Source organism: Drosophila grimshawi, unplaced genomic scaffold (assembly GCF_018153295.1).
Source record: "Drosophila grimshawi isolate 15287-2541.00 unplaced genomic scaffold, ASM1815329v1 contig_1367, whole genome shotgun sequence".
NCBI classification, from domain to species: domain Eukaryota; kingdom Metazoa; phylum Arthropoda; class Insecta; order Diptera; family Drosophilidae; genus Drosophila; species Drosophila grimshawi.
In genome coordinates this window covers 3,090,647-3,224,829 of record NW_025062889.1, presented here as the reverse complement: position 1 = coordinate 3,224,829, position 134,183 = coordinate 3,090,647, and the positions used below count along the sequence as shown (strand labels likewise).

The following is a 134,183-nucleotide window of genomic DNA, read 5'->3' as shown; positions in this document are numbered from 1 at the left end:
ATAATGATGACATTGAAAGGGAATCACAAAGTAGCTGAATATATAGAATTATATTATTTCTATGTATTTATTAACAGAATAATGCAATAAGTATTTTTTACGATTTTATTATGTGTTTATAACGAGCTAAAATTGAACTGTTTACGATTTATTGATTTATTTATACATTTTTTCTTTTATTTATTAATTTTTCTTGTTAAGCAGGTCTTATTCTCATGATAATTATAGATGTTAAACTTGAAGTTAAGAAGAGTTTCAATTTAAGAAGAGTTATCTTTGAGACAAGAGGAAAGGTTTCTCAATTCTTATAAACCATTTTTTTAAATACAGCGAATTGTTTTAAATAAAAATTTATTATTGAAAGTTAAGTTCTTGTAAAAATAAGAATAATAATATTTTGTTACAAAAATGTTTACATTTATTGACTGACTTAGGCACAATTGAAATTACTATATTCAGCAACTTAAGATTGGGGACATAGTTAGACATAAGTATATATATATATGTATATATCTTCTCAAAATAAAGTCAACTAAGTTAATAATTCATATAAAGTATAAATAGACTAATGAAAAGCAATAACCAAACCAAGTTTCCTTAGGCCGCGTACAAAACTCAGCCAGTTCACAGAGAACAGTTTAACTTCAATTACTGTCCGTCTGCGTAACTGCCTTGCCTCAAGTCGCATTTAGAACACCCTTGTGGCAAGTGTATAGCAACGCAGGCGCGAAAATGGGGCGACATCAAAAGTCTCAGCGAGTTCACATCTCAGTCAGCACTTGACCAACTCGGAGAAGTTGATCATTCAGTTGAGAGTTGTTGCCGTCGTCAGTCAGCCAAGCGTTGCATTTGTAACGTATTTTCTTGTTTTCAACCATTATTTCAACCGTTCTTTTTCACCCATATTAGAATGCCCTGATATGTCTTTTGTGTTGCTGCCCATTTCTTCCTCAGTTTACTTGATCTCACTCCAATGATAAAAATGCATTTTTCCCAGACAATTAAAAGATGGTCATCAAGTCATAAAAAATGCGTTTCTTGCCTGTTTTTTTACTTCTCGGCGATGAACGATTGCTTTTCCTCTCAGTTGTGTGATGTGGTTGAATTTATCTGAATTTGTGGCACTGGGTTATAGTTATTTTGTAGAAGAACTCTGGCAATAAAAAGTAGGCAACGCCAAATCTCCTTAACTAATCAAATTGAATAGTTTTTAGCTACCTTTGAACTGTGGGAAATTAAGTTAAGGCGCTGATAACTTTAACTGCTTTTTTTTCAACTCTTTAGAATTTGATGTTTTTACTTTACGTCAGAAAAATAGAATCCTTTAGAAAACTGCTCATCTTATCATTTATTGCCTACTTTCCTTATTTTCACACCCCCCGAAAACTGAGGCTATTATGCAAGTTTAACAAAGTCATTAAGATTTGAAGAACTGTTCAATTTTTCCCAGCGTTAATTTAACAATAAATCACTTACAGCATTTGCGAAATGCAAAATGATCATTTGCAAAGAAATTTGTAAACATTTTATTACAACGTGTCGCGAAATTGAGAAACTGAAAGGGTTTCAACTGCGATACGTAAATCCCATTCTCCTCACAGCTACTTAACATGCACATACGATCAGCCAGGATGAACAGGACGAACAAAGGCGAGTTTTCGCAAAACGGCAAAGGATCCTTTTACACAACGGACAGGACTCTATCAAAAGAGTTTGGATGTAAGTGTAACCCTTTTACAGATAACAACCCCAAATCGAAGAAACCACCCTAAAAGGGAATCTCCTGCCTCTGCTTGGGTTGTTCATTTAGCTGGATTCTTTAACACTTTTTCTATATGTGATTTTTAAGCTGGAGATAGAGAGAAAGAGGGAGAAAAAGAGAGAGATAGAGAGAGAAGAAGAGTTGCTTATATCTATCACTAAGAATTGTCTTCTTTGCATATGTGAGTCATTATTATTTTTGGCTCTGACCGTTTATTGGCCATGCATAATCCCGTTAATGTGCTTATTGCGGCCGCTATTTGAATAATGCACAGTTAACGCTTTAATCTGCTTAGCCACGAACAGAGCAAAAAGGCCAAATGCCGAACTTATCAAAAAAAACACTTCCGGTCCGTTTTGGGACACCTTTTTCGTTGTTGTGTGTAATGTGATTTTGATATTGTTGCGTTTTTACTTTCCGATTGAGGGATATCGCTTACCAAAAACAAAAAACAAAAAAACAAAAAAAGAGAGAAATAAATTCACGTTTTATTCTCGCGCGAAGCGAATCCATCAATTTTATTGCCAAGCATTTTGTTGTTGTTGTTGCTGTTGGATTCCAGTTCGAGTTCCCATTACGTATTCGCAATTATTATGATTCCTCTTTCACACACACACACACTGCTGTGGCTTCCCCCCATACACACACACACACACACACACACTCGCAGTTCCTGTTGCCGGCTGAAACAAAAGACGTCTTTGGCTGTCAAAATGGTTACAACGCTTGCCAACAGTCGTAAAGTTTTGCAGCGGCGGCTTTAAGCTGCTTATGTGACAGAGACAGACACACAGAGAGAGAGAGAGAGAGAGAGAGAGAGAGAGAGAGAGAGAGAGGGAGGGAGAAGTGAGCGCGAACTCTGCTTATAAAATGTATTATATTATGGCCATTGCATACAAAGCATTTTGCGGTTTATCCTTTCAGCAATAAAAGTATCCGATTACTAACTGCACTTTTTTCACATGACGTCGCCGCAAGAAAAAAGAAAAAAAGAAAAAGGATCTGAGTGTCCTGGATTCAGTCAGCTCGGGCTCGGCCTGTCAACGCGTAGATCAAATGCTAACGAGCAGCAGTTCCTGGAGTTCCAGGAGTTCCTCGAGTTGCTGCAGTTTCTGAAGCACAGCTGTGTCGAGTTCTCTTTTTGTTCCACTTTTGCCTGCACCTTTTAATTAAAGCTTAAGCCTTTTAAATGCCCGAGCAGGCCTTAAGCGCCAGGTTAGCCCAAGTTAAATGCCATTTCAAAGTGTGGACATGATATGCCTCGAACTGTAAACTGAGACAACGAGCAACTGTCGCTGTCAGCTGTGCAACACAACAACAGCAAACAGCAAACAGCAGCAGCAACAACAAACAGAACAAGAACAAGGACAAGGACAGAGACAAGGACATGCTTTTTGGACAACCACACTTTATGATAAAGAGAGATAGTCTGTGTGTGTGTGGGTGAGTGTGAAATGTTCTTGTGTGGCAAATACTTGGAAAGGTCGGCATAGTGTTAACTGATATCCATGTGATGCAGACCCAAAGATGCCTTATAAAACTGACACATCAATTTTGAAACATTTTAGCTTATGTGAGGCACATTTTAAATATTTATTTTGTTATAATATCTATGTATTTGTAAGCTTAACCCATTAAAAATGAAATTGTGAAATGATAATCAAAGAAGTTTTTCATTTTCATTTAATTTTTACTCTTTGGAGTTAGTCAACAATAAATAAATAAATATTTCTCAAAGTATTCTTGATCAGCATCAACAACTAAGTCCATCTATCTGTTCATCTGCATAAACTGACGTATCTCAGAGACTATAGGAGCATTAATCTGATAGATAAGTTATTGTAGCAGCTTCTTGTCAATTCAACTATAAAATGTATTTTAATTGAATAAATATGTCAGATGGGATCAAGTTATAGAGTTCTCTTAACTAGGATATTTATTTGCTTTTAATTGCATTTATTTTTATTATTTAACAAACCAAACTGAAGAAACTAATGAAAAACGAAACGCAAGAAAAAAGAACGCTAAACACGTGTACAAAAACAACAACAATAAGAAGAACTAAAGTTGGGTTCCAGTTTCAGAGTTGGATTGAAAGACGTATTGGGTTGATTGTTAAGACTGTTCGCTGTTGTCTTGGGTATCCCATAAGCCGTACTTCTTGCCCACCGTTTGCTGCCAGAGACGCAATCCGCCTTCCTTTGAGCCCGATGCAAAGACCTCGCCATCGGGACTGTACTTAATGGAGCGCACCGAGTGTTCGTGTGCCACAAAGCTCTCCAAGCAGTGTCCACTGGCATATTCGAATCTGTGGATGCGATTACCTGCCGCACACACATACGTCTCTTTGGCGGGATGCAAGGAGGCGCCACTGACACACATCGAATGCTGACGATGCTGCAGTACCTGAAAGCGTTCCACATCCAGAAAGATGACACTCTGAGCATAGGCGATAGTCACAGTGCGTCCATCAGCATTCAGTTCCAGCGATTTGGCATGGTGTGGCAGATTTATGGAATGCACTTGACGTCCATTCCGCAGATCCCAGAGTCGTATGGAGCGATCATGGGAGGATGAGAGCAGTGCCCGATCATCGCAGCAGAAGATCACATCGCGTACCCCTCTTGACTGTCCCTCTAATAGCAAAGCCATGTCCGGCCTATCCAGTTCATACAGATAGAGGTCTGTATCCAAACAGTGACAGTGTTGGTCCAGACAGCCCACAGCCAGATATGCTGATTTGGCGGCAAGTGCCACACAACGCACCGAGCATGGCGACTCAAACTTTGCCAGCTGTTTGCCACTGGTTGCATTCCAGATGCGAGCAGTGAAATCCTCGCTGCCAGTGGCCATAAGTGTGGCATCCCCATTGATGTCCACACAGAGCATCGCCTTACCAGTCTTTCTCTTCCTCACTTTCCCAATTTTTCCCACCCAATCTCCCGTGTCACCGTGCCGCAATATAGCATGTCCATCCTTGGAGGCCGATGCCAAATAATATCCCGAATCGCAGATCTGGCTAAAGGCCAACTGGACCACATCTGCCTGGTGACCCACACACTCCACTGGTAATTGTGCTCCCTCCATTCTGTATTTGAAATTCGCTATTCGCTTTAGGAATTCTGATTTACAATATTTTTGATAAATTATATTTTTACACCTTTTCGTTTGGTTTTTGTTTGAAAGTGCTTTGAGTCGATTGATGCATGATCAGCTGGAAGTTTTTAAGCAGTGACTACTGTGATTGTAGGCCTTATGAAGTAATTGCCAGAAGATTAATAAGAAGTCAAATCCCGAAGAATGAAAGTTTCATTTATGGCAATATCTTAAATAAGTTTTGATTTATAAAGTACTCATCGCAATTTGCTGTAAAATTTAATTAAAAACCGTTGTAACTTTTCCAGAAACAACATACAAATATTTTGAATTTTCATTAATGAACTTAGCTTATGCTATTTTGAATGTAAAATGATTTTACCTGATGTTTAATATTACAGAGCCAAACAAGCTTTAGATGAGAAGGCCACCCTATGTAAAATCTTTACAAATGCTTTTCGCGCATCTCAAATGACCATCAACAAGAAGACAGAGTCAAGGATAAAGGATGAAACCCATTCACATAAATTCTGGCAGCCAAAGTTATGACAAGTCTGAGAGAAAGGAACTTGTAATCCAAGAAAAGCGCAGATGAGACAACCCCCAGATAAAATACTCGTATGCAAATATATTTGTATATATATATATATATATATATATATATATATATATATTTATATGTTTGCATATTTTCCACACACAACCCTTTTGTTTTTCCCACATGACACATAAATATAAAAGAGGAGTCGAGGACATTGGTCAGCTGGGCCGTTAATTGAATCATTACTGAGTGGAAAAAAAACAACGTTGCAGCAACAACAATGCAACATAATTATTATGAGTGATTGCCAGGGAGAGCGAGGGATATTTTCTTAAAACAAAAGGGCGCGCCTGAGGCTACCTTTCAAAATTAATTTCAATAAGTCAGCATCACAGCTGCGGGCAGTTGGCCATTCCTATCAACCTCCCTAACCCCCGCCACTCCTCATCGTAAACTGGTCTGGAGAACTGTTAGCGACAGCCTCCTTTCAGCCCAGAAACACACGGAACCCAATCCGCATGTAATCCCTGACAGTTATCCAAGCCGGAGATAGTTGAAAGGGTTGCTCCTAAATAGAAAAACCACTTGAGCGAGTTTTTCACCTACCCCCACCACGACTCTCTCTATCTCTTTCTCCTTAGACGGCGGCTTCTTCCAAGACGAGCCTATATCTGTCAGACCCATGCCTCAGTCTGTCCGTCCCTCCGTCCGTTTGTGACTTGAGCATTTTTCCAAACTGCTTCACTTCAATGCGCCCCGCACGGGTCAATAATTTTTGCCGAAATGGCATAGTTTTGAGTAGTTCCCCTTACCCAGTACCCCCTTACATTGAATTATATATATATGTGTGGAGTGCATAAGGTCGTGGGCTGGATTCTTGAACTCTTGAAGTGAACTAAAAATATTAATTTTATTTCCTATAAAACAAAACTCGCAATGACGCAGCAAGAAAATGACTTCCTTAGCAGCGAAGAGTTTCCTCATTTGGAACCCTTGGCAGCAAAATGAAATTCTTTTCTGTGCGACTTGGTTCAGAAAGTATTTTACGTAATACACATTAATATTACATTTTAATTTAAAAACTCGTTTTTTACTCGAAATTCATGAACAAACTTTGAAATTTCGTTTGTCATATTTTGTACTTTCCATAACTTTGTCAGAACTGAACCGAACAAAAACCCAGGTCTTTTTGGACATGGTTTGATCTCTGGATTAATTTAGAAACATGGAAGTTGTATCTAACAATAATCGAGCTCAGGTTCGACCTCAAGTTTGACCTCTAAACTAATACTATTCTTAAAGTTTAGCAACGCAATTCCAGTTCCAACGTCATGTTGAAGTTAACGCTGCAAAATTCTTTGCAGATCGTTTTCAGCAATAGATTTATGATTTCAGTCTTCATGGTTAAGATCCCATTTATAACAACTGATTATCAGTTATTGTTCAGCTCATTTGTGTGCTAAACAAGCAAAATTTGAGCCAAGCAAATCTTAAGTTTCCCCTCTCAAAATGAAGGCAGAGCATGCTAAATTTAGTTTTAAATACATTTTTGGAAGAGATAAAATATTTCCAAAAAAGAAAAAGAAATCTATTCAAGTGACATTACAATGCGATTAACTAGCCGCCGCAAATTGAGAGAGAGAGAGAGAGAGTAAGAGAGAGGATGAGGAAAACCCGTCGCGACACATTTGTTTGAGCGAATCAATTAGTCACAATGGCCCACGGGACAGTTTTTGCCTGTCCTGCAGACACTGGTAATGGTATTGTTGTGCCTGGACTGGACTGGCCTGACCTGAACTGAGCTGAGCTGAGCTGAACGGAGAGTAGTTGATGTCCCTGCATAAGGGCGTTAATTATCGGGCAGACGTTTAATGAATGCGCCCGGAGCGACGCGCACGTAATTTAAATTTGCTTAGTTGCGTGTTTGTTGCTGCTGTGTGTGTTGTGTGTGTGTGTGTTGTGTGTGTGTGTGTTTTTGTTGTGTGACATTGCCTTTTGGGCTAGCTGCTTAGTTAGAAGACTCATCCAAGCGGCCACTTTAGTTTCCGCTTCCTGTTTAGCATTGTTATCCTGGATGTAATTAGCTGTGCAGCGACAGGAAGCGATTGCAGGCTCTTAAGGAGCTGCCACAGATAACATCTACCACCCAAATTCTTACAACGTCTTAGCGGTGTCTCTTTCCTCTCAAATGCCAAGTTATTTGACATGTGAAAAGCCAGCTGAACTGGGCAATTTAATAAACCAATTTGCGCTGGTCATAAACAACAGATTGAGGCTTTTGTTTGCCAGAGATCTATAAAGTATTTGGTAGCCACTTTTATGGCTACTGCCAAGCAGCTGGCTATTTCTAAATTTTAATGCTCATTGCTCCATTATAAAATGATCATTAAATCGGCAGCCCATTTGACAATTGATTGATATATGTGGCATCAAGTTGCAAATCGTACAGAAATTGGGTAGTTTTTGTGCTAAATTGTGGGCTACTTTCGCAAATGACTTTATTAGTAGGTAAGTCGGCTATTATTAAAACTGAAAATATTTCAAAAATCATTTCAACAGCTGTCATACATCACACATATGAGGCAACTAACCCTCAGTGCCTATTTCCCTCAACTCAAACGAGCATTTTCCTCAACGCACAAAAGTATCATATAACAAATTTTAATTAAACATATGCTAAATACTTTTAGCTTAATTAAAAAAAAGAAAAGAGAAGACTATGTTCTATAGAAATTAGGAAAAAATACTCTTAAAAGGTATCTGCTTACATGAAAACATAAAATCCATGATTGATGCCCGGCTGTCAGCAGTGAAAATCACACAGAAATGGCATAAAAAACTTAAAGTTTTCAATGGGATTTTCTTTAAAGTTATATTTTTTACCAACCACCATATGGGAAAATGTGGTGCAACAGCTGCCAGTTGAAGAGTTCTTTGCGACTATGCAAATCAGTTGCAAGCATCATTCCATCATGCAGTCCATCAGTTCCATCAATCCTGCAATTTGAGTAAGCGAGTGACATAATTCCCGACACTGTGACGAACTTTGATTGATATGTGCGCGTCCGTTGAGATCAGAGAAAGTTTCTCGCTCTCTCTCTCTCTCTCTCTCTCTCTCTCTGTGAATGCGACAGCCATAGCGAATTTTGAGACTGGTTGCAATTTCCCCTTTGCCATCACTTTAAAGTGTCAAAAATTGTACGTTTTGGATTGATCACTTGAGCTGCGTTTTTAACATGATGTAGAGCGTGTTCTTCTTTCTCTCCTTTTTTTTGCATAATTTAATTTGGGGTTTACACGAGTTTTACAAGGGATAAACGTCGGTTGAGTAACGGAAAAACAACATGGGAAAACTTTTTCTTTGCACTTAGACATCAACTGACATTTTATGATGTGCTTTGAATGGATAATATCACATAAGATTGAGGAATGTTTTATATTAGCTATAGGAAAAACGAAGAAACAATATCGAAGCCAACTTAATGATTTACCCTTTTTCAAAAAGTCTACACACTGACCCACTTTGACTTGGCTTTCGATTCTATGACCAGCAGGCATAGAAATAAAATGAACTCATTGCTCAAAACTGGCGGCATCATTCAATAACAGCCCTTCGGCTACAAGTCATTTATGAAAACATTAATAATAATTAGTACAACTTTAAAAAGTCTACACGCAGTCTACTCGAAAATAAACGCCAAGTCAGACTATTAATGATAGTTTGGTTTGTCTATTTGAAAATCGAAAGTGACTTGGAAAACGGGGCGTAGTCCAACAGGGACACTTGAAGCGGAAGCGTTGCTTCATTTGTCAGCTCGTCACTGCGGAAATGGAGGCATTGCAAGCAGCAACAACAACAACAACAACCAGAAGTCGAACCTTATCATCATCGGCAGCATGGTTTATATGGGAGTGGAAGAAAAATGAAGAAACTGAAAAATTGGCTATCGTCAGCGGAAGTCCAACGAATATTTTAGCGCTTGCCATCAAAATATTTACAGGGACTCATAAAAATGAGCACTTTATGGCAAACTCAGCGACAGCAAATGTATAAAATGCCCAGTACATTTGTAATTGCATATAATTTTTATAGAACAACAGGAAATCAGCAAGGGGTAAGGAAAGGAGCAGCAGCAACAGCAGCAGCAGTAAATGAGAAAGTCAGCAGGGGCCACTCCCATTGATAATATGGCAGCAAAAAGTAGCTCACATTTTACATCAATCTAAAAAATATGCTTGCCAGATTCCCAGTGCCTTCTTTCAATTTTTGGCTGTGTGCGAAATGTGTCAAGACAAATCAATAAACTTCTAATTTTATTACGGTGCAAAGAGGAGACGAGGCATCAGCATCCGCATCTATTGGAACGTTACAGATACCGATCTGTCAATTCCTATTGTCAATTTGACAATTGATATCTCACACATCATTTGATTCGAGTGCGCACAATGAGATTGTTTATGTCTTCCAAAGGAGGGAAGGGGACAGTCTTTCAGACTTGCCAAAATGTTCGATCGACATTTTCTTATCGAGGGTTCAGGTATTAATTTTCTTTACCTTTCTCTACTCTCACTCACTTTCTCTCTCTGTTTGCTTACCTTCAGGGGGTAAGTCTGCAATTTGCGGTTTTCTATTTTTCGGGCCAAAAGACTATAGAAATTGACAGCATTTCTGCTGGCATTTTGTCCACTTAACGCCAGTCTCTGGTCAGAGTTCAAATATGGGTACATTGATCCCTGTATCGATCTTACTTTCACTAATGATCTTCTGTTTGCATAATCCCCATACTCGACGTCTTGTGGGTCATTGCATTTTGTGGTGGTCGAGTGTGTGGTTTATGCCTGGATTGTGAGCCGAGAAGAAAGCATTGATGCCGTTAATGATGGTCTCTTGTTGATCCTTCTCTGAGGTATATAAACGTTTGGATTTCTTCTACTATACTCGTATTTGCTTAAATCTAAACGTTTGTTTCCATAGAAGGATTCTATATAGCTAATGTGCATTGATTCCATTCTATTCATTATGCTACATACTCAATTATTTTGCACAGTTTTCGGTCTCTAAAATAATCATAAAATTTAATTTTATCTTTAACCACAAATGCTGACCTGGATAGTTTCCAATTTGCAGTTGTTTACAGCTACATTATATCTATAAAATTAGCATCTAATTAGTATATCCTTTAAACATCCTTTTCAACAGCTTTCCGAGCTCAAGCCTGTGAGTTGTCAACCTTAACAGCTTTGACATTTAATATGCACACAATCTACACATTATCTTAAGCCAAACAACTGAACGGAAGCTGTCAACTCCCAAAAAAAAAGAAGAAAATATCGAAGAAGAGGCGTCTGCTAACTAAACTCAATCTCGTTGCTCCTTGCTCCTTGCTGCTTGCTACTTGCTACTGCTCCTGGCTGTAGTCCTCAAAGTCAAACTGATTCCCGCACTTTGAGCTCACCTCTTTTAATTTAATAAAAAGCACACAGCGCCCCAAGGATTTCCGAGAGTGTATTTTCTGGCAGACTTTGCGTCGTATCAGTCATCACTTGTTAATCTGAGTTAAACGTTTCGGCGGATATTATACGGCGCACATACACTTTTTATATATACATATATATATTTAAATTTCATTTTTTCTTTGGCTCAAAAGCAGTATGCAAACTACTCGCAGGAAGTCAAAAGGACGCTGACAGCCAAGGATATTAACGAGGGGGTGGTGCTGAGAGCGAGAGAGAGAGAGAGAGAGCTGTACAAAAGCATAATGTATATTAAATGCACTCAAAGCAGATTCAATTCATATTTCAGAACGTTTTGCTTTCATTAGGCGCTCGCAACAAAAGGACGAAGGATGAACGCTTCCCGAGGCGGCGACATGTGAGCAATTTTAGGAAGCGCGTGCGATGCCTTCAAGTGGTTTTTACACCAACAACAAGGGACTCTGTCAAGGATGATGACACCTGTGCACACACACACACACGAGACAATGCACAGCGCTGACTTCTGGCTCACTTCTGGGTCCTTTAGCCATATCTCTCTGCTGTCTGTTACCTGCTTTTTAGCCAATTGTGTGTGTGTGTGTGGCTCTGTGTGTGTTCAGAGCCAAACCGCAAGACTAACAGAAAAAACACGCCCGCAATTGACTCGACTTATCCTTTGTCAGTTGTGCATCTTTTGCTGCTGGCAGCTCGAGGAAATTAAACGGATTTCCCAAAAATGCTCAAGACCCACACAAAATGTACTCGGGCGCTGCGTGGATGAATTCAAGTAATTGCCAAAACTCATTCGAAATGCTAATTAGCTTGTCTTCTTCACACTTCACACTTGGATAACATCCAGCTGCTTTACAAACTTGCATTAACAAGAACCAAGTCAACAACAAAGTAATTGATGTATAAAACCAGCAGAGTCCTTGCTAAATTTCAGATTTCGTTTAGTTTTTCAACAGTCATTAAATGTATACGAAGCACAGCAAAGTAAGGCATCTGCTGGATATTTTTCCGATTGTAATTAGGAGTATCTGTATCTGACCTGTATCTGTATCTCTATCTATAAATGACTTCTAACAAATTCAAATCTCTTCATAAAAAATCGGATAATTTAGAATTAATTCAGAATTTAGAAGATTTCATACTTCCATCACAGTAGTCACTGCTTAAAAACTTCCAGCTGATCACGCATCAATCGACTCAAAGCCCTTTCAAACAAAAACCAAACGAAAAGGTGTAAAAATATAATTTATCAAAAATATTGTAAAATCAGAATTCCTAAAGCGAATAGCGAATTTTAAATAGAGAATGGAGGGAGCACAATTACCAGTGGAATGTGTGGGTCACCAGGCAGATGTGGTCCAGTTGGCCTTTAGCCAGATCTGCGATTCGGGATATTATTTGGCATCGGCCTCCAAGGATGGACATGCTATATTGCGGCACGGTGACACGGGAGATTGGGTGGGAAAAATTGGGAAAGTGAGGAAGAGAAAGACTGGTAAGGCGATGCTCTGTGTGGACATCAATGGGGATGCCACACTTATGGCCACTGGCAGCGAGGATTTCACTGCTCGTATCTGGAATGCAACCAGTGGCAAACAGCTGGCAAAGTTTGAGTCGCCATGCTCGGTGCGTTGTGTGGCACTTGCCGCCAAATCAGCATATCTGGCTGTGGGCTGTCTGTACCGATACTCTCACTGTTTGGATACAGACCTCTATCTGTATGAACTGGATAGGCCGGACATTTGTATGAAATTAGAGGGACAGTCGAGAGGGGTACGCGATGTGATCTTCTGCTGCGATGATCGGGCACTGCTCTCATCCTCCCATGATCGCTCCATACGACTCTGGGATCTGCGGAATGGACGTCAAGTGCATTCCATAAATCTGCCACACCATGCCAAATCGCTGGAACTGAATGCTGATGGACGCACTGTGACTATCGCCTATGCTCAGAGTGTCATCTTTCTGGATGTGGAACGCTTTCAGGTACTGCAGCATCGTCAGCATTCGATGTGTGTCAGTGGCGCCTCCTTGCATCCCGCCAAAGAGACGTATGTGTGTGCGGCAGGTAAACGCATCCACAGATTCGAGTATGCCAGTGGACAGTGCTTGGAGAGCTTTGTGGCACACGAACACTCGGTGCGCTCCATCAAGTACAGTCCCGATGGCGAGGTCTTTGCATCGGGCTCAAAGGAAGGCGGATTGCGTCTCTGGCAGCAAACGGTGGGCAAGAAGTACGGCTTATGGGATACCCAAGACAACAGCGAACAGTCTTAACAATCAACCCAATACGTCTTTCAATCCAACTCTGAAACTGGAACCCAACTTTAGTTCTTTTTCTTGTTGTTGTTGTTGTTTTTGTACACGTGTTTAGCGTTCTTTTTTCCTGCGTTTCGTTTTTCATTAGTTTCTTCAGCTTGGTCTTTTTGAAATACAAAAAAAAAAGAATTAAAAAAAAGGGTCACGCTCTGGGACCTTCTAATAAATTTGTCTGCGACTGCGCAGCGTTGTTGTGATTGACTGCCCCCAATTCATCTACCTGCCTGCCTCATTGACTGCCTCTATAAGCCTGTCCGAGACGCGCTTCCTAACTACCTAACATTTCTTCTTTCGTGTGTATGCCCTGTAGCCCACAAATAATAAAAGGGGAATGCCAATGCCTCAATCTAATTAGAATTAAATATTAGTGAGCATATAGAAATCATATATATATATTTTAACTGTATTACACAGTTGAATTGTATTAAAAATCATTAATTTTGCTTTATATATATATTTATATACATTTATGTATATTTGTTTATATTCTTGTTATTTTTGTTGCTGTATAGATTCGTCAATATCCCAAAACAGAATGATATATGAAAAAGAGGATAACCTCAAGTCGAGCACTCCTTTGTGCAACAATCTCACTCGTTTCTCATTTCTTACTTTGATGGCTCAACCTGTTTTTGTTGCGCATTTGAGTTGAGCAAAAGGTTCCTGAAAGGATTTTTATTTTACTTCTTCTTTCTGTTTTTTTGTGAAAGCCAAGATGTATTCTCAATGCTCCAACGCTGCACACGTTTTCTCACCAAATCAGAGAGTCATAAATGCATTTTATTATTATTTATACAGTCGACTGCAGTCGACAAAACGTTGCCCTCTGGGGCATTGAAAACGTTTTTTATTATGCATCCAAAGTTGTTGGATTTTTTTTGGGGTAGGTGCAACTGCAGCAGCAGCAGCAACAGCGATGCATCTGATGATAAACTAAGCAAACACTGAGCCAAAGCAAAGATACAAAGGTACATAGAAACTTAGATACAAATAAAACGTGGAGTTTTTTTTTTGCTGACCTAAGTTACACTCAGATTCTGTTGTCAACTTGGCGTTGACTTTTTGTTTGTTTTCCCTGCGGCTGCTGGTGGTGCTGCAAATGCATTTCCATAAATATTTATACATTTGTGAAGTTGATAAAAACAAGTTTTGGCTCAACACGCGTTTACCGGGAAAAACACGCCAGCGAGGAACCTTTTCACACAACACACTTTCCATATATATATATATATATATATACCTTTCTCTCCGTCCTTGTTTATCGGCTAGTTGTTCCAATAAAATTGAAAATGAGTTGTCATTTTATTTTTGGTTTTTGGCCTGGAACAAGTGTGTGTTTTTGTGTGTGTGTGTTGCATGATTGATGATGATTGTTATTGCGGTTGCAAGTAGCACAGTAGCCCAAAAGGATTTTCTGTTTGCAGTACGGTAGCCAGGAATAATATTTGCATACTTGCATATTAGCCTTTTCCACACAATATTTGCATTGCATTTCAAAAACAACAAACCAACAACCATCAATATGGCTCATCAAAGACGATTTGTTAAAGATGATCCCGTCTGTCGAAACAAAACTCCAGCGTTGACCGCAAACAATTTGTCCAAAAGATAAGCCACAAGTCATTTATAAATGTCCTGAAACTACGATTTCTGTTTTGTATATATAAATGACTGGTCATTTGCCAGAGGGTTCAACGATCGTACGGAAAGATTTTGATCTAATAGAAAGCACACAATTGTATATAAAAGGGGCAGTTTTTGAGATCTTGGAAGAATACGTTTTAATTTTGCTTGCAGTGACAAATTTAGATCTTTGAGGTGTTCCTTTTGAGACAGTATAAGATTGAAGAATAGCTTTCAATTTATTATAATGACTTTTGTATTCATTTGCGTCATTTGGACTCATTAGAAGTATAAGGAAATTCTGATAATATTAATTTACTAATTTCAATATTATAATTGAAAAACTGAATGGTCGATATTTAAGTATTTAAAGTCTGATCGATATCAACACTTTCTTCCAATGATCACCTAAGAATATCTTAATTTTGAGAATTTATTAGTTGTTAAAGCATAACAAGCTCTTCTGATTAGATTACTTTAACATATCCTAACTCATCCCTCAACACTTTCTATATTATAATAATTACTTAATACATAGTTATCAAAGTAGTAAGTAACTACTATATTTCTAAATTATATAGGAAAAAGCATTGCTAAGTCTGGGAAAATAACAAATTTCTTTTTGTAAGCCCACACAACTTCAGTTCATTTAAAAAATACAATTTTCCCATGGGCTGTTCGACTTGATTACACCCAATCGAGAACACTTCCGCTGCGTTCTGCGAATAATTTCATAGCAAGCCCTTCAGCAGAAAAATACCTCTACATATCCTTAACCATAGCGCACCTGCCCCAGAGTATCTCAGTCGGAATTGGGCTTGCGGTCACAGTTCGTGAGCTAAACAATTTTATGGCAATTTCCTTATAGCGCAAGACCCGCTATGCTATATGGGTAAATGTTAAATATATCTTGTATAATTTTGTACGTTACTTGTTCTGTCACGCTAGCTGAACACTCCAGAAAAAAATAAACGGGAGAACTCCCGCTAGGAACACGTGGCATATGATATGTGCATACTTAGTTAAGTTTCTCGTATTTGGTGTATATCTTGGGGGGGTGTCTGTTGATTGTCTATGTTCCGCTCGGTGCGATAAGGCGTGCTGCATTTGAAATGAGTGTAACGTATATTTTATACAGAGCCAGCACCAGAATCGTTGACCGTTGAGGTTTCTTCTATGAGATAATAATAACATTCCGACAATGGCGACCTTCAACTTGGGGCATTGTTTATTGTTCGCTTGTTTGTGCCGCTTATCGTAGACCAAGTGCAATAAAAGAACGACTTGGGCTTATCCGCCTTATCAGTCAAATGGAGTGCATTTATGGGACTAAGACAAATTTAAGACCATTGAATAGCGCGGTATATAATAATAATGCTTTTCTTATCGAATATGTTTAAATTTCTTTGCAACTATTGATTGATCGATAAAAGTAAACCATAGATTAAATGACTAACAAATTTAACTAAGAATTGGACATAAATTGACTGATTAATAATGTGAACTTATCTTGTAATTTATAAACTACATTGACAAATTTTTACTCTGTTCTGCATAGAATATTTTGTTTCATAGTTTTAAGGCCAAGCTTGCTGGATAAGAAATAATAGCAATTCATTGATTATCAAATTTGTTTTAATTTCTTTACAACTATTAGTTTCTATATTGATTGATCGATAAACATGAAACGTTGATAAAGTTATTAACAAATTGTACTGAGAATTGGGGACCTAATTTATCTAAGTTAGAAACAATATTGACATACTTTTCCCTGATCTGAAGTTTTAATGTCAAATTTTGTGGATAAGAAGAACATATCATCTGCCAGAGCTCTTAGGTTATTATCAACCAGCATTATTGGCTTAATTCAATGGATAAACAAATACGCATCTAAAACCCGCACGTTCCAAAACGAAAACGTTGAGCAATCCTTTGATGAGGCTGCCCTTATAAAGGATTAGGAGTAGCACTTGAAGAACACCCCATTGTGTGTTGATAAATTGAGCTACCTCTTTTCTTTCGTTCGTTCTCAATTCGACGCCTTTTTCCGTGTGTTTACACAGCAAAATGCAACCCATATAGTTTTTCAGGACATCCTGCACATACTTGAGGGAATTACGTAAAGGGATCACGAACTCTATATATATATATGGCTACCCCACCATGAGATCTTGAGTTGTTTATGTTTCAGGCATGACTGCAACTCAACGCCGGCAGAATTTCTGATACCAAATTTGTTAAAAACTGTGTAAATTTACGTTCTTTTATATTTTTTCATTGGTTTTTTTTTGTGTTTTTTTTTTTTGAGGGTGTGTCCCATAAACAGAACTCTGCGGTGTGTCTGCTTGGCACTTGGTAGGGCACAGGGTATCGTCTATAGGGAGAGAGGCGAGTCCAAATCTCTCGACTCGGATGCCTAATCGATCGATAGATCGGTTTTTCGTCGCTTGCCTTTTTGGGGTGATTGCACTCGGGGCATGGTTTTAATTACAATACGTTTTTCTTCCTTTTTTCTCGGTTTTTTTCTTTTTTCCGTTTTTTTTTTTTTCTTTTTGTGAAGTGCAAAGGAACAAAAGCAAATGATGTCTTTAGTTTTGACTTCTTTTTCTTGTCGTTTTTTGTGTGCGCTTTAATTGCATTTGTGCAAACAATATAAATCGAATTTTATTGCCCCGACAAATGTAATTTAATTTTTTACGATTTTGCACTTAAATACCAACGACTCAAAGCTTGGGAAACTTATATCATTTTCACTTAAAAAACGAAAAACAGAACCGTTAAATTATCTTTACAGTCTGATGCCCATTGATGCATTTTTGTTGTTGTACAGTTTTCAGAGTTTGCCCCACATTTGATGGCCCCCAGTTACAATAGGAAAGTGAAAACTGTCTGCCGCCCTAAATACAATTCATCTGACTTTGTTTCCACTGCGCCACTAGTGGCACAACAACAACAACAAAATCCAGTTTTAGGTTAAACAAACCGAAACCAAAACATTTTTTATCTACCCATCCACGCATTCAACAAAAGTACAGCTCCAACCCAGACCAGACCAGACAACACCAGACAACAACAAGCAGAAGAGAGCATAGAATTTCCAGCAAGTCGAATATCGCATGCTCTTATCGATATAGCTGGTTAGAGTTCCTAACGTAACATTGCAAATTGCTCATTCAAATTGTTATGCTTAATTTTGGAGTAGAGCATTTAAAAACACAGAGCAGCGCTGCTTCTGCTGCTTCTTCGATCATTTTGAATGCGAGGGTTGCTGTGTCGACGAGACAAGCACGTTGTATGGCAACGCTGCGGTGGTTGTTTGACGTTTCTTTTTCTGGTTGTGTTCTTGCTCACTCTCTGTCTCGCACTCTTGCTCTCTGGCTCGAGAGCGAGAGCGACTGTATTTGAGCGCAGAGTTGACAGCGTCTCTTGGCTGCTTATCTGGCTGAAAAACAGCTAAGTGTGAGATTTTCAGCTAGCTTTATAAAACACAACAGCGATTTTCTACTTGAAGAAATAATAAATGCCCCTCCTTATAGTAGTTGTTTTATGAACAAACTCAAAACAAAGAAAAAATGTTAACAGAACACATGCATTCAACTGTTTGCATATATTTAGCTCTTTACAGCCGCTCTCAGTTTCTGGCTGCATACACAGCTCTCTTTAGCCGTTTTGTGGCAGCTAGCTAACATGGCAACAACATTGCATGCAGTGTGCTCGCAGTCAGTGAGCGACGAAGAGAGTAAATTATACGCTTCAGAGTGACAAGTCATCCGCACATAAATATCATTTTTCACCGTGAACGTACGCTTAGTTTTGTTATTCTGTTCGTCGAGCTCAGTTGTGCTCAATGTGCGCACGCCACTTCAAACATAACAAAAAATATACTCATAAACGCGAAATACCGAAAAAACTATAATATGTTACAATATTAGTTGTAAATGAGAAAATAAACTGAAAAAAGTGCATACACAAAACGATCAGACCTTGAACAAAAGTTTCTTCAATTTATGTGCTCAACTCGTCAGTTTTTTTTTGAGTTTGAGTGGCATTTTTTGAGTGTGGCCAATAAGAACAGACAGCAGCAAATTCGAGCGAATATAAATAGCAGATTGAAGTGGACAAAAAAACACAGTTCGCAGCGCATTTGTTTATATCATAATTCTAAACAAATACTCGACAAAACGGCAACAACACAATTTTCACTTTTTTCAGACGAGAAGTGCTTAAAACGCAGAAGCAAAAGACACCAACAAATAACTGTGCTCCACACACACAAGCAATAACGCTCTCTCACTCATACTGGCGCAACCTCGAACGAGATTTGGAGACTAAGTGTATGTGTGAGCTCGCCCCTCTTTACGTACAGGCGAGCACAAAGAAACAAAAGTTTTGGCGGCAAAACTTTGACATTTCGTTTCGCGCAATTTCGCAAACAAGTGTCCAAAGCGTAGGCAGCAAAACTGCGTCGCATCGCAGCCCACTACAGAAATACATCCAAAACAAAACTACAGCAACTGCAACAATAACATGGTCAGTGCACGCCTTCTCCATTCGGTTATGCTGAATGAATTCTGCAAGATGACCGCCAGTCCAGCGGTCAGTCGCAATTTGGCCTGCGGCCGTAAATTGGATCACGTCAAGCGCAATCTTTTTGGCTCTGCGCAGACGACGGCGACGACAACATCGCTGGAGTCCAAAACGTGAGTGCAACAAAAATTTGGTACAGTGATCGCTGGCGAAATTAGAAGAGTTTATTTTGAGTGCATTAAAACCAACATTTTTAATATGCAGCTATTTTTTTTTAGCACGCTTTGAAATTGTAGTTATGCATAAAAAGTGGAATATGTAATTTTAAGTGCATTTTACGACTTGATTTATTTATGTAAAATGCATTTAATTTTTATACACAATAACAATTTTTTAGTGTATATAATATTTAATTTTCTGTGCATGTTATAATTTGATATATTTATTTAAAATTCAGTCAATTGTGAATCTGTGAATTTAACGATTTATGCAGCACTTAATAAATAAATATTCACACTTTATTTGTGCTGCATTTTAAATACATTAATCAGTTGATTATAAATAATTATAAACATTTCAAATGCCACACCACAAGCGAAACCTTTTCAATTTCCCAGCGATCACTTTATTAAATATATATATAATTATAAATATATTAACAATTATGTTCCACCTCAGCTCCGCCTTCAGCACGGAATTGGATCGCTATCCGGAATATGCCAGCCAAAAGTGGGGCTATGATTTTCGTGCTGATCGTCCGCTCGGCTCCAATGCCACTTTCATTTGGGAGCGTGTGAGTACGCAGGAATCGCACTGTGCACCACCGGTGTATACCCTCACCCGGGCCGCGCATGTGCGTCCCGAGCAGTGCAGTGCGACGCCCAGTCAAATGGAGGCATTGCTCAGTGAACGTGCCGATCGAGAGAATCTGATGAACTCCTCGCTGGACTCAAATACGGATACGGAGTACGATTCGCAGGATGAGCCGTTGACGCACGTTGCGTCCACTTCTTCGGCGGCTGCTTTGTGCGTTGCCTCCTCCTCTGCCACCTCCGCTGCCACATCCACATCCACATCCTCCTCCTCAACCGGCGGCGTCAGCTGCAATTCCAGTGCGCAGCAGCAGCAGCGCAAGCGACAGCTTAAAATCACAGGTGAGTATCTTTTATTCCCCTCACTTTCCAGTTCGCTCTTGCGTGTCCCCCTTTCCCAGTCGCTATGCCTGATTGCACAAAGGGGACTTTTAGGCACTTATTTCCCATTAACCCGAGTTTCGTTGATGGAGTTCAGTTTAGTGTTGCTTTGAATGGCAACTAGTATTATTCAATCTGAAAAGAAGCTAACGCTTTGAACAAACCTTCCAGTCCCCGTCAAGCCTAAATACTTCTTGAATAGTAATTATTTTTTATCTAGCTCTACTCTATTATAAAGGTATTCAATGTGGAAAACTGCTAATGCATTTTCAGTTAAAATTTACATATATCTACATATGCACAATTATTATTCAATCTAAAGAACATCTAATTTATAGCTCAAACTTTACAGCAGCTATCAAACCCACCTCTATTTAATAGTTCTTTATATTTGTATAACTATCTTCCATTTCAAATGTGTATCCACATATGCATTATGTTTATCGAATCTAAAGAAGAACAGATTTATAGCTCCAACTTTTCAGTGACCCTCCAACTTGCCAGTTCCCATCAAACCTATCTGCTGCTTGAATGCAGTCCTCTTCTGGCATTGGGTATTTTCACTTTCAAATGTCTAATTACATATATATTTCCATTCCCAAATCAATTCTGCTCCTTCTTTAGTTTGCCCTTTAATTGTTTCCCATTGTGCAACCCTTTTTGTTTTCTTTCCACTTTCAACTCTCGCGTGGGCGTTGCTCAATCTGAAAACCAAAATTATAGTCTTAAGCCGAACGCAGCTCGTTGTGCTGTGCTTCAACACATATAATTAGCTTTGTTTTTATGTGATTTTTAGTTAAAGTGGGGGTTGCTTTTGCTGCAAACAGATCGTTGCAGCTGTTTGACAGCGACCCCCCCTTCCCCCGCTGTCACTGCTTTTAGAGTCAATGCACGCAACATCCCCCTGCGTCTGCGGGGGTTGATTTTCATCCAAAAAAAATAGATGCGATCATTGCATGCGGGCATAAAATGCTAACAGATGTGTGTGCGAGTGTGAGTGTGAGTGTGTGTTGGCTCTGCTTTTTGGTTGACCTCATTAGAGGCATAGATCTAGAGGGGGGAAGAGAGAGAGAGAGAGAAAGAGAGAGAGGGGAGACTGCTTGAACTGCAGCTAAACAATGCGCCCGCCAAAGCAGCAGCACTTATCGGGCAACGTTGATTGCTTTTGTATAATTTTACTCGTTTCTCCTTTTTTTTATGAATGCCACTTGGCAAAGTTATTAACATAAATATATAAAAAAGAAGAAAAAAATAGTTGTCTGCGCTGGACAGCCCGCATTTTCAGGCTTTGAGGCTTTGGCCTTGTCTAGCTGTACTTTTGTGCAGCGAAGCCTTCGAAAACTTGCCCAGTTTCTGACAGGGCGTGTAATTTTATGCAGCCAGAGCCGACTACCTGGCTGGCCTCACCCTATTTGTTATCCCTGTGCAGCAACCCTCGGCTGCGTCTGTGCCTGCCACGTGCCACAATCCACCAATTTAAGTAGAAATCAAAATGTGCAAAAACAGGCGGCGCCTGCTGTTGCCACAGACAATATATCACAATTCCATAAGGGTAGCTGCTGCTGCTGCAGTTGCTGCCAACAGCTGACTTTATCCAATTGTATGCCTAAAAATAATTACTAACTGTGCATGTTTTTTTCTCCTTTGTAGAGTTCATGAAGGAGCGCAAGCGTCTCGCACAGGCACCCAAGAAAATCTCACCCGCCAAACGGATGCGCACCAATTCCGGCTCCAGTTCCAGTGTGGGTGCGCAATTTGGTTGCCACCTGAAACGTTCGCGTCACAACTAAAAATTGATTATTATTACCCGAAAACTCCACTCAATTTGCAATTTTTATTTGTAATTTTTATAATGCTGCTACAAACAACAACAAAAAAGAATTATGTTTAATTTTTTTTAACCACATTAATAACAATTTTTGTATAAGTTTTTAAAGAAAGCAAACAAACAAACATTAGGTACTCATTTATAGAATTTTGTGTGCAGTGCAAGGGCGAAAGTTGCGAATATTAACTAATAGTACTACTTTTCTAGTTTAAAATGCCAGTTACTAAACGATGGATAAAACAATGTAATAAAACCAGTACTAGTACTAGAACAAAAATTAGCCTGTAAGCCTTAAGTATCACCTGCGAGCTAAATGAAACTTTTTAGATTTCTCTAGTGAGAAATGCCATAAACTAAGTGATTAGTTCTTAACAACAAAAACAACAACAACATAACTACTATGTAATTTCTATTTGATAAACAACAACAAACAAACACCTAGAGACACACTTTTGAAAAACAACAAAAAACAAAATTTAAATTTATAAGAACCAAACATTTGTAAAATTTCAATTGTTAAATTTTAACAGCAACATTTTTGGGTCTTGCTGTTAAAATTTGCAAAGTTTCAACTTAATGTTGCTCTGCTTTATTATTACTACATTTATATTGTAATTCTATATATCGATATATTAATTATTATATTTGATATATATATCAAAGCAGAGTTACATTGATTTCTCTTAACAAAATAAGCCCCAAAACTAACAATTATAAATCTGATCTTAGGTCTGATTTATTCTTGTTTCAGTTTTTGTGGCTGAATCAAAAAGTCCTTTTTTCGACCAGTGTAAACACAATTAGAAAATTAAGCTTCTTATTTTTGCCAATTTGTGCGCTTTTGATGATATGTATTTTTCCCTTAAATAGTATTACCAAAACTTCATAAATTGCCAAAATTCACAAAATGTATAAAATTGCTTTCGATCGCGTTGCCAAATTGATTGGCAATTGATGAGAGCGATTTTTGCTTAACATGTACAAAACAAATGCTATACATTATAATTCTAATTCTAATTCTAATTATATATATATTTACATACAAAAAACTATTATACACGTAGGCAGAGCCTATATTATTGAATAACCCTCACATCGATCATCCTATTTGATAAGTCTTAGCATATAGAACAAACTCCAAAGTATTCGCATAATATTTATATATATAATTCATATGATGTGTGTAAAATTTTTCAACTCATACTTACAACAATAAAAAAAACACCAGTAAACAAAAACCAGGAAAAACAAAACAAAAAAACTGACAAACTATTTGCAATTTTTGTATCATCCAAATTTCAACTCTTATACTTACAGTATAAGAGTACAAACACACATACACACATGCATTTATATGTTGTTGTTTGTTTTTTTTTTTTATATTTTATTTGTGTAGACTTTTATTTGTTTATTTGTATCAATTTTAGTTTGTACACTTATTAAGTTGACTTTTGTTTTCCAATAAAATTTGTTTTTCATTTTTTAGTAGTGTAATTTGTAATAATATCTTCTAGGCGGATACTCTCGACTAGAGTATTTTCACTTGTTAGAAGCAGAAATAACTGCAAAGAAGATACAACTGCTTAATTATGTTATATTGTTGCTTCCAATACGTGTGCTTCATATATTTGCATACTCCTCCGTACCAAACGCTAATTGTAAGGAAAGAGTAGACAATTTCCGAGGAGAGATAAGAGAGATCATTGGCTTCCACACATTCCACACGATTAGTCACTGCGCATCTTTATCGCGTTGTACGCTAATCGGCTGTTAATTTATACAATTAAAATTCCTACACCTAATAAAAATAATATATGCACGTACTGTTTACAATATTCTTGAATCGGCGAGCAATTGATTTTATGATGTTTTCTAGAGAAAAGCAAGCAAAGCACTTAAATTATATTCGCTTTTCTAGCCACAATAAAGCTAAAGAGAGCAGGAGTTTTCAAGGCTAGTTGCTCATCTCCAAAAGTGAAATGCGAAGAGGAAAGTGAAAGAAAACTACTCTGCTGCTGCTGCGCCAATCGCAAAGAGACGAAATTAAATAAGAGAGGCAGAAATATCTGTGACGTTTTTGAAGCGTCGAAGAGAGACTTAATTTTGTTGCTGCTGCGGTTGGAAAGTGCTTCACTTGTTCTTTTAAAATATAAACAGTTCTCTTTTAGTTTTTCATTTTTGAGTTTATTTTGTAAAATTAAATATGATTTATTACTTACGACAAATACATCAATAATTTAATTCATGCATGCGAACATAGAAATTGACTAACTGTAACTGAGTTTGGCATTAGGTTCCACACACTCTCTTTGGTGTTCTTCCACACGATATATATAGTACAATGAGTTATATACAAATATATTTGAGGATGATATTTAGTTTGCTCTAAATGTAATTATTTCCCCGTTGCCTTCTCCTCCAGCTGTGCTTGAATATGCTTCACATTCTGCCCCCCGCTGCCCTGGCTGTGACGCTGGAAGAATGCATTAATGGAACTCATCGAACGATATTCCAGATTATCGCTAATGTGCCAATCAACGCTGATGCTCTGATGTCGGCCGACTGGATTGCGTATCTTAGTCTCGTTGTACTTTTCCAGCAGATGCAGTAGGCAATCTTTCGTTGTGTTCGCCGCCTCCTCGAGATTAACCGTTTGATGGGTATCTGGTAAACCGATTGGCACATCGCGACTCATTTGATTAATACGAAATTTGGCGCGACGACTGCTCGCCGACTCGGTGTAGATGTTACTGGAAGTGAAACTGGAAGTGAGTGGAACTTGACTGCGACTGCTGCTGATGCTGCTGCTGCTGCTGCTATTCGTTTGTGCGTTGGCCGTGCTAATGGTGTTCACTGTGGATTGGCTGCGATTAAAGGACTGTGTTTGTTGTTTGCTGCTCCCGTTGCTCAGCTTGGGCATCTCCTCAATGGACTGCTGCAGTCGCATCGACAGCGAGCTGCTCTTCTGCTGCAGCTGCGTGGAAACACGACCCGTTGTTCTAATGCTGCTCGTCGTGCTTCTCGTGCTCGTACTCGTGCTCATGCTCTTCGTCCATTTGCTGCCCGCCTCCAGCTTGGAGCTGCTCTCTTCACTTGTTGTCGTTGTTGCTTTGTTTTCCTCTGCATCTCCCAACTTGGTGTTAATCTCCGCGAGCATTAAGAGATGATCGCTCAGTTTGCGTATCTCATCGGCGAGATTAACACGCTCGCCGGAACTGCGCCTGCCCAGCAGATAGTTGGTGTCCGAGTTGCGGCGATCGAAGGTGTGCAGATAGCTTTTCATGCTGCGCTGCTTTTGGGCGCTGCTCTCGCTGCCGGAGAACTCGTCAAAGTTCTCGTTGAACAGATGTTGGGGTGTGGGCGTGGCACACCCAGAGGCAGTTGCTCCTGTTGCACCCGTCATGGGGAACAGTTTCTCGCGGGATTCATTGATGGGCGTCGTGGCCACCGAGTGTGGACTCTCCACACTGTGTCGCTCCTCGTCCGGCGTCTCCGCCACCTCCAACTCATTGGCCATCTCGTCATCGGTCAGTGTTGCTATCGATTCGCAGGGCGAAGGCGAACAAACTGCAAAACACGCAAAACGCAATTTGAAAATCAAGCCTGGAACTCTATAAATCACATACAGATTAGTTTCTCTCTTTTTTTTGGGTTACGGATTACGATATATCGAAAGATATTGACACAAAATTATACATATAAATTAGACAACATGCTTATGAGACAAAAAAAAAAAAAACAGCCAAATTGGTTAGTTGTACAGAAAAGTAAGTAATGGATCGTATACAGCTGTAGCCTTGACAGACAATACACTGTGAGAAAATATCGTACTCTGAGTGATGAGCTTCCTTATGCCATTCTCCTATTTAAGAAATTATGTGCCTATCGGCTCAGATTTAATAAAATTTGAAGAAGTTTGAAGGCGTAAAACAGACTTTCTAACATTTTGAGAAATTTCCATATCAAAATAATAATCAACATTTTATTTTTTGTTGCATTTATTTGCAATTACTAAGTAATTGTTAATGACAAATTTCACTTACAGTGAGTAATGATTAATGACTGTTTTTAATTACCAATATTTAAATAATAGTTTAAATAGTAATTATGGGATTTAAATATTTATAGAAGATTATTAAATGCATTCCAAAATACCCTACTGTAATAATTAATGACTGTTTTTAATAACAAATATTTAAATAAATAATTAACAATATATAAACACTGCTGTTAAGAGATCACTTAATGCATTCCACTAAATCCTTACTGAAAAATATATACAAATATGTTTTTTTTTATAATTTCTTATTCATAAGGATAACAACATAAATAAGCTCTATGTTTGATGATAAAGAGGCCCGTTTAATGAAATGAACTTTAGAATTTGACTTGTTTTGTTGTTTGATTGTTTGTCGATCGATGATGGGGCTTACCTTATCCGGAATATATAGTTCTGAAACTGTGGCTAGATGTTGAGGCTAAACTCGAACTAGGTAAGGATTATGTCTTTTGTGTATTTGTGTTTTGGTTTGTATTTGTTTTTGATTTGTTGCGGAATGTTTGCAAAGAGTTCGTATTTGAAAGAAGGTTTTTGTTCTGTTGTATTTTGAAGTATATATTTTTTTCTTGTCATTGGCTGTCTTTATCACAGTGTCGAAACGCTAAGCAACTTAAATAACTAGGCAATTTTGTTTTTATTGGTTAGACGAGGTAGCATCCGCAACAAGGATGCGCTTAAAACTACGGTTAAACTTAACATTTATAAAAAAAAACACAACAACATTTATGTAAATACTCGCAAGTAATTGTTTCTGTTTGTTGTTTGTTGTATTTGTTGCTGTTGTTTTGGTTTTTGTTGTTGCTGTTGCTGCTGGCATGCCATTTTCTACTTTCTCTCACACAACACAACACACACAAAACATAATTACAATTTTAGCTCATGTTAACACAAAACATTAATAGATTTAAACTGAGAATACGAGAGTGTGAGTGAGCGCCAGCTAGAGAGAGAGAGAGAGAGATAGAGAGGGAGTGAGAGAGAGAGCACGAGAGCACTTCTCTGCTTCTTCTCTCATTGAGCTAACTTGGCTTACATTCAAGTTAATAGAGAGAGAAACAACAACAATTAGTTTTACGCTTTTCTTTCATATCTTTGCAGAGGGTATTTTGATTTTGTGGTGAAGTTTGTAAAGCACTAAAGTAAGGTTTATATATATATTCTTGATCAGCCTAATTAATGGCTTGATATAACCTTCCTTTGTAGGAAGTTACCTTGATTAGCAATGGACTGTAGCTGCCATTGGAATAATCGGACGACAGATGAGTTCTTGTATGAGAAACTTCTTTGTTTATCAAGTAATCATTTTAATAATAATAATGCTCTAATATTGGAACAAACAATCTTCAAAATCGGAAAACTGTAGCTAATATACAGAAATAATTTCTGAATTTCTCATTAAATTTGAATGTCATTAGTTAGACTTTCGGTCTGCCAGGGTATACAATCATCGACATGCCTAAGATACCCATTTATAACTGCTTAAACTGAGGAGTTATTTTGGATATGACCACCTGGATTCTACCTCTGCAGGGATATGCAAACTTCGGCTAGCCGAGGTTAGATTTCATTACTTGTTTTTTGTGTTTTTTGCTTTGTTTTGAAAGTTAATTGTGTAATTTACAAATTGGTTGTGATTTGGGTGTTCCCTTTGGCTCATTTGGCTCATTTTGCTCATTTGCCATGGATGAGGGCATGCCTGTCGCGCTGCCGCTGGGAGCCGGTGCCGCGGCAGTACTCACCTCGGGATGAGGAGATGCTGTCCGGGCCATGCTGGTGGCGCGGATGCGTATAGCTTGTCTCATTCAGCGGCGCTATCACATTGCCCTCGACGTCAAAGACGTACGGACTGTTCGGATGCGTTTCCCAGCGCACGATGAAATTCTTTAAATTATCCTTGGTGGCATCCAGCTCTTTGTTCTGCAAAGGGCAAAAGGCAAAGGGCAGGCAAGCATTATTTTGTTTTTATTTTTTTGCGCTTTCGCCTTACCTCCAGCTCATGTGTGGTGCAGAGCTTTGCCAGCTCCTCGCTGTCCTCATCCTGTTCTGTTGTCTCATCGCCGACGTCATCGTCGTCGTTGGCGTCCTCATTATCATCTGCATCCTCAATTGTTTCCGTTGAATCCTCTGAAGACTCCGAGGCTAAAGTTATGGGCGACTCTGACTTCAGGCGCGTCTTCCCGCTCGCTGTGGAGGCAGTCTTTGCTACTGTTGCTGCTGCTGCTGCTGCTGTTGTTGTTTTGGGCGTGGCTGGTGGATGTTGTTGCAACCATTTGTGCTTCATACAATCGGCAGCTGTCATGCGGGTGCTGTATGTGTGGATAAGAAATCATTTTGGGTTGATTAAAAGCTGCTGCCTCATTTATATGGCGAGACACTAATTAAGAATATATATATATATATATATATATGTAGTATAAAGATATATACGCACCTCAAGTCCTTTGCAAGGAGCTTGGCTATGAAATCCAGGCACTCGGGGGATATGCCATTAAAGCATTCATCCTCGAAATCGTATTTTGCAATGGTTACATTTGACATTGTTTCAATGTCGTTCTCTCCCATGAATGGCGACAGACCAGAGATGCTATTGTTGTATTTGTTGTTGTTATTGTTGCAGCATGTGTGTGTGTGTGTGTGTGTGTGTGTGTGGAAAAGTCAATAAACATGAAATGTAAAAGCAGCGCACACAATATAAATAAACATATAAAAAGAAATAAACAGCAGCAACGTTTAATTAACTAAATTAAATTGCTGTCGAGCAAAGGGGCTCTTTAGTTGGGTTTTTTAATTGGGAACGGGGGTCGAATTTGGCTCGAAACACCTTCTTCAACATTGCTCAGACTTTGATTATTTAATTCGAGACTGCCGTCATTTTCACAGATTTTTAATTAGTGTACTTTGCTCATTTACTTGGCAAAAACAGGGAAAATCCCCCCTTGGCAAGTTTTGATTAAATTTTCAAGTGTCTTAATCTTGAAACAAAAAAATGTCTGCGTCAGATTACATATTTTTTAAAGAGTTTTGGTACTTGAGTGTTAGTTACATGAAATGTTTTTAAGCTCTGATATTGATAAGTAGATAATTCAAAAATATAAAACGTAAAAGTTCCTTTGAATATTTAATAGTATTAATATTATTTAACGTTACATAATTTGTTATTTCTTCATGCTTTTGCCAAGTATTAAATTTTATTGTCAGATTGTTGCTAATCTGCACAATTTTTCTTTGCGGAAGATATGGGAATTGAACTAATAACTTCCATAAAAAATGAACATTAAGGCCTTATTTTTAAACTAAGAGTTAGCAAATCTAAAAGTTTGTTTAATGGCAGCCTTTTTAAATGGTCGAGTCACGTCCAAGCTGCACCCCTAAAATAAGATAGTTTTACCAGCTGTTATCAGGCTACTTACAGCACATAGCTGATGACACCAACGCTCCACATATCAGTGCCATACGAGATGCAGTCAAAGTTGACAACCTCAGGCGCCACAAACTCAGGTGTGCCAAAGAGTACCTGAAAACGAGTTCCAATTACAATAACTATGCATAATCAATTTTAAGCTTTTGACCTACTCTCAATCGCTTGTCTGGATCGAATTTACGTGCCAGTCCAAAGTCAATTATCTTGATGCGATTGCCTTTTTGTGTGAGCACCAAAATATTCTCGGGCTTCAGATCCAAATGGATAATGCCATTGCCGTGTATAAAAGCCATCGCTTCGCACACCTGTCTAATGAAGACACGACAAACACGCTCCGTCAACACAAATTCATCGTCCACAACACGATCGAAGAGTTCGCCACCCTCAATGCTGGGAGAAAGTAGAAAAATTAATACATAAATAATATAAAACCATATTTGTAGTTTTAGAAATGAACATTGAACACAAAACATTTAAAGACAGAACACATGCAGGCAGGAGCCAAGACAATAGTTAAGGCCAAGTTAAAAGCTCATTTCAGTTGGCTTACCTGGCACCAACTTTTATGTTATTTACAAGAGCCTACGGATTGGATGCCATAACACGAAAACCAGATAATACATGAGCATCAATCCATGTGGATTGAGTAATGCCCATTAACTTAGCAGCATTCCAACTGCCAAGCATTATTTTTACAAATCTGCTTAGCAGCGGGGTCCAAAATTAAGACAAATACGAGAACAGTTTATAATCTAAGTTTTTTTTTTTTTTGTTTGTTCTCTTTAAGGAAGTTAATGCGTTTTACTCTAAAAAGCTGGGCTGACTACTGGGCTACATAAGACGCTTGACTCAAAGCTATTAAAAACAAAGCTTCATTTAAATCTAATACTAAACACATTGAATAGCAAAACAAGCACAAATTGACGTTTAAATAGTTTATGTTTTAAGGTGCTTTCAGATTTTGGCTACTCAATTAGTTTTCGAACAATTTCATTTCATTAAATCGCTTCACAGGACAATCGGCTTATGTGGATATTATTTGGTGAATTTTATACCCTGAAACCATCAAAAGTGGAAAAAGCTATGATGAAATTGTGTCAAGGTTGCAACAGGCAGCAGAAAGCATCTCTGTCTCAATAAAGTGTATATATTCTTGAGTCGCATTAGCCATTGCCATATGTCTGTCTATGTGCAGTTTAAGTTTATTTAATATGTTTGTGAATATCGATACTTATCGATTTCCGATAGTAATAAAATACAATATTGTAAAAATATAGCTTTCAAATTTAATTAATTTCTGTATATTTAACAGGCTATTTACTCGTCGAGCTCTCTCGTTTACAGCCTTCTAAATTGTTTCAAATTCAACTTCAATTCTCATTCACATGTATAATCGATGTGACTTTCTGTATCCAGGCACAGCTGCAAAATATATATATATTTTTTGTTTGCCAGTGAAATGAAATATCTACTAAAGCCCACAAAATATGACAACTATTTCAAATAAGCTCCAATCTAAATATTATTGTGTGTGTCTCTGTGTGTGTGTGTGTGAGTGTGTGTATCTAGAAATAAAGGGAAATTTTCATTACAAACGGCAAAATGTACAATATGCAAACATATTTTGCAGTTTGTCAAGGATTTTCAATTGTCTTGAGCAAAAATGTGATTGCTGCATTTTATGAATATGCAAAACGTCAACAACTTTTGCAAGTAAACAATTAAGTATGCTGCCAGACTGATAACAATAAAAACAACTGTCAGCTTCTTTCTGGCTTCACTGTCGAGTGGGGTTGCTTGTGAGTAAATAATGTTGTTGGACACAAAAGACTTGTGACTCGAGACTCGTCACTCAAATTGTTCTTGTGGCCGTTGAGTGTTGCTGTAGTTTTTATTGTGACTGCTAGTTGCTGCCTGGCGAATGTGGGTCAAGGTCATGGCTTAATCAGTACCTGACTCAAACGCTTTTATGGCCCTCTTTTTGGATATGGCCCCAAAGACAGACATAACCGTTGTCCGTTTTCATTAGAAACCAAAACAAGATATAAAAATAAATATATGGAACTATTTGGCGTTTGGTTTAACCTGTTGCTTAAGGTTTTCTTCTTTTTTTCGCTCAGAGTGCTCAATGATAGAAAAGGGACAAAGTTTTATTATTGTGTGTGTGTTTGGGGGGCAGTCGAGAGAACTTTACTACTTTACGATAATGTGCGTACGTGTAAATCGTATTTTATGCACATTTCCCGCTGATTGCAAGATATTGTGTTCGACACACACACACACACACAACAATGTAAATAACAACAACAATAGAAATAAAAGTAGAAAACTAGCAAAAGTTAAGAGGAAGTTTGGTCAAAGTAGTTGAAGAAGCAAAATACACACACACACACACACACAAACAACAACAGCAACAAATACAAGCGACACACATATACGACATATACACACACACACATATATATAAATATATGCATAAATAATTTCTAGCTTTTTTTCCTTACAGTTCCAGGACGACGCACATCATTTTCTGATATTCGTATGCAGCATACAATTGTATAATGAGATGATGTTGCAATGAATTCATAATCTCCACTTCTCGCTCCACGTTCCGCTTGTCATCCCGCTTGGGTATGGGCACAAATTTGGCCGCCAATTGTAGGCCACTTGTCTTCTCCTTGCACTTGTAGACGGTGCCGAATTTACCGCTGAGAATTGGGATTGGGATTGTATCCATATGATTAGCATTTCATGCGATTTTCCTTATTTGCTATATATGTAGGGGTGCTGAGTATGGCTTTTCATAATATTACTTACCGTCCCACTTCGCCGAGCACGTCGTACAATTTATATGCGTCCACATTGCGGTTTATGGTCACATCGCGCATTGGAAATACCGGCTCCAAAACTGTGGAACAGAAGGCAAGAAGAGTTGGGGCATAAGTATCTGGTTTTATGTGCTATAGCAAATTTCTGCCATGTTTGACATAAAATTTATGATTTCTTTTTTCTGTTACATTTTTATAAATTTATAGTTCTCAAACAAAATTGAAAATACAACTCGTTTTGGGTTTATCATGCATATATATATATTGTATTTTTCCCACTTTATAAGTAGTAAAATAAGTTCTCTATTTGCCAAATATTTGCCCAAAAAGTTACCTAACATTCAGTATTGAGTGCTTGTTGAGCTTTTAACTTTGGCTGCAATCTTCATTTTTCTTTCAAGAAACCAATTTTTCCATTTTCAGTCTGATTTTTCTATTCACTGGCCAAAAAACCAAATACTAACAACCTGCAACATGCTGCATCAAGTCGATTGCCACTTGCAACGGCTCTTGAAATATTGCATTCAATCATTTTCATTGTGCACCAAATGTGAAATGCATTTAATATCGGTTATTATGGTCATATGCTTCCCCCCTTCTGCACAACCACACAAAACGTTCTGCTTGGCAGCATATATCGTATACATTTTGCTACTTGGGATACATTTTTTTTGGTGTTTTTTGTTTTGGTTTATTTCTTATTCAAAAGGAAACCCTTCTTAAAATGCGTGTGGTTGTTGTGGTTGCAAGTTGCCAAACAAATAAGAATGACTTCATTGAATTGAATTGAATTCAGCAGTCAGGGGACACACAACGTGAACAACCACAACCAGAAAGAGGACGACAAGGACGACAAGGACAACGATGACTAACTCAAATAACCATATTTAAAATAGTGTACATATGTGGATGTGAATAAACATATGTTGTAGGTGCGTCTATTGTGGACAAAAACTATATTCTCTTAAAACCCTGCATCCCAAGGGTGGCATGAAATATACAACATAAAACAATAAAATGTGTACCGTATATAGTAATAAAAAGAATATATTTAACTACATTTGTTAGAGCGTACATTTTTAGTTTGGTGCAGAAGGTTTTTTATTTAGATAAAGTCAGATAGTTTTCAAAAAACGGGTAATGATGATCTTTGGAATACATATTAAAATATTAACTGAATAGTCTGATAGAGAAAGAGCATAACTAATTCGGTTTTAGTTATATGCATTTCATATAATGATACTTTTATAAATGTCTATATACATATATATATTGTAAGCTGTCAAAAAAGCTGAATGCAGAATGCAGAGTATCAGCTAATCGAACATTTTCAGTTTTAACCTTTTTTAGTTTGTTTTTCTCGATATTCACTTTTGCATTTTGGCAGTTCAAATTGACATTTGGCCGCATTAAGAGCTCCATGGAGAGTTGAGCACAGAAAAAATGTTAAAAAGAAATCAGTTTGAATTTGCAATTTAAATTATTGATAAACTGCAAATGTGAGGACAGCACGTGCTAACAGCTCAATTGATCATCCTCTCTCTCTCTTTCTCTCTCTCTTTCTCTCTCTCTTTTTGTGTCTGATGTTGCTTGTTTTAGGCATTTGAGATACATTTAAAAAACGCTGCTAGCTGAAAGAGTTCAATTGAATGTCTGCTCAATTAATATGCAAATGACGCACATAAGTATGCTACGAAAACGAACGATAAATCTTTAAAATCAAAGACGATGCCATAACGCCCAAGTGAGTGTGCCAATGTGTGTGTGTGTGTGTGTCTGTCTGTGATTATTGGTGTGTGTGAATCGAAGCGGAAGAAGTGTGGACGCGGGGTGCATCAGCCATCATCAAAAACTTGGCAAATTCAAAGTGAAAGTTGAATAGAGGCATATGAAGCATATGCGAGTGTGTATGTGTGTGTGTGTGTGTGTGTGTGCCTTGCTATTTGTGTGCACTGATGCGTTGGTGAGTGTGCAACTTGACGCTGTCTAACTACATCTGCAATCTCTCTCCCACTGTTCTCCTTGGTATTTGTCCTTTGAGCATCCATTAAACGGCTTTTTGGCTCAAAATTTATGCACGTCTGCTGCAGTTTTTCGAGTGTGTGCGTGTGTGTGTTTTTGTGTGTGTGTGTGTGTGTTCTTTGAGTGCACTCTGCCAATAACGCGCACAATTTAAGTTTTAGCAAATATGACGCATTCGAATTACAGCTTTAATCTATTGCTATCCGCAATTTCATTTGGGGGCGTCTTGTTGAGCAAAAGTTCATGTGCAAAATTAAAATCGTTTTTTCTTTTGTGGTGAGCATAATTTATGGCCAGACATCGGGACAACTCAAATATTTTCATAAATTGCACGCGTGTCAGCCAAATAACACCTCCACACACATTTATTCTATGCACAAAAGGCAGTCTTAAACACACACACACACACACACACACACAAATGGGGAGTGGGATGAGCTGCAGTTAGCAACGCGCAGGTAGCACATTCATTTCCGGTTTGCAGCTCATGAATAAATGAATTTATATCGAGTCTGCTTGGCAGTTGAACTGCATCGCATACTTTCCAGCACGTATCCCCTGGCACATATACACACTGCGAGAAAAACATGTACACATTTTGTGGAAAACAAAATTCGAATCACTGATTGAAGAAGTAAAAACAGGCACTTTTCAAATATATATGTAGAACAAATATAAATCACAGTGTATATAAATATTATGTTGCATATATAAATGTACTTTTAGTAATTGGAATTAACTAACAAATTCTGGATTTTATAATTGTCTTAAATTGATGATTTTTTGATGATTTTCAATAAATTATTTCTGCTCCACACCTATCACAAATTAATGTGATTACACTACTAAATGCATCTAATTTTTTTTCTGTGTACTCACACTTCTAGTTCCCCCTCGCATCAGACCGCTCCCCCCACCCCATTATGGTGACGCCTCTATTGCTGTGGGTGTGTTTGATGTGGCTGTGTCTATTGCTCTGGATGCATCTCTGGCCCTGACTTAGCCTCAACTTGTTTGTACGAAATTCGATTGGATTTGGATTGCTTTGGGTGCCGCTTGACGCTGCAGAGGCTTGTGACTGGCTATCGAGTGCACAAATGCGCTTATAAACGCATCCAAATGGAGTCGAGTGGTTCTTATCAGGTGCGTGGAGTCTCTCCAATTGCCATTGAGCTATTTCGCTCTACGGTCTGGGCCCATGAATAACCAAGTAGTTTCAGTTTTTAGCGCTTGAATCATAATTTAAAGAGATACTTCATCTATAGCTAGCTACAGACATGCATATAAACATACATGTATTTAGTTGTTTTAATATCCCAGCAGTGGTTTGAACTTTATGCTTTGTCTGAAGTGAGTTTGGAAATGTTTTGAGTTCACTTCTATCAAGTATCAGTTCAGTTACATAAATTTGTCATGATTAGTTATCATGTGGAATGTTATTCATTTAACTAAAATCAAAAACGAATGGCTGAAATAGATCAGATCTCTTCAAAATAATGGGGGCATCAATATTAATGCTTTTATACTTTCTGAAGTAGAAGAAAAAGATAATTGAATTGAATTTGATTGCAAGTGATTGAATTGTGAATGAGTTGTGTCTGCCATTGCAGAGGAAATTATCTTTCTTTAATCCACATCTCAAAACATAACTTCAGCCACACCCCCTTCGTTATGGTAGTGTGGGCATTAAATGGCATTGATAAAATGCAACTCGTTGCGAAAACTTTGACAAAGTTAATTTATGCACAATATCAAAAGAGAGCGATTTAAAAATGGCAAGTGGCGACAATCAAGAGAATGTGTCTGAGTGGGGAATGGGAATTGAATTAAGAGCTGATAGATATAGATACTATGTGTAGTATAGTATATTTGCATGCACTTTCATTCATTTGAGTGCCGTCGCCATCTGCAGATAGTTAAACGAGTTCTTTTTGTGCGAACGCCAGCAATTTTTGTGATATGAAAATCAGCAGTTTTTCTTTGAATTGCCAAGCTCACTTTTCCCTATTTCTCCGCATCCCATCAACTTTTCGCTTTTCTTTTGTGCATTTGGCAACTGTTGACAATCTGGCCAAGAAGCAGCAAGCAGCGTCTTTTAACTTTAACTTCGCATCATAAAAATTAAATCGTTGTAAAGGAAGCGTTTAAAAATATTTCTCTGATTTTTTATAGTATCGTTGAAATTAATGAAAAATTTAAGCGCTGGGAAATTGTGTACAACAAATTGTACAGCAATTGCAAACTGTTGCACATCAAAATGATAACAGTACACATACACACAGTACACATACAAAAAAAAACAATATTAATGTGTCGCATTATGCATACGACGCGTGTGCCACATGCAAAAAAAAGATGGTTTTTTTTTTTAACAGGCGCGTTGGCATTTTAATATGAGCGTTAAAAGTTGAGACGATGGAGTAAAGAGGGCAATGGTGGGGGATATATATGTTTGTGGTTTATAGGTTTTTAATAACACTTTTTATACGGCCGACAGCCGCACAACAAATGGTCGACGTAAGCGTCTTGTGTGGGTCGCTTGTATTCCATAAGCCAACGACTGACAAGCATTTAATGGTCGACGATATAAATTCAAAACACGGTGTATTTCCGCAAAGATTAAGCAAGTTTTGAGTTTTATAAGGCAGTTAATGTCTAAACAAGTGCAGACTACAAGAACACTTTAAAGTGTTCCACGAAACAAATTCGTCTGAATTTCGATTAGTTTTACATTTTCCAAAACCATAACTATGACAAATCAGCGCTGAAATCGGCAGTGCAATTTAATGTATTCAAGTATATGATCTAGAAATATTCGAAAAAAAAATATATATTCTGAAATAATCTATTCAGACAATCTTTTGGAATCACAACACCAAAAATTATTTTTTCTTGTTTGTCTGACTCCAAATAATAACCAACATCGCAGTTGACTAATGGCGAAAGCCCAATGACAAACGACCGACAAATAAAAAAAGCACTGCTGCATGATGTGATTGTAGTTGTAGTAATAGCTGTTGTTGTTGCTATTGTTGTCATTGTTGTTGTTCTCGCCTGGTCCGTGCAGTTTAATCAGCCTAAGTGCTGGCAACACGAGAAGAAAAGGCAAAAAAAGGGGAACGAATGGAGCAAAATTAAAAATGGTAAAAGTTTTGCTTGTTTGCTGCTCGGTTGGCTGCTGCTGCCATTTCATCTGTGGGTGCTGCTACGGCTGCTGCTGCTGCTGCTGCTGTTGAAATTGTTACTGTGGCTGCCATTTCAAATTGGTTATTACACGGCACACACACACATGCAGACACACATGCAGACCCTCTCCGATTGTTTGTATCTGTGTGAATGCAACGTGCTGACACATGCTGCAGTTCGGGTGATTTCAGTTTGACTGTTTGTTTGCATTTGCACTTATTGTTGGCCTCGTTAAAAAACCAAAAATGAGAGTTGCATCATGACTTTCCCTTCCTTCTTTTTTAAAGCCAGACCTATTTTACATTTCGTTATTGCCATTGACATCTGAGTATGGTTTATGATCATCATCATCATTGTGTTGGTTTATGTCACATGACTCTTGACCCAGTTAGTGCATAACTCTTACTACCATTACACTCATTATTTTGAATTTGTGTTTGAAATATAATGCGAATTTTGTGGTTGAGGTAGATAAATTTTGGTTATTCATTTGGCTGTTTGGTTTTGCAATAGAATCAATCTAGCTCAAAATGAAACTATTATTGTTGCAAATTAATGAGTAATCATACTAAAATCCACAACAAATTTGTGATTTAATTTATAAAATTATATTGATTCATTTCGTTTGAAGTCTAGTATTTTAAGCAACAATTTACAAATTTAAATAATTTAAGAATGTTCCACGAGAACAGTATTTATAAGCCTAATACTGAGGTGCTTGTCAGCATAACCTGCTCACAATTAATAATCAAAAATGCAAAAGACAACAATTTATTTCTTTCAATCGAACGCGTTGCGCTTTCGTCTTTAAGGTTTCTGTTTGATAAAATTAAATGATAAATGACGCATCAAAATTGTCTACGCAGAATATTTGATTACATATAATATTTGCTGCTTTATTTTTTGTTAAACAAATGCGTTCAGTTCAGCGAACATACAACAAATCAATACACACCACAACCCAGAGTAAAAAAAATCTATTAAAACACGTGCATGAATATGTAGCTGCGAATGTGTATGTGTATGTGGATTCAGCTTGTAGATACAAATGTATCTGCAGCGACATGGCTGGCACTGCGACAGTAATTCATCATCATCATTTCTGCATGGTATTCGTGAACTCCGCGTTGCCACGCCCACGAATATTTTAGCATAGCTCAAGCGTAGCCATAAAAAAGAAAGATGAAAATCGTTATGATAAAATGAAAAGTAATAATCAGGAAGCAGAAACCTTTAATGGGTCTGGTGAAAAAGCCACACGCCACATGAAACGGTGTCTCTGCAAGTGTGTGCGAGTGTGTGCGAGTGTGTGCGTGTGTGTGTGTGCAGGTGTGTGTTAAGCTGCTATAATGCACTCTCAAGTGTTTCAGCAGTCAAGCAAGTCTTGGCTTGCGAACTTCTCAACTTTATGTTGCATACTTTTCTCGGCCACTTTAATTGCCCATCGACATTTAAATTTATGCGTGTGCGTACATAGCACAAAAACAGCAACAAAAAAGTGGCAACTACAACAGGCGGGCTCTGGGACTGTGGTTGCTCATTAGATTTTACGATTCTAATGCCGCTTGCCAATTTAAAAGTTGCGCCAGTTGATTATAAGTTAGCATTGCAAGCGGATCAGTTGGCTTTCTCATGAAGTTTGCCAAACTAAACATTTGAGTGACTTAATTCGAGTATCTGAGTTATCTTTTAGGTTGATCTAAGAGTAGCAAGACTTTAATATAAGGACGATTCGATTAATAAAAGCTTGTAAGAGTTTCTACCAATTTTTCGATTTCAAATTGTGTTTAATTTCATTTTGAAATATCTTATCATTATTTTGGATTTTACCGATACTGATTTCTTATTCCGACTAGCTCTCTTTGTGTAGAGTATTTCATTCTGATATACAAAGACATTTACTTCCCTCCAATTTTTTCCAAGTTATCTTCTTTTTTGCTTGGAGGCAGAAAATAAAATTAGCATTAGTAATTTGTATGCATGTGTCGCGCTCTTTTGTGTGTGCGTGTGTGTGTGTGTGTGTTGTACAATTTGACTGCTGCCTGGTAGAATTTTCATTTTCATTTCTAATTTTCTTATTATATTCATTTGCATTGCTGTCGTTTTCATTAAGTGCAAAAATTCATTCAGATCGCACACTTTTGACTAAACAAGTTATTTCTATTCATTTCAATTATGCTATACCAGTTGCCTATGCTATATTTTTATTTGCTTCACTTTATTTGGCATTCTTTAGTCGTAGAGTTCATTAAGCTGTTTAATTTAGATGGGTCATGGCATAAAACCTGGTTGACAGAAGGCTTTGGGGGTTTCGACAGCACTAAAAGCATTTCTAGCTCGCACATTTCTTAAATTGTTTTTTCACCAACACTCTATGGTTATTCAACACACACACACACACACACACCTCAGACACACACTGGCCAAAAGCTTTTTGGCATCTTGTTCTATGCGCTTTCACATGCTTTTCAGCTAACCCTAAAACACATTCATTATACCGGCTTTTGTGGGTAAGGATCGTGTGTGCATATTTCGCGCTTATGTATAATCAGAGTTTCCTGTTTTTGTATTTTTGTGTTTTTCTCATTTTTGTTTTCGGTGAGTGTGTTACCAAAGTTTTTGAGCGCTTAAGGCAAAGTGCCATAAAATTTAAATCATGTGAAAAGTGCCTGTCGACATGACGACAAACAGGAGCCAACGCTAATTGATTGATGTGAGCACAGCAATTTCAAGGCAATTTCAAAGTTCAACAATGGTTCAACAATGCCAGAGCATGGCCCCAACAACAAGCTGACATGGCGACAATAGGACACGACGACAGACGCAGACGCACAGCTGCCAGACCACACACACACATCCACACACACACACACACACACATATATGCGTGATGAATCCAAAAGGGCCAGCTGACAGCTGCAAAAGATAAACACAAGAGACACAAGACTTCAACGACTTCCCAACATGCCCATCTGTCCTGTCTGCCCTGCCATCGTCTTCAACTCTATTTCATTCAGCGTCATTCACTCAGCTGTTTTTTTTAGCTGCAATCACTGCATTTTTTGCGGCATACTCTGCAATCCCTTATTATGTTATTCTAAAGCAGAAGTGAGTTATTTTATTGCTTGTTTTTATGTATCGTCAAGCAACCTCAACCTTTCTTGTTATTAATTATTATTAATGTAAAATTTTGCTTCAAGTCTTTTTTTAACGATCCATAATCAATACATATTTTTTGAGCGTATTTCAGCTTCGGCAACTTGAAGATTTAGCTTTCTTTCTGCTTTCTGGTTTCTCTTAGTTTTTTCTGCTACGTCAGCAACAGGAGTCTGCTGCAACAGCAAGTCCTTAACTAAACGTGGTACTCGCATGCAAAATGCAAAACAATTTTAAGGCTGTCTAACGATGTAAACGACATACGTCGCATCGCTTTGCTATAGATATCTATATATATATATATATAGATATAGATATACAAATTCGAGGCAAAGATGGTGTCGCAGTGAACTCATTAAAAGTTTGTTTAGCTAAGCTGCGACAAAACGGCAGTTGCGATAAATGCTTAACGTTGCATATATTAAAAAAAAAAACAGAGGAGAAAACTGCACTGCCTAAATAATAAACAGGCCGCAAAAACGCATTCACATATGAACATGTAGATATAGCAGGTAACCAGCAGGTAGACATCGTTTAATTAATTTAATGAGCTAGCATTGCAACAGCACGTGGCAACAACATCATCGTCGTTGTCTGCTGCAGCACGTTAATGATTTATGAGTAATGGCAGTCTGATGCCTGCAGCTCGTTAACGTAACAGCTAAATATGGCTAACAGGCGCTCAGCCAACGTGCCAACAGGCTAACAGGCTACCTGGCTACCAATATTTTGCCATTGAACCAGTCAGCCAGTGAATTGCTTGCCTCGCTGAAGCACGACCGGAGCCTAGTTAATTATTGGCATTTGTGGTGACCAAAGCGCAGAGCGTATTAATTTCTACCACATACGCATACGCCATTTTGTACACACACAAACACACACATGCAACATACACACACATACACATCCTACACCATAACCGTTATGATCCTGCCAACAGCAGCCGCGTTGAGTTAATGATGCCGTGGACTAAAAGCACTTTTCATGCGTGCTTTGGGGATTTGGTTTTCGCTTTAGCAGCGCTCTCGTGAATCATAATTTTGATTAAAACGCAGCAGTTCACTAAATGGTTTACTTAATAAAGGGTTTTTGAGTTTTAGCGTGCAAAGGGTTTATCACAAACTGTCATAACTTCGTCAAAATTTAACCGATTTTCAAAAACCAGCCCTTTTTGAGCATGGTTTGACCTCTAGAATAAGACTTCATTTAAAGTTAGTAACACGATTACTGCTCGAAATGCATAATGAGTTTTTATCCCAAATGATCCACTCGGTAATGATTCTAATTTGGACATCAAGATAAATTGATAGATAGATAACCCAGAAAACCAATCCTTGTCCCAATTTTGCCAATGCTTTTGCTTTTGACAAATCTCATTTTTAGCATTTTCGTTAGAACATTTCCAAGAAACTTTTGCTGCTTCTAATTAGACTTGTGGCATGGCAACGCATTCCGCTTTAACTGCCCGAGCGAGCACATTTCCGGCACGGGAAAACCACTTGAAAAGAAGACGGTGTGGCCAAAAAGCAGCCACAACAAGAAGAAGAAGCCGATGAAGAAGAGAATCAAAAGCGTTGGCCAGACATTCAACGAGGGATAAGCTAGCAAGGGGGCGGGGCAGCAGGTTGAGCAGGGGAATTCATTTTGTGGCTACTTTAAGAGCTCATCGCTGGCGGTTGCCAACATTCGGGGAACACATATTTGCACTCAAACTCAATTGAATTTTAGGCATAATCTAATAACAACTGGGAGCAGCCAGCTATTTTTGGTTTGGCCAAAAAGCAAATGCATGTTTAGTGGTAGCCAGTGGCGAGCAGGTGGCAGGAGGAGAGAGGGAACGGTATTTGCGTTTGCTGAATTTGTTGACTGGCGCAGCAGGATAAATCAATTAACGTGGCACAAACAAAACAATTAATCAAGATGCAGGTTTTTAGTTACATACGCAGACAGGAAATGAGGTAATTGAAAAGCCATCGATTCAATGTGGCAGAGTGTGTATGGGTGTGGCAAAGTGGGAGTTGTCGGAGCACGATCAGCAGCTGCAACATATTTACACGCGCACAGCTGACAACAATTTGTTAAAATTTAACGCTTTATTTACTGCTGACTGGGTGAATTGCCCGAATGCCGGAATGCCAGAATGCCTGGGTGCCTGACTAGCTAACCCAGTTGGGTTTCCTGCTCTCCTCTTGGCTGGACAGCTTGTCCACGTTTGACATCTCTAAATAAAGTTTGCCGTCCAGCTACGTGTGGCAAACACTCTTGACAATTTAATGGTGTTGAGGTTTTTTATACAATACGCTCGCTTCACTCGTTCAAATATTCAGCAGACAGCAGACAATGACATGGCCAGAACAGTTTTGGTTTTAGTTTTTAAAGTGATACTGCCATAGCTGTTGCTGTTTTGGCTATTTAAATTTGTCAGAAGCGCTCAAGAACTCAACTGCATGTTTACACAAACCAAAAAAAGAGCATAAAATGAACAGTTTATTCTCACTGAAACTCTAAAACTTCTAGTTTCATTTTCGATTTATTTATATGTACATGTGCGGGTTGCTCAGTTTAACGCTTGCCATATCAGATAACGAGTGACTTTCAACCGATAAGATTCTATTCAAAATTTCCAGGAATTGATATTGTTCTGTTGTAGTTAAAAAGATATACAAAAAAGATATAAACTACTGTTTTAATCAATTTTGTAGGAAATGGGTACAGAAATATGTAACAGACGGAAGAAAGCTTCTCTGAACCCATAAAGATAATATTGTCTTGATCAGCATGAACGGCCGAGTCCGTGTGTCTATCTATATAAACACGCCAGTCTATCAAAATAACTTCAACAACTTGCACATGTTCAGAATATCAATTAGAATCGGTTTGCGATAGCAGTAAAAATCACATGCCAGAAAAGCTCTTTCGACTAGGCCATTCTTGTTTGTATTGGGGCTGTAGCAGTGATTCAATACTATAAAAGTATCCACTATTATTATTCCAATTCTTTTATGAAACTTGTTAGCAAACAGTTGTATCAAAAATCATTTTAAAAATGTAAGTAAATCACTGGCCTCAGCGAGGTCTTTAAACTCAACCAAACAAATTCCCATTTAAGTTATCCTTTGTGTAACCCATCCCAGCCAGGAAACCACAGTAAAACCGCAGAAAAATGGTCATAACGCAGTGGCTGGGCTGGCTCAGTGCTTGGCATTGCATTTAATATGAATCGCACTTGAAATTAATGGCCGTTGGTAAAATATAATATGAAAGCGACTGCATATCAAGTTAACAGACACAAATAACAATAATAACAAGAGCAACTTAAACACTCAACGGCTTATTACATATTAAATGCAATTGCCTGTCAGCAATTAAATAATGCACAAACAATTTGGAAACATTCGACAATAATTAACACACACACACACACACAAAAGCAAACACATTTCATTTCGAAATTTTGTTATGTGTGTTATGTGTGCGGCACTTGAGGCTAAACAATATTGCGTATACGCAACGTGTTAGCTGATTAGCGGGTAACAAAGGCAACAAAATTATATTGTTGCCAATTTTGATGTGTTGACAGTTACCTGAGGCCCATAAATTGCAACAAAGAAAGGAAATAGGCTCGCAATATTGTTATCCTTGTTGTAGTTGCTGATGCAAATCCATTGAGTTGTTGCTGACCGAACGAACGAGCGATCGAATGTGGCAAAAGTGTTGAGCGGCTGCTGTTGCAATAAATAAAACAAATGTGAGACCCCTGCCCAGAGATGGCATCTACATAATTCCGATTATTTTTGCAACAAGCGCGAAGGTACTATCTAAGCAAAACAACAACAACAAGGGGGACTTAACGAGTAGATACCCTTAAAAACGTTTTTTGAAAACCAATATCTCAAATAATATCTAAATGTCTAATTTTTCATTGCCTTAACTTTAGTAAAACTCAACCGATTCTTATGATCTTTATTTGAAGTCTAGATTCAGAGCACGACTTTCATTCGAAGTGCAAATTGTATCTTTAAAAACAATATATCGATTCTTGCGAGGAATAAATATTTAACTTATTGGATCAGACAATCTGTTGACCTACCCTTTTGTTATTAACTAAATTTGATGAATACAGGGTATGAAAGGCAACCACAATGTTTGTAATATGGAAATTGTAGTTTGCCATTTTGGCGCGAAATGTCTACATGAAAATTGAGTTGCAGTGGCAAATGTATGCATATATGTATAATATATATTCATATGAGTGTTTGTTTGGTGTGCCTCTGTCTGAGTGTGTGTGTGTGTGTGTGTGTGTATGCTTCATGTGTGTGTGTGGTTGGTTTGCATTTGGCAAATGCAATCTTAACTAGACTCTAGTCGCTGTCTGCAATCCATTAAATTGCAATTTTAATTTGTTTAGCACGCGCTGCTCTCATTCTCTTTGCCAGTCACCTTTCCTCTCTCTCTCTCTCTCTCTCTCTTTATCTGCTTCTCTTTCTCTGCTGCTTTCTTCAGCTCTCTAGGCATTTGTTCTCTTCTCTGGCTTTTGTGTACCACATGGCGTATGCGTTATAGCCTTATAGCCACACATATAGAAACACACAGAAAAAATGCATGAACTCGCCCCTTGTCTGCAATTTTAATGCTGCTGTTTCTGATTGTTGTTGTTGTTGGTATTGGTGGTGCTGCCGCTGCTGTTATTCCACCTGCAGCTGCGGCTCAGACATCCGCCAGATACTTGCGCATTAAAAATTTAAATAAAATTGCAGAGAAAAAAGGGAATATACATGACTGGCAATTGGTATTGGGTTCAGGTTGTGCCTTACATATATGAAAATGGATATTGCATAGCTGTGCTGTGTTGTGTGTACGTGTTTAGCTATTTCAAACAACAGTTCAATTGCGTATAACAATAAATATTTGTCTATATATATATGTATATATATGTATGCTTAAATTCATTTTGCTGTCGATTCATTTCTATATAGAAACATACACTTTATCTTTATTGCTAATATGCAAGCGACTTTTATGCTTTCTTATTGAATTATTTTATTATCATGTGTGTCTTTTTGCTTTTATTTATTTAAATATGTATTTCTTAGCTTTGGCTATGAGTTGTAAATATTTCTGTAAATAAACGGCATGTAAAATTGCAAACAAAGTTAAGTATGTGTTAAAATATGTGTCGTGTACAAATGTGACGGAATTATAAGTAAAATACAAAGAGATCGTCTACCTCTATTGTCAGTCAACGTTCAAAAATGCATTAAAATTTGGTTTCTTGCCAATATCGACGCACATAGCCACAGCGACATCATCACATTCATTCAGTTTTCAACTATATATATTATTTTTAGCTGCCAAACGATTCTAAGCAATAAATATAACCAGCAGCAATGAGATAATGAGTTGAAAATCTAAACAATTCGCAGAAGCAGGAAGACTATGCCACATATACTAATATAATTACATAATTAATTGACATAAAGAAAATCTCTCGAGTATATCTTGATGTTATTGAGCAACTATTCCAAATTCGTTGCGTTCACAAATTTGTTGATCATTAGTGTAAAATTTGTAAGCCCCCCCAAAATAATAGAAAGAGAAACAGAAGAACGCCGCATGAGGCAGTCGCAAGGAATTTTTGCAACGTCAAATGAAGTGAATATCAACGAACGACCTTCAACATGAAATGCGACGTAAAATAAATTTATCTCAATTATATATATATATATATATATATATGTTTGTGTGTGTGCTACATATATCTAACTAAAATGTGTGTGTATGTGTGTGTGTGTGTGAGTGTGTGTTTCTTGTGTGTGCTTCTCATCTTGGCTCATTTGTGCTGCCCGCTGTTTCTACGGGCTGAGGGGAAGTTACTCCGACAAGACAAGACATGAGAAATTGTGGTATGTTTTATGGGTGTGTGTAGGTGTGTGTGCGAGTGTGTGTGTATGTGTGTGTTTGTTTTACATTCACCTTGGCAGCACACAAAAATTAAAAGAAAAATAAAAATTATTTTGATATTTGTGCGGCAAACGCGTAAAAAATAATGAAATATCTATCTGCATACAGTAAATACTAAGTAGAACGTACGGATTTGTGTGAAGAAGCCAAACAAATACAAATTTATTAAGTACTTTAAGCAAACTGCAATAAAATTCTTTTCATTTCCTTATTTTATTAATGACGTTATAAAATAATTGCGGTCATCTACAGTATAATTATAGACTGCTTGTGTGGCGTGAAACAAATGATGAACTTTTGATTTATATTTATTTTAAATTGCTTCAATACGATCAAGGGACTAACCATGTCATTCTTACTCGCATTGCACTGTGCTTTGAGAAATCTTTTGGCTAAATATACAACAAGATTGTTGCGCATTAAATGATGCCAACATGAGGCGTTGGCCAGACATTTAATGCATTTTTTGTTGGTCTGTGTTCAAATGTTTAAACAAAAAACATACATCAGAAAATATTTAACAGTACGTTTGCAATTTGTTTGGCTTGGCGCTTAGATTGAATTAGATGTGTAAATTGTATACATATTAAAAGTGTTTCACAAAACAAATAAAGCAAATTTCAAGTGTTAGGAAAGCTCTTATGAATTTTCGATCGAAAGGTTTGTTGTTTATTGCAGAGCAAAAATTTAAATAAATAAAAATTAAAAATGTATTTTTATAATTTTATTATCGTGTTTTTTTTCATACTTTTTTTTTTGAATTTCTGTGCGGTTTGGCAATTTCCGTTGCTGTTAAAAAGTTTTCATTTCCGTTTAGCCTTTAAAGTGTTCCATGTGCTGGCCAATTTAAGGCAAAGTTGGTAAATTGCTGAGATCATTTGCCAATCGCTGCTGGACCCAAAGCGGAAATTGAGAAATCAGCTTTCACACCATTAGCAAATAATTCAGCTGTGACAACAGTCAGACAAGAGCTCAGAGACGCACACACACTCAGGATAACAAAGGTGCCAAATAAAAGTGTGCAATTTGCCAGTAGTGAAAAAGGGTTTGGTGAGTTTTACTCACACCTGTAGCAAACGAATTTCCGTTTGTTGTTATTTGCCAATTTGAGAAAACAGCCTGGGAAATCGAGCCGCCACAGCGGCAACCCTTTTTTTTTGTTTTTTTTTTTTTTGTGCTCGCCCGTTGGATGGTGGGCGTGACGCAGGCGTTGCAAGGTGGCCAGACACTAAATCACGAGCCCGTGTGCGGTTACTCCCCAAAAACACACAGACACACACCAACACACACACACATCAGCCATCACACGCAAATACCCTGTGAGCAATAGGATTAAGGTTGCTGTTTAGCATTTGTCGTCTGCTTTTAGCCGTGTAATTGGGGATTATGAAAAGATCAAATCATAACTGTTAAGATTTGAGTCATTTGAACTAAGGATGGATTCAATCAAATATCCAAAATGCTGAAGAGCCTCATAGGCTCTAAAAAAATCCACACAAGTTTAATTCGCAGTTCTCCGCACATTTTTTACATTTCTATCTAAATTCTTTTTCTGCAGGGCACCTCTTAGCCGCTCAAATCGGTTACCAAAATTTTATTGCACATTGTACATTTTCTTTTTCGAAATTCTTTTTCTCGTTGCCCCTTTCATTTTTCAAATTGCTTCGCGCTTGCCATTTTTCATGCTACATGCTTTCTGCCTTTTATTTCGCCTTTTTGCTTCCTCTATCTCTCTCTCTCTCAGTCGCGCTATCTCAGTCTGTCCTTTGCCGCACATCCAACTACTTGACACTTCCGTTTCCGCTTGTGTTGGCCTGACATTGTCTTAGGTTTCTAAGCCAGTGCAAATTTTCAAAAGTAAGTCCACTGTAGTTAAAGTTACGCACACCCAAGACACCCAAACCAAACTTGCCCCTCAAATTTACGTTCATCTTGTGTGACGCTTATCCTTCAGCGCCTTTTTTATTCGCTGTTGGCGCCCAAACTTTAATATTGCCAAAAAAAAATAAGAAAAGACAAATAAACGAGGAAAAACATTTGCTTTCAGTGTTTTATGCGTGAAATTTATTGTTTCTGACAATGAAAATGGCGGCGCAAACGTTTCCTGATCACAGCCCGTCTTATCTATAGACCCTTTTTTTGTTCATGTTTTTTTTTTTTGGCTGCGCCATTGTCGTATTTTATTGAAATTCATGTATTTTTAAAAGCCTTGGCCATTTGGTAGCTGAGCCGCATTGGCTCTAAATTGTTTAAGCATTTGTTCTGTTTCAGTTTCAGCTACAGTTTTCTTTCCTGTTCTTTTTTTTTGTTGTATTATTTTGCTTGATTTTTAGCGATATTTTGTTGGTGTTTGGTTTGTTTTTTATCTGTGCATAAAAGTTAATGTTTTGCATCATGGCCCCCAAATGTTTATTGTGTCACTGCTGCGATTGTTGTTGGCCCTTTATTAAAGCATAGTTAGGAGCGATAACCGAATTGCGAAAAAGGCACTAAATGGGCACAGCTGCTAATCTGTAGATTTGTCTTGATTTGATATGTCTATTTACAGTTGTCATTTTTGTAGCTTTATCTCTTTGGCCAGGATTGACAATAAACGGCCGAATGGTAAGAGTATTGAGCTAATAAGAAGCTGTAGGCAGGAATAAATATATTTATTCACTTAATTGAATAATTTTGCCAGTTGGGTTATATTAAATGATATTTACTTGGCATTACAAATTTATATTTTGATATTCGATTTAATAATTGAACTTTAAACCCTTTTCAATACTATTAAAAGTCATACAAAAAATTGAAGAAATTGAAATTGGTCTTCAGTCTCATCTGACCGACCTTGTTCTTAACTTATCATTTCTCGCTAGGCAGTCAGAATTATTAATAGATTGCGTATAACTTCCACTCTTGATAAATTAAATGCTCATAATTTGGCATATTTTGATTGTATAAGTTTATAAGTTATTGACTCTCATAAATTAGTGGAAATTATTGTAAAGGCTTTTTAATGCTCAGTTTATAGCTTTATCAGTTTCAATTTACTTACAGCCGGTACAAGCGAGTACATATATATAAAGACATATGTATGTATTTATATATATAGATATTTGTAAGGTACAACAGCCGTCGTATCTTATCTTTTATCACTTGTCACTGATATACGACAAGTATACGCGGCGTTCTCGTTAAATGTATAGTTTTCATTTGAGCCCATTTAACGTGTGTTTCATTTCATATCATCATTTTTCGCTATATTATTTCGATCAGCTACTCAAACTTACCTCCTTCCGGCTCTGAGTCATCTATGAAGATCATTTTGCTCTGAGTGCGTCCCTTGACGCTGGGTTCACGTAGACGAGTGCCCGTTTTGACTGCTTTACTTTACACAAAACGTATTTAAGTATATATATAAATATAAATATAAATATATATAAATATATATATATAAGTTTCAGATCTTTTGGTTTGTACGCACTATTTTGTTATTTGCTGCTTTCTATCTATAATATCGAATACAAATTTCTTTTTTTAACACAAAACATTTTCTTTTTGCGTTGCGGCAAAACGAAATTATGAATATTTATTTGACTGTTGACTGAACTTCACTTCACTGCGTGATTTGATTTGATTTTGTATTTATTTTGTATGCTGCATGTTGCGCACTTAAAAAATGACACAAAGAATTATTATGTGGCGTTTCGAATTCTTTTATTTATAGGCTTGACTTTTTCTTTGGCTTATGAGCACGTTACGTATGTGTAATATTTGCAATGATTTCAATAGCTGGGTTAGGTTATTATAATTTTCTTGTTGCTGCTGCCTTTTGATTGCGTACTATTGTGTTATCGTCGTCGTCGTCATCGCGAGCGAGCGTTGTGCATCAAACTGTTTTTGGCCTGCGATACATTATTTGATTTGGGTGCCTCGCATTGCCAATATTTTCTTTTTTGCGTGTGTGTTTGTGTGTTGCCTTTGTTGCGAGCACTCTTTGCTGCCGCTGCTCAATTATAAATGTGTGTGTTTGCCTGATAGCAGGCAGCAGCACCAGGGGTGGTTGAAAGAAGCGGGGCCGGCACGACTTGTCGCCGATCGACTCGACTCGACTCTCAGCACTCGCTAGCTCGCTAGCTCGCTCGCGTTTTTATGCCTATCTATAAATAAAAAAAAGAAGATACAGATACAAATACACAACTAGCTCTAGCTGTATCTCTATTCTGTAGTCTTCTTCTGTATCTTTGCCTGTTTGGTTATAAAAATAAATTGCAAAGCGATTTGTATGTTGCCCGCTTTCTCTCTCTCTCTCTCGTTCTATTGGGAGTAGTCGCTCTCATCTTGGTCTCTGGCAATCGTTTAATACATTTTTGTTGTGTGATTTTCCTTCTTTATTTTTTTGGCAACATATTTGCCACCTACTTGTCGTATTCATATATATATATATATATACTATATGCATGTCTAAATATGTGTGCATGAATATGGCCTGGTTAGCATATAGCTTCCTATTGCCCTGCCTTTTCCACTGCTGTGTCTGGCGTCTTTTTATCTGCCACACACACACACATACACATACAGACACAATTTTCTGCATTTTTATTAGTGGCTTTTTTCTTTGCAACTTGTTGCCGCTGTCAGCTGCATTTTTACGTTGCGTTTGTGTCACGTTTTTTGTTGGCTAAGTGTTCTATCTGTTTATCTATCTTTTAGTTCTCGCTTATGTCATCATCATTGACCTTCATTGAGATTTGGCTTTTGATCGGGTAAAGCGTTAAGTTCTAGCTGTAAAGAACTGTTGAAATAATATTGATATAGCTATAGATTGTATACTTCTATTTTTATATACTGGTGAAATTACTAACAAGAAATTACTAAACACGTTAATTCAACTGATAACTAAATTTAGTTTGTGCTGTTCTCTGTTGACATTAAATGTGCTTCGACTGATATGAAATTTAGTTGCAGATAATACAATTTTATTCTATTTTAGATAGAATATTTTACATTTTGATTGTTAATCATTTATGAACGTAATTGGGCTAATTGAGGAAAGTGATTCAGAGCAAGCAGAAGATAAAACATTGTTAACTAATCTAAGTTCCCATTAAGAACAGTAAAACAATTAAACATTGTTTGCTGTGAAGATCTCATTAAAGCTTGCATAAAGCTTAATAAATACTGATTTGTTATATAGACTTTAAGGCTTAAGGCCATTTAGATCTTAGCTCAAGTGTGATTTTCAAATATTTGCCAACTCTTAGAGCCTGTGGGGGCACATGTTGAATATTTTAACTTTATCTCATTGTCGACATTATTAAATTACGCTTTTGCTAAATTTGGATAGGTTAACATCATGCCTGATAAGAGCCACACACACACACACAAACACACCTCCCAAAACAGTCAAAAAGCTGCTGCCTATCTTATCGAACGGAAGAATGCTTAATTGCCGGACAGCCGGCTATTAAAAATGCGTCATCCAAGGGGAAGAGTGAGAGCGAGAGAGCGAGAGAGGGTGAGAGCGATAGAGAAAGATAGATAACGAGGCGGAACAAGAGACTAACTGACTAACTTGGCTGACATTGTGCTTTGGTTGGGTTTTCCATCTTAAATTGCTTTAAAGCGTCTAACGTAAACAATAATACTACCAACTAAGTTGCCCAAGCAAAACACAGCTGTCGGCCGCACGAAGCCTTGGCCATAAAAAAATTACGTATACGCTATGTTTTTTGGCCTGCAGCCTGTGGACAGCTGCAACGCTCTGGCCAAAAGCAAATAAACAAAACGCTGTCTGAGCACTTGTGATGTGTACGTTGCCTAACGGGTTACATGGCTGTCGACAGGTCTCTATAGCCGGGTCCAGCAGCATGAGTGGGTGGCGGGTGGCGGGAGGGGGCTTTACTCTAAACCACGTTTTGATTTGCAAAGGTCTAGCAAATGCATTCGGCTTTGTTGCACTATAAAGTGACTTGGGGCTAAGGCAACGGTTTTAGTCCTCTGTTTTGACTGGCCGCCCGGCTAGCTTTGTTTTAAATAATGTAAATCCCTTAAATGCACTAAACGCAGCGGATGCTCTCTTTTCGCGTTTTTTTCTTCATTTTTTCTATTTTTCTTTTTTCCACTTTTCCACTTTGAAAATCGAAAATCGCGCACACGGCACGTTTTTGTTTTGCTATTTTTGTTGTCGCTTCCGCCGTTGCCCAAAAATGCATTCGAAAAAAGGAAACAAAACACAAAAACTTCTGTCTCTTATTTAGTGTGCACGAAATCATTTAGCAATCGGCTGCATTTTCATTTGTTTTTTAGCAATCTATTTTCTATTTCATTGTCTGATTTCTTATTTGTTTTTTTTTTTTGAGCTCACTTTTTGTTTAACGTTCATTTTGACATATCAGTATTGCACTATTTTGATACGATTGTTTGCCTCGTCGAATGCACAGATTTGTTGCACACCGCACGGCTGCTCGTTGCACATTCAACTGTTTCGACAAAAAGAATTTTTATGTAAAATTTCAATCAAGTTTTTCGGCTTGAAACATTTTCGGTCAGCCAACAACGCCTCGTGGCGCTATTTTCGTATTAGTTCGTGCACAATTTTCGAAACAATTTTCATGTGTGTTCGGCGTGAGTTTTTTTTTATTTGATGCCCCGTAGAATATATTTTAGGGAAGCTATTTCTTTACTCTACAATATCATATGCTTAATGCTATGTTTACTTTGCCTTTGACATATTTCAGAGTGCTTATTATGGCTTATAGGCATTCAGCTCATCTCTAAAACAATTTTAGTTTTGTGTTTAGTATCTTTTTGATATTTACAATCAGACTAAAATCACACATAGGGTATTATAAGCGTTGAGCATACCTTATTAATGAGTTGCTCACTTGTTTTGTAATGTGCCTGCTGCATTGCTGCTGGTTGTTGGCGCAACAAAAGCCAATGTGTGTTTTTACCTCGCTAAACTTCTTTGGAGCTAATTATAAACTGAATCTCTCGGCATTGCCTGCCACACAGCAATGGTCCATTAGCCCCAATTCTGCGTGGGTGTGGCCTTAGGAGCTGGGCGGCATTTGCTCTACGTGAGTTACAACAGGAATACAATAAATGTATTCGATTTTTCCGTTGCCTTGCAAACGGTTACAGGTTGTCGCCGAATATTTTATTTATTGAAATACCTACAAATCAGAAATAACAGTTTTCTTAAATGTTTTGAGTTTCTTCAATAAATATAAAAATTATGTATAGTTTTTTAACTAAAATGTTGATACTCAGCCTGCAAAATCGGTCCTGTGGCGCAATGGATAACGCGTCTGACTACGGATCAGAAGATTCCAGGTTCGACTCCTGGCAGGATCGTTGAATGAGCTTTTTTTGAGAAAGAGAAATAGCTACATTTTTTATGAGTTGTTTGCAAAATGATCTGTTTTATATTTATTTATATTAGAACTTGTTAAAGCTTTAGTTTTTAAGATCGTCAATAAAAATGAGAGATCAAAAAAGTTATTTTCGCCCAACGTGGGGCTCGAACCCACGACCCTGAGATTAAGAGTCTCATGCTCTACCGACTGAGCTAGCCGGGCATGTTGATAGGCCTGTGCGAATATCTTAAAACATAATATAATTAATTAAAATATTTATAAATATCAAATACTTCGGCAAAAACCTTGCAGTTGAATTCGTATTAGTTTAAATTCTTATTTATTGATTGCCATTATGTTGATTTAGTTAGTCTTTGCATCTCTAGCTATACCTTCTTAACGCACGAGGCGACCTTGCGCTAAACTACACACATTACGCACACACTAAACATATACACACACACACACACAGCCATAGACAACACATGCCGTGCACAGTTGATAAATTTTACTCTTTCGTTAGCCGCATAGCGTCTTCTAACTTGGCCATCTATTCCCAAGTCGTTTTTCTGTACGCTTTTCATCTCAGCGTGCGATTTTTTCTTTTGCCTTTGAGTTGTTTTAGCCGCAATTATTTTTTCTGGGTCATAAATGGGAAATATGCAAAGCATGTAGACAAATGGCAAAATAAATTATTTAATTTCCACACAAGCATATTTCGCTTAAATTCTTATGCTATATGGATGGAAAAACATTTCACTCGCTCGCTTTTCATTCTAAGGTCGTCGACGAGTCGTTGACTGCAGCTGCGGTCGATTCTCCATATTGTTGTTGTTGTTGTTCCTCTTTTTCTTGTAGATGGCGCCGCATTTTACGACACATTACGCACATAAGTAGCTATATATTTATATATGTATATAGATATATAAATATCTATATATATATCTAGATATATATGTTTAGATGTGGCTGCTGCTGCTTGCTTTATTATTAAAATTAGTGGCATTTGGCCTTTTGCAGCGCGTTGACAGCCAGAAATCAATGTTAACGTGGCTCGAAGCGCTACAAATTTATGAGCCTTGTGGACCTTGTCGCTTGAACTTGTGTCAAAGTGGCACAATGACAAAGATACGCAATCATCACAGCAGGCAGCAAAAATGCATCACATCACATGTGACTCAGTGAGCAACTATTTCAGCTGCTACAAATACCCTGTAGCAAAGACGAGGGTAGTGGGTATATGATTGAGTATGCTTACTAACATAGTTAAGATAGTTGCAAAATTCTTCGTGTTGTTTGTGTGCCACAAAGGAAGTTCTGTCATAGTCAAGAAAGTGACGAGAATACTTTGTATCAACTATAACCTGTAGCATAGTTGAGTGGCAAATCTGTGGATATAAATGTAGTTATGAATCTTTATTTATGCATATTCTGTATATGTGTTTTGGGCCTATGTGTGATGAACATCTTAGTATCCATCATGCCCCAAGACATTTTGTTGCCTCAATATAATTGTTGATGTTGCTGCCGCTGCTTTTGTTGTTGCTGCTTTTGTTGTTGCAGTTGTTAATGTAATGGGATGTGGTTGTTGTTTATGTGGCCTACTTCCGGCGACTGTTGTTTACGTCTAATTGGCTGCCCACGTAAACAAATGGTCAGCTGAGTATTTATAGGTGCTCGAGTTGGATATTGAATTGGATCCGATTTTTGTGGCTACGTCAAACAGCTAAAGAATTTCGCTTGATTTGCGCTTGCATATAAATAAATTTAATTGACATTTTTGTCAGGCAGCTGAGCGCTCGTTTATCAAATAACAAGCAACATTTATATTTTATACAAAATGCAAATTATTTGCCAGGTGGTGTTCTATATTCTATATAACTGAACCCGAATAACTTTTGCGGTGTGCCGCAAAAACAATTTAATTTGATTGCCTTTTAAATTCTTTGAGCATTTTCCGGCTAAGCTCCACCTACTCGATACACCCAGTGTCTCAGTCCGCCAGTCCTGCCTCTAATCCTTTTTCCCCAAAGTTTCGTGTCTTGGCACGTATTTGCGAACCACGCCCTCGCCGATACCTTAGCACAGCCCCTGCTGTTGCTGTCATGAATTGCAGGAAATTTATTTTACCTCAAGGACTGTGGATATTTTGTTGCGTGGCCAACACGGATTTGTGCCGAGCAAGCAAAACAAGTTTTTGTTTGTTTATTTCGATTAAACTTAAAGTCAAGCAGACAATTCATTCATTGATAAATCTCCGCATTCCTTCGCTTAATGGAAAGGTCACGCCAATGGATTGGATTGTGCTATGCCAGCGCACAAAAGCGAACAAAATAAATATTTATGAATTGCGCACATGCCAACGCAAATGGCCAGTTCAACTTGATGACGTTACCTTATTTCACACCCACACCCAAGAGAGGGTGTGAAAAATCGAGAGAGAGACAGAGAGAGATAGAGAGAGCGTAGCCGGCAAATAAATTAAACAGATGCGCTCAAAAGTATGCAATGCCAAATTGTGCAGCAAGAAGAAAACAATCAAAATTGGTTTGCCAGCTGGAAATTGAAATTTCCTTTGCAAATGCACTTGCAGCATATAATGTTAAATATTTGAAAGTAACTGGAGCTGCCACTTTATCGATTGAATTCAATATCGAAGCTGATTTTCAAGATTTTTGTTATAGCCAGTTATTAGTTCTGGTACCATCACAGCATAACCGATAACACATTAAATAGTTAGTTATTAATTATATTTTCTTTCCTTTAAGTAATCAGCAAGGTCTTTAAACTATCTCTACAGTTTAATTGGTATACATTTAAATATAACATGGTTCGAGTAATACTGCATATAATCCCATTTAAGCCAGCTGCAAGCTTGAAGTAGAAAGCTGTATTATGTTGACGCTCATAAATTTATGAAAAGGATTTTATGGTAGCATATTTTTGACTAGATTATCACGACACCTTTTGTGAAAAGTGCAGCGACTCCGTGGCACCTTTGCATCGCGGTAAATCAATGTACATAATTATGAACGTGCTGTGGCAAAAATAATGCAGCACAAGACAAAAGAGAAGATGCAATTTATGGCAAATGCAACGCAGCAGCCATAAATTGAAAGCCAGCACAAACAAAAGACGGAGTCAGAGTTTGCCTCAAAAATCTCATCAAAAACTTCAACAAAAAAACCGAAACAAAAATATTGAATGCAATTTTATTTACCACACATGCAGCACAGCTGCAACCGCAAAATGCTTGCTTTTTATCTGTGGAGGCAGCTGTTTTTTCTACATAGAAATTTATCATATTGTGTGCTTGTAACTATGCTATTTAGTTGCTGTTTGCATATAAGTGCGAAAGAGAGAGAGAGAGAGAGAGAGAGAGAGAGAGATAGGGACCTGCTTATAAGTTGGCAGTCTTATTTTTCTTCTTCTGGTTGTACTTTGTTCAAAACTGAGCTATTGCTCCTGTTGCTGCTCCTGTTGCATGCTACTGGCTGTTGTCAATTCATTGCCCGCTGAAATTCGCAGTGTGTGAAAAAGAAACACATACCAACACGCCCACACATGCACACACACACACACTTGCGGCAGTCATGGTTGCCACAAGCCAGCTGCCACCTGTGCTACAGCCAACTGTTTGCGCGTGTGTGCGTTTAAATGAGTTTACGTGCTCTCAGCCATGCCTATCTGTTTGTTTGTGTATGTGTGTGTGTGTGTGTGTGTGTGCGTTGCTATGTGGCTTCAGCAGAACCCGTTGCCAGCTCCTCTGCTATTTGTTTGTTTGCTTGGCTTTAGCTCTAAAGCAGCAACATCAGCAGTAGCAAGGGCTTCTTGGCTCAATTGTTGTCGGTTGTCTGGTTGGTTGCTTCTGCTGCTTGCCTCTGCTGCTTGCCTCTGCTGCTTGCTACTTGCTGCTTGCTGCTTGCTTTGTTGCTACTTGTATTCTCTTCAAAATCCAGTTTAAGATTTTTGATTTAATTTTGTTTGCCTGCCGGTTTCCTGATGCACGAATCATGCGCTTTACATTTGCTTTCGGCATTTTGGGCATCTTCAGGTTTGGGTTTGGCCCAAAACGTATTTATGTCAGGCAGTCAAAAGGCTGCCTTTGGGCCACACACAATTATTGATCAACTGGTAAATATGAAATGCTAATTTAAGTTTGCTTGGAACAATCTCTCAAATACCTTCACGTATGTATCTTTGCATATGTGTGTGTTATTGTTGTTTGTTGTCTCTTGTGGGTGTCAAAGCTAGTTTAACTGATTTGACATTGTTGTGTGCATTCCTGTGCATTACAGAAATAAGCTTGGAAAGTTTTCACTTTATTTTCTGAAAGAAAAAGGATATGTTTTTATTATCTAAGACTTTAACATATCATCTGTTTATTTATCTTATTTATTTATATGTTTGTAGAGTTGAGTTGCACTTAAAGTTCTCTTTTGATTTGGCTGACATATATCAGTTGGAAGTCTATTAAATGTACTTGGAAATCAAAAATAAGGTTTAATTATTAAAGTCAGCTTTTATAGTCAGCTCATATATAATATTTCAATGATTTACTGCTGGACGTTTATTAGACACACTCAACCAAATGATATTTAAGTAGTCGTTGGCAACAGCCACAATACAAAAATGAAATCACAGCAAAATTAGTTGTAATTGAATTGTTGCCTACTTTGCATGCGTTTTCCTACTAATCGCCTTAAAGCGACAAAAGGCAACAAAAGCAACCAACAAGGCCCTAACTTGTTGATTAGAGTCTTGATCCCAGACATATGACGGACGCGACAGGTGATCTAAAGCAATAACGACAAGAACAAGAGTGTCTCGGGTTCAAGTACATGGACTAGTCGAAGGCGTTTCTAATGTATCGTATCGGGATTGGTATTGGTATTCAAACTACATGAAAACGAAAACAAATATTTGACGTTTTAGTCTAATTAAATTAGCCACAACGCCCGATCTGGCCCCCTGGGAAATGGTATAAATTTCTGTACGGCAGCCAAAGCCAGAGTCGCAACCGCAAAACGCTGGCCACATAAAATTCGCGGACCTCACATTGTGTCAAAGTGCGCAGAACGGAACGCCACGATGTTTTTTGTTTGTGCTGCTGAAAGAAAAAAATATTAACAAATAAAATAAGGACAGTCCATATATGTATATAAATTGTATAAAAAATAGTTGCGGCTGAACCGTATGCAATACAAAAGTTAAACCACAATATTTTTTAGTAGCTCTCTAAGCCACATGAAATTTCTGCGACCATTGTGCGGCAAAGCTGAACAATTGCACACGTTTCTGTGCGCCAGAATGCAAGAAGTAAGTGGCTTAAGTGTTCCACCGGCCAAGTGAATTATGTTACCAGCAAGCCCGGCACAGAAAGATAGAGAGAGAGAGAGAGAAAGAGAGAGAGAGAGCAGTAAATAGAGCGAAAGAGAGCGAAAGAGTTGCTTTAACAAAGCAGCTGCCGGTCATTGTGCTTAAGCATTGCATGCACGTGTATTGAGAGTGTCTGTGTTTGTGTGTGTGTGTGTGTGTGATTTTGAGTGTGTGTGTGTGTACGTGTGTGTGTTAGCAATACCTGCTGCAATTCTGTTGCATACTATTTGAATTGACTGCTAACCAAACCTGCGACGTGAGCAAAAGAGTGTCAAACTTGCAGACTATATAAAACTTCAAGCATTAAGATGAAAATGTTTCTGAATCAGGTATAAAATAACACAAAAGGTTTCTATTGTAAATTTCTAGAATTTCCCTAATGTATAAAGTTTAAAGTTTGACTCCCCTATAGATCCAAAATAACTTTGTAGTTATATGCTATATACTCTGACTATAATATTGTCTAGAATCCATGTCCATTACTTATACAATAGCTTTAGAATACAGTTTTAAAATTTTATTGTCTTGTTTTTTTATATAAAAACGTGCTTCAAGTTAAACTTAATTAGATTTTGATTCATTTTTAAATAGATGAAAATATATTATAGATTATATTATATATATATATATATATATTTTAGTTGAAGAAATTTCCCCAACAATCATGACTTACATTTCAGAAGTCGATGGGATTAACGCTGTCTGAAATTCAATAATCCAAGTAGTAAACACTAATTGCTTAACTAGCTTAACTTGATTGCAATAAATTGCAATAAATTCGAATTCCCAAATGTCAAAGTCAGCCTTTAAGCGCATATATATAACATAAATATATATCAACTTATATCAGCTGGCCTTGCAGATAAAACCAAATTTATGTTGTCAGTTTTATGTGTTGCCTTCCCAGGAAAACGGAAGAATAATAAAAAAAGCGTATATATATATGTATAGGAGGATATGTTAAATGACAAATGTGCGAGTCACACTTATAATTCTATTAACTTAATTAAACAATGCAGTTGCTGGCTTTTGTCTGGCTACTCACAATGCTTCCCGCAAACACACACACACACACATTCATATATAACCGCTGCGGACATCAACGGATGCGCCACTTTTTACGAGCCACACATTAAAAAAAAACACACACACATTTTTTATGGGAATGGAAACCGTTTGAAATGCAGACGCGCAAAGTCAGATTTAAATTAACTTCCGAAAGAAATTCACACAAATATTTAAGCAACGATTGGTCAAAAATTGCAAAAATCAACATGACATTTTCATGATTGAGATTTATTTTCTTATTTATTTTTGTAAATAGTCCCGGCAAGAGTGTCAGTTAGTTGATCTGCCCGAAATCGAATGGAGTGCTTAAAGTGTGATATAAAATTGTGAATGTTTATTGAGTTATTTGTGAAATAAAACAGTTGGTTGCCCACACGACCCATGTAAACAAAAGGGCAATTCATTAATTTTGGCACATAAACAATTGCACAAATAACAGCTGAACGATGAAGAAAAAACGCAACAAGGCAATTGAAAATGGGAAAAACGTATATGCAATTGAAAGGAAAATGCAAATTGATAGAAATACATTTTTGTGTGCGGTTTTGAAAATACATTTTTAGTTGTGATCTGATGTGCAAATGTTCAAGTAAAAATCAAAAACATAATATGCAAATATTGTAAATGCGAATTAAAAATATATAAATACAGCAAAATCTAAATATATATAAATATTCTGCCACTTAATACTCAGGTTAATTTCTCAATTCAAGCAGAATGTTAAAAATATGTTTCGAAGCTCAACAATAATTGAGCCGTCGAAATGTGCTGTGAATAAAATAAAAATTAAATAACTAAAAAAAACGCTAAAATGTCTGTCTAAAAAAAAGACATTTCACAGCTTAAATAGCTGAAAATTAAATGCATAAAATGCATATGGCAGTTAAAAATAAAGAGCTTACCCGATGAGCTGTGGTAAAAAGCGAATGAAATAAAAATAAATTGAAATTATAAACAGCTTAGGGGACATGCTTCAACAGATGCTGACCAAAAACCATAAAAACCAAGACAAAAACCAACTGCAAACACACACACCACATACACACACACCACACACACACACACGCATATATCTAGAAACAACAGTGATCAAAAAAGGCTAGAATAACTTCACTTGAAAGTTGCATTCACAGGAGCTTAGTGTTTTGTGAGTTTTTGGGTTTGGCTTTTTGTTGTGTGTGTGTGTGTGTGTATGTCTTCCAATCTCTGTGTGTGTGTGTGTGTTTTTAGCTTAAGCCCACACGTTGACAAGCAGCTGAAAAAAGAAGTTGCAATAAATGAACTGCAGTGTTAAGCGAGCTTTAGAAACTTTTACCAACAACACGAGACACAAATAAATTACACGACACTTTTTGTTAAGTGAATTACACATAATACACCCAGACACACACCCCGACACACACCCCGATACACACACACACACCCCGTACACACTAATAAACATGGGTCGCAAGAAGAAGCAACCAATGGGCGTAAGTATTAAATGGCTGTTGATAAACTACTGTGTATCTTAAAGATACAAGATACACGCTACACCTAACAAGTAGCTGCCAGCTCGTTTTCGCACCGATTTGCAGGTTACGCATACGCCGTATTAGCCACTATTTTGGGATTTCTCTTGCTGTTGTGGCTGATGCTGGCACTTAGCTTAAACGCTCCAAAAGGCACACATTTCATTTCCATGCCATTTAAGTGGCACAGATAAAGCAGCCAACCAACCATTTCAACACTTTGCACTTAATTTCCCTATATGTTTATGTTTATTTTCTTCTTGTCCTCGCTGCTATTTTCTGAGTAAGCTTTTTTTTTGGCATTTTTATTTTTATTTTTTATTTATTTACACCTACGCGTATTTTTACATACTGACACCGTTCTGTTTTGGTCCTTTTTTTAGTTGCCGCCGGGTGGCTTGAATGCCTCTGGTGGTGGCGCCCCTAAAACTGTGGGCGGCTGTTGTGTGCCGCTGGGATTACCGCAACCTTTGCTGCTCGAGGAGAAGAAATTCCTGCTCGCCGTCGAGCGAGGCGATATACCAAATGTGCGCAGGTGAGTGCCATCCAAGTGACGTGTTTTTCCCCCGTTTTCGTTCATTTTGCTTCTTTTTTGAACTCGAATATCATATTTGTGGCTATATTTTGGATACTCTTACAGAGGCAACTGTAATTTTATCATGATGACTTCATAGGGTATTTAAACTTCGACGTGCTGAAGATGGCAGTTTGTTTTTTTGGTGAGTGGTGCGTCAAGGGACACGCAGGTGTCGATGGGCTGTATCCGTTTCCGTATTCGTATTCCCCCAAGGACGATATGTGTAGAGCTCTCTACAGGAAACGCAAAATCCTATCAACACAACTCCGGTTTCTGGAGTGTGTGTGTGTGTGCTTTTGGGTGGTTTCAATTATTTGCATAGCTGCCTGTTTGTTTGCCTTGGGGAATCATCTTATGTGCCACTTAATAAGCAATATGCGGGCTTGAGTACCGTTTGCCACTTCAATGCCACTCACAAGCGCATTTTAATAAATTTACAATTAATTTTCGCTCTGTTTATTGGCACAAACTTTTAAATAAATTTCTGAGAATGTAGAAAATTAAAGTAAATTGAATGTAAGCATGGAATAAGGTAATTTCATATCTACTGGATTAAATGAAATTATTTATTCAAAATAAGAAATATTGAGAAAGTGTACTTTGCTTAAAGTAACTTTAAGTAATAGTGTCAGATTCTTTAGATGTCATGTCAAGTTCAATAAAATTCCAAATGCATAATTCAAATTCATTTCTCAGAAATCACCGTCAAGAAAAAAAACAAGAATTTGGTTGGCATGAATAACCATTTATGAACAATCTTTAATTGTTTTGAATATGTTTTACAATAATCGCAGATTGGTTCCTATTTGCCGCTAATCTGGTATTTGTAAAACAGTGCGAATGTAAAAAGTATAAAAACAATAAATAAACATTGTGCAGTGTAACTTTGTTGACAATTATCAATTGTTCTCCGCCTGAAATATTACAATTAGCTTGTAATGATAGATCCGCTCTTCTGAATACATTTGCTTGCCATACTCTGATGTTAAATCGTGTGAAAGTGTAAAAAGTGTGAGCAAAAGTAAGTAGGGGGTAACAAACTCTTAACTCGGTGTAGAGTGTAGACGTTGTTGCTGCTTTTCTGGTTACTTGGTTGATTGGTTGCTTCGTTGCTTGGTTTCTTCGTTATTTGTGTGCTTCTCTGTATTTTGCTGTTGCTTCTGCGTATTTTGCTGTTGCTTCTTATATTGATTGGTTTGGTTTCTGACTGCTGCTTTTGCTGTTGCTTTTGCTGTTGCTGTTGCGTTTGCTCTTGCTCGTTCCTGTTTAGCGTTTAAAGTTAATAAAACGATAGGGATTGTAGCTCTTCATTTCGTCGAGTGTGTAACGATAATGTGGCGATGGTGGATCCTCCTCGGAGCCAATGGACTCACCCTCCTCATCTCCATCCTCCTCGCGCTGCACGCGTATCCCTTTTAGCTGGCAGGCATAGCGATAGAGCTCCTCCTCGCGATCCTTAAAGAACTGCCAGGAGATGCGACTTATGCCCGGCATTGGATTCGGCTCGTGTCCATCGATATTTGAGGTCGATGTTAGCCAATCGACGCCACCCAGTTTACCAGTTTGTGTTTCTAATCAATTAATGAATTAAGATATATACCCTTTGTTTACTTTTCCGACAGTTTGGAAACGGGGTAGGCCTGGGGCCACACAACACACACAACTCACCCTTATTCTTTTGTGCCATTTTGATGACCATGCCCTGACCTGAAGCAGCGTCCATATTTTAGTTTGTTTTGAATTTGTTTTACAAATAATTTAATAGCCAAATGGTTTTATATTCGGCGTTTTATTTAATATGCATATATGTCGGGGTTTTTTTTTGTCTTTGAATTTTGTACAACAATTTTTGTTGACGAACGATTGTGAAATGAATTTTGTTGAGATTTCTGCAGCTCAGCAAAAATGTTTTGGATATTTTGACAAGCAGCAAATCACAGGCGACTACGTTGCCTGACCAATTATTCGAACAGTGTTGCAAAACGCATCACGAAATACTTACTTACTTAACCAGTGCCTGAAAACTTGCCACACTTTTAAATATTAAATTCGTTGAGTTTTGTACCTTAACTAGTTGCCACTTTTAAAGACAAATACTGTTGAAATTTCTAAAATTTCCTTCAATGCCATTCGATTGATTGGCAAACTTTTGTCTGTGGAGGACGCACATAATTAAAAAGTTTTACAAGAAAAGTAAAAGTTATTTTCGACAATTTTCAAAACATTTTCTGTACTTTTTTTTTTTGCTGTTGCTGTTTTAATTACTTCAGAATACTGCAGAAGGCACTGCGACAGCAGCATATCAATATCAATTGCATGGATCCATTGGGCAGGCGAGCCCTAACGGTGGCCATTGATAACGAGAACCTGGAGATGGTCGAGCTGCTGGTTATCATGGGCGTGGAGACAAAAGATGCCCTGCTGCATGCCATCAATGCGGAGTTCGTTGAGGCCGTTGAGCTGCTGCTCGAGCACGAGGAGCTCATATTCAAGGAGGGCGAGCTCTACGTAAGTAATATCTACCACACCTCATCTGACTTCGACCCGACTCTGGCCTCCTTCACCTCTATTATAGTATGCTGCACTCAGCTAATTTGTGGCACACATCGAGTGGCCCGGCTTTCGGCTGCTGTCTCAAAAACCGAAGCTAATACGATTTTAATCAGTTTTGCGTGGCCTCGTTAGGCACGTACATGACAGACGCTGAAGTGATTGGGTTTGGGATTGGGATTGGGTTGGTGCTTGGCTGTGGGATTGGAATTGGAATTGGGAGTGTGCGATAAGCGGACAACGCTTCCGTTTACCAACGCTTCCTTCTGTCATACTCACTCCTCATCCTCCTCCTCCTCCTCCCACTAGTGTTATACATGTCTGTGTCACTTTTGCTTGGGGTATTATGCATTTTTTATGGAATATGTTAAGCCCATAAGGGAAATCTTTTTTTTTATTTTCTCAATTATTTGTCAGTTTTAGCTAGAAACTAGAAACTTTGTTTGTAAATAATGAATTCTATGAATTATTTATGAATTCGGAATTGGTCGAAGTCAATTTAAATATCTGATTATATTACAGCTAACACTGTTCAAGTTCTGATCAAGTTATTACGTATATAACAAATGATATATATACCATATGTATGTATAAGCATTCGCAGAACAAAGGCCTTGCATTAGATTGCGATATTATTCATGAGTACAAATTTCTCTGTACCCAAGGATATACAAACTTCGACCAAGTTATTTCTGTTAAACTTGTCTTTTTTTTTTTTTTTTTTGCAAATAAAGTTGTACGAGATAAGGGGGGAGAGAGTGAGGCAGAGTTCGGTGGCGCCACAGACATATTTATGCACACGAGAATACGCTTCATTAAGCAGCCATTGGACGCAATTGAAGTGTGAAAATTACAATTGTAAGGCATATGCAATAAAAACGTTTAACGAGCAGGAATACAACACACACACACACACACACACGCACACACATGTTGAAAGATGGAGGAGAGTCACTTGAGCAGCACCTTAACCTTCTTAAGCATCTTAACTGGGCTAATATCGTTTTTGCAGAGCTGGCAGAAGGTGGACATAAATGCGGCAATGTTCGCACCGGACATAACTCCACTGATGCTGGCCGCGCACAAGAATAACTTTGAGATATTGCGCATACTTTTGGATCGGGGTGCGGCGGTGCCAGTGCCACATGATATACGGTAAGTGGTTGCCTCATCTCTTATTTCTCCTTTTATTATTGTTATCATTACTTTTACAGTTGCGGCTGTGAGGAGTGCGTGCGTCTTATTAACGAAGATTCGCTGCGGCACTCGCTCTCACGCGTGAATATCTATCGTGCCCTATGCAGTCCCTCGCTCATCTGTCTCACCTCCAACGATCCCATACTGACCGCCTTTCAGCTGTCCTGGGAACTGCGCAATCTCGCGCTCACCGAGCAGGAGTGCACGGCGGAGTATATGGAACTGCGTAGGCAGTGCCAGCAATTCGCCTGCTCTCTACTGGATCAAACGCGCTCCTCCAATGAGCTGGCTATAATATTGAACTATGATCCGAACACATCTTCCTATGAGCCCGGTGATCGCATGAGTCTTACGCGACTCGTGCAGGCAATTTCCTATAAGCAGAAGACGGTAAGCATGAACAAAATGAAAGTAAAATCAAATATTTCCATAGTCATATATATAAATCTTCCAAACAATTAATAAAATTTAAGTTTTGTTATAGATGGTTTAGCTCTCAGAATTCTCTGTCTTAAATATCTCTATTTATCAGTCTATCAATCGAGGTATTGAATTTATGTCAAAGCTAACATCAGACAAATCCACTGAAATGTGTGCTGATAAAAAAGATGTGCAAACAGTAAACATTTCTGACATATTTTCCAAAAACCCCCCCAAAAAAAAGTGAAATTTCTGTTTTTTTTATTTGGTATGATTTTTCGTTGCAGTTTGTGGCCCATTCGAATATACAGCAATTGCTGTCGTCAATTTGGTATGAGGGACTGCCCGGATTCAGGCGCAAGTGCTTCGTGGACAAATTCATTTGCATTGCCCAGGTGGCGATGCTGTTTCCAATCTACTGTTTCATCTATATGTGTGCGCCCAACTGTCGAACGGGTCAATTGATGCGAAAGCCGTTTATGAAGTTCCTCATCCATGCCTCATCCTATGTGTTCTTCCTGAGTGAGTACAATTTGAAAGGCATACACAGTTGGTTGTCACTGAGAAAAAAGGTTATCAAAAGGTAACAAACTTAGACCTCAATGTTGTGAGTGCATAATAGCTTAAGAGCTCAAATGACTGTTTGGCCAAGCAAACAGTTTATGTTAAAAATATCAAGACAAAATGCAAGATGTCTTTTCAACCGTATTCTATTTATAGTCCTGTTTACATTGCAGTTATCCTCATATTGGTCTCGCAGCGTGCGGACGATGAGCTTGTCCGTTTCCTTGGCACGGCCCGAATGAAGGCCGAGCTTGAAGAGCAGGAGCGACGACAACGGGGCCAGGCGCCCAGCCGGTTGGAGATAGTCGTTGTGCTCTACGTGATTGGTTTCATATGGGAGGAGGTGCAGGAGATATTTGCCGTCGGCATGCGGAGGTATTTGCGTAACATGTGGAACTTTATCGATTTTCTGCGCAACAGCCTCTACGTGTGCGTCATGTGTCTGCGGTAAGAAAAAGCCATACAAAAAAAAAACACACTCACAAGAAGTACGTTGTAAGTTGAAAGCACTGTTCTGACGACGTCTCCCATTTTGCAGTGCCTTTGCCTATATCCAGCAGGCAACGGAAATAGCGACAGATCCACAGATGGCCTATATACCGCGCGAAAAGTGGCACGACTTTGACCCACATCTAATTGCCGAGGGCCTGTTTGCGGCGGCTAACATTTTTTCTGCCTTGAAGCTGGTGCATTTGTTCAACATTAATCCACACTTGGGTCCGCTGCAAATATCGCTGGGTCGAATGGTCATTGATATTGTCAAGTTCTTCTTCATCTACACCCTCGTTCTGTTCGCCTTTGCCTGTGGCCTCAATCAGTTGCTCTGGTATTTCTCGGCACTGGAGAAGAGTAAATGCTATGTCCTGCCAGATGGGAAGGCGGATTGGGCTTCGCACGGCGACTCCTGCATGAAATGGCGACGCTTTGGCAAGTCAGTCCAGTCATTTAGCTAATTATCAGTGAGCGCGTGTGTAATCCTAACTAAATGCTTTCACCTTTGGCAGTCTGTTTGAGACATCGCAATCGCTGTTCTGGGCCAGCTTTGGCATGGTTGACCTCGATGACTTTGAGCTGACGGGCATCAAGTCATACACCCGATTTTGGGGCCTGCTTATGTTTGGCTCGTACAGCGTCATCAATGTGATTGTTTTGATGAATCTACTCATTGCCATGATGTCCAATTCCTATGCCATGATTGATGTAAGTGTAGCCCTAATGACATAAAACTGCTACTTAATAACGTTTAATGTTTCTTATTGCCTTGCAGGAGCATTCGGACACCGAGTGGAAATTTGCTCGAACCAAACTCTGGATGAGCTACTTTGAGGACAGTGCCACATTGCCACCGCCGTTTAATGTGCTGCCCTCAGTTAAATGGGTTATTAGAATGTTTCGAAAGTCCAGCAAGGCCATTGATCGACAGCGCTCTAAGGTGAGTTGTTTCAACGTAAGAATTTAAGTTAGCTTTTAGAACAAATATAAGTTCATTCCAAAGCTGCAGATTATTGCAACTGAATTTATGCAATTATTTTTTCAATTTTTGTACAAAAATAGGCAGTATATTTTATTGTTTCCCAAATTTCTGCCAGAATAAAAACTCGCAATGCAAATTTAAATAGCATAGTGGCTGCTTCTGTTAACCAGAAATCTGCTTATTTTAACTTTTGCTGAAAACGTAAATAAAAATACTGCTGGATGAGTTTTTATAAAAATATTGTATTGCTGGAATATGTAAATAAATAAATAAAAACGGAGGAAGTCAGCGCGGAAAAGCGAAATTTAAAATATTCAATTCTCGGCCGCAAAATATTCGATTTTAGAGTGCTGCAGCTTTATTTACACATTTGAATGAAAACATTCGATTGCCATCAATTTAAAATTTATGGAAAACTAAAAGTGATATTTTAAAGTAACTGGACTAGTTAAAGATTAAGGTACTTCCATTTTTTTTCCATCTACAGAAACGCCAGGAGCAGGAGAAGTATAATAAATATGATAATATTATGCATTCCCTGATCTGGCGGTATATTTCTGCAATGCATCGCAAGTTTGAGGACAATCCGGTCACCGAGGATGATATCAATGAGCTCAAGAGCGAGATTAGCACAATGCGCTACGAAATGTTGGAGATATTCGAGAATAGCGGACTGGATGTGTCATCAGCGAATAAGAAAGAGAAGCGTAAGTTGAAACTCACCTGAGCACATATATATATATATAAATATACTTATCTATGTCCTTGACAGAAACGAAACCGCGTCGCACGAAAGTCTGGGAGCGTCGTCTGATGAAGGGCTTCCAGGTGGCGCCAGTGCACACGAGCAGCGAACAGGACCTGCTCAGCAATGTGAATGGCGAGGGTGAAATGCATGAGGTCAAAGTGGAGAAGGTGCCCTCGAAGCCAGCCAAGGAGACGGCCAGGGAGCGTTTCCAGCGTGTGGCTCGCACAGTGCTCCTCCAGTCGAGCACACACAAGTGGAATGTGGTGCTTCATGGCACGCTGCAGCACTCACAGATTGGACGCAGCACCAAATACCAGCGCAAGAGCCTTCAAAATTTGGGCAAGGCCATCGAGGAGGCCAAAAAGTACGTAGACCAAGCACAGACTCTGTTATCCATAGATTAGATTGGCATGCACAATATCCACATCGACAGCATTTAACAATTTAAATCTCTAATTGAATTCGCAACAGGCTCATTCTGCTCAATCCGGGCAGCTCGTCGGGCCGCGAGTCGCCCATACGCATAGAGTTTGTGGACGAGAAATCCAGCACTTTACTGGAGCTGCTCAATCAGATCAGCGATGAGATCAGCAGCTGTGAGCGACCACGAGTGAAGCCACCCTGCTGGCGACCACCTACAAAATCTGTTGCTGGACGCGCCATGGCTGCCAATAATGAGTGGTCCAGATCGAATACGGCACCGGAACTGCAACTCAACCGGAAATCCAAGCCGGCGCCACAGTCCACTAAGAGTCGCAGCAGCAATCGGACACGTGAGTTGCCTCTCTGCCCCAGCAAATTGGCCACAATAGCTGCAACGGCGCCGGTTGCCCCAACAACAGTTAACAACAACCGGGCCAAGACGACGACCACAATGCCTTTTTCTGTGGAATTTAAACTAGCTGAGCGAATGAGGAGCAGGGGCAACTTCCCCTCATCCTCGTCCATTGGCGTGCCGTCGAGTAATTCAACTGCCATCGACTTACATGTTGTCGATTTAGATGAGCGCTCTTCAAGTGGCGCTGCATTCGATAAGGATAGCATATCCGATGTTAGCTCTGTTCTAAGCATGAGTCCCAAGCGGCCAAATCATTAAATGTCCCGCTCGCGTGACCTCTTGTGATAAAGCTTATACAAAACATATATAAATATATATGTAATAAAACTTATTTATTTTATTTATTTATAACCTAAATTTATGTAAAATGTTTCTCTTTACAAGCTTAAGTTTATTACTCACAAATATTTCTCAAGCGCATCGCAAATTGAATTGATATTTTGTTTTTCTTGCTATTGCAGAAGAGGAAATGTCCTGAAACAAGTAAAACGTAAATAAATAAAATAAATCACTCAATAAAATAATCATTAAATGAAAAACTGCAGGTCAAACACCATTTTTCGTGCAAAGTCATCCGGCCGTAGTTTATTTTACACATCGAGGAACATCGAACATGTTGTTTTCTGACACCAAGTTTCAGATTTTATCTCAATGTAAAATATAAAAATAATTTCATAATTCCAACAAATATTTTGTAGATTGGCTGTATGCAGAAATAAGGCCGAAAATGAAACCCAATAAAAAGCTTATCTCGATTAATTCTCTATTTTCATTTATTAAAATATGTTTCTCCATCTATTATACATATATTTTTCCGCATCCTTGGGCCAATTCTTATTTCTGTAAAGAATAAATCTTAAAGAGTCGTTATAATAAGGTGATCATGTTTCAACATCTTAAGAACCTTTTTCGTTTTATTGAAATACTTACTAAGTACACAATAAGTCAATGTAGAAATAAGTGTTTAAGGTAGTTGATTTGAAAAGTATACAAAAAAAGGAGTCTTAGGTTCGCCGCAGGATATCTACCCTTGCAGATCGAAATCGCTTGTTATTTAAAAATAAAGAGTTTAAGCAGAGCTATACTCTCTTCAAGACTGCCCAAAAAAATATAATTTAATATAAGGAATACTTAAATAGTTTACTAAAAGAAGAGTCAAGTCTTTAGGCAATTGCAAACTACAGCAGTAAATTAAGATGCCTCGCTAACGAGTACTTCTAGACGAGGCTAATAGGCCCGGCAATATAGCCATTTACATATAATCGTCAAGCATGGGCGATGGCAACAGACACGCAAGGAACAAGGACCCTTCCGGCTGGTTGGGTTTTATGCTCGTCTGCCCGGCTGGCTGGGCTAAACTGGGCTGGCAAGGCAAAACGTGCGGAAATTCGTAAGCTGGCAGCATTAAAAGCAATAAAGACACAAAACATAAACAAGTCGCCATTGACGTTTGCCACGCAGCTTAACGCAGACTCTTAGCCGCAGGCTATTCGAAAAAGCAACAGAAACAAGAAGAATTCGTTGCGGAGGCAGGGGTTTGAAAATTACAAATTCAATTTGATGTCATATCAATTGATTTTGCGATACATCTTGTTGCCTGCCTTTGTTGCCGTTGTCGCTGACAAGTCGCTTAAATTGTGGCTTCGGCTGGATTTTTATTTTGTGTTTCTTGGGATATTCCCTTTTTCTTTTCTTTTTTTTGCCATGCTGGTTACGGGGGGCAGTTGATTTTCCATGCGCCTGGCATTTGATTTTGATGACGCGTGGCACTTTTGAAATTTATGCGCTACTCTAAACACACTTTGTATGCGCCCAATGCCACAAAAAAAAAAAAATAAGATGATCAACGGTCCAAGTATTTGTTCAAGCATCTACATAAATATATATGTGTGCATGTGTGTGTGAGAGAGAGTGTGTGTGTGTGTGAGTGTGTGTGTTTTGTATGAAATTTGAAGCTTTTAGCTGATTCGCTTCAGCACAGGTATTTCAAGCACGCGCCAACAAAGGAAAAAGGAAAGTTTCTTAAAATAAATTAAGACAAATATGAAAACGCTCCACGTAGCAGACTAATATCTACTTATAAGTATTATATATGATTAAAAGCCAGCAGACCTGATGCATTTGGGATAGATAAAGAACTAAGCATGAATTTAAATGAATAAGACGTACATTTTACAAAATAAGTCATTTTAAACAAGGTCAAAAATATACATAAAGAATATAAAGATCTCATCCCAGGTAGCTTTAAATTGGGACAGCTCTGGAGCAGTCTATTCAACATCTTTCACAATACCCCAATTGGCAATTTGATACGGTCTCGATGGGGCATTCAAACAACTGCCCAAATGTCCAGTCGTTCAACAGTTACAATCAAGCTGTCATCATCTGGTAAACAGCATATTTCACTGACAATTGGTTAGAGAGTCCTTGCCCCATGCTCGGAGAAGGCTCGACGCGATGGGAAACGGCGACGCCATAAATATGCTACACGAATATGTCATAAACTATTAGCAGCGATGTCCTTTCATATGGAGGCAGCTGACAAACTGTCTGTGCCACACAAAAGTTGCCACAACAAAGCTTGACATTCATTGGCAAAATTTGCTGGTGATGAGAGAGAGAGGCGGCGGCAGACAGTTTTTCTGCATGCCAAACACGTTCCAAAACATCTATCAAATTCCCCCAAAAATAAAAATAAATAAAATAATGATGATGCTGTTGATGTTGCTGTTGCCATTAAGAGTGCCCCGTTGTTGCATTGAAAATGTTTTTAAATTTGCAAAAATTTCGATTTTATTTACACATAGCTCGCGCAGACAACCGACTCTCTCTTAAGATTTGCATTTACATTAAGCTGTCTGTTGTATATCATTAGTATTATTAATATTATTTGTATATTATACACTTGAATAAGCATGCGCCAAGTATTCCAATACGGTTTTGAGTTGACTAACCTCTAATTTCTAATAGGAGCGTGTCCTTTGTCACACATACATATACACAACATGAGTGGAGCATGAGGAGGAGTAGGAGCAGGAGCAGGAGGAGGAACGGAAGAAGGATCAATTGCTGGTGGTTAGCTTCAGTCGCACCGCAATCCGTTTGCATTTCCACATCAGCTGCGTCTCCAGTATGCTGAAGGACATCGCGACCAGGACGAGTCCGAGCAGCAGATAAGCACAGCACGCATACAGCTGCACTTCGGGTCCATTGAAACTCCTCGCGGGCACAAAGTCACCGTAGCCAATTGTCGACAGCGTGACAAAGCAAAAGTAGGCGCCATCCACCAAGGACCAATTCTCCCAGAGCGCAAAGACAACGGTGCCCACACATATGTAGCACATGAGTATCAGCAGTACCAGACTAATGGGCACCTGTCGTTGCAGCGAGTTCTCCTCATCCTCATCGCCATCGTCATCGTCCACATCATCATCATCATCGTCGTCAGTGGCATTAACGTTGAGCTGCTCCAGACACTCCTGGGAGCGAGTGTTGCTCTTCTTCTTGAGCTTCTTGAGCACAAACTGTTCGCTGCCATGCTGCATAAAGTGTTCCTCGTCGTCCTCGGAGGTCTCCGTGTTAGCGGTGGCATCGTACAGCGTCCGTGTGCCGTGATGCTTCTGGCAGCGACGAGTCAACATCAGCGTCTTGCGATTCAGTGGCTGCAACGTGTGTCGCTGAAATGTTGCAGCTGTCGCATTAAGCAAGCCACGCGCTGGATTCCCCGGACCAGACTTATCCAGACCATGTGGCAGCCCATGGGGCAGGCTCAACGGTGCACCAGCACCACTAACAGCACACCCAGAGCTGGCTATCAGGGGCACACGTGATGGCGTTCCATGTGGGCAATTGCTAGAAACGAGATGAGCAGATGAACAGAGTAGAGCAGAGCGTGAGTAAATGTTCAATAAATATTTACGCTACGCTTTGGCCGTAAAAGGGAATCAATTAAATATATCTATAAGCAGGCAAGATCCACTCACAAAACGCAAACAGGCCACAGGCCATAAAAAACAAACGGATTAATGGATGGCTAATGCCCTGTTTATACTGTATTTCATTTAAATATTGGGTTTCTTAGGCAGGGATATTTTCAATGGTCTTCCATAGAGTTCATAAATAAATCTCGATTAAATAAATCATCGTCAACCAAATTTTAATATATATATATAATCCACACAATCGATTCCGATTCCACAAAACCTATATACTCTATTCCATTCGCAAGCAGGGTATAATAACGTTCAAGCACGTGTGTTTGTATGTGGCAACGGGTCACTTGGCCAATCAATAAACCATAAAAGTAACCAGTTTGGCTTCTTATACGTGGCGTATGGGTAATATTATATAGCGTATAGGTCAAGTTGCCTCCAGCTTTAAGGCAGATTGAAATGGCAGAAGGAACCTGACTGTGGGAACAGGACAAATGGGCGGTTCCAATGGACAAACACTTAGGGTCAGTAGCGGAACTGAGCAGGCTTATTACAAGAGCAATTTGTGCGATACGACAACAGTAACAAGGCGTATATTTGAACTTGGAGTGGTATTAGATAACTTAGTAGTTGTAACCAGTTGTTAAGTTAAGCTACGGTATTTTACATATTGAATCATCTATTAAGGTGTGCTTAGTAACTTATGCTTCTTAGTAACTAATATTTGACAACCCTCGATATATAATTAATTAAAAGGGATATAAACGGAATTTGCATTTGAGGTATGATTGATAAAAAGTTAATTACAATTCCAGTTATGCAACATCAATTCACTACTATTTCAATTATGCACTTTTACTATGTCAGTTATGTTTCAAACTGTGAGTTGAGCAAAGTTGAGCCTTTTGTGGTTTAATATAAGCAATATGAAAATCTACATTAAATATCAAATATTTAATAAGTGATGATTAAATTTCAACTATGATTGCTAAAAAGACAAATACACTTCCAGTTATCTAACCACAATTAATAAATATTTCAAACAATTTCAATTATGTTTTAAACTGTGAGTTGAGCACAGCTGAGCCACTTGCATAAACTGTGGCTAAAAATAACCTCTATGAAAAGCTAATGCTAATGCATATTGCTGTCTCACTTGAGTTGCACTCGACAGTGGCTAGCAAGTGTGCTTGGTCAAATCAATTTGTGGTGCGTTTATTGAACTTGTCTGCGCCAACATGAGCTGTGCAGGCAGACGCCTGGCTTGAGCCTGCTTTGGTCCTGCCAGCCGGGTCAGCTGTCAGCCACTTCGACTTGCACTTAATGTGCGATTGGCCGGCAGCTGGGCAAACTACAAGCAACATGGCACACACTTGAGAGCTTGTAAGTTGAGAGCCCTGCTGGGGCATACTCAAAGCGTCCTTGGGATTGGGGGAAGTCAACGATTTTGATTTAGGGCGGCAAGTGTTGAGAAGTGGCATTTGCTTAAAGTACAGCTCAAATTCGCCTCAACTTAAAGAGCAGATTAACAATATAAAGAGAGCTAGAGTGGGGAAAGGGAGGTGAATAGAAAGTGAACCAGCAGAATTCGTATGAAATTAATTGACCTGATTCATTTCGCAGCTCAGCTTACAATTAATTACCCACACACAGACACAACAAGCACACATACACACACACACAGTGGTTGTTCTGAAATTGAAGAAGCTTCGTTGAAGGTCCGCTGCCCAAACGCTGAAGGGAGCCAGCAGCTCGTGCACAGGTTCACTGTCAAAATTAATTACCAGCTGTTGGATTTTTATTAAATAAAATGCGAAAAATATGTATGAAAAAAAAAAACCAAATTCAGCAATGGTTGAAAGTGGTAAATTCAGGCAACCTGCCACTTGCCGCAGACGTGCCCACAAATGTTTTCATCGAGCGGGGGAAAAGGGTGTAGCGAGAGGAGTGGCAAAGTAGCCGCTGCAATGTGCAAGCAAAAATTCTGAAGTGTTGATTTAAAGTGCAGACGACGTGCAGAAAGTTTGTTTATGCAATGAAATTAACAGTTTGCTTTTTACCTCATGAAACTGCAAGCGAGCGAAGAGTGGCTGGAGAGAGCGGAAGAGGAGGGAAATGGGTCTGTGCCTGGCAAGCGTTGGATTAAAATTACATGCCAAGGAGAACAAAAACAACAACAGCAAGTTAAATTCAAGTCGAGAAAAACACTGCCACTTTTTAATGCCTCTGATTTTGTGCAATTTAAATTCTTAAATCAACGCAGCTGCGATTAGAGAGATGGGCAAGGTTCTATTTACTGGCGCTTAAACATATTCAAAACTTAATTTTTTACTGTGTAAGCTTTCAAATTCTTCAAGCTAATGTATATTTCTCAAAGGAATTCTGGTTTGCCTTGCTCAAACGGACCACCTGTAGTGAATTCATAATTATACAGAATGTGTATTGATTTGCCACATAAATATTTTGTGTTTGAATTTGATATTTCATTGACTTTTGCAAGCAACAAGAATCAGCATAGTATTTCTCATTTCATTTTGAAAATATAATTACTTCATTAACAGAAGTAATTTTCCTTGCAGCTTTGTGAAAGTTTAAGCCAAATATTTGTCAATTTAATTTTAATTAATAACTGAAATACCTGCTCTTTGTGGCTCTACAAATTGCTAAGCAAAATTAGTGCATTAAATGTGCGTTCATTTGTGGTCAGCCAACCAAGTGAATGAGTACACATGTTAACAAAGCTGAAGCCATTAGAGTCTGCCGCCAACCGCAACTGGCCGACTGGAGGCGTCTCAGTTTAACAAGACCAACAGCAGAAACCCCTAAATACCCGCAACTCTAGCAGACTCCCCAACTCCCCACACACACACAGAGACACACACACATACACATACCTTAAACGTTCACGCTCCTGTTCGTCCTCATCCTCCATGATGTCCACATTGCCACTTGAGCTGAGCAGCGCCGACAATGTTGCTGCAGCTGTTGTTGTTGTTGCTGTTGCTGCTGCTGTTGCTGCTGTTGATGCTGCTGCTGTTGTTGCAGTGACGCCATTGCCACAAACACCTGCGGCTATAAAACTGTTATCGGCCATTGTTGCTGCAGTTGCTGCTGATGTTGCTGTTGCCTTAATGCCTGCTGACAGTTGCATGTTGCTGTTGCTTGTTGCTGCCGTGTAACTTAACAATGCTGCTGCTACTGTTGTCGCTGCTGCTCCTGTTGCTGCTGTTGTTATTGTTGCTGCAGATAATGTATGCGGCAATAAATCATGCCGGCAGGATAAATCACTCGATTCTGCAGTGAGCAGCGTATTGATTTCATTCGACATTGGCTTCGACACAAACTTGGCGCGACGCACAGCTGCGGGGGAAAAAAACAGAGAGAGCAAAAATTAAACAATAGAAAAATCAGCAAAAATGTGTTGATTAAGTAATACTTTTAAACTAAATTTAAATATACAAATTGTTGAGCAGCACACCAAAATAGTCAACGAACTGCGAAAAAAGCAACTTTGTTTTGTTTTATTTTGGCAACTGCAACTTCCGAAAAAAAATAAACTGCCACACGACGTTGCAAACTTTGTGCAGTTGTGACCCTAAATAGGCATACCTACATTTATATATATATATATATATATATATACACATATGTGTGCGCATGTGTGTGTGTGTGTTTATGTTTTACTTAGTTAGTGAAATAATTTGGTTTTTGCATTTGCAAAAGTTTGGCGTGCAGTGGCGCAACAACATTTGTGCAGCGGAAGGTTTCAAATTTGCCAACAAAAGTTTGGCGTCGCTTGGCAAAAAGGCCAACAGCTGTAACAGCTGTTAGCTGGTTATGGTTGTCAGGTTTTCTTTTTGCATTTACTACCGCGATCAACTTTTAATACGCTTACGGCACATGGATAACACTAGCTAAACTTTCGAGCTTATTCGTGGTGTAAATACAAATTTAATAAATGATTATGTATTATTAGAAAGCATTTTATGTTCGCCTGTCCGCTTTAATTTATATTTATATATATATATATTTTTTTATATATCGAAGGTCAGTTTACTCAGGCATTCTTTTATAATCCATAATCCTTAATTATTCCATAAATTTCGACTTATTTCAGACAAAATTGGAATAATAATGCTTGACTATGTAAACTCTGATTTTTACTCTATTGTGGCAATAATAAAATTGTATTTTTCCCCTTTTGAGCCATTTAAATAGTTGGCAACTTTGGCAATTTGCAGTTCCGAGAAACGTACATTGCTCATATCGGAAAAGGAGGAAGTGAAAAACCCCGGAAGGAAACAGCTGTAATGGCATCTTTCACTTAGTCCCTGGGCGCACAGCTGCTGACAGAAGGCTTCCGCGTGGAGGGCTTCTGGCTGCGGTTCGCACAGTACATGGCCAATTTAAAAATATTTACTTAAACTTGGACGGCAACACACAAAAACACACACACATTCATATGAGTGTTGAATGCATTTTGTACATGGTTGGCTGAAATGTGGTTGTCAGTCTGTTGCAACTTTTTGTCGAGTGCTAATGGCGTGGTCAACCACTCTGGGGCGGGGCAACTGAAGCAATTGAAAAATATGGCAGGACAATGCTTTGGACGGGTTGTGTGTGAGCGTGTCCTTTGTGAATCGGTAGGTGGATGCCGCTGAAATAATTAATGTGCATATTGAAATGGCGAATCCATATTGACACATTGATTGCAATTTGTAGCTGCGAAGGATTCGCCGCCACTTGTGTTAATCTGTCACGTGTTCTGCGCAGCAAGTAAAATAACTTTAATGAGTTTTGCATGGCAGCAAAGAAGAAGAGGGTGGAGGTGTAGGGGGTATGTGCAGGCTGTGAAGCATCTTGCGAGGCATGCGGCAAGTGGCAAGTGGCAAGTCATCATTATCGTCAATAAAAAAATTGTCGCACATGTCTCGCCTTCGCCTCGAGTGCATGCTGTCCTTGTTGTCCTTGTCATGTCCTTGCCACGGCTTCGTCATGCGGCAGCAGTTGAAAACTTTTAATGCGTCATCTCTCTCCCGGCCCCCCTTTCCTCATCTCCCCCGCCCAGCCCCTTAAAAAATACAGGCCACAGTCGCTAAGTACGGCAGCTTAACTCTGTCATTTTAACACTATGCTCTGCCCCACTTAGTGCCCATTATGATGTTCGCCCGATAATGATGATTATAATGATAATGCTGCTGCTGAAAGCACTGCCAGCAAATTGTTACATAATTACAACACGAGCAAAATGAGCAAGCAGATAGATAGACAGATGGACGGACAGTTACACGGAGCACACACAGTACAACGGTGCGTATGATTGATGAATATCGGTAGCATTTGTGGCCTTCCCTCGCACGTAACTCGAAGCTCTTCGTGCTCCACAGTTTTGTGGTCTGTCATTGTACTTATGTGCAATATATATATATATATAAACATACAAAGCTGATGTGTTAATAATGAGTTTTGTATCTGTGGAGCTATAATTAAATATAATAATTTTCAATTTTTGGTTTGTTGGACTATTCTTCTCTTAATTTATACTAAAATATAATTCAAAGTAAAAGCATTTGCAGCTAGTGTTCCTTATTTAAAAGTAGAGTTGCATTTAAGGTTCAGGTTTAACCTAAAAAAAAACTGAAATTAAGAAATGTAAAACGTATTTTTTTTATTTTCAGAGTGAGTAGCTCTCCAGCAAAGTAAGTCAGATCTAAGGAAAAAGTTGCCTTAGGTCTTAAAGATCCAACTACAGCCCTACTAAGTTGCTGATCCATTCTATCACCTCAAGTTATTTTACTTACAATGCATATTGGCTGTTTGATAGGCAGGTGGCGGTGGCAATGTGATTGTCTCCAGTGTTGACGTTGTTGCGTCCAAATCGCCGCTGTGTCCACTGCCAGCTGCTGTTGGATGTGCATCTAGTGTGGCGAGCAGTCGATGTTGCTGCTGTTGCTGCTGTTGCTTGGCAGCTGGCTGCAAGTGTATCGTATGATACTTAACAAGTGGCTGTGGACTGGAGCCTGGAGCTGGCGCAAATGGAAAGTAAATTGTCGCCGTAGCTGGGGCAAAGCAATTTGGTGGTGCCATTGTTGTTGCTGGTGGTGGTGCACTGAAGCGCAGCATGCTGCTCGGCACGGCAACAAAATTCGGTGGCTGTTGATGTTGTTGGTGTTGGCGCGGCAAAGATGCTGTGGTTAATTGCTGTTGCTGATGCTGTGTTGCTGATGCGTTTATATAGTGCAACGACTGCTGCTGTTGCTGATGTTGCTGCTGTTGATGCTGCTGATGTTGTTGTGGCAACGGTGCATATTTCAGCAATGCATTGCCCGTTGTTGTTGTTGTCATTAGCATGACATCCGGCTGCTGCTGTTGGTAAAACTGCTGCTGCTGCTGCTGTTGGTATTGCTGTTGGTGCTGATGTTGCTGCTGCTGCTGCTGCATTTGCTGTTGCTGCTGATTCAACTTGCTTGGCATTGCATTGCGCAACAATTGACAGGCATCTGCATGACCATAAAGGACAATGGAAAGAGAGCATGCGAAAGTTGATTAACGATTTGCCAATTGTTATGCTGACAGTTCAATTTATAACCCAAGCCCCAACGCCAACCACAACTCCTTCAAAATCTCTGAAAGAGATTGTCTTTTGTTCAGACACCCACCTTCGGCTTGTTCCAGCGACAATTTGCGTTTCATTGTTGTCGTTGCCTTTTGGCCATATTCATAGCATTCATTCAGGCTCGTTTCACTATTGGCCGCATCGTATTTACAGCCTTTACAGCTTGCCTGCAATTAAAAGCCCAGTTAATTTATTAATGTCGCACAACAGTAATTTATGCGCAAGGGCGATAAGTAACTTGCTTATTTATACATAATTATGGTATTTAATACAGTAGTTCATGACAAATATGTTTTATTAATCGATATAATCACGAGCGTCTGTGGGGACCGGCAACTTCCTCATCAACGGCAAAAGAAAATCGTGTTATTTGAAAAACTTCTCTGACAGTCATCTGAGCTGAGAGCCATCAGAGTATTTGTCAACTTTCTTGCAGAATAATTATACTAATGATCGTTTACTGCCCTTATTTTCAAGATACATAAAATAAATGAAGCATATATTTTAAAATTAAAGAAAAAACATTTGCTATCCTTTTGCCTAATTTATATATACAGGTTGGCTAATATTCTCATTAGGCAAGTACACAAAATAATCAAACCGCAACACAATTAACTTTAACAAGTTGTTCAACATTTGGGAATAACACCTGAAAATTTGGGTTACTTTTGTCGAACGCTTGCAGCATTGAGGACTTAAAATGTCAATAAAAGTGTAATTTACAAATGCAAAATGCTGGCAGCCCTTGAATGACACACGTCTAAGTTGATGTCCTTGTTCTTATCACTGTTGCGGTTGCAAGCACAACGTTTCGTGTGGTTTGCTGCCACATGCGATTCCATGCGAGTCGAAGCGAAACGTTGTCATGTTGCCATCATGTTAGTTGCGGTTATGTGGCAGCATGATGAAACGGGGCAGAGGCAATCACACACACTTACACACCAATTCACACACACACACACACACACAGACATAGATAGCTGGTAGCACAAATGATATGCCACTGTGATTTTGTGGCTAGCCCAGAAAACCATTCAGAGTGTGCGTCATGATAATTGCAGAAAGGCAACAAGGATAACGACGCACGTTGAGGCTCAGAGGCACAATGCCAACGTTCAACGGGCAACGGGCAACGGTCAACATGCTGATAATAATTTAACCGATGAACGAACGCATTTGCCACCCCAGAGCCGTTAGCCACAGGGCTTATCAATTGTCCGAGTTGCCAAGGGAACCCCATGCACAGGAAAAAGGTCGAGCAGCTGTGATTTGCTAAGATTGAATTAAGCCCTAATGAGTCGTTAAATGCAAAAAGGATTTCTCGATCCTTGCGTCTTTGCCGAATGGAATGGAATTCAGTCAAGCAAAACATTGCGACGCAATGCAAAAAAAAAACTTGTTGAACAATTTTCCAACACACACTTTGCAAGTCTTCAACTACTTCAGCCTTACGAAAGCATGTTGCCAGTGTGGTAAAGTGCAAAACGTTTGACTTGGCTGCAACACGCTGCACTAATGTGCCTGTTAGGCAGTCAAGTATTGAAAAATCTAAAGTGTTCATACCACACAAAGTTCAAATGGCTCATAAGCCGTGTTAAAGAAACTTGAAGTTAAAATTGGTTTTAATACATTTAGTTGAAAGTACTTCAATTAGCAATTATAGTGCGCTTGGTTAAAATAATCAAAGTTAAGATAAGCACTATGCTTTTAAATCGCATAAAGTGGCTTTTTAGGTGAGGAAAAACTTTGCAAACACTTTCCTATTATTTACATGAAAAGATATTTCTCTTCTACTTGCAGCTTTTAAGCTGCTTTAAAGATTTTATAATATCGAAAATATTCATCTTAAGCTGCTTTAAAGTTATTTTTAAGAGTACTAATAGTAAATAAAAGCAAGCTTCACTTAATTAAAATTAGTTGTTTGCCTAAATTCTGCACAAATCATTTACATAATATTCAAGCGTAACCAATTAGTTGACCATTGCTTTCAACAAGCTAATATAAAAATGTATACATGCATAATTTCCCTGCCTGTTTCCCTGCCTCTCTGCTCAACTGTGTGAAAAGTTACAGTTGGCCGCTGTTTTCCATGGCGGCTCATAAAAAAATCAATTACATTTCGCGCAGTGTGCAACTGGGCAACGGGAAATGAAAAGTTATTGCACGCTTTTAGCTAGAACCCGTGTACTTTTGGCCAACTTTGCAATAGAGTATATACATACATACGTACATACACTTTTAAAGTGGGCAAACTCATTTAATTTACTTAACTTGGCACTTTCAGATCGCCCTTTGTGACCCAAGTCAATTTGCAAGTAGCGTCAAAGTTTTTGCAACGCTTAAATTGTCAGTTTTAAAGGTTGACAGACTTTCCAACTTTTCCGCGCTCGCTGACAGCGAGTCTAAAGTTTCTATTCATTATAGTCAGCGTGACCTGTAAAACACAGCAATAGTGGCAGTAGTGCGCAGCAAATTTCAGCTCAAAAATAAAGCAAAAGTTTATGTTAATGAATTCCAACCACGACGCTTAATTAAACAGCCATTTTTATATTTGACAAATGAGTAAATTTTACTCAAAAAAAATAACACAATTCGCTTATTTACCCTGAAACGTGCAAAGTTTTTCTTATGTATTTCCATGTTGTGCATTTTCATTTTTATGGCTGTGGTGAAAATCCAAATTAAACAGAAATTTTCGCAATAACAAATAAGCAAACATGCAAAGGGAGTGACAAAAAAACAAACATGATCGGACTGTGATAAATCAACTTCTCAAATGTGCACAAAACCGGAAATAAATATATTATAAAAAGCTGTTGAGTTAACTTGATGGACTAGAAAATATCCTAGACTAAATGTATACTATTTAAACCTTAGACGTTTAGATCTTAAAAAAGGTGTAAAGTCAAAGAGGAAGTTGCTGAATTAAATAAAAATACTTTAAGTCAAATCATTTGGCCAAAAATGTGCTTTCAGTGCATTAAGCCAAAGAGTAAAATATGCATATTTTTCCTTTTAAGCGAGAGTCTCAAAATCCTTTGAAGTTTTGAGGACACCTTTTATATCATAAGCAAACGGAATACATTCAAAATATAAACGGAACTCATAGCTCAGAGTTTAATAAAAATGTCAGCCTGGCTCGTAGATGGTAAACAAATGACTTACAAGACTTGTGCACGAATGCACAAAACATGCAAATGGCGGCTCAAAAGGAACTGGCCCCGAGATTCCACGGGGTCTACAAATTATATATGTGTATGGCGTGCCGGCCGAACGCGACATCAACCTTTTTTTTTATCAAATAAAGAAACCTAGCCTGATTTACCAGAACACAAAAAAATATATATTTCTATATTTGTACAACAAAAAAAAAAAGGAACAGCCACAATCTGGACTGTCCGCAATCTGCAGCACGATCCCAAAAAGTTCTGTGCGTTTTTTGTTCAAATCAATTACAAACTTTTAGCTTGCTGTTAGAAACCAAACAAATCCCCCACCAGAAATGGGTACCCAAACTTAAAAGGTTTCTCTTGTCTTAATTAAAAATCCGTTTGCCCTATCGAAATACAAAACCACTGCAAAATTTAAGTGCACATTTCTAAGGCAACAAGCATCGGCTCTCAGAAAGCAAAATACACAAAACTAAATTATTGCAAAATGTGCGGCAATATTAGCTTTAAAATTGAGCAAACATTTTTGAGATAGAATGCCGCATTCCTATCATAAAAATATACTTATTAAAAGCTATTGGCTGCATATACATTGATTGGCATATCAATAAAATGCCGATTATGAATTTGGAGTAGGCATTTTACGGAAATGTTTTTTTTAATATATTAAAAATGTCAAGAATTTCAATTAAGCGTTAATTAGACTTAATTTGTGTTATTTCTGTATTTTTGTTCGCGAACTTTTCACTTGCAAATCATAATAATAAATATGAACGATATTTTAATTAATCCGCTTCTTTTTTTTATAAATAGTTAGAAGCACATTCATAGTTATATAAAAACTTGAAGCAAATAAACAAATTTACCCAGCGAAAACATTTTGCATAGTAACTTTTTAGCAAACTACATGCAAAAGAATCGAACAACTTAAAAAGCTCAACTCGACGAAGTATACAAATAACTCAACTTTTCGATTTCAACTACGAACTGTACAAAAATCTCTTGGAAAAACTACTAACAATAAAGCGAATCACCAAAAAAAAGAAAGAAAAATTCAAGTCAGTCAGTGAAAGTTTTTTGGCCAACAATAACAACAGAAGTTGAGATTTTCCGCTCCAATCCCACCGCCAGTGTTGGTCAGTGGCCAAAACTGTGGCCATGAACAGTCAACGCAACAATTTCGAAACTTTTCTGCACGGTATTGCAAATACTTTGGCCAAGATTTCACCAACAGCAAACATTTCACAGTTACTTAATGCGAGAAGTCCGACAGCTCGGGCAATCGAGTTAAAATCCATAAAGAAGCCAACACGATAAAGTTACTGCTGCAGGCAGCTCTTGTTAAATCATATCAATCACATGCACTGTTTTACTTACCCCATTGCCAGCTGCATGACGTCGCTTTGTCAACGTGCCACTTCCCGTCCCCGTCCTCGTCCCTATACCAGTTCCCGCTCCCGCTCCCGTTGCCATTGTCTTCTTCTCTCCGCCAGCAGATGCCTGATTACGTTGCAGTTGGCAACACAGACGCATATAGGTGCACTGGAGCGCCTCGGCGAGCAACGCTCCCAAGCTGGACAAACACATCAGCATCAATGGGACACCGATGAGAGCATAGAAAATTGTCGCCAATTTACCAGCAGCTGTGCGTGGCGTCAGACTCCCATGACCTGGGTGTGCGAGTGTGTGTGTAAAAAGATGAGTGATTGGAGAGAAAACAGAAGCTGTTAGTGAGTGTTATATTACTTAGAGAAAAGGGACTTAGAGTTTCATATTTCAAAAGAAATGCATTTGAAAGGGTAGCATTTTTAAACGTTTATTTAAATTACAAATTGAACTGTATTTAGCAGTAATATTCAAATAAATAATAAATACATATATACAATAATCTGTAGCTTTAACAATTAAGTAAATTGCTTTACCGCAAAAGCTATTTACAGCATGGAAATTCTTAGCTTTTTTCTTGCTTCCTTCCTTGATTGCATTGCATTTAAAGTGCAAAGAAAATTAGCTTTCCTAATTGCAAAACTTCATTTGAAATTATAATTCGCTATTGATTTTCTGCTGCTGCTATTTTCTTTGGATTAATTTGTTAATCCATTTGCCACGCATTACCTCCTTAGCGCAGCTAACTGCGAGAATTGTGCTCAGCACTCAGTTCACTTAGTTGAACAATAACACTTAAGCTGCTCTTAATTTGCTAGACATAGTATTTGTACTCAACCACTTTCCATTTATTTTACAAACATTGAAGCGAACAGTAGAATTCATAATAAATATTTATATATACATATATCGAATGCAGACAACCGACATTAACCATATGCAAATATTTTGGCAGCACCAACAAGGCGTATACATAATATTCTTGCAAGCTGAGCTTGTCTGCCAGGCAGCTGCCTGTGTAGAGCGGATGCTTGTTGCCCATAGCAATGTAAATATTTGCAGTTATTACAGTCTACACATTTAAATGCCCCGCAGTCAAGAACTAAGCGATTTTAGATTAGTGTATTTTGCTGCTTACCAATAGTCGTTATCACAGTCACCGAGTAGAGTAGAGCCTCGCTAAATGTCCAGCTCTGCGTGTCGCCCACATCGTAGCCAAAGTGACCCAAAGCACTGGCACTGCCACCGTGGGCAGCAACACCAGCAGCAGCACCACCACTACCACCTGGACGCGTGGCAGCCACAATGGAGCCTTCAAAGCGACGCAGCTGCTCGTGAACCAGCATCGTCCAATTGCGCTCATACAGAACGTTCAGTTTCTCTGCAATTAAACAAAACAAAAACAACAACAACAAGAGCAAACAATTAGGTCAACATCATTTGGTGAGACTAAAAGCAAAGCGAGAAAAGGAAACCTTTGCAATTATGCAATTTTTTATAAAGTACACGGATAACCTTTGTTACCCCCCCAGGCCCTTTGCACAAGTGTCGCACTTGGCAATAGAGAGCAGCCCTCCTCGCATTGATTTGACTTTGTCTTGAGGCGCTGCTCGCATTTGATTTTGCCTCAACAGCAAATTGCCGAGGTAGCTGCCACAGCTTGTTAACAACAACAGTAACAACAACAGCAATTGTTGCCAACGCCCCCACTCAACGCCATTTGGCCTTGACTATGCATACACCCTCGCCCACGCCCACTTGCACGCCCATGCCCCAGGGCTCAATTTACCTTCCACTACATAACAATTTCAGCTGAAACGAATGAAACACTCAATACTCTGGGCCTGTTGTGTATTGGCAGAGAGACATCCTTGCCAAGATGCAAATACTACAACAACAACAAAAACAAAAACAAATGGGCTTCGTGCTTAAGTCAATCTACTATGTACTCGTAAATATTTATATATACATATATGTATGTATATAGAGCATATATACTCGACTCTACTCTGTACTCATCTTAATAGCAAATGAATTGAAACTTTCTTTCAGCTTTTGGTTTTGTTAGTCGCAAGAATGTAACTCAAGCACTTAACGTGATTATATGTGTAATTTGAGACTTGCAGATGCCACCAAATTCGTTCGGTGTAAACTTTATTGAAGTTTCTGGGGAAATTTGATCTATGTGAATGATTGAAGTAGTATCCATTATTGCAAGTAATTTGTTTAATAGTAAAAACTAAACTTTAAAGCTTGAAAATAAATAAGAGAGCCAAAAAAATGATATGCACTTTATATTTTCATAAAAGTCGGCTAATTTCTCCCGAGTAAAGAAATCATTACTCTGTGCTTACAGTAAGCTCCCTTACTAAACATTAGCTTATTAAGAAACTATATTAATCTTATCATTATAAATATTAATTAAATTTGGCTTACAGTGCTTAAAGCTTATTTGAGAGCTGTGGTGTCAGCTGGAATTAGGAATTTGTCAAATAAATTGAGCCAGCTAATTGCAAAATGTAAGCAAAGAGATGCTTGACATAATTAAATACATAGTCTTGTATATTAATCATACGCCAGGTGCGCCATTCCTCAGCGCAAAATGCGCGTAAATTAATTAGTTTTCATTAAATCACCGTAAGTTCAAAGCAACACACAGACTAAAGAGACTACGTTTGAAATTTAAATTAATATCTGCAAGAGCATAAATTAACACAAAGCTTAATTTTTCTGCTAAGCAATTCTTGAAGCATTTAGAAACGATTGTCTGATGCATATAAAAACATGCTTAAAAAGATGATAAGTTTAGTTTAGATTATTTTAAACATTTTTGCAATTGAATTACCAAATTTTTCTCAATTAGCCACATAAAGCCAAATGAGATTGTACTTTAATCAAGACTACTATGGAAGTTGACTGCCCGCAAGTGTAGCTGACAAGGTAATTAATTTAAATTAAATCACAACAACAAACTAACTATTGTTAAAGAGAAACCACTATATACAAAAAAATATGCAAGAGTGGCGAAATTATTTTCTGTGGCTAACCAAATATTTGGCTATGAAAATATGTTGTTATTGTTCAATTTTATATATTGGAAACTTACATTCCCGGCGAGCCTGTTAGTGTGAGTTTATTCATGTATGTGTGTGTGTGTATGTGATGTAATTTTATTTAAAATATTGATATTTGTTTGGAATTAAAGCGGTCAGAATGCATTTGCACAGCAAGTCAAGCGTAAAATACCCAAGGCACATTTTTGGGCATAAGTCATGTAAATAATCGGAAAACGATTTTGCGCCTCAGTCAACTTACCCGTTATGATCCACAGTTCGCGCAGACAATCCTCACGGCTCTTGGCTATGGCCGCCGATTTGCTCAGATCCTGTGGCGCCTCCAGCAACGGAAAGATTAATGCGCCCAGCACCGAGTATCCTGTGACCAGCAGCACAAGTCCTGGCGTCGAGAGCAGCAACTTGAGCAGCTGCCCCAAGCAACGTTTGGAGGCGTCTCGTTTGGCTAATGCCGTTGACTTGACACATGCCTGCTGCTGGTGGTGCTGGTGGTGTTCCACGTCCTGCTCGTCGTGCTCCTCCTCCGTGTGTTGTGCGTCGTGATCGTCTTCGCTTTGATTGCATTTGAACGCCTGCTCAACGTCACACATGATCGCTGTTGCAGTTGTTGCAGTTGTTGCACGCTCTTCTTGCTAAGAAACATTTAGTTGTTGTCTTGTTGGCTGTTTTGCTTGCTTGCTCAGTTTTATTGGCCACTCAACTTCCGTTTTCGCCTCAACTTATGATTCATGCTGTGCTCTGCACTTTGTCAGCCATCCATCCATCCACCAACTAATTACAACACTGCTTTCTCATCATTTCTGCCTGATGCTTTGTTTGTGCTGGTAAGCCGCTCTATCTCTTCTCCCCCACACTGTCTGCCCCTCTCCTTTCTCTCTGATTTAACGTATTATGTTTTAAGCTGTTGTTGACTCGCTTTTACTGTCGTAGTTGTAGTTGCAGTTGCAGTTGTAGTTGTTGGCTGTTGCTGACATCGCATTTTCCATTGTTGCCAATCCCTGCACTTGGTTTGTACTTTTAAAGTTGTTGTGCCAGTTTAGTTTCCCCTCCAGCTTTTCCACTTTCCACTCTGCGAATAGAAAAAAAAAAACAAAACAAAGGTTGCATTGTAATAGTTGTTGCTGCTTTTGCTGCAGTTCTTGGCTGCCTTTGCTGAAGTGCACTTGGGCGCAAGTTAAGCACACAGCTTGCAACTTGCTACTTGCAACGCACTAAATTTGACACTTCACTTAATCTAATTAGTTTACTCTTAAATGCCACAATATTATGAGCGAGACAACGAACTGCTAACTAAAAGCCTTATGACTGTTATTAATATGGCTTTTAATATAATATAAATAGCTTTAAGGGATGCAAATAATTGTTTAACGGATTGCCTAGTAGCTGAAAGTAAATGGAAAATTAAAAAAATTAGTTTACAAATACAGAAAGGTGACTGAAGATAAATCAAGTACATTTTTTGTGCTAATGTTCAGATTATGGAAATCCACTTGAAATACAATAATAAGCTGAAAAAATGATTAAAATCTTTATTAACAGCTAGCCATGGCCTTCACAAAAACCTTCCACGAACTTGAACTGATATTAAACGAGTTCATTAAAGTGTAACGCAATCAATTTCGTAGCTCAAATATTTGATAAACATTAATTTATTAGCGTTCGAGTTTGAATTTCGGCCGAAACGTGACATGTTTTTAATAATCTTTATAGATATAATATTTATACTACATTAATTTTAGCTGCAGACATAACTCATAACCAAGAAGTTCTCTGTAATGCCCTGTAATGGCCTGCTCGCACTCGTAGAAGATTATACTTATCTCATTTGGCTCATTTAGCTTGGACTCGTTTCGATTACAAGACGCTTACAATGGGCCAGACATTATCGATTGGGCTATTAGAGAGTGTGGCACAAATGCGATAACAATGCCAGCACATGTAATACAAATTGAACTGAATTAACAATTGTAATCGAACGAGAGTATCAAGCACTCACATTTCCACACACACACAAAACAAAGCCCAATTCATTAAAGAATCTGACGCTGTGGCTAATAATGAGCTTAGAGTGTTGCCAATGGAATCAATTAAAGCCAGACACAAGAGGGGAAGGGGGCAACAAGAATTTACCATTTTGGGGAGGAAGCCACACTCAAATACACCGATTAGTTGAGTTCTTGTGGGGTTTGTCCGTATTTATTGATCTCTGACGCTTGCATCATCATCAATGTTGTAAAGAGTTTTTTTTTTTTTTTTTTTGTTATTACTCAGCCAAAATCCGAGCTGATTTATTTGGATAAGCAGCCTGGGCAGTTGGCTTATGTAATTTAGTTAATTGGAAAATAAAATAGTCTATTTTTGGGGTTGGGGCTTAAGTCACTTGGCGCCTTAACAAAAGCCACTTGTTTTCCTTTTTTCATTTTCTTTATTTGCGTCGTCCTCCTTCTTTATGGCCAAGTGCGCATAATTAAATTTGCGGCTAACGTGGCGTATGCGCCACTTGACGAGGGACTTTGACTTGGGGACTGAAGAGAGCTACTAATGCAAAATTAATGTCAATCGCTTGGCCCGATGTCAGCATCGACAACATCAGCAAGATGGCAATGCCCTTTTAATTGTGGCTCTTGTAACCTTTGAGCTTTCGTCGACGGCACGCACACGAATCAAGCCAAAGGAGCAATCCTTGAGGCGAACGGAACCCAACCCGGTAAAGAGGGTAAAATGTGTGCCGGAAGTTATCCCTTTTAGTCAGATTGAAATCAGCTTAGCTCCGGCTCTTAATTGAAATGTTTGCATTTCACTTTAATTAAAGTGTTTTTCCGAGCAAAGCTCTTCAGCACGCACAGGACTTTTTTTTGCTGATTTGTTGTTGATTTCGAGCGGCAATTCTTTTATTTCTCTTTGTTTACATTTTTCATTTCATTGCGCGCCGTTTTTCGCACGTCATTTTATGAAGTTTTGCTGCAAAAAGTTTTTAATAGTTAAATAAAACAACTTTCTTTGCCCTTCTGCGCATACCTCAGAGCCTGAGTTGGCTGAGCTGGCGTTTTCCATTCATTTCCGGGACCTTTTCATTACCACGTCTGTTGGGGCCTGCCCTATTATGCAATATTTATTATTATTTATAAATGCAATGACAACAAGCACACTTTAATTACAATTTTCTTCTTCATATTTTTGATTTTTGTTTTTCTTGCATATTCTCAACTCATCAAATGCAGCAGCCACAGGATGCGAAATAAACGACGTCCGAGCAACGCTAATGGCGCTAACCTCCATCTCAGCAGCTCCAGCGCTCTTTTTAAATCCAATTTTCCTTCATAATTTTATATCCAGCCAGAGCAGGCAGCCACCAATCCCCAGCCCCCAACGACGTCCAACAAATTCTGTTTGCTGTCTTCTTTGCTCATTGGTTGTTGTGCGCGCTGTCTGCGTCGTCTGTCGTCTATACCCAATTTAATTGCATCGCTGACATTTAGCACCAAGCAAACCAAAACAAAACATGAAATTCAACGACATGCGGGGAGAGATGCACAAGAGAGAAGCACAAGAGAGAAGCAGAAGAGAGAAGCAATAGTGCGAAGTGAAGCTTAAATAGGATTTTGGTTTCTGGTCGCCTGCTGCATTGATTCCTGTGCTCTTTGCTCTCTGGTCCATGTTCAGCTAAGTCGAGTTCCTGTTAGTCACTTGTTTAATTGAACTTGACTCATAGCACTCCCCGTTTACTCCCCTTCACTATACCCCTTGGAGTCGTGTAAACTGTTTTACAATACACGCGATTCCAATTTGCTAACGCTTCTCGGTGCAGCAGCAAATGTCATTGAATTGAATGGATTTAGCTCCCAATTGAACTGCTGCGCTGTTCAGATTTGCCTCCCCCGTGTAACTCTTGGCAGTTGTGCTGTATTCTATCTTTCTCTTTTTCTTTTTAAGTCGCCTGCTCTTTAATGTAATTACATTAGCAACTACAAACAAAAAAGGGCGCTTAAGTAAAAATTACAACAATGGAAAGTTGGTAAGCCCGAGAATGCTTTTCAGATAAAAAAACTATACTCATATATAATTAAAAAAAAATTACTTTGAGACACATCTGTATCTTCACCTTGATGCTTTGGGTCTGTGAATTAACCTTATCCCCTGTCTTACAAATAGTTCACAGTCATCCAAAAATAATTTATGGAACAACGACCATCTGGGACACAGTTTAAAGTGACAATCTGGTCATTACCAATCTCACATGCCTGTTTAGTAGAAAACCCATAGCAAATTTCTAAAAACAATTAAATGGACAAGCCCTAAAAGTTTAATGAAATGTAAAATTATACGGTGAACCAGTGGAAAAGCAAAAGACACGTTAATAAGTTAAATTTATTAGTATATTCTCTGCCCCTCATCTCTAAACAAACAGCATAATTTTGTGCAGTCAAGTGTCTATAATGAAAATTAAATGCGAAAAGCCGTGGAACAACAGACAGAGCAAGGATTTGCCCGGATACTAGGATGTACACTTGCGGGCAGGAAGGTAACGAACCGTGTACGGAACTTTTAACACATTAGCCCAGTGAATGCGACTACAAAGGTGTGAAAAAGCAGTAACAGCAGACAACAAATACGAAAAACGCCAACAACAATAATAACAACAACAATAGCAAGGACTGTAACAATACCTAATAACTATGCAATTGAGAGCAGGCGGAAGGAAAATACTTGAGAACACCACAAAGCCTCCAACAAGCATCCATAATTTATTGTAAAAAGTAGAAGGCTGCCTCTGCTAAAACATTAGATGCAAAAGCCCAAAAGGATAACAACGGATAATGACCATGTTAATGCAATACAAAAGTGCACTGAAAGGAAATGAGCAAGATAAGTAACGAGGCCGTCATCCCACATAAAAAATAAAAAGTAAAGAAAAAAGAAACGTCCAAAAGTCGCAACACAAAATGTTCACCACTTTGGCCTCAAAAAGTTTACCCAACGCAAAAGCAAACGATGCTCGGACGCAGAACCCATCCATGCTCATTAAACACGCACAACTTGACTGCAACAGTCTTAATTATGTTCTAAGGACTTGGCCCGTCTAAAACAAAAATAAAAAGCGGAAGCAATAACTAACGGGGTTAAAAAGAAGATTAAATACCCTACAATATTAGTTTAGAATGGAAAAATGCATTATATTTGCCTAAGTAAGTCAATATTTTTATTTATTTACTCAACAAATAATGGCAAAAATAGGAATATATACAGATGATATTAATTGAAGTTCACCGAGTGTTTTTAACTAATGAAGAGGTTTGAATAGCTTCTATATGTATAAAAATGTCTCCTCCAAAGTGTTGCATATCGACTGCCATAGTTAATATACCCCCTGTTAGGGTATCAAAAATAAAGAAACAAGTTCAAGCAACACAATCAGCGCAGAAACTTGCAAGACGCTCGTCGCACTTTTACCGACGCTGATTAGTTTTTGGAGTGCCTCAAGTGCAAGCAGTCAAGCAGTTCGTCAGTCCATCAGTTTGTCAGTCCGTCAGTTTGACAGTGGCCGCTGGTCGAGCATGTAAACTTTGCCAAACAGCCAACAGACAACAACAAAAGCAGCAACAGCAGCAATTTCTGGGCCATTCTCTGTGCAACAAAAACTCATTAAAAATCGCGTAATGCAACTGCAGCTGCCACGTAAATATAAAGCAGCAACAACATCAACAGCATCAAGAATTCTCTCAAAAGCCAAGTTAAAACCTAACTAAATGCAAAATGCACAATAATTAGAGGCAGCATTTAAAACACGCTCATAAAAGCAGCTTTTGTGGCTTAATAACCAAAGTTAATATTAATGAGCAGGCTGAAATAAGGCAAGGTGTGCTGCAAAGTTAACATTCTTTGAATATAATACACTCTATATTAAATATTATGTTTAATAACTTGATTTACTCAATAAATGAGCAAAGAAATCTCTGCCAAAACCTACATATTTTTCGAATGCTTTACGAATTTACTCTCTTAATGAAAAATGTATGTTTGTTGAGTCAACAAATCATTGAAAGCCTTTAAGCCAATTGCATTTTCCACAAAGCACACATGACGCAAGTTTTAATTGCAGCAGCTCTGATAGAAGATGTTGTTTTAGAAAATTGAATTTAGAAACAAATTTCATGAAAAAATGTTCAATAACGAGCTATTTTGACCTTTACTTCGATTCTACATTCAAACCTTGAAAAGCGATTCTGGCCCAAAATTCATCAGAAATTGTATTCCAAAGCCATTACTTCGTCAAAACTGAGCCGACTTGCAAAACCAATCAATTTTTGATAACGGTTTACGTTATTGATGCATTTTACAAAAGTTTTTGATATGATATTTAAATTTCTTAGCCCATCATATTGAAAATATAATTGATTAGCCTATGCAAGCTATGGAATGGCCTTACTATTGCCACTGCAAGTAAATTTAATAAATTTTCGACTGCCTTTGGCATATTTTGTTCAACACATTTCCGTTTATGTCAGTTCCATTTTTTATACTCAGCTGGCAGATGCGAGAGAGAGAGAAAGAGTGAGTGTGTGAGAAAGAGATAAGGATATATATAGAGAGAGAGAGAGAGAGAGAGAGAGAGAAAGAGAGAGAGAGGTGCTCTCTTGCTGCTGACAGTTCAACTTAAGCTTGTTAACTTTCGTAATTAAATTGTTAAACATCAGTTGGACTTTAATTGACTGTCGGTGTTGGCCGTTGAGCAAATGCCTGCCAGCTAGTCCATGTTAGCCAAGGCAAAAAGGACCTGCTCGCATAGCAATGAGGACACATTCTGCTAGCCAGCTCAGCAAAATTCCTTAAGTGCCAATTTAGGGGCAATTTGCTTTTGTCTTACCCCTTTTTTATTTGTTTGAAAGACCAGGCGAACGTACAAATTTAATGTTAATTAAGCCAAAAGCGTTTCCATTGGGATTTTAAATATCTACATACATATATATGTATGTATAGATAAATAAATATATACATATTCTCACTGAGTTGCTATGCATAAGGAAATGTTTGGATGGCCTAATTGACTTTAACCGTCTACTGCATAAAAAGTTCGCTCTAGGGGGAAACAAAAATGTAATCAAATAAAATCGAATTGTTAGCCGATTGAGCATCAGAATCAGTTCGCATAAAATGCACAATGTTGGGGGTTAGCACAAAATTTGCATAAGAGCACCAAGCACGTAAAATGGTTTTTCGTGTGTGTCTGTGAGTCTGACACAATGTGTGTGTGGGTGTGAATGTCTTTCATAATGCCATTTTATATGCACTTTATGCGTTTTTTGTCTCAGCTCAGTGTCATTGAAAACATGCAGCTAATCCTCCAATGATATATCAACTGCATTTGCATAGTTTTTACATACGAGCCTTAAATGCCAGGAGTGCCATGAGGAGAGCTTAACGCCACGTTCCGTATACGCGGCGAATTACGTATACGCCGAATGGCCACACATCGAACTCACCTTCTTAATGGAAAGGATATGTTGTGTGCTGTGTGGGTGTGTGTATATTTTCTTGGTTATACAATAACTATTAACTAAATATTACTTACTAGCCAAGTTAAACATAAATATAGTTCAAATTATTATTAAATATTTCAAATTTGTATTATAGTTTTATGAACATACAAAAATCGTTACTTACTTGACTTACTTACTTACTGATTTACTTATTTACTATATTTCTTATTTGATTAGACTTTATTCAAGTCTGAGTATTCTACATTCCAATTTCTTGTTACTCGTTTAATGTGTTAACTAGTGTAAGGTTGATAACTGTTTTTCTTATTGGGTTTGGCTGCTGCTTGGCTAATTGTGTGTCGTTGGAGTGCCAAAAACAAATTGGTCACGTTGGGACAAGACGTGTTGCTGGCGACGCCGTTTATCGCTGTCGCTCCTTATTGGTTATTGATGATATTTCCGTTGGCTTTTAATTTGATGCACGAGTGCCTGCAATGGGCTCCCCCTGCTCGTCTCCCCAGCTAATGATTGAGTGTTAATGGAGCGAACGTGGCCGAAAAGGAATCAAAGCCAGCATACAGAGTCCCAAAACATGTGCAATAACATTTTCGTGGGATGGATCAGCTGACCTCATTGGTTTTGGTGGGGTGGTGGTGGTAAATGTGAGGGTGCGGGGTAGTAGTGGTAGTTATAGAGTAAACACAAAGCGTGTCAGTGAGTTGCCTGCTGCTGAAGGAATACCAGCAACAAAAACAGCAGCACTAAGAAAATGTTTGCAGAGTTGGAAAACGGCCTGGCCACAGATGCAAACATTGAGATATGCAACGAAAAGCACACACACAGAGACACACACAGATAGACAGCGCAACACATCCTGGCAAGTGTGTCATGGACATTGCTCAGTTTTCATTATGCGTGTGTGTTTGTGTGTGTATGTGGACAACACACTTACACGTGTTCCAATGGCAGTTGATGCTCGTTGCCTGTGGCAACGATGCCATAAAAAAAAGAGGCACATACTAAAATGGCATTTCGAAGGACAAACAAACAAACAAAGTACACTCACTCACCCACACACTCACACACACACCTCAACTTAGATAGCATGTGTTGTAATTGTGCTTGAAAACTCAGGCACACACGCATTTATGCAAGATTGCAATTATGATATATTTGTATATATATAGAGAAGAAATTGTCGTGCCCGATCTGCTGAAAGCAAATGTGTTCCAACAAATTTCGCATTACTCGTTGGTCGCAATTTCTATGGACATTAAATTTACGTTTTTGGCCAAGAAGCATACTAGAATATTAAATTTTAAAGTGCCAGCGGCTAAGAGTCAAGGTTGAAACTTTTTGAAAAACTGGAGAAAGTTGATAAATTTATGATAAGCCCGATGATGTCTAATGGAATAAAGGGTAAGGTATAAGAGTTGAATATTTATTTATTTTCCAAGAGCCTCAAGAGTGGAAGACAGTTTTATTGCTTTATTATTATGATTAATGGAATAAGTATTAACTTCCAAGATTTAAAACTATTTAAACTATTGGCATGCTTTATATTATGAACATGACACAAACATCAATTGAACATATAGAAAAAGGAATCGAAAGCATTAATAAGCGTTTCAAATCTAAGGAGACTTTTGTTGATTTATTACAATTATTGTATAGCCTTCAAAATTCTCTTCAAAGTTTCGCAACTTTTTATCACAAATTAAAGAAATGATTGAAATGAATTAACTTGAATTTCATAATCTATTTATTAACAAATATTATCTTCAATAAGCACAATTATAGCGAAATGTTAAATATTCCTAGGGGACAACATAATCATTTCCCTAAAAGTCTATTAATTAGTTTAATTACAAACCTAAGCCAAGTGCCTATTATCTCGCTGAAATCTTCAAGTTAGCTCGACAAACTCCCATTAAATTCCCAAATCAGAAATGCCAATTAATTGATTAAACTTTGCTTGACCGCTGACATAAGCGACCCTCGCTGTTAGGGCTTACCCCCTTCCCACCACTTGGTCTTGTGCTCCCTTCAACCAAAGTGTCCTGCGGCACTAGCAGAACTGTCACAGCGTTAATTGAGTTTGACACTAATGAGCGTGCAATCGTTGCATAATTGATTTATAAATGCACCAGTCTCCTTTCCATATTCTCTACTGTCCACACCACGCCCCCTTTATTTGCGCAATTGAGTTGCGCACTTGAGTTTATAACGCTGTTGCAAATTCAACGCTAATTGGGTCAGGCAAACAATGTCCGGGGGCCCAGCGTCAAGTTTAAAATGCATCACAATTATTTGAAGGCTGAGCCCGGACATAATTCAAGTAGTTTTTCATTCCAAATTTGCACCGATGAGGCAAAGAGAGGGCGACGGAGAAGGGGATGAGGATTGTTCTATATGCGCATAAGCCGCATAAAAATCGCTTGAAATGTTTGCGGGCGAAATGCTAGCGTAGACAACATCATTATTATGTTTAATAATGATTATCATCAGTTGAATTGTTTGTGGGTGGATGGCATGCCACAAGCGCTAATTCCACACAAATTGTAATTAATTTGAATTAATTATGTTCTACTTTTCACATGCCAAAACCAAACAGAAGCTGGAAGGCAACAACACAGATAAACACACACACACACACATGTGGGCGTGGCAACTGAGACATATTTTTTGTTTTAAGCTCTCTCACACACACAAACACACTCACACACATCCACTGCCACAAATCCACCGCAAAACGGAAGGATAAAGCGTTGCCTTGGGCTCGTTTGGCTCCGCTGCCAAAGCTAGCAAAGTTTTCCACTGTTTGTCCTTTTTCATTGCCTACTTTTCTGTGCGGAAACCAGAGCAAAATTAAGGAATGTCTTTAAAAGCAGCTCACTCGAGTATCAGCTTCAGCTATGCATTTTGAAATACAAACAACAGCAACTTTTTTCGTAGCTTTATTAAGAACTTGGAAATGTCCCAGAAAGCAACTTCTTCTTTGAAAAAGGAAGGATTCAAAAATAATAAAAATCTATAAAACATTTAAAACATATATTCAAAGTCGGCTTAAAGAAATACTTCAAAAAGTAGGTTTTGGCTCTGACGTCTAGCTAATAGCAATACTAAATTAAACATATTTTCATTTTGATAAAGCAAACAAAATTCGCTCAATTTACAAATATATAATTTTGGTATTGTACCATCAAATTACACTTTCCGCTTGCTTATCTTTCCAATTGCTGCACGACCAAATTCAACAGAATGCATATACTTGTAATTACACCAGCTGGCAAGACAGTTAAGGTCGATATCGCCGATGAGCCCTATCCTGAGGACATGCACAAGGATCATATAATACCTCACGATGAAGTAAAGCTGCTTGATGAATTTCCATCGACATCGGCACAGGCAGCTTCTCTTCTTTCTACTTACAAGCACTTGGACAAGCAACCAAAATTTACGGATAACACAAATATACATTTTGCCAGCGATTCTGAGAAAGTGTAATGTCGGTAAGTATATAAGTTGATAGTTTCATTGATTGTATTTTTTAATATATTTATTATTAAGCGCTAGTCTAAGATGTTTTCCTTGTGCTTGTCGTTAAGAGCGGAAAACACAAACAGAGCTTGAAGACAACTGATTAACGGGAAAAATATGTGCAACAGCTGCAAAGTAAATCAATGTAATTATTATTAAATGAAATTATTAAGAAACTTCAAAACAAAAACATTTGCATTTACTTTTGTATTGAATATATTTCTAGTTTTCAAAAATATACGTTTTTTGCAGATTTTAATTCAATTGAAACTGCTTTTACTATCAGTTTTCTAATGTATGCTTTTTTTGGCACGTCTGCTCTAATCTCTTCAAACAAGTAGACGAAACTTAAGTATTTAAGCGACACGTGCTAAGCAAATTAATATGACTGCGGTTGATGTTGTGGCTGAAGTGTAGACATCACACACACACACACACACACACACATGCACACACTCAAATCCACTGAGACACTGAATGAATGACATTGTCTGGCACGAGTGGAAATGTTGACAGCAAAAATTTAACGCTTCAAATGCAAAACATTCAAATATTTTGACATTCAAAGCACAAAAAGAGAAAAGAAAGCACGCACATACAAAACACACGCACACACACATGCGAACACAACACAAACACACACTCACACACACACACACACATACTCACGAAAGCAGGGCTTTTGTCTTTGCGTAGCAAATTTTCCATGAAAATTGCATGAATTGCAGATTTTTATACGCACGAAATACGACTGAAGTCAACTTGAGTCGAGTCGAGTTGAGTTGAGTTGTTGTTATTGTTTTTGGTCTAGTTGTTGGTGTTGCGTGTACTTCACTCATTTTATGGCTGCGCCTGTGGCACTTGCTGTGAAATATATAGAACAAAACAACAGCAAAGTAAGCACAAAAAACAAAAACAAAAGCAAAAACGTATAAAAAGTGCCTTGCAGAGTAATAGATATTTTGGCTTCAACAGGGGCAAACAGGCGATTCAAACAATGACTTAATATGCTACCGCTGCAACATTAATGCACATGTTGCAATATGGCGTATGCGCGATATGCCAAGCCGCACAGCATGCAACAAAAAATAAAACAGCGAAACCACTCAATTGGCGAGCACGGGGCGTATGATTTATGTGCCTTATATTTAAATAGCAGCCAAAAAGTATGCAACAATCATCTGCCAACAATCTGACACTTGTGGCACATGCGCCAAATGCCAATTTGTTAGCTGCCACAACTAGAATTGCATAGCTAATGCAATATTCTACACACACACACAAATTACTTAGATGTGCTTTGGGGCAGCAGAAGTAATTCATCAGCTTGTAAATCTCGCAGTGAAAACTCATTGAACAAAACTGCACAGAACTTTACTCGGTATAAGTTTGACTACATTTGGTTAAGATAAGATAATAAGATTGCAAGTTTTGTGATGTTGAATTCAATTAGCCTAATAGAAAAACTAAAACCAGCTCTGATATACAAGAGATCTTAAGATCTTTTGCACGTCTTTATAAATGTTGTCAAGAAAATAGAAACAAATATTTATATTAAAACTTTTTTGTAAATTAAAAAATTAAGCTCGATAAAAGTGTTCTAAGCTGACTACTTTTCTAACTTTCAACACGTTTCTGTGTCGAACAACACCCAAAGGAGGCATTTATTATGCTAAAGTGCCATAAAGAAAAACTAACCAAAATTCAGCGAACAACTGAATTTAAATCATCAATTCTTAATGTTCTTGCCTAAGTGCATAAATCAAGAGTGACAACAAGCTGCTTGCCGCTTGCCACCTGGCAACGTGGCGGGACCTGCCGCACTGACCGGAAACCTTTAGCCATCTGTTTTTTGGTCGTGTGACATTTGTGTCTTTTGTTTTTAATGTCTAAAATGTAATGTACTGCCAGCAAAAGCAGCAGCGTGACGAAGGACAACTGAATTGTAGAAGAACTTTACCTTCAGATTTGTGTTTGTCTAAGACCAATAAGCATTCCAGTTAAGCAGTTGTCTTTGCGATTTGGCTTGGCCAAGATTTATGCGCTGCGAACGCTTGATAAATGACTGAGCAAATTTGTAAGTGGCTTTTACTTAAGAGTCAAGCAGCGCTCTCTCTCTCTCTCTCTCTCTTTATCTATATATCTCTCTTAGCGTTTGCTGGGCCATAAATTCGCAGTTGGCTGCATGTCTAAATTAGAATGAAGGTAATTGTTGATATTCTGAGTCTAGTTTCTTGCTTAAATATGCTGCTGCAAATTAAAGTGAATGACATAACTAAACAACTTAATTAGGTCACATTTTGTAAGCTTTCAAACCATTAAGAAACAATGGTGGAATTTTAATTGATTTACATAATATATGTAGAGTTTGATAATTAGAGTATGTACTTCAGTTATTAAATCTTACTGACAATTTAAGTTTCCTTCAATTGTATCGATTTTTTTGTAAATTATTCAGATGTGGGTAGGTTAATTGTGCTAAGATATATTATCTTTGACATGCCAAAGATAGCCGTTTTCTTTTTTGGTTTTATTATTAATTCTGTCTCTAGATCAGTTTATTCAACTCTCTTTGCACACGCCAATCAAGAGCAGACTTTTAAGTCGTAGACATGTCTAATTAAAAAGAACACCTGACTATAATTTATATTATTCTTTTTCTTTGTCAACCGATAAGACTCTCTCTACTACGATATGTGTATGTACTTCGTGTATGTCATTTATGAGGTAAGTGCAAATACCAAATTTTAAATTGCATTCAAAATTTTACAGAACTCAACCACACTCAATGTGTTTAGAGTAAAAGTAATCATGTGAGTATTTGAATTTATAATTGGATGCATATTCGACGGTACCTGTTTATCGGTAATTTATGGTTGTGAGTCAAATCAAAGTGGTTAAAACCAGTGTTCAAAATGCAATTTGCTTTTTGGGCGCATTGAAACGAAATTGACCGCAACAGAATTATTTCAAATGAGTCACGAAGAGTTTTGCTTTGGTTTCAGGTAAAACAGTTCAATTAGAAAAATAATATAAAAAAAAAACACACACATAATGTACAATAATGTGTCATAAATAAACAAAGAAGAAACATTTATTTTCAACAGTAATTCTTTTATTTAACTGAATGCTGTGATAGATTACGTAAATGTTGTTACCTTTTTTTGTTCACAATTATAAATTGTTTTATGCCGTAATTAATTTTTAAAAATACTGAAAGGTTAATCTGTGTATTTTGTTTTCCTTTTTTGTGGCATATTTTTTGTTGACTTTTTTCATCGAACAACTAATCATAAATAACTGGAAAGTAGTTAAAACAGAAGGCTTTAGCAATCATATTGGACAAGTTCCATATGCAGTTTAGTAAAATCATAAGCTAATTAGCGATGGATAAAACAATAATCACTTTTTGCTTTTAGGCCGTTTGACTTTAAGAGCTCATTAAATAATGCGTTTAATGCATCAATTGATTTTGACATCAGTTTTCTGAACAGCAATTTCCGCTTGAATATATTCATTATTTATCAGTCAAAAAGCAGCCTTGCAAATTGATTATTAAAGATGCCAATATGAATAGATATAAATTAAATGAAACAGAATGCTTTCGTAGAAAGATCTTGACAAGGACAAACAAGTTTTTAAATATGTCATGTCATCAATTTATATGTCTAAATAATATTTAACAGATCTTACCCTTCAAATTTAAACAGCTCTTAAGGAGTCAAACAAATGATGTAATTCATAATCGCAAATAATACTTTTAAATGCAATATGTGTAGTTCTAGCTCTTATAATATCTGGTATCCGTATATTCATACAAACTGAGAGAGAGAAAGACATGGCTTGATCGATTTTCCATTCATTATAATCATGATTATAACTAGTTTACGAGGTTAAATAGCTGTGTAACTTAATTATACTAGCCTTAGGTCAGAGATATCAAGTGAATCACAACAAATAAAATATATGAATGCTACATGATAAATGCATTTTTTTAGCGTATTATTAATTAGATATGAATTCACCTCTGGGCACGTCTTCACTATTTCCCAATAAATACGTAAATTATTTGGGAATATTTTTTTAGCTATTCCATTTTTGAATTATACCTGACTTACCTTAGGTCAGCTGCGAACAATTTGAACCGATACACGTCGTCACCGTCGTCAGCGTCACCGTCGTCGTCGGAGGCGCACGTCGACGAGACAGAAATGCTACCGCTCCGCTCAGTGATCGCTTGGCGTTCGTCGTGTGTAGTTCGGTTCGAATCAAGTTAAAACCCTTAACGTGTTTCTTCAATTTTCAATTTTTATTGAGCTGCAAAGAATAAAACAAAAACAACCATAAGCATTGGCAACGCGAATACACGAAAATTACTTAATTATATTTAATTATGCTGACGGTCGCGTATAATAAATATAATTGAAGAGCTACAAATATGATAAACTGCCTTGGCCTATGATTAAGCCAAGTTTGAGCCCTAATTGGAAACGAACAAGTTAACGAGACTCCACAATTCATAGCCAAACTGGCGGATTAAAAAGAGTAAATTTTCATATTTTTTAACGCATTTTAAATAAATAGACTGAGTCAGTTAGCAACAGTTGGTGTCAGTGTGGCCTAATCACAAAGCAAATGTTAATAAAAACACAAGCATAGACGTGTGGTAAACAAAACAGAAAAACGCTCAACTGGTTTCCAGAACCCTCTTAAAATCCAGCTTGTCATGAATAAAAAAATAATACTCATAATAAAGCTGAACAAATTTGTATAAACAACAATGTAGGTCAAGGTTCGGAAAAGCCATCTGTCTGGCTTTATAAAGAACAAAAAACTTATCTCCCACTATCTTTGCAATTACTGTTATATTATTTTTATATCCATGTCTGAGCTGACTGATACGTAATTGGGCTGTTAATTTTATTTCCTTATGCTCAGTTAGCCATATCTGGCGTTATCTGGCCCACTCTGGCCTTATCTGCTGTCACAAATGGTTAGCATAGTCCACTACAATAATAACATATTTATGATTGCTCAAACGTGTCAGAATCTAATTAAACTGATCGCACCGCTATAATAGCAACAAAGAAATGCTACAATATTTTATATTTTTCATGCCCGCTCCATATAGAGAATAATAGAAATGTATTTTAAAACAAGTAGAGTAAGCTAGATTTCGACCAGTAAATCACACGTTTCAGGTAGTGCTGACATTTCGCACCGAGGGCAACGGCTTCGGCTCTGTTTGCTTCCTTCACTTTCCATTAACTACGAGAACAACAAAACAAAATAACAGCAACAGCAACAGCGTTGCGCATGCGCAAATGCAATACTGAAGCAATAACAACAAATACAACAACAAAAGAAGCACAATGACAACGAGCTAACAATTAACAATCCAAAATTGCGAAAGGCTAAAACCAAGTTTACATACTCTTTCTTAAGACTGATGAGTATTTATATTGATATGAAAAAGTTATTATTTGGATATTGAGATAAGTAGGTAGATGTTTATAACTTAATTTACTGCTTTTTCTTTTTTTTATGCTTTTTTAATATTAATAATGTATATCAACTATATACCTATTACGATAGAGTCGAATGAACTTGGTTATCTTATCTGCTTCCGTCTTATACATCAATTCTCAAGAAAACAAAATTCAGAAATGACAGCTATCTGCAGACCATTAGGTGTAATAAACGAGTTTTTATGAGCAGAACACTCTTTGTAGCAAAGCAACAAAACAACAACCAATATAAGTGATATTTCTTCTTAATTTTGCTGAAAAAACCCCATTAATTATAATAAACAATGAAAACCGGTATTAAGCATAACTGCCGAAAGCTTCGATTTTTCGTTCTTTAAGATCTTATTTGTTATTAAAAAAAGAAGACTGTAAATTGATTTGAGTACACATAAAAGTGATTGCTGACTCGTAATCAGGAAATAATATTTTTGCTAACAGAAATACCAATATGCAAAATAATACTTGTAATTTAAAAGATAATATTTCACTCTTCATAACAAATTATTCACCATTTGCTATTACAACAATAAGTAGTAAATTATTTAACAACCGAATCGAATTCACAAAATGCTCGAAGCTGCTCTTCGAAAACAAACAAAAGAGAAAAGTAAACAAAAGTCAAATTGAAAACGCAAGGCGCGAAAATACAAATGCCTCGCAGCATTGTCTAGAAACTTGTTTGGGCCCTAAAAACCTGTTGCTCTTTTGGCCAAAACTACGAATTGCTATTGTATTTGTTGCCTGCAGTTTTTACTGAATGAATGAATACCACAAATTGTTATATAATTGTTGCTTGAGTCAGTGGGTCACTGACTTTATTGTTTTTGTATTCAAAACCGGTATTGCACTTGTAGTTGGTAGCGATTTTAATTAGTATTGAACCACAAAACTTGACCACAAAACATAACCTTGAGATGCGTGTTGCATTTTGATTGATTTGACAGCTGCAAACTGCCGCAATGGAACAGCAAACTAACAACATGAACAATAACAATGACAATAACAATGGTTACCTCAATCCCGCCTATGTCGGCTCCACAATCTCCGTACCGGGGCAATATAAGACGCAAGGTGAAGGTGCTACGCCTACAGCCACACCCACTCCCAAGCCAATTTCAAATGGTCTAAAAAGCAGCGAGGCCCAAGAGGATTTGGAACAGGGCGAGAAGCGAGCTGCCTGGAATAATGACATTGAATTTCTCATGTCCTGCATTGCTTTGAGCGTGGGCCTGGGCAACGTTTGGCGGTTTCCCTTCATTGCCTTGGAGAATGGCGGTGGCGCCTTTCTGATACCCTATCTTATCGTACTGGTGTTGGTGGGCAAACCTGTGTACTATCTGGAAATGTTGCTGGGACAGTTCTCCAGTCGTGGCAGCGTCAAGGTCTATGATTTTTCCCCCATTATGAGAGGTGAGTGACCGAGCTTAATTTGATTTAAATACAAGCATTAAATATAATTCACAATAGTAAAAAAAAAAAAACCAAAAGCTATTCAAAAAATACAATTATTTAATTACGAGATGATTCAAATTACATTCATCTTCCTACTAATTATTTTAGTTTGCCAAATTTCTCTAATTTCTGAAAGTTTTTCGATACAATAAATAAAAAATTATTAAAAGAAAATAGGTTTTTTGCTGCCTCCAGGTCAGGTTTTTTTTTTAAGACTTTAAAAAACAAAAATTATTTAATTACGAGATCATTCAAATTAAATTTAAGTTCCTAATTATCTTAGTATGCCAAAATAGGCAAATTTATTTATCGATATGTTTGTTGTATTTTTTCTTATATATTTTATATGCAAAGATATTTATATATGATAATTGTATTCGAAATATATTTAAGTATATAGGAAAGCACTTGATCTGGAGCCAGCAAAAATCAATTTTTTATTATAAAAAAACGAGGTCAGCAACAAAAAAATAATTATAATAAAAATTGCAATACAATGTTTTAATAAACAAATTCCAGTTTCAATATCCGGTTGCTTGAAATGAAAGTGAACAATTCATATATATTCATTTAAATAATCATTCGTACTTTGCTCTCTCTCGTTTTTATTTTTGTTGGACCATATAGGTATTGGCTATGGTCAAGTGCTGGCCACGGGGATTGTTACAACATTTTATGCCACCTTAATGGCGCTCACGCTGCGCTATTTTGTTGAATCATTTTATTCCACACTGCCCTGGAGCTACTGTCGCGAGGAGTGGGGCAGCAGTTGTTTGGATTCGGCACCGCAGCATGAGGACGACACCACGGTGAGTGGCAATCATTCAACGATACGCACCACCTCAGCGGAGTTTTACTTCAAGTAAGTAAATCAGCTTCGTGATAAAGGGCTATCAATAAGTCCCCTCCTCATCATCTCTCTTCCTCCAGTAAAATAGTGTTGCACGAGAAGGAGAGTATTGATGATGGCATTGGCTATCCCAGCTGGAGTTTGGCTTTGACTTTGGCCGCCGCCTGGATCATTATAGCCAGCATTATGTTCCGTGGCGTCAAGAGCTCTGGCAGAGCCTCCTACTTCTTGGCGATATTTCCCTATGTGGTAATGTTGATACTCCTCGTCCGCGCGTTGACGCTGCCTGGCGCCCTGGATGGCGTCGTGTATTTTTTGAAGCCACAGTGGCACAAACTGATCGAGCCGCAGGTTTGGTATGCTGCAGTTACTCAGGTCTTCTTCTCGCTGGCCATTTGCTTTGGCAACATTGTCATGTACTCTTCGTACAATCGTTTTGGCCACAATATATACAGGTAAGTAAATAGGGCTTAATGTGTCTCCTTAATTCCAGTTTCCTAATTTATTTATTATTTTATTCATTATGCTTTATTTTTTCTGTTGATTTTACTATTATTTACTGTTTATTACTTATCATATATTATTTATTATTTTATATTTATTATTATTGTTTTTTTTTATTCTATACAATACAGAGATGCGAATATTATTACCACCTTGGACACATTCACATCACTGCTCTCTGGCATCATTATCTTTGGCATCTTGGGCAATCTGGCGTATGAGAATAATACCACAGATATATCGAGTGTAGTCAATGGTGGACCCGGCTTGGCTTTCATCTCGTATCCCGATGCTATATCAAAGTTTAAGTTGCTGCCACAGGTCTTCTCGGTTCTCTTCTTTCTGATGCTCTTTGTGCTGGGCATTGGCAGCAATGTGGGCATGGTCTCCTGCCTGACCACCGTGCTCAAGGATCAGTTCACAAAGCTTAAACAATGGCAGATTGTGTTGCCCATCTCGATTGTGGGCTATCTCTTGGGTCTGATGTATATAACACCTGGTGGTCAATTTTTGTTGAATCTGTTGGATTTCTATGGCGCCACTTTTGTTGCATTAGTTTTGGCCATCTTTGAACTGTTGGCCATTGGCTGGGTGTATGGTGTTAAGCGCGTCTGTCGTGATGTGGAATTCATGCTGGGCATCAAAACTTCCAAGTATTATCGTATCTGTTGGGCGGTCATAACACCGCTCCTCATGACCAGCATATTGATCTACATGCTGGCACTTTATGAGCCCTTAAAGTACAAGGACTACACATATCTGCCAGGCATTTATGGTAAGCTGAATACAGCTCTTAGTATAATCGTAGTGTCCATTAATTCAATTTCGTTTCATTTACAGTCTTTGGCTGGTGTCTGAGCGCCTTTGGTGTCGGTCAGCTAATCTTCTGGGCAATACCAGCCGTGAGGCGGCAACCCGTCGACCTTAGTCTTTGGCAACGCATACGTAAAGCCTTTGAGCCGCTACCCGATTGGGGACCCAGCGATCCCAAAACCCTGGAGCGCTATCAACTCTTCATGGAGCAAGCGAATACGGAGACAATGTTCCAACGCAACGGTATCTGCCACAAAATATATGACAATATCTTTGGTTAACGATATAAACGAAAAAAGCTGTAGATATGAATGCTGGCGAGCTACCAGCTTAATATGTGTTCAAAAAGCTAACGGCTACTAATATGTGCTGTTGTACAACACAACCCTTTTATATAATAAAAAAATCCACGGCTAAAGTGCCAAATGTAGTTGCTGCGCCAGTTAGCCTAAAGCAACGAGCCCCCGTTTAACAATCCAGCTAGCGATGTGCTGCAAGTCGGCTATCCAAGATGGAGTTAGAATAGAGTAGCATATAATACAAGCAATACTTGACGAATTTACGTTCTTTACATTCTTATTTAAAAATAAATTATTATAATTACATATTTATATATATAATTATTTATGCAAGTACGTTTTATCTTTTATAAACTGTTAAATCGAATATATGCTATTAATTCTCAACATGCTTAACCAGTCCTGTTGACTATCGTAACATTCATATTGGCTCACGCGCTCATCTCTAGCTCAAGCAGAGTAAACAGGCCCAACTATAAAAGACAAGACAATTGTAGCCAGCGGCGCTTTACGCACAACCCACACCCATATCTCCCTCATCCCCCACACACCCCCACACATGCACTGATTATGCCATAAAGGGTAAAAAGTTCTGATTTTATGATTGAAGCAAAAAGTTGCAAGTAGAAAACTGTCGCGAGCATGCATCAGTGAGTGTTTGTGTGTCCGTGTGTGCCTGTGTGTGTGCTGTAAAACACTTCCACTTCCGTTTCCGTGTAACAGCAGGCGCAAAGTATTCAAGTAATTTGTAAGTAAAAAGAAAGTCCTCTGTGCCTGCTGTGCAGATAAGCACAAATGACGCTTTGTTGTTTTGTTTGCTGTTCCGCTGCCAGCGAAATGACAAACGAGCCGCATATAAGCATCACATACAAAAAATAAATAAAACCTAAAAGAAACATAACAAAATAATATATAGAAGACTAATAAATCACGCGGATTGCAGACTACAACACGCATCGGCAAATCTGCTTTCATTAGCCCCAATATATCGAGGCAGGTTGTCAAGCCCGACAACAAGACAAACAGGTGAATCTGGCTCTGAAGCACTGTCGACAATCGTTTATTTTTTCTGATTTTCTGTTTTTGGTACAACCTGCAATCATTAGTCATGCATGGGAAAAGAGTGTCATGAAGTTTACATAATGTATGCTAAAGGCGGTGAAGGACAACTATATTTATTTATTTATACTTTGAAGTAAAAATGTGCAAAATGTATGAGAGGCAGAAAAAAGCAGACAGCTGAGTCAATTTAGGAATGTCCTTCTATCTTTATATTGATCAAGTGTAAAAATTTCTTTAAGACAACTACTCATTAATTCTCAGAGACTATAGGATTTCGATTTGTACCTTATTTCTAGTAAGAAATAACTTTTTACACCCATAAATGTGTTTAAAGCCCTACTCAGCCTGTTTTAAATTCCCCCTTAATGCAATCCTTTAAAATCATGCTAAGAAGAAAATAAATTTAAAGCAGAGCTCCATTTTAGTTTTTATTTGCACTTTAACTGGTGACAGAAGATACATAGACAACTAGAGCAACGATTTCTTTTAGCTTTCAGCTTTCGGCATTTTGGATGTCAAATTAATGTGGCTGTCAGCTGGTTGACAGGCGAGCTGAGTGCATTTGTCAGCCACTTGTGTGCGTGTCTGTTCATGGTTTTGCTCCTGTAATTGCACTGATGAAATGCATTTAAGGGACTATAAGACAGCTCTCGCTTATCACACGGCGTATGCGCAACTTCCGCTTTTACCAACTGTCTCTGTCAGAGCGGAAGTGAATTCATTTCGAGTTATTTGTCAAGCCATTGTGTCCATTTAATGAGTTTTTAATGGGTAAACGTTGAAAACACAACGCTTTGTGCATTTCATTCGAGTAGGTTCTCGAGGACTTCGCCCTTTCTCCCTCCTCTATCTGCTAACTGTGTGTGCTTAATTGCATTGTTTTTCAGTGTAAATCAAGCATAAAGCGATATTATGACCGCGACCCACATTGCGTATGCTTAATTAAAATATATATTAAATAATCAATGACTGTAAAACAGCAATTGTAACAAGCAAAGTCCAAAAAACCCATTATTGAATCACCGTTAATACAATTTGTACTCATTTCAATTTGCATCAATCGATTTAGTGACATTAATATATATTTTACCTGCATAAATCAGATGATAATAATGAATGCACAACATGTTCACATAATTAAAGTGGCTCATAAACCACTCTGAAAATCTGCCATTTGCTGCGGAAATATAATTGTACATTTTGCACAAACCGATAAAAATTACATTATTTAAAGCAGTACTTTTAATTAACAGCTTGAATGCAAAAACAATGTTAACGAATTTGTTATTATTATCTGCTTGAAAGTCATTACAATAACGCACATAATAACAATTGACAAAATAATAATATCCTTTTGCAGAATTATACAAAACTGATCATTATATGATATAAGTATAAAAATTTACTTTCCTCTACTATAACCAATCAATTCTAATGTTTTCCGGATAGTTTAATTCTGCTGTCAAAGTGTGCTTAAGAGAAATATGGGTTAGATTATGATTTACGTGATGTGAACGCATTATTGAATATATGATTTATAGCCAAGTAATAACAACTTAAAATCATAGCGAGCAGTTTATTGCTCAGAAAATCAGTGTACTGCAAAACCATAACAACAACTACAACAACAAAAGCAACAACTACAGCTACAATAACAAAAGCCACATCCCGTTGTTGGCCCAAAGGCAAGCATATAAATCAGTCGTCGGGAAATGACAGGACAGGTACGCGCCGTTACCTTTCACGCACATTTCCCCAAAGTAATCAACGCAGTCGCCCCGCCGTTGCAAACAAAAGGCCAAAAAGGAACATAGCCAAAAACGCAGTCGACATTTATCGGATGTGCGCACATTTTTGGGCCAGGTGCTGTGTAGGTTGGCAAACCAAAAAAGGCCAACAGGCAACAAAGTGGGCCAACTTTAATGGGTGCTCGCCAAGTGTTTGTCTATATAGGTGTAGGTGTGTGTGAGGTCGACAAGGCTGCTACTTAGGCACACATTAACTTTTGACCTTTTGTTGAGTAAAACGCTTTGTCTGCCAGCATCTCCTCTGACTTCTGCTTGCTAAATTGTTGTTATCTTAAGACTAGACACAGCTGCCATTATTTCACATTGTTTGTTTTCTTGGTCTTCTTCAGCTGCTTCTTCTACTTCTTCATTTTTAAATTATTTAAATAAATTAGCGCGCATATTTTACTCTGTTCTGTCCGCACAGATTGCAGGTGATTTAATTTGAATAGCATTTAGCTAAAATTTCTTTTTTATTTTCTGGACCCACCAAGCTCAATATTCAAAATGACAGCCGCGGGATGCATTCGGAAAAAAAAGGTAAACGAGAATCACCAAAAACGCATTGTTGTAAAAATTTACTGACAAACTTTATAGGCCACAATTGTGCACGCAGCCAGCTAGACCATAACCATATAAAAACAGCGAAGGTCCTCTCAGGTTTTAGATTACTTTCAACAATTGCCGCAAAAGTGCCATAAATGTGTTTTTAAGACACTTTACAATTTAATGCTAATAACAAAATGTTGAAATTTACATTTCATTCACACAGCGTAAGCAGAAAAGATAGAACAGCAGGTTTAAATACAAAATAATTTTTATAGGGGCATTAAAAATGAGAATTACTTTTCAAAATTAAATTCAGTTAAAGTTTAGCTTAAGGTCCATTTTATTTTATTGTAATCGAAGCAAGCATTTTAAACCATTCGCTTTAAACTGCCATCCAAATATCTAACAGAAACTAAATAATTAAATTAAAGGCGATGACAAGGCTGCTCTCGATTTTACACGCTCGAGCAAAGCCGCCAAGTGAAGACAGTTAACAGACCAAAAATGCCAGACATTCGAGACATTTCATCAAACGTTGCCCTGGCACAAAAAAAGAAGAAGAAATAGGCAGCCACAAAAACAGAGCCTGCAGTTTGTTATGTCGATGGTCGATGGTTTGAGTTGTTGTCCTGGCATATGAACTACATAGTTTTGGAGCTTTATCTTTTTTCTTCTTCTGCTGTTGCTGTCTGTTTTTATGTGTTTTTATATTTATGATTGTCTGTCAATGACAGACAGTCAGACAGACAGAAATACGTTCACAGGATGTGGCGTGTCGAGATTGCCACACTCAAGCGATTGTTATTGTTGCCTCAAGTGGGGCAACAATTGCACTTCAGCCATCGATTTGACTGTGTTTTATCCATATAATATATGCATATTATTTGCTAGAGTGAAAATGAAAGCATAAAAATTAAATGCAAGTTTGGAAATCGATAAGAGTTTGTTAATTGGCTGCAGTTGCTTCGTTCTATATCTATTTTTGTAAGGCATAAATAATTATTGTTAGGTGAGCACTGCAAATGACAGAGCAGAGGACCAAATGACGACACAAAACCTTGACAACTTTGCAAAAGTTTTATGACAAGTTTTTTTTTTGCACAAGCCATGTCGTGCCAAGAAACCAAATAGATATTAGGCCAACAGTTGAGAATGGGCTGAAGCCAAGGGTCGGTCCCAGGAAAGTGGAGTTGGAGTTGAAGCTATGAAAGAGCAGCCGTTGCAAAAACTGACAATGGATGTCTGTCATTCCTGCTGCACAGTGGTTTGATTTCTTACAAAACTTTTTAATGGCACGAAATCAATAATTCTTTGGTTCATTATTGCAAAATTCTGTTTTGCTCAAAGTATTAAATGTTATATGAAACTGGTTCTTAATGTGTATATATTCAAAATCTAATGATACAGATGAATGTTAACTCTGTTTAGTCAGATTCTAAGAGCTACTTTTAATATAGTTCAAGGCAGAAATATACATTTTAAATAGATGCAAGAAAGAATATTACGGACCTCTTTCTTTTTTATTAGCAATTTGAATGCAACATTATACTGAAAGTATTCATATATATGCAACTTAATATCAGCAAACTAAATCCAAAATGTCAGCATGAAAATTTATATACTTTTAAAGTTAATTTAATTCACTTAAAAAGCTCGCTTTTAATCTCCTCAGTTGGCTTTTTAATCTTCTCAGTTGCTCGAGCACATACTTAATGTAATACATAGAAATCGGTTGTTCAACGAGGCCAACAAAAATAATATTATAAATGCCAGGCATTACCTGAATAAAATCCAAAATGAATAAATTTTTAAGGACTCGCTCGCCTATCAACAAGCACTCAAGCAATTTGCTTTTAATAAGCTCAACGCCCACAGTGCCACCCGATGTGGCAGCTGACACGGTGTGCGTCAGCCACACAACAGACAGCAGAAGGAGACGAAGGGCGGGCCAGGCAAAAAAAGAGAGGTTGAAGAAATGTCTCCGGATGTCGCAGCAAATTTGTGCCTGCTCTATGAGAAGTAAAAAAAAAATTAAAAATACATGCAAAGCGCAGCAGCATAACTCGGTTAGTTGAAAGTTATGAACTTGTTCAACACGTGTATAGTTGGCGTGAAAAACGCAGTTTGAAAGCAGGCACTCAACCGAGAGAAAGCAAAACGTCAAATGTAGCTGGTTAATTATAGAAAAGAAAATCAAATTATATGCGTCATGCCATAAGCGATTCGAGCCTGAGGCTGTCACTTTGCGGAACGGGGGACGGGTCTGAGTACCCTTTTTTTATCGTAACAAACAACGTCCAAAATAATGCTAGTCCTCAAGTTTTAAGATCTCTTTCAATCTAAATGGCTAAACTTTGCGCCAAGACGAGTTAAATTTATCGTCAGTGCATCTTTCTGGCTGCGAGGCGCACATAAAGTTTGGGGCCCCAAAAATTGTTGTTGCCACAGCGAACTATAAAAGCCAAAACAGCCACCCCCAAATAAAACTCAGAGCGCTCATAACTATGCCTAGTTATAAGCAAGCAACAAGCACTAGATTTGTGTGTGTTCTGTGTTTGTGTGTGTTTATGTTCTGGCTGTGTTTGGGTTTGTCTTCGGGCTTTTTGGCATAATTTCTACTACATAACACATCAGCAGCAGAAGCAGCTGAGCAGCAGCAGCAGCATCTGCTGAGGAGGTCCTCAAAAACTGTTGTCTCGCGTCAAAAAGTTACAACAATCAACATTAACATTCATGCGTGCATCAAACCGGAAATGTTTATCACATTTAACCTCAATATGCTCAACATGTCGTATACGCAATGTGCCATATTCTACACGCCCTACGAACTATGAAAAGTTTTTCTACTTCTTATTTTTTTTTTATGTGTTTTGAAGACTTTTTGTTTTTATTTTAGCACACACTTCCTAATGAACATTTGAGTGTTTTTCTTTGAAGCTTGATTTTAAAGCATTTTTCTTTAATTATTTTAACCCAAAAAATATACATATTATACATAAATATTATTCTGCATTCATTATTTTACATATTCCCACCGAAACTGTCAATTTGCAGGAGACTCTATCTTAATTAAAGCAATTTTACGCCATAACCGCAATGGCAAATGTTGTTGCGGTTATTTTTATATACTTAAGAATAACCTTTGACCTGCGCCGACAGTAAAGCCCACCGACAACATTATCATCATTAAGAAGAACACCATTCAGTCCCCCATTTTTGTCTTTGTACATTATCTAAACAATTGATTGATGGCTTCGGCTAGTGCCTTATCTCACTCGCAGGACGACAAGAAACGTATACAAATGAAAATGCGAAATGAAAAGCATCTGCACAGGTAGACGACGAAAACATTTGCCAAAAGAAAATCAACAAAAATCATTTGCTTAAGCTGCAACAACAGCAACAACAGCACGTCACAGCCAATAAGAGCTGTTGTCTTTGCCCAGGTACATCAACATGACAGGACATGAAGGACTCCTCCTCCCTACACAGATTTGTAAAGGTATTGTGGAATTATCACAACAGTTGCAGCCGCTGTGAAAAGCTGACAAAAATAAAGATAAGAAGAAATGTTCATTAGCCAACAAAAATAAGCCAAGAAATATAAAAAGTTTAAGTGAAGATACTTGACTTTAAGAAATGAACCGCAGTAAATAAAAAAATATATAATTAATGACAAAAGCTATCAATTATTTTTGAAGTTGTAAACTGTCTGTCAACTAAAACATAAAGAATAATAATGTTAGCTTCTAAAACAAATTTCTATTTGTATTATTCTTTTATTTATATTCCTTTATTTATGTTAAGCACAATATAGAAATAACATTTATACAAGCGTCTCAATTCGCAGCAGTTCATCAAAATTTAAATGAAATGAAAACAAAGTTTTTTTCCATTTGGTTGCCAAACCTATAAGGATAACAGCGATAACGTTTTCCAATGGAGTTAACCCAGAGATAGGCAAACAACGGGGACAGCCAAAAACCAAAAACCAAAAAAACACCAACCCCAACACCAAAACCCAAAAAACTCAAATACTCAGACCAAAAACAAACAACCGCAAACAACAACAATTTATTATTTTGCCATTTCTCAGTTCTCCGCTCTCAGTTCTCAATTTCTCAAGTCAGTGGCAAGTGCCAATATGCAAGTTTGCTTTTACGAACTTAAATAAATAATGAAATTGGTAGGCAAAGTGGGCCAAGACAGACAGAAAAGAGGTCCGTCTCGAAGGGATTGCTGTTGACCACAACAGCAAGTTTATTTCCCTGCATGTATGTAAACGAAATAGGTTTGGTTTAGTTGAGTTGCGGCCCGCAAAACAAATCTATCAAGATTTACGCCCCAAAATGGTTTAGATAAAACCGAGGCAGTCTGAGTCTAACCGTCTCCAAACATTCATCAGTCATTTGCACGTGTATGTTGAGGAGGATGGGGGGAGGGATGAGTACTTGACCAAAGGGACATGTGCGACTTGTCATAGTTGCAAATCACGAATTTCTCAATCATATTTATTAGGTAACTCAAAAGTGGCAAACGACTCGATTTGAGTTGAACGCGTGTAGAGTTTTCTTTCATGACACGACTTAATATTCGTGAAACCAATTGAGAGACTTGTCGGAGCCGGCTATCGGATTTAGCTTACATATGAACAATCTGTCAAAAGATGGGGTTTCCAAACTGTTTTATTTTCCAAATTATCAGAGACATTTTTCTAAAATTGAAGACGATGTTTTTCTGAGTGTAAGTTACCCATTCTTTCTGGTCTTAATCTTTAAAGCCATAAATTGGCAACGTTTATCAAACAATAAAAAAGCCTCCTTAAAGCGATATGTTGGTTTTAGCTGAGCATTTATCAGGAAATCAAATATGCTACCCCACTTAATACGTTCTTCCCGTAGCAAAACAAGAAAAGGGATCAAAAGAATGACTGACATCATCTTTGGCATAATTTTAAGCATGCGTGTTTTCGACTTTTGCTTCTTTCGTTTTCAGTTCGTGTTTTGTAAATCGAACACGCGTCCAACTCTATTAAGAAGTGCAGCGCTGAACCAGCACGCTCACTACCATTAAAACTAAGGCCGCTTAGGCTCGGCTGGCCTCCTGCTCGACCTTTTTATGGCGTGAACTTAATAAAATATGAAAAACCTTAGCGAAAAACGAGAAGTATAAGTAGAAGCAAAAAAAAATCATATAGCAGCGCCAGGCACTTGGCAAGTTTATGGAAGAGCTTAGCAAACAAAATTATATTCAATTTCCTTTAATGGCTACCATAAAATAGCAGTCAGCAAAAGTAAAGCCAGAAAAATCCGCCCAAAAAAGAAAAAAAAGAAAAGGAAAAAAACCAAATAAATATGAAGGCGTTGCGGCGCAAAGTTGCGAGAAATGTGCCAGATATGCTCCATTCCACTCTTACTTTTTGGGTAGGTAAGCAAATTGTTTGAAGTATTGTTAGTACTTCAGATTGGCTTATGTTTAGATGTATGTTTATAGCAGACGTAGTCGGCTTAGAGCCATAAGCTCAATTAGCCATCAGCAGGACGGTCTAATGAAAAGGCAACTTCATATTAAATATAATTTGCCTATTCAAGTGTTAAAGTGTTGAATCAAATAGGGTGGAGAAACAGATTTGCATATTAATAATGCCAAAACTCCACAACCAAGTGACATTTCCGGCCTTTTGTTAAATATATATCATATTAGAAATTAATATGCCATTTGCTGACTATTTGCGGGCTCACAAGTTGTAACAGATTATTATCAATAAAGGGTCATGGGTTAACTGAACTCTATCCCGAGAACAATTTGTTGGGTGTGTTAGCGCTATTCAAGAGCCAATTAACTTGTCAATTGCTATATGGGCGTGTTTTGTGCTTTTCAGAGGAAACTACATGATTAAAGTTAGAGTTTAATTCAATGTTGTTCTAATTAATTTAAAAGACTCTAACCCAAAAAATTACTTGGGCATCGGTCGATGTTTCCACAACCATAACTTTATTAAAATTCAAACGATTTTAAAAAAGCTGGTCTTTTTATCATGGTTCGACATCTAGAATACTATTACATTTCAAGTTGGAAACGCGATGCCTTTTTGATTATGATTTGACCTCTAGCTTAATACCGCAGTCAAATTTGAAACCTGTTTTTATATTGTTTCCCTTGTAATCAACTGTGGGCAGTTTACAATTTTCCCTTGCCTTTCCTTGAAACGTCTCAAAGTTTTCCATTGTCCACTGTTCTTTTTCTTATTAACTTTTAGTTTATTAATACTTACCAGAATTTACTTTTAAGACAGCTAAAAAACCAAAAACAAAAAAATTTCACCTTAATTAATTGAAAGACAGCCCTGATATTTCTATAAATATACAATGAGCAATAAATAACTTTTGTCTTAATATATGTCAAAGTACACATAAAGCGTATTATGGCATTATTAAATAAATGAAGCTGTAGAAACTTTTTAAATGTTGTTCGTTAGTAAGCTTCTTAGTCTCAGTCAGCTTTTCTTTTGCGCATATATATTAACGTTAATATGTAGATACATACATAGATATATCAGAAGTGCCTATCATTTTCTCGTAAGCTGATAATGTCATTGTACGAATAAGCTTGAACTATTACGTTAATCAGCACTTAACCTGACACATTTTTTACTGCACACATGAGAAGACGCACCCAATTTAGTGGCAGCAATTGATGCGTCCAGAGTTGCCACATAACCGACTAAGTGTCCATCATGATACTGAAAGTGTCAACATTTTTAGGGTTTCGTCTCCATGCTAAGAAGCAGGCCAGACATTGCAAGCCAGAGGCAAACAGTTAATACATCAAATTCAAACTTCTTGACATCGACTTCTATTCTTGGCCGGACAATAAAGGGATGGGAAGCGAAGGGAGAAGAAGGGAGACGTAGGCAGAGTCATTGACAAGCCGTTTGACATGAAATGAATTGTGAAATTAAACAGTCAGAAGACGAAGGAGCAACAGCAGCTGCAGCAGCTCTATTGAAAGGATCTAAGAGTCACACTCTTGGCCAAAAAGGATTATTTTATTTCTTATAAATTGGGGACTGTAATGTCAAAGTAATTTCAAGCCCAATAAACGAATAAGGCAAATTTCAGAAAAAAAAGAGATAAAATCGACCCAAAAAGAGGAAGAAACGAATACGAAAAATGTAGTTTAGAAATAATAACCGTATTATTTAAAAATAAAAATAAGTTGAGTTGCCTTTGGCAATTTGTAAAATTCTTAAAATGCATCCTTAAAAGTGAACAGCCCAACAGACAACAACTTGAAGGGTCTTTAGCAGCACTTGAGAACTTTTAGGATCTTATTTGACGTGTTTCACTTACCCGCTTTAAGCGTTTAATTGTTATACACAGAGAGAAAAAAAAAACGAGCACCAGCTATGTGGCTGTCAATTATATGCAAATTGCACACAGAAAACTATTCACAAAACAATTCACGCGCGCGCTTTAATCAAAACTTGCACAGACACACACACACATGCACATGCCAAGAAACACACACACACACAGGCAAATATCAATCAAAAATAGCGCCGGCTAAATGCATGAAAGACACACAATTTTTTCTTTCTCGTATTTTCGCGCAATCAATTTAGTAGTTAGTTTTGGCATGCACAAATTGTTTAACACGCGCTTTAGTCTCGTTATTCGAAATACCGTTAAGTGGTATAGAGAGCGACGCGCTCACACGCTTACTCGTTTTGCCTGCCGACGTCGTACTGAAGCGAATTTGTGTGCGACAAGTGCTTAAGAATCGACGCCATCGAATGCATTCCACATGCACATGCGCCGGCGCCATGGGCCGTGTGGATGTCATTTGGAAAACAAGCGTTGCACGTTTCGTTTCGTGTTTTGTATTATTTGAATGGATGGCCAGCGCTAAAAAACTTTGTAGCGCAAATAACATTTGATTTTGGGTGCCAAGCAAAATACGGGATTTCAATTATGCACACAGCTGTGAAAAGCGGGTGGGTGGGGGGATATGATGGCCAGAACTAGTCTTTGTTGCTGGCATTTTGAATGCGTCGTAAGCTGAAAGCTACTTCGTCTGCTGCTGCTGCTTCTTCTTCTATTACTTCTACTTCCACTTCCACTTCCATTTCTACTTCTATTTCAAGGTATGCAATTCCTCTGTAGGAGTTGTGTCCATTTTCATGGACAAGGATTTAGTTGCAAGCAAATAGAGTAAACAAAATGCTATTGGCTGCAGGTTGCCAGATGTGCTTGCCACACACTTGTTTGTGTGTGGGTTTGTGTGTGTGCTTTTGTAAGAGGAACGTGATCTAAGCTTCAGCATTTGCATGTGCTGCCATCACCCTTTTAAATACCCACTTTTTAGAATTCAAATCCGTTAGCAGTTGCAACGCAGCGAAATAGTTATTGATTGTCATATCTACACTTTAAATTTTTTGCTAGGCACTGCGTCTTTTGAACTGTGAGACACTGTATATTCATTATTACAATTTATATAGTTTTTATACTGTTGTAGAGGTTAGTATAATTGTATAGTGAAGTTTGTAACCAGATCCCATAAAGTACGAAGTATTCTTGATCAGCATCATTAGCCGATTTGATATAGTCAATTTATGCCTGTAACTCCGTCCGTCTGTTTGTTTCTATTTGAACCAGCACCCCAGTTTTGAAACTATCTTGATAAAGATTTAGTAAATATCCGTAAACCTCTTTGTTTGAAAAGTAATCCCAGCAAATCTTTTACAATATGCATTTAATTATGCTCCCAACACTTGTACCAAAAATCATGAAGATCGGATTGCTATAAAATATAACTCTTATATGACTACAAAATTATCAACAAAAATATAACTCTTATATGACTACAAAATTATCAACAAATTAAATGTAAGCAAGGGTATTCATTTTTCGGCTTGCCTCTGCCAGCCGTTCTTAATAGTTTTTCTCATATTTCCATGCTTATAATCTTGATTTCTTAATTTCGACATAAATGTGGCTTAGATTGTAGATTTTCGTATGCAACTGGCATCTACAACAGGACTTCAGCAAGTCCTGCAATTTGGCACACCTTGCTGGCAGGCTGTAAGCCCCCCACAGCTCCCCCTCCAACGCTCGCTGTGGCAATTTCAGAAGTTGCATAAAATGCGTGCAGCAACTGTTGGCTGTCCTAATACAATTTCAATGCACATTCAACCACTCAACGCACAAACTAATACCATTCTATACAAGTATATATGCATTTGCATATATACAGACATATATAGGTATATTATGTGAAGATGTGTACACTCAAAAGAAATATCGACCACATTTTAGAAATTCAGGCTTATTACTTTATCACTTTGGAAAACCGGGTTTGGAGCTGTTAAGTTCAAGAAACTTGTCTAGGAATCATGGTTTGCCTTTATACTTCTCAGAAATGCATTTACACAAGAAAAGTAATAAATATTTAATATTTATTACAAGAAATATTTTCTTATTACTAAAAAAATGTTTAAAAACCAAACCACAAACCTTTTCTAGTGTTTTCTCTGAGTGTATGTAAAGGTGTGTGCGTGAATGTATTGGCAGATGTGCGCCAGTAATAGCCAACGGAAGTAATTGAATTTTGTGCAAACGAGTTAAAGGACGATTGCCGGCAATCGCAGAGCTCGATTTATTTTGTAGCATTGTTGTTGCATGAGGCAAAACGGTTCAAAACGGTTAAGCAGCTGAGTGTAGCTGCTTTAAATGTTGCTTTGATGTTGACCTAGGTGGAGGGACGCGGAACTGTGAACTCCTTGGGTGCCCATTGCCAGCAACTTATCAAAGTCGCATCAAACCATAAATCGCCGGCTGCCCAATTGTCACGCTCAGTCAAGGAGCTGCTCAAGCGCCGCTAATTGCCCAGGACACAGTACGAACAGGACACCCAGACAGAGACAGTCAGACAGACAGACAAACAAGCTAGCCATGGCTATTGATGACACTATCACTATCTTCAACAATGGTCAGACGCCGCCGCTGTTTGCCACCCTTCCAAACAGGTGGTCCGAAACAATAACAGCAACAACAAGTTTTCGTCCTGTGGCCGCATCTCAGTTTATTAATGGGCTTCGACATTCAGCAGACCCATAAATCACCTGCTAACAAATCAACAACAGACCATAAGCTTTATCAATGCCCATTCAAACTATAATTTGAGCGGTAATATTTCAATTGCAATTGCAAATCAAAATCAACCTGCCAATAGTAATCTATTATATTACATATTAGAGTCTTTTATATAGTAATTAGATTTTACAGACTTTGCGGGCCCTAGTAAAAGTAAATCTTCACATTTTCAATAAACCCCAATTCAAGCTCAAAAAAGATTTTCACTTTTCAACTTGTTACCGTTTAACATTCGTCGACAATTCGGCTGGATGTTAAATACCCTGACACGTTTCGAATAAATTGCAATGGGATCGTGTAGCAAAAAGTGATTTTGCCTGACATATGAGTTTATTGCGTCTCTCGACACGCGCCAACAGCCAGGTGAAGTTCTTCCATCTCTCCATCTATCTATGTATCTAGTATCTAACGTGATTGGCATTGCTCCACACACATGACCATTCCGCCGACAATTACAACGCATTTTGTTTGGTCTTCATATGCTTTTTTTTTCTCTTTTCTTTTTTTTTTAGTTGCATGCAACTTGCAAGGCTTCACTGAGCTGCTGGCTAATAGCAGCCGCGTGACAAAATGTTTTTGAAATTGTCCAGAGACAAAGTGTGGGCATATAATGCTGCCCAGCAGCTATGTTTCCAATCACGACTGTCATTTTCAAAGTTTAGCCAAATGTTATCGCATTTGAGGCACACACACACACTCACCCATTATTATATGGCAATACACACTTGACATATACACACACTAATTGCACACACACGCCGCATTAAAGTTTTCGAGATAAAACGCAACGCCGTTGGCCACTCTTTGAGATTAACTCGATGCTTTGCATGATGGGGGTGTTCCGAGAATCAGAAACGTCAATTTAATGAAGGAGAATAGGTAAATAAACTTTATAAGAGTCCAGTTGTATGAATAAATATTATTTGTTCATTTAGTATCACAACGCAATCGAACCAATTCACAAACTTTACCAAAAAATTTGCCCTTCACCTGCTAAAATCCGAACCGAAATATTTGGTTTGGAACCCTAATTCAATGTGATTGCATATTTCTTAGAATTGTATTGGACTAAAATTTAAGATAAATAATAAATTTAGTATAAAAAATAAATAGTCACAACTTATTTATCTTTTTCTTTAAGAATAAATTGAACATTTAAAGTCTGATTCTATTATGGTTTAATTAATTTAATAATTTATAGCTTTTCTGTGCAGCTCATAAACCTATGGCTGGCCTTAGTAATTAAATATTAATAATTATCAAAAATTAGCTTAAGAAACCCTAAGTTAAGGCCTTATCTGATTTCCCTTATTCGATCAACAGTTTTAGGGCCCAACTTAGCCAAGTTAGCAAACAATTTGTAATAACAATTAACTTCAAACGAAGCTCAATTCAAAAACTTTGAAATTTACATGGCTATTTTTGGAATACATGCGTGTGTTTTTATGCCACCCCCCTGCGTAGTGTCGCGGCCTCATCGCAGGACTAACATGACCCAAACGGTACTTGCACGCCATTTTGTATGCGGTCGCACGGCGAGCTGGGCGCATGTTTAAACATGATTAATTCGTGTTGATAAACAGTTATTTTAATTAATCGCCAGGTGTCGTTGCCTTCGCGCGCCTTGCGTGATATTTCTCTCAGTGTATTTTGTGTAACACATTTAATCTTTTGCTCATTTTTTTTAACAACATTTAAATTTAAATCAAGTGGATTTGTTGTTGTTTGCCTGCATGCGACAGGCAAAAGGCGACTAACTAATTGCTATGACATTTAGTCGAGTCGCATAAATTGCAAAAATGCCAAGCTGTGGCTAAGAATGGCAATCATGCATTTATCATTTAAAGCACAAAGTCCAAAGAGCCGCTGGACCAAAAAGGACCAAAGGAGCCGAGCCGAGTCGAGGACAGGTGTAATCAAGAGCCAAAGCGAACTTTATCTGAAATTAAAAATCGCTTTTACATAAATTTTGTCAGCACTTTGCCAATACGAATATACATATACCTATTCATATACATATACATATACAAATTTATACAAATATATATATATAGATGTTTGAGTTCAGTTTTGCATTATATTCTCAATACCAAAAGGGAACTTTTGAATGAAAGTCAGTTGCAGCTAACAACAAAATTTGACTATAATTAAAAGCTGAAACTAGTTTTCGCTTAAAACATGTTGCCTCACCAAATAAAACTAAATTAGAGTTGGCAAAGAACTATTGTTTAGATTCGTCGAACTTTTGGCTTCTTTTGTTTGCAAGTTTTGTGTAACTGAACTTTTCTTTTGCTGGCCATGTTTCTGTATTTTGTATTGATGTTTAATTAATAAGCCAGAACCCCACTAATGGCATGTTTTTGCAATAATTTTGTATATAGTAATTTTTGGTTTTATTAACTATAGCTTAAAATTCTCATTTAAATTCTGTTTAAAATTCGCATCAAGTTTAAATTTCAAATGAGCAAACACCTGCCACACTGTTAGACTGGCGCCATCTTTGGTTCATGGGCGCAAGCTTTTAATAGCTTTTTCATTTAGCATGGACACAACCCTGTGTGGCAAATGTGTCCAAGCTTAATAAATGAAATTCAAATAAAACACTTTTAATCTTGGCTAAAGGCTAACTGTTTATAATAATAATGTTTATAATAATAATAACAATACTTCAAACTGTTTATAAAGTATATCAAGTACACTTTATCAGCTTTAATTACAAAAACACACACTTTCATCTACATAATAAAAACACATTTGTTTGTAATTTATTGTGCAAAAGTTAAAAGTACTTAATCATACATTTCTACATAAAACAGAATATATATATATATATAAATATATATATATATACTTATTAAAAGCATAGCTCAGTTTTAATTTCAATCAATTATAATAATATATATATTAAATGCTTCAAAGTAACAAATTCGTATCAAAACATAATTATCGTTGTTTTTCTTGTTTTTGTGCACAAAACTCCGCATGAAAAGCAACAAAAACAATATTTGAATACCAAAAGAAAACAATAGGATATATATGAAATCCAAAAATACATTTAGTGTATATTAATTTTTAGCAATCACATTACTGGCACTTGTTACGTTGAAGCAAAATTCCCTTTCAATATTTACTTTTCTTTTCGGTTTTTTGATTTTTTTTTTTTGTTTTGATTGTTTGTAAAACACACAGATGAAATTATTTACTTTTGTTTAGGATAGGGACTTGAGGGCGTTGGAGTTTGGGAGCTCTGGAAGATCTCCATCCTCTACTTGGAACCCAGATGCAGCTTGCCCAGCAGCTGTGTGGCCTGCTGTCCAGCGCTGTCCTGGGCATGAGTGGTCGCATCATGGATGTTCTTCTCGAGTCCCTCGCGCTTCTGGTCCACATACTGATTGGCCTCATGCATCTTCTGATCGACCGCCTGGCTGGTCTGCTTCATGGCTCCATCGATGGCACCCTCGGCCTGCTTCAGCTTCTGATCGGCCACAGATTCGGCGGCCTTAACACTCTTGTTGATCGCCTCGTTGGCCGCCTTCTTGGTCTGATCGACGGCATTGGCAGCGGCACGTTGCGATGCCTCTGCCACATTGGCCGCAGCCTGCTTGGAGTTCTGCACAGCGGTGGCAGCCTGACCCATAGTATGATCAACAGCCTGTTTCGTCTGATTGACGGCGCCGGCAGCACGATTGACGCCCTGATCAATCACCTGGCCAGCCTTCTGAGCCTCGGCAGCAGCCAGAGCAGCAGCATCCTTGGCTGTAAAATTAAATAAAACCGGAAGTGAGGCAAAGTTCTGAGAGTTGACCGAGCCCTAGGTAAATACTTGAACTAGACTTAAGAAAGAATTGCCATAGTTTGAAAACCAACCTGAATTTCTGATATTATTAAACATTTTTGTCAAGCTTTCGAAATGCATTTTTTGATAGTTAAAAACACCTAAGTGTATTCTAAAATTGTGTGGGTGATTTCTAAATCGTTTTTCTTATTCATCTTCTATTCTTTGAGAAATTATCAAACATTTTTCATATTAATTTTTGCACTTTTATAAATTTTGCAAAAATGTACTTTCACTTCAAAAATGAATCATTTTTTTTGGCTATTTTCTAAATGCTAGATGCACATTTTTTTTGTGTGTAGTTAGTTACCTGTGCTTGTTGCCAGTTGCTCGGCCTCGTGTTTGGTCTGCTGCACGGATTGGCCGACCTTCTTGGCCTGCTCCTCGGCCATCTTCTGTGCCTCGACAGATTTGTCGCTGGCCAACTTCTCGGCCTCGTCCTTCTTCCTGCTGAACAGATTGGCGGTCTTGTCGCCAAAGCTCTTCAGGGACGCTGTCGAATAGAAAACAAATGTCCTTTATTAAACTGCATAGCGTACTTTGGTTAGGATTTTCAACATTTTGGTTGCTGGCAACTGGGTAACATTGTGGCTAAGCTTTAGACAGTAAACTGAATGATGTGCGAGACTCCGATTATAATTTATAGTCCGATCTTACGGAGGCAAGCTTATAGATCCGATTCGTAAATTATGTAAAATTCCGAGACTTTTGATTAATTGCCGAAACATAAACAAAATGCATCCATCGAGCGTGAACTAATCAGATTGTAATTACATGCCATGACTGATTTCTCAACTCGGGGTGACAGTTTCACATAATAATTATATACTATATATATATATATTATATATTATATATATATTATATGTGTACTACTGCGCAATTTGTGGCGCCCAATTTGGATGCGACATCAACAAATTTAAAACGCATTAGATACTATACGTAGTACTATATGTATGTGAGTAGAAAATCAACAAGTGTGCTGTAATCACAAGTGCTGGACTAGCAGATACCCTGCTTAACAAAAGCATGCCAAAACCAAAATGATAGTAAATATATATATATATTCAAATGCTAGAAAAGATTGTGGAAAGATTCTTGGAGTTAAACTGTTAAAGTAGAGCATGCCAAAAAAATTTATACATGTATATATATATATATATATTATAGTGTGCATAGTCGACCCTGGCATAAGGTTAGCTCATTGTCCAAGGTCAATACAAGAGTTGACTTTTGCCTGACTAAAACGATGACTAACTTGGCAACGAGCCCAACGAGTTGTGTGTCCTGCAAAACACGAATGATGTCATTTGCAACAGCGAAGGGTATACAATCAATATCAATAATATAGAACTCACAGGTCTGACTGAGACAGGGTTTAGTTTACGACTTTTACTACTATTTCCAATCAGATCAAAACAGTTCTATGCCAGAGAACTACAAGTCATTAAATTGACGACAGACTTACACAACTGCAAGCTATTTGTATTTAAATATATATTACAAGCTAAAGAAAATAAAAAACAAATCAAAGACTCTCTAATTTATTTAAATTATGTACTCAGACTAAAGATGCTTATAAATTGTAATCTAAACGTAGAAGATTATCTAGAATGCGGCTAGCATATCTTAAGTGTGCTGTGTAAATTCTCCACTTAATTTCTTCGAGTGTAACTATTGTTGCCCTTCCGCTCCCCAGTCACGCGTACAATCAAGTGTTCAATTAAATGCATAACCCCAAACCTGACCCACAAACCCAGCGAGCGGTGCCAGTCAGACTGACGGACCAAATTGGACAAGAGCAGAGCAGCGCCTCAAGTCTTGTTCCGCAATCTTCCGGAACGATGGAACTCGATGGAGTCATGCTGGCGGCAAGCTAATTGAATTAAGTCTGGACACTTGGGAATACCTCATTGGTATACACATATCCCTCAGTGATATTCCCAAGCGGTAAGGTGCCAAGTTGGTCACGGCTAATGGATTTGAAGAATGCACGCTAGGAGAGCATAAGATTAAGGAGAAAGGGAGATAAACCATTTCATAACTGCAAATAGAATTTACTTAATTATACTATAATTAAAAATAAGTTTTTTAAGAATTCAAAGACAAGTAAATTTCATTTCTGATTGGCATTTCAACTTTTTAGAAATATTAACTATTTTAAGAAATATATTACTGAAAAATAGCCTCTCTTATTTTAGGACAAACATTTTCTTATATTCTTTCTAAAATTAAGGCGATTTGCTTAATTTGCTGAGTGCATAAAATATACGAGACACAAGTGAATTTATACGAAATTTGCCAAGTTAAGCTCTTTTGAGCACTGAGTTCGATGAGGTCAGATCGATTAAAAGACACTCAAAGTTGCCAGCAGCTATACGAAAATTATACTAATCAAGGTACAGAGTAATATATATTTAATGCTACCCACTTGGAGACACTTTGCACGGTATACAAAAGAATAATAACAATTATAACTTAATAAAAATGAAGAGCGTCGGAAGCAGAGTCGCTGCCACATAGCTGCATTCCCATAAAGTGACGTGTGCGTTCACTCAAATAGAAACATTGTGCCATTAACAGCCACACACAGTGGCACACAATCCGCTCGATCCGGCAATTTTCGAGCTATATAGCATGGCATACCAAACGAACTCGGTGTGTGTGTATAATTGTATCTGTGTATGCTGCCTTTATGCATATAAAGTAAACAATGCGCAAATATTTGAATAATTTACAGTATGTGATGTCATAATGGCAGCCAGCATGCCATTTTATTTGAATAGTTTTTCAGCCAACTTGTTCACGCTTTCTTCTCGCCGCAGTTGGAAAACAAGTGTTTATCCATTTACTACAACTAATGTCTTATCTTAAATTTAGAACTTATATATTGGAACAGAAAGCTGAAGATGTTTATATTTGGTTAGCATTTTTTGTTTTTGCCCAATTCTTAATTGGCATTTTGATCAGAACTTGGCAAAGCAACTGATATTTTATCAAATTTGGTAGAAACGCAAAAATTATGAAGAATTAAAGTGATTATATATCTGATTGTTTGATTGTTCTGGGAAGCTGACTTGGTTGCATTTCGTCAGCCTGAAATAAAGCGACACGTGTAGCCAAAAAAAATTTACAAATATTATGTGTGCAAATATTTATTGTTAAACATAAGAAAGTTTATCAATGTTTCTCAAACGAATTGAGAAAATGCTACCAGCAATGAGTAACATCTTATAGAGAGAGAGAACATTAAGAAATGAGTATCGGTTAGAATAATACTGTGGTAAAGATGAAATAAATTGAATGCGATGTTTCACAACAAATTGAAATTGTGTATAAACAACAATGAATTTGCATCTAGCATGCAGTACAGTAAAGTATAAATAGAATGGAAAGCATGTGGTGAGCACAGCCAGAAGGAAAACTTAGCCGCCCCATTAAAATACCAAATTCGAGACTCATGCTCATATATCAGAGCAATCAAGTGGCTTTCTTACCATTTGCGTAATAGTACGACGCAGATTGTCAGATACACATATCTATATATATATATATCTATATATATATATATATGTTTATATTTCTGTATGCTGGCTGGCTGTGGCATGCTGTGGTCAATAATAAAGCAAAACAAAAAACCGGCTAGAATGCCATAACATGGCCATAAAGTAACACAATAAGCCACAGAGCTAGAGTCCCAGAGAAACAGACAATCGCAGAGAGACTCACAGCTGTTGATGTTGTCTTTAGACTCTCATCTATATGTACATATACATATATATATATATATATAAATATATAGATAATGCGCAGAAGCGCTTAACGCAAAAAAAAACACATAGGTAGAAAAATAAGTAAAACCTGTACTCAAGACCAACTGAACTCAAGCGCAACAAACGAGTATGTGTATTGTATCTCCATACAACTACAGATACATATGTATCTTTTATAGTTGTGTAGTTGTATGGGTGTATTTTTTTCCGTTTTTCGTCGTTCTATGAGTAAGCCGCCAGCCAGTTTGGGTCACAACAAAACTCACGTTCCACACACAAGCTTTTCTGAGACCCTAAACAACAAAAATGCCGGCTATTCTCAGCACTCATTTTAGTTACGAATCGATGAACCGCTTCAGATGCTGCTGCTGCTGCTGCTGATGATGTCATATCTGTATCTATATATGTATATATATGTAGAGTGGAGCATACGACGTGTGGACTGACACAAAGAATCGTGCTGAGAGCAATTCGAACGCCCAACTAATTTGTTTAGCTTAAAGTTAACTCATTGTCGAAGGTCAATACCAAAAGACAAATTACGACTGACTTTTCACTGTTGACTGTTGACTGTTGCCTGGCTAAAACGACGACCAACTTGGCAACGAGCCCAACGACTATCGTATGTCCTGTAAAAGGCGAATGATGTCATTTGCAACAGCCAAGGGTAAATCAATATTTATACAACTTACACAACTTTGACTGAGACAGGGCTTTTATACGACTTTACGGTAGGCGAAGGGTTTCCAATCAGATCAAAACACTTTTATGACAGAGAGATCAGACTTACACAACTTGCTTGATAATGGAAACTATACAAATAAAATTCACTATAATAAATCGAATATTCTATTTGTAGAGATCTTGAAGAAATTTCTTTATTTAGAAAATTGATGTGATAAAGGCCGCTAGCTTCTTTTATTTATATTCTATTCTTATTCTTTATTTTTCGTGTTTCATTAGAATGATTCTTTGTTGTGCAGCTTTCTACGCTTTAAATATTAAAAGCAGCTGCCCACAATAAATAATTCGATTAGATCGCAACAAATGCAAATGAATTGATTTGTTTAGAGAGGCACCTAGAAGGATTTACAACAGCTTATCGGAAAATACTATTAGTTTTTAGACAGAAAGGTGGGTCGGAAAACTTGCAGATTGAATCATTATTAGGAGTATCTTTTGCGCATGCAGAGAGCTGATTTATAAGTTTGGGAGGAATCGAAGTCATCGAATTGAAGAAGGTGTAACTCCAGCACCAATTGAAGGAGGAAACACATCAGCGACAGTTGGAGAAACTACAGTTGGAATTTCTACTAATACGGGAAGTAATTTCTGCACCTGTCGAGGGTGATGGTGAAACTCCTGAGCCTGTTGAGAATGAAGGAGAAATCTATCTATTATCAACTCTAACAAAAGCAGCCGATGAAAAGAAATCCGAATTAAGTCAGAAATCCGAAATATGATCAGAAGGTGCAGCAGCATCCAAACAATCAAAACCAGCTGATGCTGATCCCGGCTGACAAAGCAAGAGAAACGATACCAAGTAAAAATAAGATTACAGCTAATGAAGCAATCCCAAAATCAAATGAGTTTTTATAATCGAATTTCCGATGCACAAATAAAACGCCACAGATCACGCTTGGCAGCTGTACAAATAAGACAATTTTATAATGTCAAATTACTATTGGATGGGGTGTGGTTGTTGTTGTTGTTCTTGTTATTGTAGTGGTTGTTGTTATTGGTATTGGTATTGGTTGTTGATGTGGTTGTTGTTGTTGCCGCTTTTGGTGTTGGGGGCATAAGGAAATGTTCTGTCTACTGAGCTACTGATAGTGAGAATGCATGCTATTTATAGTGTTGAGAACAAAAATTAAATATATTTGTACACTTAAAAAAATTGTTCTTATAAACACAAGTTTGCTTAAAAAATCTGTTTTCATTACAAAAAAAAAAAATCAACTAGTCCAAATTGTAGTTCAAATTATTTGTACAATATTTTCGTTAGTCGAAAACAATTTGATATGTTTTAGAATATTGTTTGAAGTGTAGCTACTTTGTGAAATTTCTATAAGATTTGTAAGATATTTGCTTATATTTACAAAATACAACGATTTTACTTACATTTCGAAGCATCTGTTTGCATTAAGTTCAAAACAGAGAACATACATATGTAAATTTAAAAAATATATATATATATTTTCATCATATTGTCTAAGGGAAAATATCATGAAATTTACGCTGCACTCTTTTCGAATTTATTTCCCAAAACAGAAAATCAGAAAAACGCAAAAGAAAAGAAAAGAATGGAAAGGAAAAACTGACAGTGAAGAATTTTTAGTAACGGAAATAGAGTCATTTATTTTTAGGGGCAAGTGAGTGAACGTAAGATGTACGCACTCTAAACTACATCAAAGACCGAATATAAATTTTCGAAAATTTAACACAAACAAAATAATTAGCAAAAAATTTTTGTCCAATTTTTTTTTTTTTTCGATGAACACACAACACACAAGCCAATAATGACAAAAATTAAAAAAAGAAACATAAATTTGTAGAAAAGTATCTAAAATATGTGTTTAGATGTATACTAGAAGTTTTTTATGAGATACAGCTCTAATTCAAATACATATACATATACACTGTATGTGAGTATGTATGTATGTATGTATGAATGTATGGATGGATGCATAGTCATCGCATCATATTGGGTGTGGGTTGTGTGTTGAGAAGAACAACTGTTAGTTCTGTATATATATATATATATATATATATATATATATATATATATTTAGGCATATACATATAGATATATATATATCCAGAGGCAGTCGAGTACTGCGCCATAATTGGCTGACACTGACGTATCATCATCATCATCGTCGATGTATATCATCATCATCATCATCATGATTGTCAAGCGCTTTACAAGTAATTGTAACAGTAACAGACAATTAAGTTAGTCTACTTATTGCCACCACTACTCCTTTCTTTTCTTTTTCCATTTCTTTTTTTTCTGACGATGATGTAATTCTATTATAATCCTGTGCAATGCAGTCATAGGTTGGGTTGTATTGACAAAAATAATTCCCACACGCTCCTCACATTTAATTTAAATTCTTCAAAATGTGTTCGAGTTTTGTTGTTGCTGCGCACATACCACACTTTGCATATTTAATTAGGCAATACAATACCGTATATGGAAAATGTCTCTTAATTTTCTAATTCGAAATGAAACTTTCACAAAAAAAACAGCTGGAACTACGTGGTTTTTTTTACCTGTAAATGAGCTGAACATGTTGATTTGAATATGTTGATTATTCTTGTAATTAACAATTGAACTGGATAACGTTCAATAAAACTTTGAATTTGAATTTGAATTTGGAGTTGAATTTGGAGTTGAATTTATAGATTTGGAGTAAGCTAATTTTAGTACGTAGCGCGTTTATATTTCAAACGTTCCGACAGCGTCGACGACACAAAAACGAATAAAGTCCAAACGAAAGAGTCTGCTTGGAAAATGTTATTGTTTGTGCTGCTGGTGATTCTTGTGGATCGTGTGTTAACTGCACTCAAGCGTTAAGTGCTTGCAGCGTTGCCAGATGCGCAAAAATAGATTGAACGCGCTTACAGGCGTTTGCTTGGCGTTTGTCAGTTACTGTCGAGTGCTGCCAGATGAGTGTATTTAAATTGTTTGAAATT

At 37.8% G+C, this 134,183-nt stretch overlaps 9 protein-coding genes and 2 non-coding genes across 15 annotated transcripts; 5 read left to right on the top strand and 6 right to left on the bottom strand.

The window, feature by feature from the left end:
* Positions 1-3,812: 3,812 nt before the first annotated feature.
* On the bottom strand, positions 3,813-4,898 carry LOC6568997 (serine-threonine kinase receptor-associated protein). Its single transcript, XM_001995008.3, has one exon. It carries the CDS (start codon positions 4,847-4,849, stop codon positions 3,878-3,880), a length of 972 nt encoding a protein of 323 aa, XP_001995044.1. The 5' UTR covers positions 4,850-4,898; the 3' UTR covers positions 3,813-3,877.
* A 7,293-nt stretch (positions 4,899-12,191) lies between these two features.
* Positions 12,192-13,163, top strand: LOC6571587 (serine-threonine kinase receptor-associated protein). Its single transcript, XM_001995009.1, has one exon. The coding sequence runs from the start codon at positions 12,192-12,194 to the stop codon at positions 13,161-13,163; it is 972 nt and encodes a 323-aa protein (XP_001995045.1).
* A 5,549-nt stretch (positions 13,164-18,712) lies between these two features.
* Positions 18,713-23,856, top strand: LOC6568999. The gene is made up of 3 exons (XM_032741138.2): positions 18,713-19,528; positions 20,034-20,509; positions 22,199-23,856. The coding sequence occupies exons 1-3, from the start codon at positions 19,356-19,358 to the stop codon at positions 22,336-22,338; spliced, it is 789 nt and encodes a 262-aa protein (XP_032597029.1). The 5' UTR covers positions 18,713-19,355; the 3' UTR covers positions 22,339-23,856.
* Positions 23,857-24,585: 729 nt separating this feature from the next.
* On the bottom strand, positions 24,586-50,942 carry LOC6569001 (myosin light chain kinase, smooth muscle). Its single transcript, XM_001995012.3, has 9 exons — positions 50,286-50,942; positions 32,675-32,765; positions 32,362-32,565; positions 30,010-30,247; positions 29,847-29,950; positions 28,868-29,020; positions 28,424-28,742; positions 28,176-28,353; positions 24,586-25,943 (listed from the first exon to the last, which is right to left on the bottom strand). The coding sequence occupies exons 1-9, from the start codon at positions 50,317-50,319 to the stop codon at positions 24,772-24,774; spliced, it is 2,493 nt and encodes an 830-aa protein (XP_001995048.3). The 5' UTR covers positions 50,320-50,942; the 3' UTR covers positions 24,586-24,771.
* A 3,339-nt stretch (positions 50,943-54,281) lies between these two features.
* Trnar-acg lies at positions 54,282-54,354 on the top strand. The gene has a single exon. It is a non-coding gene; the product is annotated as a tRNA-Arg (tRNA).
* Positions 54,355-54,505: 151 nt separating this feature from the next.
* Positions 54,506-54,578, bottom strand: Trnak-cuu. The gene has a single exon. It is a non-coding gene; the product is annotated as a tRNA-Lys (tRNA).
* Positions 54,579-59,512: 4,934 nt separating this feature from the next.
* LOC6569004 (transient-receptor-potential-like protein) lies at positions 59,513-71,013 on the top strand. 3 transcript variants are annotated; one of them, XM_032741123.2, is made up of 13 exons: positions 59,513-60,064; positions 62,698-62,849; positions 65,162-65,399; positions 66,454-66,596; positions 66,656-67,028; positions 67,346-67,580; positions 67,796-68,069; positions 68,161-68,553; positions 68,627-68,822; positions 68,890-69,054; positions 69,584-69,803; positions 69,869-70,208; positions 70,316-71,013. In XM_032741123.2, the coding sequence occupies exons 1-13, from the start codon at positions 60,044-60,046 to the stop codon at positions 70,938-70,940; spliced, it is 3,375 nt and encodes a 1,124-aa protein (XP_032597014.1). In that variant the 5' UTR covers positions 59,513-60,043; the 3' UTR covers positions 70,941-71,013. The 3 variants fall into 3 exon arrangements, with proteins under 3 accessions (XP_032597014.1, XP_001995049.1, XP_043072276.1); XM_001995013.3 differs by lacking the exon at positions 59,513-60,064 and adding an exon at positions 62,004-62,275; XM_043216341.1 differs by lacking the exons at positions 59,513-60,064; positions 62,698-62,849; positions 65,162-65,399; positions 66,454-66,596; positions 66,656-67,028 and adding an exon at positions 67,213-67,257.
* Positions 63,616-64,804, bottom strand: LOC6569005. Of its 2 annotated transcripts, XM_032741125.2 has the most exons (3): positions 64,560-64,804; positions 64,265-64,462; positions 63,616-64,153 (listed from the first exon to the last, which is right to left on the bottom strand). In XM_032741125.2, the coding sequence occupies exons 1-3, from the start codon at positions 64,612-64,614 to the stop codon at positions 64,074-64,076; spliced, it is 333 nt and encodes a 110-aa protein (XP_032597016.1). In that variant the 5' UTR covers positions 64,615-64,804; the 3' UTR covers positions 63,616-64,073. The 2 variants fall into 2 exon arrangements, with proteins under 2 accessions (XP_032597016.1, XP_001995050.1); XM_001995014.3 differs by having other exon boundaries at positions 63,616-64,462; positions 64,560-64,762.
* Positions 71,014-73,488: 2,475 nt separating the features above from the next.
* Positions 73,489-120,440, bottom strand: LOC6569077. Its single transcript, XM_032741111.2, has 10 exons — positions 120,075-120,440; positions 103,997-104,195; positions 89,102-89,929; positions 86,925-87,167; positions 85,778-86,070; positions 81,274-81,397; positions 81,034-81,114; positions 80,416-80,982; positions 77,509-77,974; positions 73,489-74,534 (listed from the first exon to the last, which is right to left on the bottom strand). Exons 3-10 carry the CDS (start codon positions 89,448-89,450, stop codon positions 73,745-73,747), a joined length of 2,913 nt encoding a protein of 970 aa, XP_032597002.1. The 5' UTR covers positions 89,451-89,929; positions 103,997-104,195; positions 120,075-120,440; the 3' UTR covers positions 73,489-73,744.
* Positions 104,175-109,630, top strand: LOC6569078 (sodium-dependent nutrient amino acid transporter 1). Its single transcript, XM_001995016.3, has 6 exons — positions 104,175-104,423; positions 106,351-106,816; positions 107,486-107,720; positions 107,789-108,163; positions 108,344-108,987; positions 109,053-109,630. Exons 2-6 carry the CDS (start codon positions 106,366-106,368, stop codon positions 109,304-109,306), a joined length of 1,959 nt encoding a protein of 652 aa, XP_001995052.1. The 5' UTR covers positions 104,175-104,423; positions 106,351-106,365; the 3' UTR covers positions 109,307-109,630.
* Positions 120,441-125,909: 5,469 nt separating the features above from the next.
* Positions 125,910-133,972, bottom strand: LOC6569079 (late embryogenesis abundant protein ECP63). 2 transcript variants are annotated; one of them, XM_032740956.1, is made up of 3 exons: positions 133,761-133,972; positions 127,022-127,204; positions 125,910-126,632 (listed from the first exon to the last, which is right to left on the bottom strand). In XM_032740956.1, exons 1-3 carry the CDS (start codon positions 133,777-133,779, stop codon positions 126,142-126,144), a joined length of 693 nt encoding a protein of 230 aa, XP_032596847.1. In that variant the 5' UTR covers positions 133,780-133,972; the 3' UTR covers positions 125,910-126,141. The 2 variants fall into 2 exon arrangements, with proteins under 2 accessions (XP_032596847.1, XP_001995053.1); XM_001995017.2 differs by lacking the exon at positions 133,761-133,972 and adding an exon at positions 127,270-127,491.
* Positions 133,973-134,183: the final 211 nt, after the last annotated feature.

What these genes read in the sequence shown, in the direction of transcription:
- LOC6568997 (XM_001995008.3), bottom strand. Translation starts at nt 4,849, where the DNA reads ATGGAGGGAGCACAATTACCAGTGGAGTGTGTGGGTCACCAGGCAGAT.
- LOC6568999 (XM_032741138.2), top strand. Translation starts at nt 19,356, where the DNA reads ATGGTCAGTGCACGCCTTCTCCATTCGGTTATGCTGAATGAATTCTGC. An exon ending in ACATCGCTGGAGTCCAAAAC is followed by an intron (nt 19,529 to 20,033) that starts GTGAGTGCAACA and finishes GTTCCACCTCAG; the next exon opens with CTCCGCCTTCAGCACGGAAT. An exon ending in GCGACAGCTTAAAATCACAG is followed by an intron (nt 20,510 to 22,198) that starts GTGAGTATCTTT and finishes TCTCCTTTGTAG; the next exon opens with AGTTCATGAAGGAGCGCAAG.
- LOC6569004 (XM_001995013.3), top strand. Translation starts at nt 62,246, where the DNA reads ATGGGTCGCAAGAAGAAGCAACCAATGGGC. An exon ending in GATATACCAAATGTGCGCAG is followed by an intron (nt 62,850 to 65,161) that starts GTGAGTGCCATC and finishes TAATTACTTCAG; the next exon opens with AATACTGCAGAAGGCACTGC. An exon ending in GCCATCGAGGAGGCCAAAAA is followed by an intron (nt 70,209 to 70,315) that starts GTACGTAGACCA and finishes AATTCGCAACAG; the next exon opens with GCTCATTCTGCTCAATCCGG.
- LOC6571587 (XM_001995009.1), top strand. Translation starts at nt 12,192, where the DNA reads ATGGAGGGAGCACAATTACCAGTGGAATGTGTGGGTCACCAGGCAGAT.
- LOC6569005 (XM_001995014.3), bottom strand. Translation starts at nt 64,614, where the DNA reads ATGGACGCTGCTTCAGGTCAGGGCATGGTCATCAAAATGGCACAAAAG. An exon ending in AATGGCACAAAAGAATAAGG is followed by an intron (nt 64,463 to 64,559) that starts GTGAGTTGTGTG and finishes TTAATTGATTAG; the next exon opens with AAACACAAACTGGTAAACTG.
- LOC6569001 (XM_001995012.3), bottom strand. Translation starts at nt 50,319, where the DNA reads ATGATCTTCATAGATGACTCAGAGCCGGAAGGAG. An exon ending in ATCCAGACAAGCGATTGAGA is followed by an intron (nt 29,951 to 30,009) that starts GTAGGTCAAAAG and finishes ACTCGTTTTCAG; the next exon opens with GTACTCTTTGGCACACCTGA. An exon ending in GCACCACACATGAGCTGGAG is followed by an intron (nt 28,354 to 28,423) that starts GTAAGGCGAAAG and finishes TGCCCTTTGCAG; the next exon opens with AACAAAGAGCTGGATGCCAC.
- LOC6569078 (XM_001995016.3), top strand. Translation starts at nt 106,366, where the DNA reads ATGGAACAGCAAACTAACAACATGAACAATAACAATGACAATAACAAT. An exon ending in TCAGCGGAGTTTTACTTCAA is followed by an intron (nt 107,721 to 107,788) that starts GTAAGTAAATCA and finishes CTCTTCCTCCAG; the next exon opens with TAAAATAGTGTTGCACGAGA. An exon ending in ATATCTGCCAGGCATTTATG is followed by an intron (nt 108,988 to 109,052) that starts GTAAGCTGAATA and finishes TTTCATTTACAG; the next exon opens with TCTTTGGCTGGTGTCTGAGC.
- LOC6569079 (XM_001995017.2), bottom strand. Translation starts at nt 127,297, where the DNA reads ATGTTACCCAGTTGCCAGCAACCAAAAT. An exon ending in CAGTTGCCAGCAACCAAAAT is followed by an intron (nt 127,205 to 127,269) that starts GTTGAAAATCCT and finishes TCTATTCGACAG; the next exon opens with CGTCCCTGAAGAGCTTTGGC. An exon ending in GCAACTGGCAACAAGCACAG is followed by an intron (nt 126,633 to 127,021) that starts GTAACTAACTAC and finishes TTAATTTTACAG; the next exon opens with CCAAGGATGCTGCTGCTCTG.
- LOC6569077 (XM_032741111.2), bottom strand. Translation starts at nt 89,450, where the DNA reads ATGTGTGACGTTGAGCAGGCGTTCAAATGCAATCAAAGCGAAGACGAT. An exon ending in CGAACTGTGGATCATAACGG is followed by an intron (nt 87,168 to 89,101) that starts GTAAGTTGACTG and finishes GTTTAATTGCAG; the next exon opens with AGAAACTGAACGTTCTGTAT. An exon ending in GCAGCAGCAGCAGCAGCAAC is followed by an intron (nt 80,983 to 81,033) that starts ATCAGCACCAAC and finishes AGTTTTACCAAC; the next exon opens with AGCAGCAGCCGGATGTCATG.